This window comes from Pyrus communis, chromosome 2 (assembly GCF_963583255.1).
Source record: "Pyrus communis chromosome 2, drPyrComm1.1, whole genome shotgun sequence".
In the NCBI taxonomy this organism is placed as follows: domain Eukaryota; kingdom Viridiplantae; phylum Streptophyta; class Magnoliopsida; order Rosales; family Rosaceae; genus Pyrus; species Pyrus communis.
Window position 1 is genome coordinate 6,315,051 of NC_084804.1, and position 138,927 is coordinate 6,453,977.

General features: G+C 36.9%; 12 protein-coding genes, 3 long non-coding RNA genes and 1 other non-coding gene across 18 annotated transcripts; 4 read left to right on the forward strand and 12 right to left on the reverse strand.

The window, feature by feature from the left end:
* Positions 1 to 7,673: 7,673 nt before the first annotated feature.
* Positions 7,674 to 12,491, reverse strand: LOC137726541 (uncharacterized). Its single transcript, XM_068465472.1, has 14 exons — positions 12,449 to 12,491; positions 12,123 to 12,356; positions 11,830 to 12,004; positions 11,664 to 11,747; positions 11,213 to 11,454; positions 10,514 to 10,751; positions 9,994 to 10,073; positions 9,845 to 9,929; positions 9,489 to 9,620; positions 9,266 to 9,379; positions 9,108 to 9,155; positions 8,527 to 8,611; positions 8,306 to 8,362; positions 7,674 to 8,210 (listed from the first exon to the last, which is right to left on the reverse strand). The coding sequence occupies exons 2-14, from the start codon at positions 12,326 to 12,328 to the stop codon at positions 8,068 to 8,070; spliced, it is 1,689 nt and encodes a 562-aa protein (XP_068321573.1). The 5' UTR covers positions 12,329 to 12,356; positions 12,449 to 12,491; the 3' UTR covers positions 7,674 to 8,067.
* An 827-nt stretch (positions 12,492 to 13,318) lies between these two features.
* TRNAG-GCC (transfer RNA glycine (anticodon GCC)) lies at positions 13,319 to 13,389 on the reverse strand. Its single transcript has one exon. It is a non-coding gene; the product is annotated as a tRNA-Gly (tRNA).
* Positions 13,390 to 35,373: 21,984 nt separating this feature from the next.
* LOC137726080 (protein G1-like1) lies at positions 35,374 to 36,382 on the reverse strand. The gene has a single exon (XM_068464944.1). It carries the CDS (start codon positions 36,260 to 36,262, stop codon positions 35,567 to 35,569), a length of 696 nt encoding a protein of 231 aa, XP_068321045.1. The 5' UTR covers positions 36,263 to 36,382; the 3' UTR covers positions 35,374 to 35,566.
* Positions 36,383 to 39,600: 3,218 nt separating this feature from the next.
* On the forward strand, positions 39,601 to 40,967 carry LOC137723261 (uncharacterized). Its single transcript, XR_011066884.1, has 3 exons — positions 39,601 to 39,836; positions 39,943 to 40,005; positions 40,770 to 40,967. It is a non-coding gene; the product is annotated as an uncharacterized lncRNA (long non-coding RNA).
* Positions 40,968 to 48,013: 7,046 nt separating this feature from the next.
* On the forward strand, positions 48,014 to 49,995 carry LOC137723720 (uncharacterized). The gene is made up of 3 exons (XR_011066955.1): positions 48,014 to 48,226; positions 48,316 to 48,504; positions 49,688 to 49,995. It is a non-coding gene; the product is annotated as an uncharacterized lncRNA (long non-coding RNA).
* A 9,460-nt stretch (positions 49,996 to 59,455) lies between these two features.
* Positions 59,456 to 67,961, reverse strand: LOC137725657 (G-type lectin S-receptor-like serine/threonine-protein kinase At4g27290). The gene is made up of 9 exons (XM_068464427.1): positions 67,818 to 67,961; positions 67,601 to 67,662; positions 61,747 to 63,854; positions 61,324 to 61,479; positions 61,106 to 61,236; positions 60,758 to 60,968; positions 60,424 to 60,661; positions 60,160 to 60,310; positions 59,456 to 60,070 (listed from the first exon to the last, which is right to left on the reverse strand). The coding sequence occupies exons 3-9, from the start codon at positions 63,068 to 63,070 to the stop codon at positions 59,771 to 59,773; spliced, it is 2,511 nt and encodes an 836-aa protein (XP_068320528.1). The 5' UTR covers positions 63,071 to 63,854; positions 67,601 to 67,662; positions 67,818 to 67,961; the 3' UTR covers positions 59,456 to 59,770.
* Positions 67,962 to 68,702: 741 nt separating this feature from the next.
* Positions 68,703 to 69,927, reverse strand: LOC137721804 (uncharacterized). The gene is made up of 3 exons (XR_011066724.1): positions 69,806 to 69,927; positions 69,280 to 69,347; positions 68,703 to 69,165 (listed from the first exon to the last, which is right to left on the reverse strand). It is a non-coding gene; the product is annotated as an uncharacterized lncRNA (long non-coding RNA).
* A 6,108-nt stretch (positions 69,928 to 76,035) lies between these two features.
* LOC137727005 (protein CHUP1, chloroplastic-like) lies at positions 76,036 to 80,710 on the reverse strand. The gene is made up of 8 exons (XM_068465959.1): positions 80,283 to 80,710; positions 79,017 to 79,475; positions 77,756 to 78,670; positions 77,478 to 77,609; positions 77,140 to 77,321; positions 76,938 to 77,049; positions 76,717 to 76,860; positions 76,036 to 76,624 (listed from the first exon to the last, which is right to left on the reverse strand). The coding sequence occupies exons 1-8, from the start codon at positions 80,595 to 80,597 to the stop codon at positions 76,544 to 76,546; spliced, it is 2,340 nt and encodes a 779-aa protein (XP_068322060.1). The 5' UTR covers positions 80,598 to 80,710; the 3' UTR covers positions 76,036 to 76,543.
* A 328-nt stretch (positions 80,711 to 81,038) lies between these two features.
* Positions 81,039 to 86,252, forward strand: LOC137726145 (pentatricopeptide repeat-containing protein At1g30610, chloroplastic-like). The gene is made up of 9 exons (XM_068465020.1): positions 81,039 to 82,366; positions 83,072 to 83,263; positions 83,725 to 83,806; positions 83,929 to 84,120; positions 84,199 to 84,312; positions 84,752 to 84,842; positions 84,918 to 85,075; positions 85,208 to 85,639; positions 85,758 to 86,252. Exons 1-9 carry the CDS (start codon positions 81,297 to 81,299, stop codon positions 86,175 to 86,177), a joined length of 2,751 nt encoding a protein of 916 aa, XP_068321121.1. The 5' UTR covers positions 81,039 to 81,296; the 3' UTR covers positions 86,178 to 86,252.
* A 466-nt stretch (positions 86,253 to 86,718) lies between these two features.
* LOC137726146 (large ribosomal subunit protein uL2x) lies at positions 86,719 to 88,954 on the reverse strand. Its single transcript, XM_068465021.1, has 2 exons — positions 88,445 to 88,954; positions 86,719 to 87,205 (listed from the first exon to the last, which is right to left on the reverse strand). The coding sequence occupies exons 1-2, from the start codon at positions 88,882 to 88,884 to the stop codon at positions 86,866 to 86,868; spliced, it is 780 nt and encodes a 259-aa protein (XP_068321122.1). The 5' UTR covers positions 88,885 to 88,954; the 3' UTR covers positions 86,719 to 86,865.
* A 2,067-nt stretch (positions 88,955 to 91,021) lies between these two features.
* On the reverse strand, positions 91,022 to 92,827 carry LOC137725532 (large ribosomal subunit protein uL2x). The gene is made up of 2 exons (XM_068464256.1): positions 92,307 to 92,827; positions 91,022 to 91,641 (listed from the first exon to the last, which is right to left on the reverse strand). Exons 1-2 carry the CDS (start codon positions 92,744 to 92,746, stop codon positions 91,302 to 91,304), a joined length of 780 nt encoding a protein of 259 aa, XP_068320357.1. The 5' UTR covers positions 92,747 to 92,827; the 3' UTR covers positions 91,022 to 91,301.
* Positions 92,828 to 115,598: 22,771 nt separating this feature from the next.
* On the forward strand, positions 115,599 to 120,862 carry LOC137725366 (UDP-arabinose 4-epimerase 1-like). 2 transcript variants are annotated; one of them, XM_068464024.1, is made up of 11 exons: positions 115,599 to 115,924; positions 116,507 to 116,660; positions 116,871 to 116,995; positions 117,835 to 117,948; positions 118,037 to 118,144; positions 118,239 to 118,330; positions 118,586 to 118,727; positions 118,817 to 118,911; positions 119,599 to 119,728; positions 120,001 to 120,145; positions 120,259 to 120,862. In XM_068464024.1, exons 2-11 carry the CDS (start codon positions 116,600 to 116,602, stop codon positions 120,501 to 120,503), a joined length of 1,257 nt encoding a protein of 418 aa, XP_068320125.1. In that variant the 5' UTR covers positions 115,599 to 115,924; positions 116,507 to 116,599; the 3' UTR covers positions 120,504 to 120,862. The 2 variants fall into 2 exon arrangements, with proteins under 2 accessions (XP_068320125.1, XP_068320126.1); XM_068464025.1 differs by having other exon boundaries at positions 115,599 to 115,817.
* Positions 120,863 to 123,922: 3,060 nt separating this feature from the next.
* LOC137725157 (coatomer subunit epsilon-1-like) lies at positions 123,923 to 126,434 on the reverse strand. The gene is made up of 6 exons (XM_068463749.1): positions 126,094 to 126,434; positions 125,834 to 125,985; positions 125,155 to 125,290; positions 124,912 to 125,067; positions 124,404 to 124,483; positions 123,923 to 124,239 (listed from the first exon to the last, which is right to left on the reverse strand). Exons 1-6 carry the CDS (start codon positions 126,355 to 126,357, stop codon positions 124,146 to 124,148), a joined length of 882 nt encoding a protein of 293 aa, XP_068319850.1. The 5' UTR covers positions 126,358 to 126,434; the 3' UTR covers positions 123,923 to 124,145.
* Positions 126,435 to 127,333: 899 nt separating this feature from the next.
* On the reverse strand, positions 127,334 to 128,317 carry LOC137722989 (CASP-like protein 1B1). Its single transcript, XM_068462135.1, has 3 exons — positions 128,090 to 128,317; positions 127,873 to 127,996; positions 127,334 to 127,763 (listed from the first exon to the last, which is right to left on the reverse strand). Exons 1-3 carry the CDS (start codon positions 128,308 to 128,310, stop codon positions 127,545 to 127,547), a joined length of 564 nt encoding a protein of 187 aa, XP_068318236.1. The 5' UTR covers positions 128,311 to 128,317; the 3' UTR covers positions 127,334 to 127,544.
* Positions 128,318 to 129,300: 983 nt separating this feature from the next.
* On the reverse strand, positions 129,301 to 134,842 carry LOC137726193 (protein LSD1-like). 2 transcript variants are annotated; one of them, XM_068465077.1, is made up of 8 exons: positions 134,546 to 134,842; positions 134,381 to 134,454; positions 131,465 to 131,578; positions 131,214 to 131,324; positions 130,356 to 130,468; positions 130,025 to 130,105; positions 129,841 to 129,894; positions 129,301 to 129,745 (listed from the first exon to the last, which is right to left on the reverse strand). In XM_068465077.1, the coding sequence occupies exons 3-8, from the start codon at positions 131,574 to 131,576 to the stop codon at positions 129,695 to 129,697; spliced, it is 522 nt and encodes a 173-aa protein (XP_068321178.1). In that variant the 5' UTR covers positions 131,577 to 131,578; positions 134,381 to 134,454; positions 134,546 to 134,842; the 3' UTR covers positions 129,301 to 129,694. The 2 variants fall into 2 exon arrangements, with proteins under 2 accessions (XP_068321178.1, XP_068321177.1); XM_068465076.1 differs by having other exon boundaries at positions 129,841 to 129,912.
* LOC137726192 (protein ROOT PRIMORDIUM DEFECTIVE 1-like) lies at positions 131,588 to 134,373 on the reverse strand. The gene has a single exon (XM_068465075.1). It carries the CDS (start codon positions 134,009 to 134,011, stop codon positions 132,800 to 132,802), a length of 1,212 nt encoding a protein of 403 aa, XP_068321176.1. The 5' UTR covers positions 134,012 to 134,373; the 3' UTR covers positions 131,588 to 132,799.
* Positions 134,843 to 138,927: the final 4,085 nt, after the last annotated feature.

Genomic DNA, 138,927 nt, shown 5'->3' on the forward strand with positions numbered 1-138,927 from the left:
TTTGATATAACATGTCGGAATGATGAAGGGCAAGGATTAGAGTTAGAATCCTAATGAAGTATGTTTTATTACAAGGTTAAATTGATTCTATATTTGTTGTAATAGGTCAGATAAAATGCCTTCTGTTTTGGTCCAAATGTTGGGTTGCTTTTTGGAGTCTTGTACGACCACTTCAAATAACATAATAACATAATACGTGTGATTAACATCATTTGATTAGACATTTTTAGGGTTAAGGACTTCTCACCAAAAGATAAAGGTTTGGGGTTTCCTTAATTTTAAGAAACAAATTCCCAAATGTCTCTCTCTATCCCTTATACTATTAAAACACAAATATTATTAGTGTGTATTGGGATTATATTGTGGGGGAGGGAGGTGGTTCTCGATTAGAATTTGAATGTATAATGGACCAATGATCATATATGTTTGATTAGACATTTTCAGAATCTACCAAAGGTAAAGGTACGTATGATGACAGTATCTCCTCTCTCTCTCTCTCTCTCTCTCTCTCTCTCTCTCTCTCTCTCTCTCTCTCTCTCTCTCTCTCAGGGGAACTTGAAGGTTTTGGCTTACGAATTCTTTAAAAGACCATTGTTGCCATCCGTATTTCTTACTATTTCTTATTACTTTCCCTTCTGTACACTGTATCACTCACTACCATAATAGGTGGAACTGAAAATTTGAATTCCACAAGGACCTAACAAATAGTAAGGGGTTAGTTACCCACATGTTCACAAGATATAATTGATAGTGGTTGATGGATGTGAATCACATGGTAGAGTCTTACACCAATTGATAATCTACAATCCGCACACATAAGTCTTAAACCGACTAATTCAACCATTCAATATCATTGATACATGTTGAATGATGTAAATCTCACGATAAACTACAAATTCACAGTCTGCACACATAAGTTTCAAACTAACTAATTCAGTGATTCAAAATCATTTATACGTACGCATTGAATAACTATTTTGACAAAGTTAATTCTTCCTGACTTAACAAATCACCACATTAAGTGTTACTGGCCTAGCCAATCTGTTGTAATTTTATATCAATAAACACGTAGCTAGCTAAGAACCCAAAATTTACAACCATGATCAAGTTGGTCATGGTATGCTTAAACTTCTTAGAAAAATAAGACCCCAACTGACTTCTACGGACCAGTTCAACAGGGTTTCCTAAAAGCAAAGGGGTCTTAATTAAGATTTAAGTGGTCCAATCTACATAATCCCCATAGTTTTAATTTGCTAATCCATTAATTATTAACTGGTTTTCAGACAAACACTTGCCCCACGTTCTTGCATGACAAGCCCTCCCACTCCCTCACACAAGAGAACAAAATTAAACTGGGATTCTCCATGCAGTTCTCTACAGGGTTTTTGTCTTCCCACAAGAATCCCTAGGCCATGTGAAGCAGGCACATATTTAAATATATATGATTACCCAATAACTACTATTAATTATCATATAATTTAATCAACAAAAGTTTATATATATTTTTAGGTTTAATAACACTACATTATAAGTCACTTATATATATGTGTGTGTGTGTGTGTGTAATTTAAGCATGGGGCCATGACTCATTAGGTTTTTTTTTTTTTTAATTCCAGCCTTCCCAACTCACGAATGTACCTCGAATTAAATAATGCAAAAAATGAGGTGTCCCTTTATAATAATTCCATATATTTCTGTCCTGATTACGATAACGTTTTACTGATTTGCACGCATGACACCGAGACATTTTTTGCTTATGCATTTTCACACCTATCAACGTCACCATTCCAGTCTACCGGCAACCTCACCGGTGTGTGCCTGAACCAACCGCAGAATTCGATAAATATATAATGCCCATCCACTATCCTCTACATGGACGGCTGTGATTTACTTGCCACCAGCTGTCTTTTGTCCCTGCCCTAATAGCCAACCTATCTCATTCTATTATTCTAATGCCCTGGTCCCATGTAGGAAAGGTCAAAGTAGGGGTCCACGTTAAAATAACATAACACAAAGGCCTTTTTAATCTAGGGTTTTGAGGTTGGTGAGTGACTAATTAGGGTTTGATATAAATTATAATCCAGTCTCTCCACGAGAGAAATCCTTTTATAAATATTGGACAAGGATTGTCTGCCCTTCTATATTCGGTGCTTTTTCGTGCCCTCTTGTTTTATGTGGTCACGATTAAGCCACGTCAACATTTTATATTGTTTTTTTTATAGAGATAATAAGATAAAAATGAATAGTAATATAAGATGTTGACGTGACTTAACCGTGACCACACAAACTGGAGGGCACGAGAGGGCACCGGAAGTGGGAGGGTAGATAATCCTTGTCCATAAATATTATGAATGCCGATCCTAGGCAACCAATAAGAGAATGACAAGTAAATTCCCACTTGTAAATTTATAATGTAGCACTTTCTTAGCAATTACAAAAGGTTTTCCAAGAAATTTTTCAAGGACTATCATGAAAGGTGGGGGTTTGGCTCCTCAACACCAACCACAGTGAATGCCTACGGCCTAGGCTTAGCTATTTATCAAAAATAAAATAAATAATTTAACCAATTAAAGAAAAAAATAAAAATGGATATATATATATATATATATATATATATATATATATATATTTTCAAGTGATTATTTTTCTAAACAAGACTAAAAGAAGAGAGTGATTTGAACGCGAATATATAGTAACACTGTTCATTAAGACAATCTACCATTTGTGACAAAGCTGACTTTGAGGGTATGTCAATGGTGCCATTGCACAAGGCCCCCAGTTTGGGAGACTCCACCATTTATGATTTTATTTTACCTGTATATAAAGAATATCTATTCAAAGTGCACCAATTAACCAAATTAAGCTCTTAGCATAGGTGTTCTTGCACTTCTTATTTCTACAGCTCCAACTGGGTTAAATACCTTATGTTTTGTTTTATTGAAAAGCAAGAAGTTTCAAACTCAAAAACATGGATGCAAATAAGTACTTAGCCACCACACCATGCTTCATTTCATTTATTTTCTTTTGCGTTATATTCATTTATAGACAACAAATGTGAAAAAAAATATAGCAACCAAAATTAAGTACTTAGCCACCACACCATGCTTCATTTCATTTATTTTCTTTTACATTATATTAATTTATAGATAATAAATGTGAGAAGAAAAATATAGGAACCAAAATTTTAAATCTTATAAGAGTCTTCGTTTGAGTCTCGTACATGACTCCAAAATTTGATAGTTGGGTCTAGATCTGACTTGTGATCTAGCCTTTTTTTAGACTTTCACTAGTTGGCAAGCTATTTATTTTTTATTTTTTTAGTTTTTATTTTGCTTTAGTAGGGGCTGGTTCGTAACGCGGCATTGCACCTTAATGTATGAAACAAGGGAGCTTCTTCCCCTCTTGGTAATCCAAAACTTCTCTTTTGGGGGAAACCTTTAAAAAATATTGTAATAACATATCCCATACATGGGGAACTGGGCAATTGTCTCTCCTTTTAGTGTTAATAAATTAAAGAGTAAAGATAATTAAGCCCTTAAATCATGTGTCACGTGGCCCTTTTCCCATGTGATTATAATGACTTAACTTTACTTCCAGTGAGAAAGAAGTTAAAAAATAGCTTAATTTCATCTTGAGAAATGCTTAAGAACTCTTTCAAAATTTTTCTATAGATTCTCTCTCACTTCATATTTTAACGTCATTTTTGAGAAAATATTATAAAATATGATGTCAAAAACATAATGTAACAGAAAGTTTATAGAACTTTCCACTTTTAAAAGAGTTTCTTTAACATTTCTCTTAGGTCTTTCACTTTGGGGATCATTTTTGAGATCCTACATATGCCCCTTAAGTGAAGTTTATTGTTTTTTTTGTTTTCGAAAGAGCGCCCTTTAAGTGAAGTTCAGGTTGAGGAAAACCGTTGTCCTTGCCTGGCTACTCGCTTGCATATATATCATATATTTTTTGCACTTTAGATTGTAGTTATCTATCCCTTTGTCATATGGGAAACATAATTCAAGGTTTAGCAAATCATTAACTTGGGCAAATTAAGGAAAGTGGCAGCTTTCGAAAGCTCAGTAGATGTTGGAGTTATAATCTAATGTGTTGATTGATTAAGCAGTCCCACACACTGTAAAATATGAAAGAGTACTGTCATTAGACGAAGTTTGGAACTTGGAAAAGTATGGGGGCTGATCAGAACACTTGGCTCTCTTGCCCATTTACAGAATGCATATTTATGTAAATTCTCTAAGGGTACATGTACATTTTGTAGATCTAGTACATTGTAACCGGTTGTGTATATCTCTCTCTATTATTTATATAAATAAATTATCTGTCACAAAAGAAAATAGGTGTTGTAAAACTATTTATTTGAGAGAGAATATAGACGGTGCGGCTAGAGAAGAGAACAAGAGAGAAAGGTTTTGTGGGATCATGAATTTTCTTGGGATGGAGTAAGGCATATCGAAATACTAATGTCGTAGAAGTTTGGTCATGGACTTAATAGCTTCGAAAACGGACTAAGCCGACTAAACGAACCAACAATGCCCCACACTCAGTTGGACTCCGGACTGGTAGGCTGGCCCACATGTCTTGTTGAGGTCGACCATGCTTGTTTTTTATGACACGGAAACCTGATCCGACTTAGAATTAGATTAGTTTTCTATATTTTTGAAGATTGAAATACTAATGTCTTAGAAGTTTGTTCATGGACTTAATAGCTTCGAAAACGGACTAAGCTGACTAAACGAACCAACAATGCCCCACACTCAGTTGGACTCCAGACTGGTAGGCTGGCCCACATGTCTTGTTGAGGTCGACCATGCTTGTTTTTTATGACACGAAAACCTGATCCGACTTAGAATTAGATTAGTTTTCTATATTTTTGAAGATTCCTACAGTCTCGGGATTGACGTGCGCAGCAAGTAATCACAATTTAAAAGAAAGCAATATATTATGCTAGATATCCTTTAGGTTCTCCCAACTTCATATCGTAAAAAGACTCTCTACTAACTAGTATAATTACATCAATCTAGAGTTCATCTTTGTTTACGCTTTTATAATGCCTACTTTGTTCTCTTACCCACTGCTTGAGTTCTAAAGTTTATACTAACTTGACACTCACAGAGCCTTTGACCGGTACGACACAACTATATTATGTTAATCAAAATTGTTTGTTCTTGTTTGTAGGTGGCCGTTCTCGCACAATTCAACCATACATCGCTGTGGTAGCGGCTTCTTGACGCGACAAGGACTATGATTGACCTCTTAGAATTCCTGAAGCCAAACCATCGTCCGCTGCAGCACCTCCAAGGGTTCAGCCAATTTTCCCTCCCAGACCACCTTATTGCGCTCCATCCAAAGCGCCCAAAGCAGCATTAATACTACATCAAAGTCTAATTTTCAGTGGAAATAAGCAATAAGCAACTTAATTAGCACTAATAATCAAAGTTTAAACAAAATTTGAAACCATCACCAATAAGAAATAAGCAACTTAATTAGCACTAATAATCTAATCATCAACAACCACATCATTTGATTTACAAAATTTAATTTAAAATTTTCGTCTCCCTAGCATTACCTTTTTTTTAATGAGATGCAATTTTTCAAGAAAATGGCTTCGCTCCTCAATTCCCTGCCTGATCAATACAAACTTCATACTTGTGTCAGATGAGGCCAAATCTTTAATACCCAAAATGAGTGTGGCCTCTTTGTTGCTCCAATAAGTGATTGACACGTATTTATTATCTAAATTTTTCTTAATTTTGTTGTCATAAATTTAATATGTATCAAACATTAATAGAGGCCACATCTATTTTTGGTGCAGAAGATTTGATCTCATGTCAGACCGAAATTTGGTTAGGTTACAATCTAAGGGCGCGTTTACTAATCCGTAATCGGATTGAGAATAATTGAATTGAGGAGGAATTGAAATGAGGTGGAATCAGAATCAGATTCCTGTTGAAGTTGTTTACTAAAACTGTTTGGAATCAGAGTAAAAATGTTGTTGAGTCCATATAAGTTGTTTACTGATTCACTTCAATAGGAATTAAAACTAGGTTGATTACTAAATTGCCCTTACATAAATAAATTTTTTTTATGCTAATTAATCAAATTAATTTTCTTAATTAAATTTATATAATAAAATTCATCTATATAAAAATATATAAATAGGTTTTATTTATTTATTAAAAGATAGTTATTTCCATCCATCCCCCACATCTCCATCTTTTCCCCGCCTCCCTTTCATCCTGAAGTTCCAGTTGCACTGCCTTCCACCCACCCCTGCCTTTCCTTGCCCTGTCTCTATCTTCCACCCCCTTATGCCTCCATAGTCACAACCCCATAGCTAGGCCATTCATGGTCCAGGGCAGAGTGGACTAGTTGCCGTCTCAATCTCGGTCCACTACGTTGGTTAAGAGTGCAATGGTCGGATTCAGGTAAGAGTCCAGCGATTCGGTGAAACAAATGGAGATTAGGCAAGATATGTGATGTGGCCCTACGCAGCGAAGGGTGTGGTGTTGACAGAGATGGAGAATAAGCTGCGCTGGATGAGTATCAAATGAAGGGCAATGTTGGGAAAATTAGAAACAAGTGAGGACATAATCGGTAGAAGAAATCCATCCAAATTCCTCAGGTATCCAGGAATTGAAATACCTTCCTCATGTAGGGAGTCCAATTCCACCAAAATAAGGAGTTGGATTCCTTAATGCATGTGGACCTCACATGTATTTTGATTCCCCAAGATTATGTAAACAAAGGTGTATCTCGTAATTGGAATCTAATTCCGCAAATTGATTTTTAACTATGGATATGTAAACATGCCCTAATTACCATCTAGAAAGAAGTGATTCTCTTCTTTCTCTTTCTTGAGGGGTAAAGAGAAATAGGGTCTTATCTTATGGAGGGTGGGGGAAGGATTGGAGAAATTTTTAGTTGTGACGGGAACACGGATGGTACACCACGTGTTTTTATGCAAGTGGTGGAAAATTTTAATTTTTAAGTTATTAACATTTTAACACATATGACCAACCATTTATATTGAGACACGTGGTGTACCACCTCGTGTGACGGTCACACTGAAAAATCTCTCAAAAGATTGGACCTACCTATCCCGATAGAACCTCATGAAGGAACGGGAGCTGTTGGAAGTGTACCCCACATCTGACACATCACAAAATTGTCCGGAATTCTAGACACACAGTTGTTATAATTTTAATATAGTAAAGTTGCTCCAAACCTCATAACTTGAAACTTTGGAGACTTGTTCTATTGTTTTTGAGTGAGGAACTCCAAATCTCAACATGTGTGTACTCACAAAAGTTTTGAAGTCTAATTGGGACTACTTCTGAAAGCGTTAAAAGTGTTTATAACATTGTTAGACAAATAAAAATTAAAAATGGTTATGGATCAAAAAATGCTTTCTAGAGAAGCATTTTCAAGTGCTTTCTAGAAAACACTCGAGGTTTCTAATAAAATGCTATGTCCTTCAAATAAAATCGCTTTTACTGTATATAAACAATCACAAACGGAACCTTAGTTCATTGTAGTTTTGGGCCCATTCTTCTAATCAAAACAAGTATATGGAGGCTGGTACTACCAGGCATTACGGACATTAAAGAAAAGTTGTTCATCTCTGAGTTTCTTTACTATTGATTTCCAAGGGTTAGAAATTAGAAACAAGTCAAAACATGAAAATGTTAATGGATGCACTTGAAGTTTACAACAATAAATGAAAAAATTTACATGTTGTAGGTACGAAAGAATGAGTGTCGCTTAACTCCAACGATATGTTCTGTCACTAAAACTCCATACGAGCACAAAGAGGCTCACTATAACCTTGGTAATAGACAACGATTTTGACATAATTGACTATATAACATGTCAACCTATTCTATAAAGCAACAACATGACCTTGACAAACGACGACTCATAAATCAATCATTAAACGTAGCCTAATTGTCAAGCTCGACCTCCCTTCCTCTTAATCTACATGATTATATGGTGACTGGACACACAAGAAATTATACTTACGAATGCTGGATAATAGCTCGTACACTTTGCTTGTTATCTTCGTGGAGGTTTGTGTTGAGGTAGTGGGGGTCTAGTAGATTGCCGTGAAGGCTGAGAGCCTCCTGCGACACCCAACTGGTTGGGCACATGTAAGGGAGGGGTTCCGTTAATTGGTGAGTCCGGAGGATCAGGTGTGTCTGGAGAAAGCAAACAAGTGGAGGTCTGAGACTGCAAATACAATCTAATACTAAACAGATGATACTGAGGAATTCTGATTGCAACAAACACATACCAAATAATGATTTAACAGATGGTCGTTTTGGCTTGGTATTCTTTTTCTTCAACTCAGCTGCATCAGAGTGAGAGCATTTGATGGTCAGTGAAGCTCTAACATTACACCAACCGAATGCCTCATCCAGTCATCCCCACCCCCATCACAAATAAAAGTTCTACCAATTTCTATATATTACCGATTGACGCCTATTTATACACATTAATTCCTATCAAACTTACCAATGCCAGGCATATGATGCTCATCAACAATTTCAAAATTCTTGTAGGTATAGCCGACGAAATTCGTATCCGTGGAGGAAAGCATCTGGAATGAGTGAAATAAGATTAAACAGTCAACATATATAAATAACAGGAATACAGAAAGACAAACACTAGCACAGAAACAGCAAAGAAAGACCAATCCACGAAGAAACTAATTTATGAGGGGCTGAAAACAAAAGAAACCCGAGACTAATCATAACACTTCCAAAAGAATTAGGTACTTCCCTTTAAAATTACATATGATAAAATTTGATTTTCCATATTTTTGTGATATTCATAATAACTAATATATTTGATAAGATTTTGCGAAACAACTATCACATTAGTGTAAAAGTAATTGATTGATTGAAGATTAGAGGAACGCCTAGTGTAGGAGAACTACTTTCACATTAACTTCCTACACAACCAAACTTAGTGCAAGCTCTATTCTTCCCTTCTAGTTCAAGATGACTATCAAATCCTGTTTTCCAGTACTTCTGCCGAAGCTAATTTGCAGGAACACCATATAGATGCAAACTCAAGTAAACTTTGATACTTGCCTTTCTCCATGGACCAGATTTTGTTGAAGTCTCTACCGGAGCCCCCAACTGCAACCATGAAAACAAAAAGGAATTCAAAATAATGGTAAGCAGATAAGGTCCGTTAGGAAAAGATAGGAAACATCCAACACTTGGATAGGTATCATCATTTTGCTCACCTCATCGAACTTCTCAAAGTTTTGAGTATCTAACTCATTGTTGACCTCTGGTATGAAAGCCGCTTCCATCTGATATAATCTATCCCATTGTAACCCATCAAACCATGGGTGTGCCTAACATAAGGAAACACATTTAAACTCTTTTTTTCTTTAACCAAACAAAAGATCTGTCAGCCATTAATAATAGTGAGAGAGAGAGAGAGAGTCTGTCAAGCATACTAACTTTTATTTCATGAGCTCCTTGCGTCCCAAGCCTCTGCTCAACATTGCAGAGGAGCTTGCAAATGAGATCCTTAGCTTCAGAAGAGAGCTTTGCTTCCCCTGGGAATTTCAGATGAGTTCTCCAGTTAACAATCTGCATGGCATAACTAACCATTGGTTTGATAACATTCATAAGGATATGCAAATAAGATGTCAGCAGGAGATTTCTCGATAATACCGCTTAAAAAATAACCATAGTTCCAGAAAATAAGAATACAGCAGGACTCCGTTTCTCAAATCTGCATTGCTAAACCTATTCAGAAATCTGAATGTTGCATATTACAAAATATTCAAACAAAAAATCAAAATTCAGTTTACCTTTCTGCATGTTGACATTGGTTCATCAGAATAGAAAGGTGGAAATCCTACAAGCATCTCATACATGATTGCACCAAGAGACCACCTGATAGAGAAATTTTGTTACAATATGTCCCATGGTGAAAAATGTGCGAAATCAATGAACTAACCAGTCACATTCCATTCCATATCCTTTCTTCAGCAATACTTCTGGAGCAATGTAATCTGGAGTTCCAACTGTTGAATAAGCCTAGATGGCATATGAAAGGACCATTTTATTTAAATATCTGAAGATTCGTTACAGAACACTTGAAGAGACAAGCGAATCATAATTACTGGACAAACGGAATTAACAAGAAGTTCCTTTCTCAAGTACAAACTGTAAGCAACAAAGCATAGCACCAAAAAATGATACTTTTCCTTAAAGATAGTATTATTGCCGTTGTGCATCCGATTTTATGTAATATCCGTGAGTGTATATGCCAATCGATAACCACAAGGCTGCTGTTTAAATAATTCCTAGATAGTATATCTCTTTTTCCTTGCTTCCTCTTTCAACAAGATTCTGATTGGAAGTATAATCTAGCACAGGAATGTAGAAGTACTCTAACTGGAGGTCCTGTCCCAAACACTAGCAGTAGCAACAATAGTCCAAAAGATGAGTAAACCAAGAAATGAAACAGAACATACCAGCATTCGCCTGTTCTTTTGCCAGTGCAATAACTGTTCCTGTTGGGTCCGTTTTGGTGTTGTGGGAACGTTAGAATGTTTATGACTCGCTGAAGGGGATTTTGAATTCCCTCCAACTGCGTTGCCATTCTCAGTAAGATCTGGAAAGCTATTAGATCCCAAAGGTTTACACAACCCAAAATCTGAAAGCTTCATGTGGCCGTAACGGTCAAGCAGTAAATTATCAGGCTTAATATCCCTACAAAAGATATTTAAATTCAGGCTTACATGATATATGAAGGGAACATCTGAGAAGCAAATAAATAAACATAGTTATGCAACAAATAAAGCTAACGGATAGAAACCTCAAGGATAACTCTGATAAAACATGGAGAAGGTTGCATGGCCAATGGCTTAAGCTTCGGTCAGTTACACAATAATTAAGGTTCTGATAGAATGGTTGTAAGTAAACATTAACATCTACGTTACTGGCAAAACTATATTCAAGCCTATATATTTCTAGTTTCCAAGGCAAACCATTTTGAAAGCAGGATATTATGTTTAGGTATTAGCAAGCTAGTGACTAATGCTACCGTAAACCACCTACAAGATTCTGCCTCTGCCGATAGCATTGTGGGGCTAACATAATTGTATTCCAAGTCTAATCAACAGGCGATCGAAATTCCAACTCAGTAAGTGCACAGATCAATGAATCAATACCTGTGGATGTAGTTGTGCTTGTGAATAGACTCAATGGCAAGGACCGTCTCTCCAACGTAAAACCTGGCTTCATCTTCAGTCAAGATATCTTTGCGCATTAGTAATGTCATCATATCACCCCCGGGAAGATATTCCATTATAAGATACAAAAATTCCTCATCTTGAAAGGAGCAATAGAGCTTAACGATGTAAGCACTATCAACCTCAGCAAGAAGATTTCTTTCAGCTTTAACATGTTCCACCTTCCAAAAATGAAATCAAGCATGAGTGACGACGAACTTATCAATAGTAGAGTAAAGAAAAAGCAAGCACATTTCTTCCAAGTTCCTTTCTTTTCGGGTGGGCAAGTTCTTTCACACAATTCAGTTTAAATTCATAGTTTTTTCAGCAAGATTTAATTCAACTTTATGATAAATACAGTTATGAATCATGATCATTGGTAAAGCGGTACCTGGCCTCTCCGGAGCATCTCCGATTTCTTGAGCTTTTTCATGGCGTAGACCTGACCAGTAGATTTCTCTCTGCAGATTCTGACCTGCATTTTTGCAACATACGATATAAAGCCAATGCAATCGACATAAACAAAAAGCCAATTGACAACAAAGTATATTGATAACCTCTCCGAATGCACCCCTTCCGATGATGGTCAACAGCTGAAAGTCATCAACCCCCATTTTATGCCTCTGAAGATGCATGTACTCCGTCTCCTTCTGCTCCAAATACTTCAACACATTCATCTGATCCTCCTGCGAAACATCCGCGTCGGCGAGCCGCCTTTCGAGCATCCACCGCCTGCAATTCCACACAAAAACACCACATTCAACCCCAAATCCACACAGTCAATCAACCAGCTTCAATTCCAAAAATGCTGCAGAATTTGACCGAGTCAAAGCCAGTCAACTCAACTCACCTCTCCTTCCTTTCCTGCAAGGACTTCATTTGCGCCTTGTAGTGGTTCTCAATGTACTGTTTGGCCGCCTCCACCTTCTGTTTGGTCACGCTCGACGGCGCCTCATCGGAAGCAGAATTCTGCTGCTCAGCCTTCGAACCCTCCGCCGCCGCCTTCTTCTTCGCCCTCGGCTGAAACTTCTGAAGCCAACTCCTCGCAGAATCCATGTCTGAAAATTTACAGTCCTCCTCCTCCCTGTAATCCAATCCAACTCAATTTCCCCCAAAAAAAAAAAAAAAATTTGGAAACGTAATAATTCGTTATTAATGACGAATTAAAATACTAACCGAATGCAGAGAAGATTGCATCGACTTTCTCTTCTGCTTCCTTTTCTTACTTTAAAACTCAGAAGACTCGGGCGGAAAAACAAGATTAAGTCATTAATTTCGTTTTAAATCGAAATTAATTAATTAATTTAAGACAGGATGATCGAAATTACAGAAGAGTCCTTTCGTTGGAACACTAGAGAAAATAATGGATGCGTGAAAAGAAGGGTAATATGGGGAAGTACGAGTTTTGCGATGTTAATTAGGAGTCGTGAAAATCACAACGACGTCGACAGGGGGATTGCCGTCGCGGTAAGGTGGCCCTGGCAGCCGGTAACTGGAGGGGAAAGTGACCGGCAGTTGGTGTTTGGAACCGACACGTGTCGGCGAACGTAATGGCACGAAGGTTATGGGCATAAAGACGCGCGAACTTGTGATTGACGCGTTTTTTGGGGGTCCCAGAACCCGGGTTTATATTGGCGGTTGAAAACGCGTGGGAAATTAAACCCTGGTTAAGATTATTTTCTTTATTACAACTTATTATTACGGTTTAGTGATATTTCTTTTTACAGTAAAAAATTTTATGTTGGATTATCATCAAAGCAGATTTGAACTACATTATCTAGTGATATTTCTCTTTACAGTGAGAAGTCTTAAGTTCAATTATCGTTGAAGCAAATTTGAAGTACATTAATGCTAGTCTATTGTAAAACTAAACTCATCCCTTAATGTAAATAATAAAATTCGTTAAATAAAAATAAAAAATAAAAAAAATCATTTTCTTTCTTTTCAATGAGGTAGGTGAAATCTTGTTGAGTAAAATTACATCGGAATGAAAGTTGTTGAGAAAATGAATGCGCAAATTATAGGACCAATTAGTTAAAAACAGTTTGCATCAGCCGGGAATCGAACCCGGGTCTGTACCGTGGCAGGGTACTATTCTACCACTAGACCACTGATGCATTGTTAAAATGTTCGTCTCTTCAAGTTATATTTATATAGAACTTGGTCTCTCCATGATATATAGCTCGATTGCAGAGGAGTCTGTCCCCTCGGGGGCATCTCCGCCATCCCTTCGTCCAGCCGGGGACATCCCATACCTTTTTTCTAGTCGTTATCTCTTCTGCTCCAAAATATACGGCTTCACATTCTCTAGGGTTTTGTTTTTGTTCTTTCTTCAATAAGTTATTCACTTTAAGCAACCAGGTAACTACTTAATTGGTCCTTAGTAAACAATTATTTTCTGCACAATGCTCCAATACAAGTTGACGACAATCATGCACTACTTGTGTCGGCCTTCTCAAAGGCACTCCATTTTTAAAGGATTTGCGGCATGTCAAGTCCTGATAAGATTCTTTTTTTTTTGCATCAATTTCCAAAATGGTAAGCCTTTAAAATTCACTTCCCTTGTACTATAAACTGCAATTTGCCACAACTACTTAGGTCAGGCAGGAAGGTTAGCTGCATTCTTTTCAATGTTAATTCTTGGATTAGACATTGCAACACAAGCACAATATATACGTCCTGTGGGTCAATAACGTGATTAGTCCTCGAGACCCTATGGCCCTACGGTAATTAGGAACCTAAAGACTTTCTAATTAAACCCACCACCTTTTGTTGCTTAAAGTTGGGACTACATGACCCATATCTCCTTATCTTACCAGAATCATTTGATTAGGTCCTAACCAGAATCATTTGCCTATATTATAATCAACAAAGTACTTCTATGATTGCGTACAAAGAGGGTGCAAGTTTCAGTTGTCACATTGATCCGACGAGCTAAGGAGAACTTACACACCTAATACTGTAAGATTATGCCCGTTGAGATTGCTTCTAGGATGGTTAAAAACACTTTATGACAATGTACACTTTGCACAAAAAGTTAAAGTGCTTATGAAGAAGTACTCGATAGATGTTTCTTTACAAATCTTTTGAATTTTTAATGAAAATTTCTAGGTGTTTTTAGGAAAATCACTTATTGGCTCAAAGTGGAGGGATTTTATTAATGTGATATTAATCACTTGATCACGATCGACAACAATTTATGTTACTTTTTTCCTATGGATTTAAGAAAGATAATTGTTCTTACAAATTATTTTATTTGCATACAGCGAGAGCGATAAACATGACGAGAAAAACTAAAACATGTTCAAGACTTGATCATGTTTGCCAGTCATAAACCTTTTCCCAGAAATTCCCCTTGATGTGGAATAAGGACAGTCCTTGATCTTCCGCTTTCCATATGCAATGAGCCCCCCCACACCTGCCAATAAACTTATCACTCGGAAAGAATACATTGATCTTATGAGCATGGTAATTCGAGTATGAGAAATCGCAATCCCAAATTGACTCGAAGTCGAGGTGAAATTTCCATTCCCACTCCTGGTTGGGTGGAAGATAACGAACACCAAGATCATCGTCTTGTGACCAGCAATGGTATGTGAGTTGTTGGTTGTTGCCAAGATTGTTAACAATACGCACAAAGCGCTTTCGACCAGGCCATAAACCTGCGGTGGCACTCGGGCCAAATGCCAAAGCAACGAAGAGCGATAAATAGAACAACTGCATAACTGTATTTCCCTTCATCTTTCTTTCGACCTGAGTGTGTTATTTGATCCTGTATATGCATTGTAGCCTTCTGCTTTTATAGCAGGAAGAATGCTTCATTTCTTCTTCAAATTATTAATTGTGAGGGATATAAACCATATGATAGGATTAATTAGGGTATAACGTTCGTAATCTTACCTGTTATAATGTCTGCACACATGTAGGGAGATCAAAATACATACAAGGAAAACAATTGTTCTATATACAAGGAAAAAACTGCCGTGTTAATTTGAATCTATCGTCTGAGTCAAAAGGATAGAACATGTTCTTAATTGTAATATGCATATTCATATAGAAGTAGTTACGTGGTATAGATTTATAATCTTCCTTTTTTTTTTTGTTTGGGTTTAACACAACATTCCATAAGGTATTCCAAGGATCAAACCATTATCTTTTTATATTTCCTCAAATATTCTCATTAAGGTTGTAATATGCATGAATGTTCATATAGAAGTAGATACGTAGTATAGATTTATAATCTTCCTTTTTATGTTTTGACACAACATTTCATAATTAATGTATTCCAACAATCAAACCGCTTATCTTTTTTATATTTCCTCAAATATTCTCATTAAGGCTAATATTTTGTAATGTTCTAGTATAGATTTATAATCTTCCTTTTTTGTTTTGACACAACATTTCATAATGTATTCCAACAATCAAACCGTTTATCTTTTTTATATTTCCTCAAATATTCTCATTAAGGCTAATATTTTGTAATGTTCTAGTATAGATTTATAATTCTCCTTTTTTGTTTTCACACAACATTTCATAATGTATTCCAACGATCAAACCCTTTATCTTTTTTATATTTTCTCAAATATTTTGTACCAAAATTCACTCAAATTTGAAACCATCCTTAAATTAAATTGTAGTAATTTAGAACATCATTCAGATATTATCCACACAAAATTTAGACAAATCCAAAATCATTAAGACATTTATTTGTAGTAAAAAATAGACGAGTACAATCTAGTGGTATTCTTTTTCATAAGTGAGAGGTTTTAGGTTTAATTATCGCCAAAGGTGAATTTGAACCACATTATTGCTAACCCATTTTGAGGCATGCCCCACTCCCCCATCCCTTATATATAATATCGTTTGTTCAAAAAAAAAAAAAAAAAACAAATACGATTCTACAAAGAAATCCTAAATCCTAATCCAACTGTTATATAGTTTCAGATTTGGATAATTTTTTGTAAATACGATCATTGAAAGGGAAACCTAAAAAATAGAATGTTCCGGGTGTTGAAATACATAAAAACTTTTTAGTTCGCTGATATAGCATGAGTAAGGTTTACAATGGGTTTGTCATAATAATGTAGTTCAACTTCGCATTTGGTGAGAATCGAACCTAAGACCTCTCACTTCTAAACAAAGAAGAATACTATTAGACTATAGTATTAAGTAACTATTTGATGACATATTTGTTGCATGATTAAAATAGAATACCCGCCTGCGACCTCATCTCCCTCCTCCAAAAGAATCCAGCGTCTCCACTTATTTCTCCCAAAAATATTATTCTTGTCACACTTTTCATACTATATTTGTATTATCGTTCAAATAGAGATATGACCAACATATGTTGACTATCTCTACATATGATACAAATGTAGTATGAAAATGTGGTAAGTGTAGCATTATTCTTTAATTTCCGTGCCGGTCATCTCTTTCTCTCTTTGCATCGGAAAGTTATTGGGTCATGAACAAGGCAAAGAAAAGTTGTTTATGCCAAGAGTAATAGTAGAGAGACTATATTTGTAGACAAACTTTGTAAACTAAATGACATAGAAGTTAATATTTGAATTATTACTTAGGCGTTGATAAACGTACTCATTTTCTAATGATGACACATCATTGAATTTACAATTTTGTCTCCAAATTTAATTTCTATAGCATTACATGGATGCTCATCTCCCCCACCCCAATCTCCATCCTTCACTTTGACTTCTTGTTTCCATGGCAGTCATGGCTGTCATCGACCAACAATTCAATAGCTTTGTCAAAACACAAAAATGAAAAATCCCAACTCCAATCCAAAAGAAAAATCTGGAACTTGGGGCTGTTCTGCGACTGATGAGTCTGCAGGGTGAATTCCCAGGTTCAAATTCGACTGATCTGGGCTCCAATTTGCAGGTTCTTTTGAGGAGGAGAAGGCTAAATGATTTGACAAAATTACCTTGTTCCTTTTTTAAGAAATTTTACAGAATCACGGCAAACCGAAGCAAAAAAATGAATTTCTACGTGCAAATACTTTGCTCACCACCCTAAACTAGAGTGTATGGTAATCATTTGTAATGTCACATTTCACTTAACTTTGGTTAATTTTTTTTCAAAATTGAAAAAGTAACATCTAATGTGAAAATTAACTAGAACTGGTAAAGAACATGACAAATGATAAAGTATATGGTGTATACACCATAGTTTGGTGGTGAGTAAAAATGCTGAGATTAAGTTCAAATTTCAAGATGTATAGCAAAAAATACGACACTCATCAACGAAATGAAACTAACACAAGATAAAAATGAAACTTATTATTGGTATTATTGATCACTGCGAAAACAGAAATATATAATGGCCATTCCTAATGACCTCGTTTTATATATGAAATCACGCAGCAAGATCTTTGTTCCATGGACGACACCGGCCCCGGGAGCCATACAAACAAGGGCCATCTTGACGTACTTCCCAAAAGCAATTTCGACAAGTATCCCTGTCTTGCCTGTATATATCAAACCACCTAAATTGATTCGACCATGTGAAGCCGCAAAAGAATAGTGTTTTCATCCAAATAGTCTTTACTCCGAACTCAAAATCGTAGATTTCGTTCGGACGAATCACATGCTCACCGAGATCATCGTTACCGGATTTACAATGAACCTTCAAGTCCACGGCTGACTCCAGGGTGTTCTTGATAGTAACCTTTATGTGCCTGGTGCCAAAGATGTTATCAACGCTGTATGCAGCACTGGTGGTTTTTAAAGTAATAACTAGCACCAACACAAAGAGAATCACATTTCTTGGGAAGGGACTCATTTTTTTCTTTTGTTCTTGAAGCAGTAGAGCAAAGTTTAGGTCGTGGAGGGAGAACGTCTCTCTATCTCTCGAATTTATAGTGCTTGTCCAAAGTCTCTCCTAGCAATTGAAGCCAAATGCCGGTTTCATTCATGCATGTTAATTTTCTTGGCAATGAAAACCAGATAACTTTTCCAGCATATAACATTAAACGATTATACCATTTTCGTATGGATGCTGATGTGTATGAAATTGTTAATCTTGCAAGGAAATATTGATGCAAATTTTAATCTATATATAAATTGTTAATCTTTCAAGGAAATATTGATGCAAATTTTAATTTATATCTATATATATATTGATTTATTCATAATTCCAAAAATGTTTAATTTATATATAAAATCAAATGATACAGCATCATCTTCTTAATTGTCACATGCATGTATGCGCATAAATACGTTATAAAGTCAAATCTATAATCATAAATACTCAATTTTTTTAGAAAATTTTCATTATGATCGGAATATGAATGGTAGGTACACCACGTATTTTTATGTAAGTGGTGAAAATAATTTTTTTTTTTTTTATGTTATTAACTTTTTAGCACACATATCCCACTATTTGTATAGTGACACGTAGTGTATCACCCCTTGTCCCAGTCACACTGAATAATCTCTCAAGAACATGACGTTCTATCCTTTTGGATGAAATTATGGAATCGGATTTATACGGCAATTTTTCCTTGTATGTATAACGCTCGTTATCCTTAATTTGGCTCACCCTGTATGTATATATGCACTATGCAGACAAAGGTAAGATAAGGAATGTTATATATGGATAGATTACATTTGTATCAAAATTTCCTTGAAAGATTAACAATTCCATCCACATTTGCATCCCTACGAAAATGGTAACATCGTTTAATGAATTTGGATGAGCACTAAATTCGAGAGATAGAGACGTTCTCCCTCCACGACCTAAATTTTGCTCTACTGCTTCAAGAACAAAAGAACAAAATGAGTCCTTTCCCAAGAAATGTGATTCTCCTTGTGTTGGTGCTACTTATCACTTCAAAAACCACCAATGCTTGGAGAAATTTTTAGTTGTGACGGGAACATAGATGGTACACCATGTGTTTTTATGTAAGTGGTGGAAAATTTTAATTTTTAAGTTATTAATCTTTTAACACACATAACCAATCATTTCTATAGGAACACGTGATGTACCACCTCGTGTGACGATCACACTAAAAAATCTCTCCAATGCTAGGACCATCCTTCGCAGGCACATAACCGTTACTATCAAGAACAACCTAGAGACAAAGGTGGATTTGAAGGTTCACTGTAAATCCGCTGATGATGATCTCGGCGAGCACATTATTCGTCCGAGCGAAAACTATGAGTTTAAGTTTCAACAACATATTTTTATCGTGAAACATTTTTTTTTTTGCGGCTTCACATTTTCGAATCAATTTCATTGATTTTATATATACAAGCAAAACAGAGATGAGTGTCGGCATTGCTATTGGTATGTAGGTGAGGATGGCCCTTGTTTGGATGGCACGGCTTGTTCTCCGTGGAACCCAAAACTTGGTGCATAAGGAATATAAAAAGAGGTCTATAAGGAATGACCATTATGTATTTCCATTTCCACATTGAATAATATGAAGATTATATTTCATTGAATTCCTTTGCCTTGACATAGTGTAACAGTGTTTGAATCACGCACAATACTTTTCGAAATTCGAATTTAATCTCTCTCTCCTTCTGAAACAAAAATATAACCTTTACACCTTGAAACTCAATTTTTACTCCATTTTATCGCTATTTTGTTAATTTCATAAAATAAATAAATAAAAACACGAAATGTGGTGTCATAGCAGAAATATTGATTATGCAGCGAAGAAAAATGAGAAGGGTAATTTTGTCAAATTATTTATCCTTCTTCCTCCTCAAAAGAACCCGCAAATTGAAGCCCCAAATCCTTCGAATTTGAACCTGGGAATTCACCCTGCAGACTCATCAGTAGCAGAAAAGTCCCAAGTTCCAGATTTTTCTTTTGGATTGGAGCCGGGATTTTTCATTTTTGTGTCTTGGCAAAGCTATGGAATTGGTAGTCGATGAAAGCCATCACTGCCATCGAAATAAGTAGTCAATGCCATCACTACCAAGTTTTTAATAGACCAATGGTGTACTTTTTTTGGATAAACAGTATTTAAATTAAGCGATAGAGAGTGGGTTAAGCCTTACACTGAATTAATCATAATAATGTGATTCAAATTAGTCTTTTGGCGATAATCGAATCTAATGTTAGAATATGATTATAATAACATGATTTTCACAATATGTGTAATCATGAGTGAAGGTACACTATAACATTAGTGTACCAATATACATATGATTGTAGTGAAATAAGTTAATTAATGAATAAAGAAGGGGAATTTTAACGAAAAATTCATGGTACTGTTCACTTTAACGAAAAACCATATTTTTACACTAAAAAATCAATCATGGTACTATTCACTTTCATTAGTTTTCTTATAAAGAAAATAATATTCACCTTCATTACTATTCACTTTCACTGAAAAAATCAATCATCGTTAAAACTCAAAATTTACAAGCTATTTTCATTAGTTTTCTTATAAAGACAATAATATAATATAATTAATTCTAAAGGATGTGAATATTTGTATTCAACGAGAAAAGTTGTAGCTTCCTCTGAAGAATACAACTCCTCTTGAAAGAGTATTCCATCTCTATATATTCACCAAATTCCTTTATGTCAGTACAATTCAATTCCATCCACCATGTTTGATCCATATCATTCACACCATATTGTGATCAATAGTCTAAGCAACATTGATCATCGGTCCTGTGAACTACCCAATTTCTATTATCTAAGATCTCTCAATTACAAGTAAAAAAGAATAACTAGCACCACGTGTTTTTATAAAATGAAATTTTTTTTAGAAAATTTTCATTGTGACCGGAATACGAATGGTACACCACGTATTTTTATGTAAGTAGTGAAAATAAATTTTTTTTGTGTTATTAACTTTTTAGCACACATATCCCACTATTTGTATAATGACACGTGATGTACTGTCACATCCCGGCCCGGGACGGATCACTTCCCGGGCTCGCTCCACCACCGTAGCACGATATTGTCCGCTTTGGGCTTACCATTCCCTCACGGTTTTGTTTTTGGGAGCTCATGAGCAACTTCCCAGTGGGTCACCCATCATGGAATTGCTCTAGCCCCCTTCTCGCTTAACTTCGGAGTTCCTACGGAATCCGTAGCCAGTGAGCTCCCAAAAGGCCTCGTGCTAGGTAGGGATGAGAATATACATTTAAGGATCACCCCCTGGGCGATGTGGGATGTCACATGTACCACCTCTTTATCCCAGCCGGTCACACTGAATAATCTCTTAAGAACATGACGTTCTATCCTTTTGGGTGGAATTATGGAAACGGATTTATACGGCAATTTTTCCTTGTATGTATAACGCTCGTTATCCTTATTTTGGCTCACCCTATATGTATGTATGCACTATGCAGACATAGGTAAGATAAGGAATGTTATATATGGATATATTACATTTGTATCAAAATTTCCTTGAAAGATTAACAATTTCATCCACATTTGCATCCATACGAAAATGGTAACATCGTTTAATGAATTTGGATGAGCACTATAAATTCGAGAGATAGAGAGACGTTCTCCCTCCACGACCTAAATTTTGCTCTACTGCTTCAAGAACAAAAGAACAAAATGAGTCCCTTCCCAAGAAATGTGATTCTCCTTGTGTTGGTGCTGCTTATCACTTCAAAAACCACCAATGCTTGGACCCTCCTTCGCAGGCACGTAACCGTTACTATCAAGAACAACCTAGAGACAAAGGTGGACTTGAAGGTTCACTGTAAATCTGCTGATGATGATCTCGGCGAACACATTATTCATCCGAACGAAAACTATGAGTTTAAGTTCACAACAACGTATTTTTATCGTGAAACACTATTTTTTTGCGGCTTCACATTTTCGAATCAATTTCATTGGTTTGATATATACAAGCAAAACAGAGATGACTGTCGGCATTGCTATTGGTATGTAGGTGAGGATGGCCCTTGTTTGGATGGCACGGCTTGTTCTCCGTGGAACCCAAAACTTGGTGCATAAGGAATATAAAAAGAGGTCTATAAGGAATGACCATTATGTATTTCCATTTTCACATTGAATAATATGAAGATTATATTTCATTGAATTCCTTTGCCTTGACATAGTGTAACAATGTTTGAATCACGCACAATACTTTTTGGAATTTGAATTTAATCTCTCTCCCTCTGAAACAAAAATATAACTTTACACCTTGAAACTCAATTTTTACTCCATTTCACCGCTATTCTGTTAATTTCGTTTAAAAAAAAATAGAAAAGAAATGTGTTGTCATAGCAGAAATATTGATTATGCAGCGAAGAAAAATGAGAAGGGTAATTTTGTCAAATTATTTATCCTTCTTCCTCCTCAAAAGAACCCGCAAATTGAAGCCCCAAATCCTTCGAATTTGAACCTGGGAATTCATCCTGCAGACTCATCAGTCGCAGAAAAGTCCCAAGTTCCAGATTTTTCTTTTGGATTGGAGCTGGGATTTTTCATTTTTGTGTCTTGGCAAAGCTATTGAATTGGTGGTCGATGAAAGCCATCACTGCCATCGAAATAAGTAGTCAAGGCCATCACTACCAAGTTTTTAATAGACCATTAGTGTACTTTTTTTGGACAAACAATATTTACACTAAGGGATAGAGAGTGAGTTAAGCCTTACACTGGACTAATTATAATAATGTGATTTAAATTCGTCTTTTGGCAATAATCGAATCTAATGTTAGAATATGATTATGATAACATGGTTTTCACAATATGTGTAATCATGTGTGAAGGTACACTATAACATTTGTGTACCAATATACATATGATTGTAGTGAAATAAGTTAATTAATGAATAAAGAAGGGGAATTTTAACGAAAAACTCCTGGTATTGTTCACTTTAACGAAAAACCACATTTTTACACTAAAAAGTCAATCATTGTACTATTCACTTTATCCTTTATTTTATCCTTATTGTTAAAACTCAAAATTTTCAAATCATTTTCATTAGTTTTCTTATAAAGACAATAATATAATATAGTTAATTCTAAAGGATGTGAATAGTTGTATTCAACGAGAAAAGTTGTAGCTTCCTCTGAAAAATACAACTCCTCTTGAAAGAGTATTCCATCTCTATATATTCACCAAATTCCTTTATGTCAGTACAATTCAATTCCATTCATCATCTCTGATTCATATCCTTCACACCATATTATGATCAACAGTCTAAGCGACATCGATCTTCGGTCCTGTGAACTACCCAATTTCTATCATCTAAGATCTCTCACTTACAAGTAAAGAGGAATACCACTAGACCGTAGTACTAAGTGACGGTAAATATATATTTGACGAGTAAATAGGGTTGTATGTAGATAAGACAAAATTCTTTTCTATTTTGTTCCTTATTATAAAGTGGGTTGTAAGTAAATTTTCATATGTATGTAAATAATATGGAAAATTTTATTTGAATCCATTTAACCTCTCTCTACAACCAACTTAAACTTCAAATATGAAAAGTCTTTATTATCGTATTGCATAATTACCATCAAGTACAAGATGATTTTTTTTTTTTTGAACAAACAATATTATCTACACTAAGGGGAGGGGTGACTTAGCCTCATAATGGGTTAGCAATAATGTGGTTCAAATTCGTCCTTGGAGAGAATATAACCTAAGACCTCTCACTTACAAGTGAAGATGAATACTGTTAGACTGTAGTACTAAAATGAAATTAATAGTAAAATAAAAATTACCAATAAACCTACACTCAATAATTAAACACTAACCATCACATAATCTTTCTTCGACATTCTATCGTGGTAAAAATCCTAAGACACATTCATAGAAAAAAAAAATAAAAAGAAAAGACTTTTTTTTTAATGGATGAATAGTGATTTTGAAGTTTTGGATCATCCAACTTTTATTATCGTCATCATGACTATTACCACCACCCTCCATCAACCCCATCACCACCTGTTGACCCTAAAAACTACCAAGCTTACGTGGCGCTCAGACCAAGTAATTAATAAGCTAACTATATCATTCGGTTGTGAACTACATGCAACAGCTTCAAATGATGGAGGTTGGCTAAGGTAGAGCAGGGAAATAGCTCGGCAAAAGTTGCTTTGAGTTTGTCTTCTTTGCTTACTTGCTCGTCTTCCTCCATGATGACAAAGTCGACTTGCGTTGCTTCTTTGGCAACCATGTCACCATCCAAGAAATTTTGTTGGGACATGGTTGGCTGAAATTCAGTCGGTAGAACGTGGACCATGCTAATTTCTATGTTGTCGAGAACCGAAGGGCCTATTGGGTCATGGTTGTCTTCTTCCAAACTAGCGAGCAAAGTATCATGTTTTTGTGTGTCCTCGATCTGATCGATTTTCTTTTCAAGTAATTGTTCCTGTGGCGCATCCACCGGACCTGTTTCATTCTGATTGTTATTCATGAGCTCGCCTGACGTTGGAGACCGGTCTTGTCCTTGTGACGCCGTACGGACACACTCCTGATAGGCAATTCGGGCATCCCTCGTGTTTAGGTAAGCATCTAGACGTGCCATGCATTCTTTCTCATCAGCTATTAGACCGAAAATGGACGCGACTGAGAAGACTCTAAAATGGTATCGTAAATATTGGAGGTCCTCAAGGGAGAAAGAAAGCTCGGTGGTATCTATATCAGTATATGGATCGACCTCGAAGCCGAGAACTCGGGCTTCATGTATATGCTGGAACATGGCCTTCATCCATGGATCAATGGTTTTTTTAATAATCTGCTTGGCATCAGGGCAAGTTAATGCCAGGTTAAAAACCTCTTGACACGCTTTTGGTACTCCGTGCAGGTCATTAACGAAATATTTCGTGTGAACTCCCGTATGTACTTCAAGACTTCGCCAAGAAATTGGGGGTGTAGATTTCATCGGACTTTTATTAATGGATCTTGTGAAGGCAACGGAGGAAGTTTGCATTCTGCTTCCTTCCTGATGTGTTCGAAACGAGGCTTCATCTTCCTAGGCCAAAGAAGAAGTTCGATGCGTTTCTCAGATTTTTCTATTGTGGTCTCAAAATCGTGATTAATCGTCTTCTTTCCCTGAAGTAATTCAGCCATGATTGCCGAGGGTTGTCGATCATCTTCGTTACCTATTATTTCTTTCGGCTGTCATTTGGTAGTTGAAGTAACTCGAGCCGCTTGTCGACGGGGCCATGCAGTCTATTTTCTGGCGTCTGCGTTTCTGTGATTTAGAGAATGCAGTAACATGCAGGTAAGAGAATTATAACTATACCACCGTTGGTCGCATGACTCAGATGGTTTGAAGGTTTTCTGGCTCACGGAAGAACTCAAACTACTAGAGTTGTGCGCGTAATAGTCCTCGTTATAAAATGGTGTGTCGAAATTGAGGAGCCGTCTGGCCGAAGGTGGCCCGTTGATTTGTGTTTGAGGGCAGATCCTATCGAAAACTCCCTAGCGTTGGCCTGCACTGAGCACCTTTTAGGGTGTCATTGCAGTCGTAGGAGGTGGTCGTTATATTATATCCTGAAGTGGTTTCTCCTTTGGCTCAGTGAAGATGACGTTTGTCTTACACCGACTACCTAAAACCACTGGCCTATCCGCTTTCTCTGTGTTGGAGTATGACATGGGCTCGATGATAGCTAGTCCCGTAAAATCTTTATGTGGCTCATTTGAAAATAATCAATCTTGAGCCGTGGTCGAGAATTCAGCTTTGGGATGTGTTGTATTAGAAGGAACTCGACCTTTCCTTTTCTTTTATCCCCTGGCAAACGAGCATCTACCATGTTTATTATCGCTGTAGGAAATGTGTCGGTGTCGATGCCCATTTTCTTTTTTGGAAACTTGAGTTTACCATTGTCAATCCCGCTTTGGATGACATCTCAAAACACGACGCAGTTGTTTGTCGTGTGCTTGTTCAAGTTATGGTACTTGCAATATGTTTTTCCTTTCAATTCTTCAACCTTAGGGATATTATGCCCAAGCCGAAGTTTAATAATTTTGGCAAGTAGCAGTTGATCGAAGATGGTGTTGACCTTAGTAATATCGAAAGTATAAACTTTTATTGTTTTGACGGTAGATTCTTCAGGAGCTGAGCGAGTTTTGGCATATTTGGGATTGGCATAAGCCAACGCCTTGCATATATATGGTTTGTCGATTACTATCTTGAACACGTCTATACTATCATATTCTCCAGCTTCGGCCAACGCATAACTGACTGTGGGGTTTTTTGTAAATTGTTCCTCGGGATGAGGACTTTGAGGTCGTTTCTTCTCGAAGCAGATAATCATATTATTTGACGTGTTGAGCCAACTCATACATATCTCGAAAGTTTGCCCTTATGAATTTCCTTTTGTATTCCATGTCTAGCCCATTCAAGGTGAGCCTGACAAATTCGACTTCAGGGAAAGGTACTCGGCACTAGTTCTTGGCCGATTTAAACCTTGTAAGATAATCCATTGGTGACTCGTCAAATGCTTGAGCCATCTTGGCTAATAAAGAAACTGACATTTCTATTCTCGGCCGATAGAATTGCTCATGGAATTTTTCGACTAGTTCCTCCTAACTTTGGATGGAATTAGGTGGGAGGTTGATGTACCACGCGAATGCCAAGCCCATCAACAAGAAGTTGAATAATCACAGTTTATAGAAGTCATTGTTAGCATCTCTGCATTGTGCAGTGAACCGAGCTACATGTTCTAATGAGAACAGGGACGATTCTCCAGCAAAAAGGCTGAAATCTGGGATCTTAAAGCCTTTAGAATATTCAAACTTTTTAACCTAAACTGGGTATGGATGGATGAATTTTGGGAACTTCTGCCTTTTTTTAAAGGCCGAATCGATCATTCTTTGGACCTCAACCATATCGACGGATGCCATCTCGGCTCCTCGGTCAAATTCGTCTACTTTGCTGCTTAATCCACCCATTTTCTCCAGATCAATCATTTTTAGCCGAGCAGATCCTGTCTCGCCCGATAATGCTGGTATTATATATATTTTTTTTGGAATAGGCTGTCTGGATCGATCGGCGTGCCCAATATTCTGGGTATTGCTAACCAATACCTCAAGCAATCTAGTATGCACGGCTATATAACCACGTACTTCTTCAAGTATCTCTTTTATTTCTCGGCTAAACGTTTGCTCAAACTAACAAGATTGCTCATCAAGTCGTCTTTGGAAAAATGACCTGGTTGGTGGATCAGATGCTTCACCGCCGTGCTCATCACAATCTTTTACTATTCTTTTGACAAAAATTCCTTTTGTCGCTTTGGTGGTGATCTCCGCATCACGAGCCTGTCTGTCGTGACTGACTTCCTTTTCTCGGCGTGTAGCACTTGTGGCTTCGGGTGTGACGGTAGCATGATGATTCTGTGACAAGCCATCATGATCTGGGTTTTAGACCATAGGTGGAAGGTTAGTCGCTGATTTACCCATCCCTGTTTTCTTTTTTACTGACCGTGTCTCAGTGGTCATGAACTTCGTAGCTTCTAGCATTGTGTCCCACTGGTTGTGCCAAAATGTTGACCCTAAAAACTACTAAGCCTACATGGCGCGCAAGCGTAGTAATTAATAAGCTAACTACGTCATTCGGTTGTGTGCAGGGCGTGCCAACTCGTCGGTCGAGCTCGGTCGGGGAGTAAAATATGTTGATGTGGCGTTGGGCGTGCTGCTGATTTCTTGATCTTGCGACTACGCCCGAGGAAGGAACACGTCTCGGCCTTCGGGTTCTAGAGCTTAAAGACAAGGTTGCTGAGAAGTTCAAATATCAAATTCAGCTTTCAATGTGCCGAATATAGTAATCTGGTAACACTTCACTTCACCGAGAAGGCTGATGAGATAACATCTACCAACAAAGACTCGAAAATCCTTGTTGACCGAAACTTGGATAAGTAACCAGTCGGCCTCAAAGTAGTGTTATTTATTCAAAATGAAGGTGCTCTTTGGTGCGCTGATTCTACGGCTCCATTGCTGTTTATCCAAACTAAAGATGTCCCCGGTTGCCTTCACAGTGTTGTTTATCCAAACTAAAGATGTGTCGACGGGAAAAAGAAATTAAAAACCTCAAGGTTGTCGAGAGTTTTCACGTAGAGCAAGACTTTGCGTAGGGCAGTTTGTATGTTAAATTGGAGAGGGCTTAATGTTGCACAATCTTATGTATTTATAGCATTATTTGCTTGTGTTTCTCGTGGAACATTCGTAGCTGGCCGCAACTTGAATCTCCTGAAGATAAGCAGTTAATACAAATAAAACTCTTGATAGCTATCTCTTTCGTTAATTGACCGCTTGACAATGACCCATCCTCATTGGCCGTTGGCTGTTGAATTTGATGGAATCAGACCAATTTTCATGCACATGAAACTCTTTTTATAGGATCTTGAGGAACCATGCAATGTTAGTGCCCATATTTGCGTCCAAGCGCATGCATCGCCAAAGTTTAAACACTTTAGCCCATGCCGTGCTCATCCCTGAAGAATATGCTAATTATTAGCATATATTTCTGTGCTAATAATTATCCCAATCTAGGATGTGCCACTCTATTATTTTTGGTGATCATCAGATACCGCTATTATCCAAAATGACTTATATGCATGGTTGACCGACTCTAAACACACGTGTGCGACATTCCCTGTTGATTCCATCTTGGCATCCCACACATACACGAAGACCATGCATCTTGACAATTCTAATCAAACCCATTATGCTGCTCCAATGTGATAACAAGAATCTCAAGTTCATTTAAACTGGACTGCTTGCTTGGAGATATAATTTGCATATTATCCCGTATAAGAGAATATCAAGATAATTTGTTATTAAAAGATCATAAAATATCCTTTAATAATAACAAAATTATCTTCACTCTTTCATCCAATGCTGTGAAGTTATGCTCACTCAACGACCTTGATTGCACAGGTTGATGGTGTAAATTTGGGTCCAAATACCACCATATCTCCAACATTACTCATCACCTGCAGGAAACCTACTTCTACATCTGCTACTATTGCTGCCAAAACAATAAGCAACATATCAAGATCAACGGCAAGAAAAGGTGTTGGAGTAGGAGAGAGAGCTCGGATATGCTTTCATTAGTACTGCTAACTCTTATTTATGAGATCAAAACCCTACTTATTGTAAGCGTAGGGTTTCTCTGACAAAAGGGTTATCCAACTCTATGGCTCAAGGGGAATCAAGCGTCTAGGATAATTCGCTACATCAACCCTAGTTAATCCACACATACTTTGCTTGTTCTGAATTTTTCTGAATCAAATGTGTTTTTCTTCACTTTTATTATCCCTTTTAATTAAGGAACTAAAGTTCTTTTCTTTAATTAACATGTTCAGTATCTAATTAGTAGTCTTATTGTGTAGATGCACTGCAAACAAGTGAGAGCATGATAATTATTCGTTTCATTTTTTTGTAAGATTTTGTTTGGATACTGTTGAGTGTTTATAATTGATGATGTAATCTTATTATTAGTATATTTTTTATATTCTGAAAGAGTTTCCATTTTTTAGTTTCTAGCTCACTGCATGCCTTGGTAGCTATTATTCCCAGTACTACAAGCCGACCTGCAAAATATGCGTGCATTTATTAAACTAGCTAGGCTTTAGTTAATTTAGTTTGACTCTCATAGAATCATGGCACTGTGTTTAATTAGATTAATAGATTTAATTAACATGGATCTTGAGATTGATCCAGATAACTTCTAATGTGAAAAAACAATGGGCGTAAAGATAAATTTGCATATTGAATTAGGTTTGCGAGAGTAGTTTAGATAGTAAATTTGGGTTTAAAGAGATATTGATAGTTTAATTAAAAATGATATGGATGTAGATAGTAAGCTAGGTGTGGAAATAAGTTAAATGAGTTCAAATAAAATTTCCCTAAGAATGTTGCCTATCATATATATATTTTTATATGCCTTAAATAGTTCTAAAACTTGCAAACTTGCGCGGGACACTTTCGCTAATTTATACTAAATATCTACATTTGTGTGAATATTCATGCATATGACAATTGAATTGAGAACATGATCTTCTATCCCTTTGACTCGGATGATAGATTCAAAGAATACAACAATTATTTCCTTATATATATGACAATTGTTATCCTTATATATTTTGCTCACCCTATCTGTATGCACACATTATAACAGGTAATATTACGAATGTTAAACCCTTTTTATTTTATTTTTATGAAATGGGGTGATAGTGTTCACCAATTATCCACATAATCTTATTAAGAAAAAAAAAAGACAAATGAAGGGGACATAAATCCAAACCTTGTTGATGGAAAAACATGGCTATTAATATGGTAGGGGAATATTTTTAGTTTTTATGTTATTAACTTTTTAGCATGTATATCTCACCATTTGTATAATGACACATGGTGTACCACCTCGTGTTCCGGTCACACTAAAAAATCTCTCCATGTTCTCAATCGTTGTATGCATGTATGCTCATAAATATGCACATATATAGTATAATTTAAGGAGTTGTTATTAACACTCATAAATCTCATTATACAATTCTCACAAGTGCATTTTTCTCTGCACCACATGTGTTTACTGTTAGAACACCAAAATATCTCGAAGGTCAACCAAACATACAATAGGTGCGACGTCTTTGTACTCTTCGCCACACCCGATGCCACACGGGTGCATGGGAGCATATTCAAAGCACCTTTAGTTTTTCTCATCCATTGTTGAGTCACAACTATAATCTATGAAAACAATGTTGTATGTATTGATCTGATCAAGCAAGCATATATCAGCTGTAACACCCCAAAAATTTTGAAGCTAAACACAGTAGTAGGCCAAAACAAAACCATGATTAATCTTACTGTATTAACAACAATGAATTTCCTTATTTAACACTTACTTAAAAAAAATTATTTCGGCTGGATCTAACTTCAGAATTAAATTACCTATATACCCTGTGAAAGGATCAAACCAATCGTAGTTCACCACCTTCTTTAAACAGCGTAACACTACACAAGAAACAATTTGATCTCAAAAGAATTGATCGAAATTCTTTGATCTAATCAGACAATAATATATATACCTTCTTGACTAGAAATTTCAACAATTACATGAAAATAGGACTTACCTCAAAGGATTTCAATTGCATCTTTAGTCACCAGTTTAGTCAGTAATCCCTTCAATTCACTCAACCAACACACACACACACACACACACACACACACACCCACACCCACACCCACATATATACATACACATAGAAAGGAAAAGTTCTTTTTCCCTTGAAGGTCTCGTCCTCCCAGGTAACTCAATGGAACAAATGTATGTTAGGTGGCCGATCAGCTGGAACTTGGGAATCTGATGACAAATATACTTTTTTTTTTCTTTCCAACGAGTTCACCCAAAGGAAAATGATAGGTGATATAAGCTCAAACTTTAGGGAATAAAGTCAATCTCAACTTCTATGTTATTTCCCTTTATTGGATTTCATAACCATCTATTAATTTGTCTTTCCAATTCTTCCATTTAATCATAAAAATTTGAATAACTAAATCATACATCTAAAAATTCAGGGATATTACATTCGACCCCCTTAAAATAAATCTTGTCCTCGAGATTTTCGACCACTAAATAATGAAAGGGATGTAGACATCGAAATTTCAGTAAAACAAATGTTCACCAATGCATTAAAGTTTTGACGTGTCAAGGCATACATGGCATACGCCACGTGTTGTACAAATTGTACACATGGCGTGTGACTCAACAAAATAGGAAGAAATACCCTTGAAGGATTAAACAAGTTTTTCTTCTCATTTTGGGCAATGACAAGGCAAGTACATTTCAATCCATTGAGGATCAAAACAAGTTTTTCTTCTCATGTTGGGTAATGACAAGGCAAGCACACTTCAATCCATTACGGATCAAAGCAAGTTTTTCTCATGTTGGGCAATGACAAAGCATACACATTTCAAGTTTAAAATGGTGTTAAGTGGGAAATTAGGCCATAAGTTAGACCACTTCAAGTTTAAAATGGTATTAAGTGGGAAATTAGGCCATAAGTTAGACCACTTCAAGTTTAAAATGATATTAAGTGGGAAATTAGGCCATAAGTTACACCACTTCAATTTCAATATTGCATTAAGTGGGAAAATTAGGCAATGGTGCTTGGAAAGGAAAAAATATTTTGTGGTGGTGATTCATTCTCAAAGCCTATAAATAGGCTTCTCCATCAAGGTATCAAGCATCAACCAATTCACAAATACATTTCTCTACTCCCAAATTGGAAGAGAACTCCCCAAATCCTTGAAGCTTTGAAACTCTAAAGCTTTCAAGCAAATTCCGAAGGATCAAGAAAGCTCTCTTCGTTCTTCGATAAATCCTCTTTCAAGATCAAGCCCCGACGACCCTTGAAGAAAGTGTTCATCCGTTCATCCTAAGCATAAGCCCCCAACGGCCCTTTGGATCAACAACCTCAACCAATCCACACATCCAATCGTTCTTCAAGATTAAGCCCAAAAGCCCTTGAAGATCCGCTCATCCATCAACCATTATTCAAGATCAAGCCCAAAAGCCCTTGAAGAAATCCACACAACCATTATTCAAGATCAAGCCCCGACGGCCCTTGAAGAAAGTGTTCATCCGTTCATCAACTGTTCATCTTTAGATCAAGCCCCGACGGCCCTTTGGATCAACAACTCATCCACAAACCTACACCCTACAAAGATAGAATCAGAGGACCAAATTTGAGAGAGATCGTAACCCCAAAATCATAAACACAAAAATATTATTTTGTACACGTTATTCTGGTTTCTTGTTTCAAGGAATCTTTCGTGTTCACAAGGGATTTAGGCCAATCCCACAATTCTGTTTATATGGAACAAATCAAAACCTCAATCTACGAGTTCATTTCTTGTTCAAAATAAATAAATAAATAAAAATAACGTTGGTCTTCGTAGATATTAGAATTTCCAGCCACAATCAATGGCAATACCAATAATCAGAATCTCTAACCATAATCAATGGCAATACCAATAATCAAAATTTCTAGCCATAATCATCATTGGCTAAACAAGACGTTACCACAATTCTTTTTCAAAATCCGAGTACAAAATAATCCAACTTGATGACCGGTCCTGCGGCCGAGTACCCTTACTTCAATCGAAATAGTGGATTGAGGAATAAAAGCTCAAAGACAAAGAGAATCAGCCTTTTCCAAAGAATTACAGCAGCTTTCCCACTCTCACAACAACTCGAAGTAGGGTAACGAGAGTGTCCATTTGCTTCCTACACCACACAGATCACAAGTACCTTCCTTATGGAATATGGGTACAAGTTCGTCAGTATAGGCCCCAAAGGTTTAGTGGATCAAAACCTAAAGCAACACACGGTGCCCCTCACACCTAGTTCCTCTCAATCTAGGAGTGTCCATTTTCTCCAGTTATGCCACATAGATTATCCTACAGGATTAGCCTATCCGCACAACACCCTCTGAAGGTTTAGGGGATCAAAACCAGGGAAACCACACAGTCCCTTTCACTCTCAAGTCATCAAAATCATCCATGAAAATTGCATTCACTCCCCGAGAACGAGTGATTCACAATACACATATATATTTCACATGAAGGCACCATTATTCATAATTCCTATGAAATAATGCAATATCAACAAAGAGCTCAAGACTACCATTACTATAATATTATTGCTGTTCAGAAATGTAACCACAATCCATTACCATTTCAGTTAATTAATGAAAAAATAAAAGAAAATCAATGAATTGATGCAGTTCTAGTATCTTTTAATTCTCTCAGTTTGCTATGTTTATGGCTTATTCATTAGAACATGGGTATCATTCGAAGACAGAATTGATTTTCTTTGATATCTAACATAATGCATAAAATGATCGTTGAAGAACCATAAGATGGTCACCATAAAATTATTAACGAAGACTTCTTCTACAAGATGAACATGCTCAATTTCATTTGATTGAATAGTTGATTCAGCTCCTCGTTGTTTGAAGAAACCCTCCGCTTCAATTGGAAAATTTTCACGAAAAGCAAACATGAGATAACAAATCTAGTCTTTCACTAAGATTTCGAATAGCAGCTGTCCCTAATTCAAGTTGATTATGTTTCGCCTCTTCCTTGACGAAGGACGATCAAACCATTCCCAATCACAGTCCTTGTAGATCGGATCATCCATATAATATGCAAAAAGAAACTCCAGATATTTGATATCTTTCTCTTTGAATGAGATCTCAATTCCAACGAAGGTTTCATTAGATATCTTACAACTAGAAGCTCTCTTTTTCCTGATGCAGTTCCTCCATCACTGCAAACCCCAGTTAGATTCGGGCATGATACACTTTTTAGTTATTGGGAGAACCTAAGTACTCTCTTTTGGATCCAGGAAACAGCTCTCAGAGATCTTTTTTTCTTTTTGGAAGATACAGGAGTGAAACAATCAACCTATTGATATTGGAAGACCCAAAAGATTCTTCCAATGTATCATTTATGGATCCAATGAAATTCATAGGTATAGGAAGAAGCCCTGTCAAATACAGATTTTTTCTTTTGACCTTCTTTCGATTGTTAATACGATATATAAGGACCGCTGCTACAAATAGTACTACACCCTTGATCGTGAAATATCGGTTGCTTGTTGAACCTTGTAAATATGAATTGTGTGAAAGTAGGATACTCCAAATTCAGGAGTCCAAGAGTTTATAAAGCATTCTTGATAGAAAAAAATGTGAATAAAAAATCTCACTAAATTGAATTTGGTCCATGAATCTAAGAAATAGTGAGAATCCTGGATCTCTCTCAATATCTCTTTTTTTTTTCTTTTTTCTTTTTTTTTCTACTCCATCTTCAAAACAAAAGAAAACACGAAGCCAAAGATAATTGGTGGTACAGAAAACGAAAGATAGTGTTAACTATACAAAGCCTCAAACTATAATTACAATTGTGAAATAATGTATCAAAAGCAACGTAAGAAGGCTTTTCAAACCAAAAATTATTTTGTTGCTACGAACATGGGTAAAATCATTTCCAGTGATCCAAAGTAGCTCTGCCTTCTGCCTTCTGCCTTCGTATTTTCAGCAGTATATCATAATCTCTTAGGGCAAACGTAATATGATTATTAATTTCTTTTCAGGTCACCATGCATCTTGTTTTCTAGTGTTCTTCAATTGCCATAAACAGATTAATTTGTTTCTAGTAATTTTGCTCATATAATACCAAATTATGAATTAAGGAGAAAAGAAAACTGCAGTCTACAATTTGAAGAACTGATATCAAGAAAGGAAAGGTTAATAACTAATTAGTAACACAACCCCACATCAAAAGCCCTTACATATTCATTACATAAATATACTCATTACTTAATTAATTTAAACTTAATCAGATTAGCACAGATAAGGGCATCATGGAGTCCCTGGCAGTAGCAGATGAAGCCCCAGCAGCACTATACCCATAATCTGAACCAAAATTACCATGTTGCCCATGCCTCTCCTCCTCATCATGTTGTTGATCATTCCCCTGCAGCTGTTGTGACGGCCCTACTTTCTTTCTCTTCTTCTTCTCATAAGCAATCCCCCTTGCCCTGGCCTGGCTGTCCCTCACCTCCCTCAGGTACAGCCTCACTGCCCGTGCCCCAAACGGGTTAGTCTCGGGGTGCCCGCCGTTCTCCTCAAAAGCTGCCCGAAGCCGCCCAATGAGCGCGTCCAGGCTGCCCCAAGCCTGCCGCAGCGGGCATGGGCAGGGCGCAGGAGGGTTAGGGTGCCCGTAGAAAGGGCAAGCGTCCGCGTGGACCTTGGTCTTCCCGAATTGATCCAAATACCTAAGGAACTCCAGCACGTGTGCCCCACTGCAGCGGGACAGGTTAAGCGGCGGGCGGTGGTTCTTGAGGTACTGCCCGAACGTGATCCAGTCCCGCCGCTTCTGGGACTCGTATCTGCTCAGCACTGGCGTCACGGCCGCTAGCGGGGACGGTGTGAATAACGGTTGGTGGTGGTAGTTGTCGGTGATGGAGTTGCTGTTAGTGGAGCTCGAATTACTCAGTGCCGCCGCCGCCGCCGCTGCGGCTGCTGCTGACATGGTACACAAAGTTTGATAGCTTTCAAAAGGATTAAATTGGTATGATGATATGAGGACAAAGTGCTATGTGTGAAATGTATGAGAGACGGTAGAAAGACGTGTAGGAATATATAAACGGTGGGTAGGGGGCCGGGGATGGAAAGAAGGAGAGGAGAGGAAGTGGGGGACATAATTTCAATGAGAAGAAGAGAGAAGATGGGGGAAGGAAACAAAAGGAGGGTCCCATTCAAAAGACAAAACCACGTCGCGCAAGCAAGCGACGACAGTTTGGATGTCACTTCATAAACGTCATGTCTCATGATATCTATATACGAAACCTCACCTTTATTTACGCGTCTCTCTCTCTCATGTTTGAAACAGTGAAAATTTGATTACGAAGAAGATAATTATGTGATTTGATTAGGCAGTGGATGTGACTGGTGTGTAACCTTTGTAACCTAATTCTGGCGCGGCAACTGACTGCCCCCTCTCCACCTCAAACTGGATCAACTCACATGCTTATCAGTTTTAAATATTAAACTGCCTATGTTTGCTCGTAGTGCACATTTATTTTCCAGAAGAGAGTAACAGTGCTTACTGTTCTGGGCTGCTAGGGCTAGCTAAGGACAGAACGTACTCTCACTGTGCAGTTCTGATCCTCCAAATTAGGGCATCTTGAACGTAACTTTATATACATATCTCTCCTTATACAACAATTTACAAGTGTTACGGTTTGAATACATGTTCACGACATGTAACATGCATGCAAGATTATTTTTCTTTGCAAATTTTAAGATGAGGCTTACATCCTAAGAGTTTATATTGCCAAACAAAAATTCTGCTAGGTTTCCTGCCTCTCGATCTTTGATATATACATTGTGGCTTTATATATGGACTCACAAAGTTAATTAAGAATAAACTAATGTAGCATAATGTAAAAAAATAAATAATGGAAAAAATTTGTAAATGTCATCTCATTTATTGAGTTGTAAAAGTTACTACGCATACTACATAATCCGTCAGTCACTTATAGAAGTTACTACCTTCCTTTTGTAACTAATTGCATGACATACATGTGTTGCAGATTATATGTATGCCATGAATTAGATAGACAAACTCTAACTCATGTATTTCTTTTGTTCAATTGCAAAGAAAGAGATCAAGCAATAAAATTTAAAACTTGTCCCAATCCATCGTCTCTTTACAAATAGAGGAGTCCGGCTTTAATAATACGTATCATTTAATGGATCAATTTTATGTAATATTTAGCCATTGAAATAATTCATTAAATATCTATATGCAAAATTTAACAGTTAATTTTTTGAACCATTCAATAATTTATACGAAAAATAAAAAATTGGAAATAAAGTGACATAAAAATGGGTAAGGAACAAAAAAAAAGTCAATAGAAAAGGTAAAAGAAAAGGAAGAGAATCCTCAAAAGAAGCATATTAATGGAGGGTAAATAGTAATCCAACATGATTATGTTTAGGGTAACACTGACTGTGCAACCAAAGACTTTTTGTGATGCTTGTTTGAATCTTATTTATTGTATCGCAGTATCGCACTGAGTTGGGTAAGAGGTGGGGGCAAAATAGTGTTACATCTTGTCAAACATGTCAAATCCGATCGATGAGACTATTCTCTCTCTCTCTCTCTCCTTTCTTTTCTGTCCACTTCTTCTGGCTGCGATTGAATCAATCAAGCACATACACAAAGTCCTCTTTTTACAATTTTGCCAGATCTGGAGCTGGATTTGTGTACGTGGGTCACCAACACCCCAGCTGCAAATCCCTTATTCTAGTTGTGTTGTTCCCCTTTGAAATGCTCAAACATGCCATAGTAGTATCATAAGGCCTCCCATGCTTTTCGATCCAAACCTGTAACAAACGTATCTGGTTGAAGCAAATTACCTGCATGGGTAATTCCACACGTGTTTTTGCACAAACTATGGTGTCAACTTTTAAAATGAACAAAAAAAAAAAAAAAAAAAAACAAAAAAACAAAACTTATTGGCATGACCAAACATTTATATAAAATTCTACCTTAAGCACATGTAATACAACCGTAGATTGTCAGAAAGCCAATCTACGAAATAACTTAATTCATGGACAATGTCGTTGTGGTAAATATTGTAATGCCAAAAGAATCCTTACCGTATGATGTAAAGGGAAAGATCATAAGTGTCTATACCATAAAATTGAAAATTCATTTTTGCTTATTACTTTTGTTAATTAAAATTGTGAATTCGTTGTTACAAAGTTCAGTGTCTAATTCAACATCCCTTATGCCGACACACTTCTCATGCTAACAATTATGCAGGTGATTAGAAAAATGCAATTAGGCTTCGCATATTATTATAAAATTGTGATTATTATATTATAAAATTTGTTGAGAACGAACGTGATCATAAAAGTTGGGACAATATTATTTAATTAAACTGGTTAAATATTACATTTCCCTCTTACATTTCTACGAAATACTGAATTCCAAACGTAATGCTGTTTGAATAAAGGTGCTGATATTATTTCATGGAGGCGACAAAAATGAGGAGAAAAATGCCGCTCGTGAATGTGTTCGTTTCAGAATAGTATGTTTTGTTTGTTGTGTATGTTGATTTTATTGTCATTTAATGTGATATGACATATAGTTTCACCAATTATTGGAGATTCATGGGACACCAATCAAACAGGAATGCTTATTTGCAGCGCGCCATTTTGTTACCTTATATCAAGAGTAATGCTACAAAAATTAAATTTATAAACTAAATGTGAAACCTTGTCTCAAAATATGTACATTTTTTATATTAGCGGAATTACGAAAGTACTTTTACGTATTTTTTTCGTTTTAACGGAGTTTGAAATGACCATTTTTATCCCTTATCATTTACCCAATCCGGATCCCATTTTTAGATTTTCTCTAATTTCTCATCCTCTCTCTACCTGCCACGTGGCAACTTCCTATCTCCCTTTCTCTTCTTCTCTCTTCTTCCCCCACCCCGAGACACTCTCTCACTCTCAGCTCACTCTTTCTCTCTCTTGGATCCCTCTTCTCTTCCCGACGACACACACTCACCCACACCCAAACCGAGACAAACGACAGCACCACCCACCATGTTGGACCTTCCCCTTTCTCTCTCCATTGCCTCTGTGAAGCACAAACAACCCGAGAACCCAGGTCCGGCAAGCCCGTGGCTTTCGAGGTGAAATCCGACCGACTTCGGCCACCTCACGGCATGAGATAGGTATGAAACCCTCCTTCTCATCTTGCACTTCAATTTGGTACTTAGATTGTACCTTAGGGTTAGAATTTGGCGTCGATCGGAGCTATGGAAGCTCCGGTCTCTTTCTCGTCGAAAACCTACCTGAAAACAGGTCACATCCGATCCAGGTGGATCCTAGGAACCCAGGCCACGCGTAGGCCGTGCATGAGCCTGCGCGTGGGCCCGCGTGAAGAGCTGCCGGTGCCAGTGCTTAAAGCACACGGACCACCATCCACGGCAGCGCCGACTACTTTTCTTGGCTCGTGGCCTCTGAATCCGCCACCTTACGGTGGCGTATGAGAGCACGTGAGGCGGCGTGTGAGGGTACCCAAGGTCCCCCCTTATGTTTTTTGATGTCTTAAATTTGTTTATGATGTTCGTTTTTCAAAATTCAATTGTTATGATAGAGTTTTATTAAATAGACCCTTTATGTGCCTAGGCGCAATTATTAGCGACGATTTTTCCCTCCTATTTCTCACGGCTCTTCAACGACGGAGTATCTGTGAGTGGACTCATTCTAAAATGCATGTTTTAATAGTAGAAACGCATACACGAAAAACATGATTTAATGGTTACATTTTACGAAACGTTTTATGAGTAAATTAGTTTTACACTTTATGATTATCATGCTTTATTAAGAATATTTTAGAATACCATTCTTTATTGAATTTATGTTCTTTGTAGTATATATGATGGATGACTATATACTATTATGAACATGTTTTTACACTCTTTGTAGTATATATGATGGATGACTATGTACTATGAAGATGTTTGAGATATATGTACTTATGTTGGAAAGATTATATTCAATGTTTTTGTACTTATCTAGTGGTCACTGTTCTGCCTACGGGCGATGATACTTATATTGGCTTCGGCCGGGCATTGGTAGATGGCTACGGTCGGGAGATACTTATATTGGCTTCAACCGGGTGTTGGTAGATGGCTACAACCAGGAGATACTTATATTGGCTTCAGCTAGGCGTTGGTAGATGGTTATGGTCGAAAGATATTTATATTAGCTTCGGCCGAGCATTGGTAGATTGCTTTGGCCGGAAGATATTTATATATGACACCACTATTTAGCACACTATTTGATATATGTTTATTGAAAAGTTTTATGGCATGCTAGGGTTTTCGGAAACCTATTACATATTATGCTATTAGTTTCCATAAACTTTAGGGGTTAGTACGTTATTGAATAATTATATTTGTACTACTTATATATCAACTTGGTTCACTCATGTTTGTTTTGCGCCCTCTCAGGTCATAGGAATGAGGCTTATGATCCGAGCTATGAGGCATTCCCCTTCCAGTGACAGCATGCCATCCATTCTTCTTTGACATCATTGTAATAGCACATTCCGATTGTATTCTGAATTAGATGTATGCTTTGAACATGTCATGCATCATCACTATCATTATCATTGTTGACAGTTGAATATTATTATATTACATTGTGTAGTTCGCGCAAAATTTACATGCATGTTTCCCATGTTCTCAGCATATGCATTCATTAAATGGTTTGCGTCACCCTCGGGTGTCGGCTAGCACGTGACCATCCTGATGTCCCCCAGATATCGAGACCGGGGCGTCTCACTAAACGACGTGAAAGTTGGAATTGGATTATTACTTAATCGTTGATAAACATGTTTTTTTTATTAGTGACACATCATTTGATTCGCTAATTTAAATAGAAATTTAGTCTCCCTAACATTACTCTTATATCAATGATCTATAGCAACCCTTTGCCACTGGTTAATTAAAAGGAAAGGTTATCATTATAAAAAAATAAAAAAAATAAAAAATAAAAAATAAAAAATAAAAAAAAAAACTTATTTCACCAATAACAGGTATTCACGCATCTCATACTCTCAACATCTGACGCTCACAATACAACTATGAGATTATCAATAAGACTCCATTGTAACCTAACCATAGACGGTAAAAAGAGAAAAAAAAAAAAAAAAAAAAAAACTATATACGGTATGAAATTATTATTCACACGTAAAAAAGCTAGTGGTAAGTTTTGTCTCTACCCAACTCTCTGCCTTCTTCGTAAAAAAACCTATATCTAAGAATTTCACAGTCGTCGGCCCCTTGCTTCGGCTTAGGGCTGATGGCAGCCCTTCTCGTAGCCCTCCATCCTCGCGCCTCGTCTTCCCTCCCTTTTTCCTCTTGTTCTGCAGTTTATGATGTCTAATCTCCTCTTTAGTTTGGTTGAGTCTGGCCATTTTTGTTGCTTCTAAACTATGAATGGGGTTGGACATTAGGCGTTTCCGATGGCAGCTTTTCCAGGTGCTGCCAGTAATTAGTGTGTAGATCTTCTGTCGTAGTTTTCTCCCGTTGGGTTGGGCTTTACGGGGGTTTTGTGTTAGGAACAAGAACAAATATACAAAGAGTAATACTGCAAATAACTCAAAGTAATACTGCAAATAACTCAAACAATCTGGAGGAATGCCTTATTTATTGAAAGGAAAGTTTGGCTATTATATAGCTTTACAGAAGTAATGAAACCCTAAAACAGCCCACGATCCACACTACTCGGAAAGTGGTAACGTGCATGAGGAAAAAGTCTACGTAGAACAAGTCTTCCTAGATAATAGGAATTTATTCAAAAACAAAACAAACTAAGTGGTTGAGTCCTATAACAAAGAGAACAACCAGACTTATCAATCCCTCCCTTAAACTTACTGTTATCAAACAGTTAGTTTATACCAACAATTTCACAAACTCCCATCATGCTTCGAAGTCTCTGGAAAACATCCACTTTCAATGGCTTGGTCATTATGTCTGCCACCTGATCTTTGCTCCCACAATGAATCAAAGCAATCGAACCCTCTCTTGTGAGATTCCTTAAGAAATGATACCTTACATCAATATGCTTACTGCGACCATGCATCATAGGATTCTTGGACAGCTTAATGGTTGAACTGTTATCACATCTAATTAAAGTACACATGTCATTACTGTACTCAAGTTCCTTCCGCATTCTCTTCATCCATATTGCTTGACACGCACACACTGCAGCTGCTACAAATTCAGCTTCTGTAGTAGACAGTGTAACAATAGGTTGTTTTTTTTAACTCCATGTCACAGCACCCAAGCTCAGTAAGAACACATAACCACTTGTGCTCTTCCTATCCTCCACAGCTCCTGCATAGTCACTATCTGTGAAAGCAAACAGTCCACTATTTCCACCTTTCTTATAATGAATACCATAATTCATCGTCCCTTTTAAGTATCGAAACGCTCTCTTTGCAGCTTGCAGGTGAAGCTCGGTTGGTTTTGCCATAAATCTGCTTAAGAGATTGGTGACAAACATCATGTCTGGTCTTGTGGCAGTGAGATACATCAAGCTTCCCACCACTTGCTTGAAGTATGTCTCATCCACAGTAATCCCATTTTCATCCTTACCGATCTTAACACCTGGGACAATCGGACTGCTCACTTCATTACTTTCCAACATTCTAAATCTCTTTAGAACCTCCAGGGCATATTTTTTTTTATGTATGAAAATACCATCAGTTCTTTGAAGTACTTCAATGCCGAGAAAAAACCTCATGCTTCCCATATCAGTCATATCAAATTCTCTCATCATGGACTCCTTGAACTCCCACATCATATCTTTATCATTACCAGTAAAAATTAAATCATCAACGTAAATACTTACAATGATGATCTTTCCTGCTCCATTCTTCTTTGTGAACAAGGTTTGCTCACTATCACACCTCTGAAAACCCTCCTCAATAAAATGCGCCTCGATCCGACTGAACCAAGCTCGTGGAGCCTGTTTCAAACCATACAAAGCTTTGTGCAGTTTGTAGACCAAGTGCTCACTTCCTTCCTTCTCGTAACCCTTTGGTTGCTCAACGTAAACCTCTTCACTCAGCTCTCCATGAAGAAACCCTGACTTGACATCTAACTGGAAAATCCTCCAACCCTTTTGTGCTGTCAATGCAATGATCATCCTCACTGTGTCCATCCTTGCCACTGGTGCAAAGACCTCTGTGTAGTCTATGTCGTGCTTCTGGGAGTAGCCTTTGGCTACTAGACGTGCTTTGTACTTGTCAATCTCTCCATGTTCGTTGTACTTGGTCTTATAGACCCACTTGACCCCAATCCTTTTAGCTCCAGTAGGCAACTCACGTAAAGACCATGTTTTGTTCTTCTCAATTGAGCTGATCTCACTATCCATAGCTCGCCTTCATTTCTCTTCTTTCACTGCTTCTTCAAAATGGATAGGATCTTCGATTGGCACGACTTGAACCATGTGTGCCTCATCCTCACTTAGCCCTTCTCCAGTGACATAGTCACTTAAGTAAGAAGGAGGGCGTCTTATTCTTCCTTCATAAACCCTCCCTTCATCCTCACCAAGTTCATTAGGATTACAACCCTGTGTTTTTTCACTGCTCTCACTCACACTGCTTTCTTCTCTAGCCTCACTGACATTCTCATTTTCTCTCACCTTTTCTTCTCCCTCACCATTTTCTTCATTTTCTCCCCATTCCAAATCTAACATGATCTGTCCCTCATAACTCACACCCCAATCCCACTGTTTTTCTTCCTAAAAAATAGCATCCCTGCTTACAATAATTTTCTTAGCTATAGGATCAAACAATCTATATCCCTTGGACTCCTCACTAACTCCCAATAAAACGCAAGGAAAGCTTTTGTCATCTAGTTTACCTCGCTTGACATTTGGAACATGGACATGTGCTAAGCTTCCAAAGACACGGAAATGCTCAACTGAGGGTTTTACGCTGCTCCACGCCTCTCGTGGAGTAATATCTTTCACTGCCAATGTGGGACATCTATTCAGGACATAGATAGCCCAGTTCACCGCCTCTGGCCAGAATGTTTTTGGAAGCTTATTCTCAGACAGCATAGAACGAACCATATTCATGACAGTTTGGTTTTTCCTTTCAACCACTCCGTTTTGTTGCGGCGTGTAGGCAGTGGTTAACTGCCTCTTAATTCCATTTTCTTTGCAGAAGTTAGCGAATTCAGTTGAGGTGAATTCGCCCCCTCTATCTGTCCGTAGGCACTTGATACTCAGCCATTTCTCCTTTTCCACCATTTTTTTAAAAAACTGGAAGCAATGCAGTGCCTCACTCTTTGCTATCAACAAGTATACCCATGATTTACGACTAAAATCATCAATAAAGCATAAAGTATACCTTTTCCCACTATTTGATGTAGGAGAAATGGGCCCACAGATGTCTGCATGAATAAGCTTCAAGGGTTGACTTGCTCTCCACGTACCTTTTGTTGGCATGTCATTACGATGTTGTTTTCCTTGAATGCAGTCTGTGCATGTAGTATTTGAGGTTTGGAGTTGAGGGAGTCCACGAACCATCTTCTTATGTTGTAAAATTCTCAATCCTTTGTGGCTTAGGTGACCGTATCTTCGATGCCAAAGATAAGGGAGATTCTGTGAGCTTGTGTGAAGACACATTGTCGGTTGAACATCTGTAGAGACTAGCGTCTGAGCTCACAGTATAAACATCATGTTCTTACTCATCTCAGTCTGAATAATCAGACCCTTAGTCGGATGATATATTTTGCAAACTCCCTCTCGAATCAATATAGCCAACCCCCTTTCTTGAAGTTGTCCTATGCTCAAGAGATTGTTTTTAAGCTCTGGAACATAGTACACTTCATGGACAACATATGTAACTCCATTTAAAAACAGCTTGACACTCCCTTTGCCAACCACATTCAACCTACTGTTGTTTCCCAATTTGACTGAATGAACAAAACTTTCATCTAGATTTGTGAACATACCTTGACTGCCACACATATGGTTGGAACATCCTGAGTCAAGAAACCACGCATCAGTCTGTTCAGGTAACTCAACATAAGACATCAACAACATATCATCTTATTCAGTTACTTCTGCATAATTAGTCTCCCTTTCCCACTTTGGACATTCATACTGGTAGTGTCCAAGATTGTGACACTTGTAGCATTCCACAGTATCCTTGTTGAACGCTTGGCCTCCCCTTCCACGTCCTCGTCCTCTATAATTGCTTCTTCCACGCCCTCGTCCTCGATAACTGCTGATACCCTCCTCAGTTTTGGCATCAGTGGTTACCTTCAGAGCTTGCTCCACACCGCTGCTTCTGTGAAACTTCTGTTCATGTACAGTGAGCGAGCTTTGAAGTTCATCAATGGTAATTGCATCCAAGTCCCTAGATTCCTCAATCGAACAAACTATATAATTAAATTTGTCCGTGAGAGATCGCAGGATTTTTTCACAGATCGTGACATCAGTCATGGTCTCCCCATAGATTCTCATTTTGTTTGCTACGGTCATTACTCTAGCAAAGTAATTAGTGATTGTTTCACCAACCTTCATCTCAAGAGTCTCAAAGTCTCTTCGTAGGGCTTGAAGAGTTGTGTGTTTCACTCGTGCATTCCCTTCATATTTCGTCTTCATGGAATCCCAAATCTTCTTGGAGGTGTCCTTTTCCAACATTGTCTCTAGGATACTCCTATCAATTGCTTGGAAAAGATAGTTTTTGGCTTTGAGATCCTTGAGTTTCACTGCATCAAGCTCTTTCTGTCGTGCTTCTGATAGGGGTTGTGTCCCCTTTACTGGTTCTTCATAACCAGTTTCAATCAAACTCCAATACTCCTTGCTTCGAAGGAAATTTTCCATGAGCATGCTCCAATGATCATAATGACCATCGAAACGTGGAATGGACGCCTGCACATAGTTTCCTTCAAAACTCATTTTCCTCTCTTGTGTTTGGAAGTCACTCAAAAGCTGCTACTTTTCAGTTCTCAGGCCCCAGTGAGGGGCTCTGATACCAGTTTGTTAGGAACAAGAACAAATATACAACGAGTAATACTGCAAATAACTCAAAGTAATACTGCAAATAACTCAAACAATCTGGAGGAATGACTTATTTATTGAAAGGAAAGTTTGGCTATTATATAGCTTTACAGAAGTAATGAAACCTTAAAACAGCCCACGATCCACACTACTCGGAAAGTGGTAACGTGCATGAGGAAAAAGTCTACGTAGAAAAAGTCTTCCTAGATAATAGGAATTTATTCAAAAACAAAACAAACTAAGTGGTTGAGTCCTATAACAAAGAGAACAACCAGACTTATCACTTTGCCCTTGAAAACTATCATTCAACCTTTTTGGGTTCGTGGTGGAGGTAGGCTACAGCAATGCAGCGACGTGGGTGGCTTCGGCCTGGAGTCTACTAATTATGGGACCCATTTAATTTATACGTACGTTATTCTCTTTGGAGGCAGATTCTTTGCCCTCCCACTTTTCATGCCCTTCCGTGTCCTCTTATTTTATATGATCATGGTTAAGTCACGTCAACATTTTATATTATTTTTTTATAGAGATAATAAGACAAAAAGGTATTACGTGACCACACACAAAAGAGGGCATTGAAAGGCACGGGAAGTGAGGGGGAGAGAATATGCCTCCATTCTCTTTTGTCTCACTAAAAAAATTGATTATTTATTGTACATGGATTAAGCTCAATGAGTTTAGTATATTAAACTCAAAATTGGAATCACACCCATAGAACTTGAATTTTTCTGCTTAGTATATAATTTTGGTTCCTATAGAATTAGAATCAAACTCAATTTTCTACCCTAATTTGGTACTGAGGTGATTTTGAAAAAAGTGGCTATAAAAAAAAGCTAAGAGCTTTTTTATATTTGGTAAACATTCAGCTTCAGCTTTTTTTCACAGTTTTTTGTGAAAAAAAAGCCAAAAACACAAAGCTGCAAAACCCAGCTTTTTTCACATTTGTTTTACATAAAAGTTTATGAAACACTATAATACTACTTCTTTTTTATTATTCAAAAGCACTTTTACAAAAAAGTTTATCAAACATTCTGCTGCTTTATTTCACAGCTGCTTATTCTCACAATACAATAAAAATAGTTTTTTTTCAAAGCACAACAATATCAAACTAGCCCTAAGTACATGAAAATGGATTTGGATCCCATTCGGATTCAAATTGTGGGAATCCTACGGATCCTCATGTCTTAGTCATTCATCGTGTATCGTGCGGTCAGAAATCATTTCACTTTTTTTTATTTAAAATTAAACACAAATAGTACCTTATGAAAATTAACCACACAATGTATAAGGAACGACTAAGATGTGGAGATCCTTAAAACCTCTACAAAATAAATCCAGAAAGGATCCTCTTCCCAAGAAAATAGCCAAATGAAAATAAAATAATAAATTTGAAAAAATAAAAAAAACCTAAATTAAAGTTGGACCAATATTAAAAAATGCAGGGTTTCAAAACAAGTCTCCAAGTATATGGACTCACAGTTGAGAGCCACGTTTTTAACATTGCTAAATCTCGCAATTAGTACTATTTCTTTTTATTAGTAAGTGTACGGTATTATTTGATTCTCGTTGAAGGTAAATTTAAAATATACTATTATTAGCTCATTGTGAAGATTAGCTAAGCCTATGGTATCGTTTATTAAAAAAAAATAATAATAATATTGCAGAATCTCAGAGGCTCCGAATCCAAAGCCCGCTGTTTTCTCAACCATATTGCCCTTCACAATTGCCACTAACAAAAACCCTTGAAACCTCTCTCAGTCTCTCCAGTACCAACTCTAACGATCCCCTTATCTGTTGATTCTTCAACGATTCCTATTTTTCTCGGTACAAGCATCCCATACAATCCCAACAAGAAGCGCCAATCGATTATACGCAATTTGATGTATGAATTTATCCGCCTCTGATTTCGTTAAAGTTTTGTTTTTTGATGTATTATTTGTGTTAACTTTATTTGATTTTTTATGTTTTTAGGTGCCATTGGTGATTTTTATGGCCTATTCCGATGTCCTGAAATTGTTGGTGGCGGCAGGAATTTGGTGTGCTGCGTACATGGCGGTAGCAGTTCTTGCCTTTTGTCAAATCTTTTGCTACGTCTGCGGCTGCTCAGTTTGAGAATTTAGCGGCGGAACTGAGATTTCTGGCCCAGGAGCCACTGCAATGGTGATTCTCAATTCACTGCTTGTTTCTACAGTGCAGTATTTTTTGTTTTCTATATCAAATAGTTAATATTTGCCCAAAATCTGGTTTTTCAGTCTGGTAATTGTTGCCGGAGAGCCCTTAAGCTGCTAAGAATCTCATGTCCGTATTCTTTTCGATCTAATTCGATAGGTTTTCCATGCCACGGGATTCTCTGTGTTAGTTTAGTCGGATAAGTGTTTTGACCTTTCATTATGATTTGGTTGACGATAGTGTGATTTCAGTTTCAGGTTGTTAGATGAATGTGTGTAGGAGATTCTGGGGTCAGATGTGAGGTGTGGGAGTTGGAAAGCAGGGGACTTTTAGTCGTGACTGACTGACGGAAACAAGAGGATGTGGGGAGCTTTATTTGAACTACATTATGCTGTCGTTGTGTCTTGCTGAAGGCTTATCAGTTTGCAATCCCTATGATTTGTATCAGTGAAGGACTGAGTGAGTGAACTGTCAAGGTCGGGATAATTTTGTTTCGATATCAGGCAGTCCTTTGAGGCATTAGACTTCTAAGCCTAATGCGTGTGTCTAGTATGATGCGACTGCATTAACCTTGATACTAGGCCGTCTATGAGTTCATATAGCCCCCATCCGTAGTGCTTTAACATTCATGTCAGGATAATTTTGTATTGATACCAGGCAGTCCTGTGAGGCATTAGACTTATATGAAGCCAGAAATTTTAAGTTTTCTTCGTTTCGGGCCTTTGACAGTAGATGATGGATAAGTACTGCAGAAAATGAACAAGCGGTATAGGAGTTAAATAGGTCGAACGGTTAGTAAGCAACAAAAGATGTACCTCAACCATTTTGTATTTGTCATCCAGCCACCTTTAGTTATTGCTTTTATTTTTCAAAACAGAGAAAATACTGTGCAGGTTCAGGGGAAAGCTGTATACTTGTATTCATTCTTATATACGGTGATAGATGTCTGCTCTCCGGAGTTTCTAGAAATCTTTGAAGAATCATTGATTGTTCTATTTCTTAATGTTAGCAATGTATACTGGTCAAACAGTGATTCTTTTGTTGCCGAAAGAGTCTGATTAGGAAAGTTGATTTTTCTTGTTTTGCTTTTGAAGTCATTTTGTGCTGTGAGAAAATAGTATGGATTTGGAGGTGTTATCACAGATGATTAACTTTGACGTGTTCACTTCTGCAGTGTACAGTTCGTTTTTGGTTCAAATTTGATAACTACCTACAATGTGGAGAATGTCAGACATGACAGTTAGGGACTTGGATCCATAGGATGGCGGCTAGGCCTTCAAATGTTGATTTACTTGAGACGTTACAGCTGCAGGAACTGTGTTTGTGTGAGAATGTACAAATTTGTCACAATATACTGCAAAACCAATTGTGAATAACGAGAGTTATAATGAAAATGAGCTCCGAGTATTGGTGAAGCAAGTTAGTTTACTTTTTACTGGATTCGTAATGGTTTTGTTGTCATTGATGAAATGTTTGCGCGATTTGAAGGGTGCAATGGCAATTGATTTCATCTATTTTTATTGTCTTTCATTCCAATGGATATGAGACCTTGTGCTTCTCCCTTGTTTGTCATCCCTATTTCTACTGCTTGGGTTCACCGATGATCTCAGCTCATTGTCACTGTCACCACACCGATGATATCCAGCGGATTCCATATCTCTCTATCACCGGAGGCCGCTGCAATACAACCACTATTTAGCCGTTTGTCACATCCACTGCTATCATACTTGAGCCAACTTACCCACAATCTCGATATAACAGTAAGGATTCCCAGCACATGAGGAAGATAAGTACTTAGAAAAGTAAGTGTTTGTTGAGAGATGAGTATGAAACTCTGAAGAATTTGTATAATTCTTGTCGTACAACTTACAAGAACATGATGTATACGTTTGTTTGTCACACGAACTACAGCCGAACTATGCTTCGGCTTAGGGCTGATGGCAGCCCTTCTCCCTCCCTCCTAGCCTACCCTCTTTCTCCCTTATGTTCTCCTCCTACCCCTTTATCCCCTCTGTTTCTGCACTCCTTTCTCACATTTCCGGTAGCCCTCCATCCTCACACGTCTCTTCCCTCCCCCTCTCCTCTTTTTCTGCAGTTTATGATGTCTAATCTCCTCTTTAGTTTGGTTGAGTCTGGCCATTTTTGTTCGTAACGAAAATGGACGAATTTTGTTGCTTCTAAACTATGAAGGGAGTTGGACATGAGGCGTTTCCAACAGCGGCTTTCCTGGGTGCTCGCAGTAGTTAGTGTGTAGATCTTCTGTCGTAGTTTTCTCCCGTTGGGTTGGGCTTTACGGGGGCTTTGCCCTTGAAAACTATCTTTCAACCTTTTTGGGCTCGTGGTGGAGGAGAGATTTTTTAGTACAATCAGCACATAAGGTAGTATACCACGTGTCACTATATAAATAGTGTGATATGTTTGTTAAAAAGTTAATAACTAAAAAGTAAAATCTCTCACCACTTACATAAAAACACGTTGTATACCACCAGTATTCCCGTCACAATAAAAAATTTCTCATGGTGGGGCAAGCTACAACAATGTAGCGACGTGGGTGGCTTTGGCATGGAATCTAATAATTATGGGACCCATTTAATTTATACTCTACTATAGGTTATTCTCTTTTGTCTCACTACAAAAATTGATTACCTGGCATGTTTACCAAAGGGGAATGAAATGATAGGAACAGAATTGCACACATCCCCATTCATTCAAGTGTTTACCAAAACTTCAGGAATCAAAAAACTAGTGGGACTCGCGTAAAATTAAGAATTCAATTCCTGAAAAGGCTGGAGTGGGATTCTTGGGTGAGAGGAGGGATTTGGATTTTTGGAAATTATGTTAATCAGGAATCCAAGTTTTGTACCGGTAATACCCTCAAGCTTCAAAGTGATATTGGGATGGGGGGAGGGGGAGAACGTACCAGGGGATATTGTTTGCAGCCCTTGCAGGTTGTACTGATCTACTTCGCATAGTAAGAGGAGCAGAACGTGGTTGGCGATGAGGAGAGTCTTGTGGGTGAGGGGGGTGAGTTGAGGCGGTGGAAGGTGAGAGAGAAGAGGATGGGGGAGGAGAGACGGTGGTAGTGGTGGGTATCCTGCAGCTGTTGATAAAGACTTGGGAGAGGGGAAGAGAGAGAAGAGGATACAAATTAGGGTGATTAAGAATCTTCTCAAATATGTGGAAGCAAATAAAAAAAATTATTTCATATTAAATTTGTGCTGAAAAAAAAATCTCTCTAAAAAATAAAAAAAATGAAAGAGTAAAAGTTTTACTAAAAATAATTAGAAAATAAAATAGATTAGTTAAGCAAGGGTACTTTAGTAATTATATTAGATTTTATTCCGATTCATATGAATTAGTAAACAGTTTATATAGATCAATGTCATTTCTACTCCGATTCCAGACTTTTGGTAAACAACTTCAACAGGAATCTAATTCTGATTCCAGCTCATTCCAATTCCCTCTCAATTCAATTCCTCCTAAATTCAATTCCCCTCAATCTGATTACGGATTAGTAAACGCACCCTTATTGTACATGGATTAAGCTCAACGAGTTTAATATATTAAATTAAAAAATTAGAAGGCTTTTTATATTAGCATCCCACAAAATGTTGAATGCACCCCACATTAAAATTTAATATTAAATGACTTATTTACCCTACTATGTAATGGCAATTTTTAACACACCCCAAACCTCCTAAGGACCTCACCAAGCTTCCTACAAGCTTGAAATTCCCAAAAACATAAGAATTTACATGTACATGAACAGTGACAAAAATCAGGTATCCCGAGTTCGACGTGAAAACGAAGGTATCCTTACCTGAAATGGGTATGGTTGAACTTCTACGGACCTCACGAGCATGGATATGTACTTTGTTCCTTCGATCTGTGAAGATTTCAAGGGTTTTGGAGTATGTCCGTACAAATGGAAGTGAAATGGGTAAGGGAAAGGGCACGGGACAGGTGCAGGAACATGGAAAGGGTGAAGGAAATGTGTGGGGGAAAGTGTGGTGCAAAACCAGCCACACCAAGCTCAAAAACAAACAACACAACGAAAATTCACACTAGGGGCAAAATTATCTTTTCACGCGTACGTTTTAAAATTTTCGGAACTGGCTGTCACAATTTTGACCTTATTAGGTTAAAAAAAACAAAAAACTATGTACACCCCAAATCACTTTTAATGTATTATTTATTTTCTTCAACTATCAAAACCCCTCCGACCCTCCTTTGTTGAACAAAACCCTAACCAATGAAACTACAAACATGTTGATTGAGAAAAATTATTTTTGACGAATGACACACGAAATCGATGTTTCGGAAGCTTCACATGAGGTAAGACTTCATATTTTTTATTGTTTTAGTGATTTTGACGACATCGATAATTATTTAATCTTGCCTTTGATGCGTTTTTCAAAAGTTTATATATTCGTATTCATCTTTTAGGGATCATAGAGATTACATGAAGAATTAAACACTAAAATTACCACCAAATATTAAAACCAGACAACATGGGTTTTAAAGGTGGAATTGAAAACAACTCACATATGCTTTAAATCCCAAGCGACATATTTTGTCAAAATTCCAATCGGCATTTTTTGTCCAAATTAAAAGCTTTATAAGATTTGAGAAATGTAACGACCTGTCCCCAAAAATTATGATTTTTATAATTTTTAAATGTAAATTTACAAAAATGCCCTTCGAGGCAAAGTGTTGACTCTTATTGACTGTCGTGTCGTGTCATGTAAGACTTGTTTTCTTGGTGTATTCTCGTAGTACTCATCGCTATGAACGCGTGGATGCAAACAAAATGTAATTTGGAGTGATAATGAAAATTCTACGAACCTTTAAACGTCAAGGATATTTTGGTAAATTGATAATTAATAGAACATGTGGTATTTTGTCGGACCGTTGGATGAGTGCCACGTGGGGCCACCCCCACTTTTCTGGAACACTCACTTTCTTTTTCTTCTTTCTTCCGTAGCTGTTCTCTCAACTCTCTTAACTCTCTCTCTCTGGGGTCTTCCTTTCTCCCGTGAAACAAACCATCATCATCACCAAATCTTTCGGCTTGTTGAACATCAAAACCACCATTATCTGCATGTCTTCACCACCATAAACCCAGTTTTGAGTTTTGTTTCATTGAAATTGAACCCGAAACACGAGTTCGAAGAACAAAGTTTTGGGCCATTACTTCTAGGCATGATTCAGATAATTTCCAGCCATATTTTGAACTCTAAACAGGTATAAATCGATTCCTCTCATTGATTAGATAAATTTTCATGTTTGGATCGTTTAATTTGGTGAAGAAATGAGAAAGTTATAACGATTTAAAGTTTGCCCAGTTTCCAGCGACCTCCGCCAATTTCGAGTCATTTTCCGGTCAAATCACGGTGAGATATCCATTTTACAAGATATCAATCTCTTCTTCTCGAGAACTATGATTTTCGTTTTTGAATCACTTGATTTCGTTGAGCATTGACAAAGTTATGGACGTTGAAAGGTTGCCCAGAAATTTTGACGAATTTCCCTGTTTTCCCGCGGACAGCCGTATTTCAGGCCATTTTCTGGCCATCTCCGGCGACCATTTGGACTCCAAGCAGGCAAAAAAAATTTCTATACTTCTCTAGCTTCAATTTGGTATATTGTGATCGAATTTGGTTGAGAAACAAGTGAGATATGGAGTTCTAAAGATTGCCCAGGATAGCTGCAAAATTTGTAGAATCCGGTGAAGTTCCATTAAGGTCCGCCACTTGATTAGAATAGTAATCGAGTATCCGACCATTGGATCATCACCAAACTTTAATATGTTATAATACATAATATTTGAGTACCATAGGAACTTACGGATCGCGAATCCGACGTATGGATCTTTCCGAATTAGACTTGTAAATTCATAAAATAAAACGTTGACCGCCACTTGAATTTGCAATTGGCGGAGATCCAACCGTTGGATCGTAATGAAATTTTAGTATGTTATTCTAGAAGCATAATGTGGATATTTAGATGTTATGGATCATAAATCTGAGGAGCGGATCTTCCGGATTGAGTTACGTAGGGTTGTGGACCCTACCGTCGACCATTGACCGACGGTTGACTTTTGGTCAATGGGTCTCAAATCATTCTAGAACGTCCTTGGGGATTTGTTTTATGTAAGTTACGTGTTCTATTGATGAGGATTCTGAGATGTGGTTTAATAATTGTTCTAGGCGCCGATTGTTCATGACGTCTTGATGTTTGTGCTAGGGAGTTGTAGCGCGGACTCCAGGTGAGTGGGCATTTGGTTTTCTATATATACGTATATATGTTTTACATTTTCCCAGAAACTATTTTAAATAAGCGTATATTTTTAAATGCCATGTCATGCTTGCATTTCATTTTATTATATGCACTGGTATGTATATGCATACTATTGTATGACGCTGCGGAGGCCAGGTAAGTTTCAGGTGAGTATTGTATGATGTTGGTGGTTGCATTGGTTATGGTTATACATAGAGACATGTATAGCTCATTATCCTGCACCCCAGTGTTAGTGCTCTCACCCGTGGCCAGGGTACAGTCATTCAAGTGTTGTTCACCTCTCGCACCGCACACTCACATTGGATCCAAGTTTGGTGCACAACCCTGTCGTACAGACCACATTAGGTGGTTCCAACTCGTAGGTGACTCGCGATTATTCGCACAGCCTTCACGTGATCGTAGCACTTGACCGTACTTGTTTACACCCAGCCCTGTCTTACAGACCATAATAGGTGGTTCCAACTCGTGTGCAGGCATATTTGATGAGCTATAGGTTTAGCCGTATAGGTCACGTTAGGTGACTCTGGCTGACATATCATTTTATATTGATTCACAGCACCTTGCTTACATATTTTTTATTGAGATACTTGACATGGCACATACTTTGGTTTTCATTGCTCTCAAGCTTGATTTCTTTATACGTATGTATTATTATTTTCTTGTAAATTATACGGGTTTTACGATGAGGGGTTATTATTTTTGGAAAGAGAAATGGTTTCAAAAAGTTTTGTTTTTACCCACTCACGTTTTCTGTTTTTCGCCCCTCCAGGTTTTAGCTGCTGAAAATTCATTTCGACGATGATTCTTGGCAAATCTCAGTATAGGTGGCTACCTCTGAGGGTATGATCCTTACCCACACTACTGTACTTTACTTATGCTCTGATGTCGTGTGTGAAATGGGTTCATTCCCGCTCACAGCGCACTCTTGTCTTTGGGCACTTTTAGGTTTAAATTTATTCCATTTTCCACATCACTATACTTTATGGCTTCGTCACCTTCCAGGTGTCGGCCAGCACAGCTCGATTAGGAGTCTTAGTGGATATTACGGGTCAGGGTATGTTAAGAAATGTGAGGTGTATAGAAAATATGAGGTGCATGTAGAAAATGTAAGGTGTATATTAAGAATGTGGGGTGTGAGGGTATTATGTGGAAGTATGTGGGGGTATATTAAGATAATTTTTAATTGAAAAAGTAAATTTGAGATGTATTAAATATGTAGGGTTTATTTAACAATTTGTAGGATGTTAAAGCCAAATTAGAATCATACTAATAGAACTTAAATTTTTTTGCCCATTGTATAATTTTGGTTCCTATAGAATTAGAATCAAACTCAATTTTTCGTGGAATGTCTAAGTACATGAACATAGCCTAGGGAATATAAAATAATAAATTTGAAAAAAATAAATAAATAAAAGTTGGACCAATATTAAAAAATGCAGGGTTTCAAAACTAGGCTCCAAGTATATGGGCCTACAGTTGAAAGCCACATTTTTAACATTGTGGAATCTTATAATCTAATACTACGGTTTAGTGGTATTTCTCTTCATTTGTAAGCGTCAGATCTTATTTAATTTTCGCCAAAGATAAATTTAAACTATATTATTGTTGAGGCATTGTGAGGCTTAACTCAACCCCACCGTATCATTTGTTAAAAAAAAAATAATAATAAAAATTAAAAACATTTCGTAATCTGGGAGGCTCCGAATCCAAAGCCCGCTCTTTTCTCAACCATATTACCCGATTTCAAAATTGCCACTAGTAAAACCCTTGAAACCTCTCTCAGTCTCTCAATTACCAACTCTATTGATACCTTTTTTGTTGATTCTTCAACGATTCCGATTTTTCTCGGTACAAGCATCCCATAAAATCCTAACAAGAAGCGCCAATCGATTCTACGCAGTTTGATGTATGAATTTATGATATCCGCCTCTGATTTCGTTAAAGTTTTGTTTTTTGATGTATTATTTGTGTCATTTTTATGGTTTTAGGTGCCATTGATGATTTTTATGGCCTACTCCGATGTCCCGAAATTGTTGGTGGCGGCGGGAATTTGGTGTGCTGCGTACATGGCGGTAGCAGTTCTTGCCTTTTGTCAAATATTTTGCTACGCATGCGGCTGCTCCTGCTCCCATTGAGAATTTGGCGGTGGAGCCGACAGTTCTGGCCCAGGAGCCACTGCAATGGTGATTCTCAATTCACTGCTTGTTTCTGCAATGCAGTAACTTTTTTTTCTATATCAAATAGTTAATACTAGAGTGACTGTCATATACCTGATTATTATTCATTGGAACAAGGTGCTGGTATATCTCTTCGTTAAAAAATAAATCGCCCTTGCAGATTTTGCACAAAATGTACACCCCTTACTATTTTGCTAGCAAATTCCTCCATAAAACTTTGATTGAGGCACTGTCTTTTCTGTTGGAAAGTGTACTCAAAGACCTTTCCAATGAAATATGTAACCTTTTAGGTGACTCGGACAGAGAGAACTGAAATGTGAAGAAGTGTAGAAGCAACAAGACGAATTTACTTTTTTTCCTTTAAACCCGCGGCGGAAAACCTGCTCTAATTTCACTTGACGTAGAAAAGATCAAGGGTCTTGAAGAGACAGGGGTAGTAACTTGAGAATCACTCAACCAGAGCAACGGATTCGCTCGACGTTGTTAATCGTGGATTCCTCAACACAACCAAACCAAATGCTTGTTTAGGAAGGAGAAATCACTTTCTTCTTAGAATAACTTTTAATTCACTTCTTAATCTTACACATGGAACCCTTTAAATAGGAGGCCACCTTACCTTCATAGGATAAATAACTTAACACCCCATATCTATTCGACATATTTGTGATCCACTATTTGGAATCTTTTCAGCAGAACAAGAAGATTAGAGTCCGAGTGCACAGAATTTTGATTGAAGCTCTTTGTTTGGATGCAGCAATCCAATTACAACCAAATCAGGTATCTTTAATCCAATTTTACTTCTTCTATGGAAACAATTGTTAAGTTGAATGTGGTGGTTGATTTAAAGGAAATTTTTTTCTTAATTGCTTGCAGTGGTGTTAGGGATTTGCTGCATATTTGTGTATTTCAATGTATTTGTTATGGTTATGGTTCCTCTATGTTTCGTAATGGGCCTTGGCATTAAGTTTTGAGATTTTACCTTTGGGAATTTTTCAGGTTCTAATGGGCACGGCTGCCCCTAACAATGCTCTGACGATTTTAGACACGGAACAGCTTGATTAATCCTCAGTTCAAAACGTTAGGAATAGAAGCAGAGGTTAAACTTAAACAGCTTTGTTAGGTAGTCAATGTAGCCTAATATTTGCACTCTTCTTCACTTAATTATATTGTGAATACAGCTTTGTAATTACACGTAAATCCTGTTTTGGTCCATAAGTAAAGGTCCCAACTTGGCTGTTTCTTATTTTCTTTTAAAGTTGATTTTATTTTATTTGCCGTTAATTATCTTCCTCTATGTTTGTTTCTATTGAGTTATTTACCAAAATTCTTTGTTAATATGATGTGCTCTGCCAGTTTATCAATTTGATAATATTCCATGGGAACTTTAACGAAAAGATCCATGTATTGTTTACTTTAACGAAAAACCACATTTTTACACTAAAAAATCAATCCTGGTATTATTCACTTTACCCTTTATTTTGTCCTTATTGTTAAAACTCAGAGTTTTCAAACCATTTTCATTAGTTTTTCTATATTTCATTACCTAATGTAGTACTCCCGAACTCTGTTCAGGTTCCTTTTTAGGTTTCCTTTTGAGGTGCTCTGTTCAGGTTCCTTATTTTGTGTATGCTCGTACCTGACATTTGTAAGCTTTTGATTAGTGATGAGAGTTGACATATTTTCTGCGTGTTTATAAACTTATGACATACAATCAGTTTGTTTTGAGTTGGGTTGAAATGATACTGATGGAGCTGTTATGAAGCTCATTTGTTTATAGTTAGGTTGAAAATCACGTTATAGATTCTTTTATTTTGTTGATTCGATTTGTAACAGAGGACCCAAAGAGAAAAAGGAATGAATCTCAAGAGTGGAATAGCAGTGAAGATTGGGAGTACGTTTGTGAAATAGGAGCAGTTATATGCCATTGTGTCTACCGTTCCCTGCTGAATTTCTTTGTCCAATTTTTTCTCTCTTAGAGTCTCTCTGTTTCCTGTTTGTTTTTTGTTCTGCTTTGGGTTGTTCTTGGCTGCTGATTGTGGTGGTTTTTTTTGCAACCTTGTTTCCTTTGCTGTCAATTGCCTCAGTTGCTTTCATGTTGTTGGTACAACGATAACCATTTAATCTCTCTAATTCATACTTCAAACTCGAGTACTGTAAAAGTGACTTCATTAGCTGAAAATGCCCTAGCCTCGTTTGCACAAGGATCAACTTTGAGGTCCTCTAGATCCCTTTCACTATAAAAACCAGGTTTTTGACGTTGAGGCAATGCACTTTTACCACTCAACATCAGGTAATGAAATATTATCAAATTGACAATATTTCGCTGCACACATAAAAGAGACATGGATCGACCGCAAAACAGCATGTGGATTACTGAAGTCTCCTATTGATGTATCGAGCAGTTCAATGGAGTTGCCTTCCATGTGTAAACTTCATGTCTAAAAGATCACAACCACCAATCGTACTGAATAAATAGAAGTACAAAAAATCGAGTAAATATAAATAACAATGCTACACGAACCACATGTTAGATTTTTATGTGGAATCGGATCCATTTTTTACATGAATTATATAAAGTTACGAACTACACCTCAAATCCAAAGAAAACATAAATAAGAGGCTTGGAATCTCTCATATTTGTGTTCAATTCTAAGAATATATATGCACCAACATGAAATATAAGTTACGCCACATAATTTATTTCTTGCCTTGAAGAAGTTGTAGGAAAATCAAAAGATACAATAATGAGAGATAGGTGTGCGGAAATCATTTCCAATATTTTATCTAGCCTCAAGTATTGAAGTAGTGACTTCATTAGCTGAGAATGCTTTAGAAGAACGACCAGCTTCAAGGTCAGTCAAATCCCTTTCATTGTAAAAACCAGGTTTTAGAGGTTGAGCCAATGCACCTTCACCACTCAACATTAGAACTGCAGCTGACATACTCGGCCTGTCTTCTGGATTTTGTTGCACGCACAAAAGACCCATATGAATTGTTCTTACAACTTCAAGCAGAGCGGAGTCCTTTACCGATGTATCAAGTAGTTCGAGAGGCCTGCCTTCTATGTGTAGCATCCATGCCTAAAACACGAAAACTAGTCTACTTAGTAGAAGTAGTGGAATCGAGCGATAAGAAATTTTAACTTGATATTTGATGTTGTCACACTCACATGTCCAAGAAGGTTGAGTTTGTGGTCTGGATGAGAGAATTCTCTATTTCTGCTCCCACTCACTATCTCTAATACCAGAACACCAAAGCTGTAGATGTCGGACTTTATTGAGAAGAAACCATCAATTGCATATTCTGGGGACATGTAACCGCTGCAAACTAATGTGTCAAAAAACGTTTTTATACGCAAAGAATCTAGACTTTCTATTAGTGTTTTCGAAAATTCTTAAAAAGCAATCATACAATTGTGTTTTAGGATACTTACTATGTTCCAACCACTTTCTTCGTTTCTGCTTTCGTTTCATTTCCTCCAAAGCTTCTAGCCAGGCCGAAGTCTGAGATTTTCGGGTTAAATTCACTGCCTAATAAAATGTTACTTGCTTTGAGATCTCTATGAATAACTCTCAATCTAGAATCTTGATGAAGATAGAGGAGCCCTCGAGCTATCCCATTAATAATTTCAAAGCGCTTCGGCCAGTCTAACAACATCCTTTTTCTTTGATCTGCAAAATATCGTAGTTCATAATTGTCAAAAAATACATCATGCCAGCATAAGCGAATTGATGGAACCAAAGTTTAAGGTTTTTGAGCGGTCAAACCAAAAATAAAGAAGTCTAAGCTCTTGTTAGGCATGAACTCATAGATCAGTATCATCTCGTCTTCTTGAATGCAACATCCAAGAAGCTTCACTAGATTCCTATGCTGAAGTTTGGCAATAAGTTTAACTTCATTCTTGAACTCGTTAAGTCCTTGTCTAGAACTTTTTGAAAACCTTTTCATTGCTATTTCTTGTCCGTCTTTCATCGTACCCTAAAATCCATCAGCTTATGTTATGGCCAAGATTCATATTCTGTAGTTTGCACACTACTTATATCCATCATTCCATATTATGACCAGAACTACATATCTATGCAACATGGAAACAGTTAAGGACTACCTGGTTTTACCTTAAATACAGATCTGAAACCGCCTTCACCAAGTTTGTTTTCAATTGAAAAGTTACTGGTTGCAGAAACTACAGTCATCAAGTCAAATAACGGTAATTCCATATCCTCCTTTTGGCTACGTCCCAATTTTCCTGCAAGGACGCAGTAACAAGGGGTGAAAAAAAAAAATTCCCTATACAACTGAACTGTAGAGGGGCAGAATAGTACAGCCAACTTACCACCTTTTTGGTGCTGCTTCTTCCAAACATAAAATAGCAGGGCAAGGCCTAAAATCAGCAGTCCGGTAGACAATACAGTAGTGCTTATTATGATTCTCATTTTCTTTGCATTGGATTCAAAGTATTTAGCATTGATCTTTGTATCGTCTTCATGATCTATGAATGACATTTTTGAAAACAGAAAATCTATGAGTCGGAGAGTAATAAATAAATAAATAAAAACTGTATAATGCCTATCATCCAACTAATACTTGCTAGTTTGTGAGACAATTCTAAAAGAAGATATTGCTAATTGTGTCAAAATTCAAGGTTTAAACTGTTGGAAACAATACAACGTTTCACTTCATTATGTCTTGACTTTGTTTCAAGCATTTGGTCATGAATAAATAAATGCATATTCACCAACAGGTGTTTTTTGCATACCTAGTTCCGATGCAGCCATTCTTATATAAATATCTTGCCCGTTCTCAGCAAAGTATCTTATATCAATTAGATCGCCGTACCACAGCAAGCACCCGCTTCCTCCATTCCGAACATCTAAATTTGTATAAGCCGTGCAGGAGCAGGTCTTCATGCACACCATCTCACATTCCTTGAGGTTCATACTTCTGCTAAGCCAGGATTGTTCTGTGCTAGGCAACTTCACCCCCGAGTACTTTTGGAACACATCTCCGGTGCAATTTAGAGGAGTCTTTCTCACACAGCCATTATACCAATCTAACATATCCCATTCTTTCGGAAACTTTGGTGTAAATCCTTTTAAACAGCTGCAAACCGGGGACTTTTCCATGTTACATGCACCATGTACACCACATACTGCATAGTTGTCACAGTAATCAGTTTGGGCTGCTAGGGAAGGAGCCCAACCTTTGGTTCTATCAATCCATGTGTAGCTGTGCACTCCATCTGAGGTTATAACCACCCTCGTAAGGATTGAGTTGTTGTGAAGCTTGTAACTGAAGTACATTTCATCATGTTCAGAAACAAGATCGTATGTGTATATAGCGTTTGGATTTAACTGAGGCGCTCCACTCAACCGGAGTCCATTCCATGGTCCATACCGAAATTTAATGACCGAACCTTCCCTCCCAAATATTTCAGCATATCCTTTGGGACCAAGTTGAATTGTACAATTGCCTTGAGAAGGATCCTGAGGACTTTTCCACGATCTAAGATGCCAATTGAAGCCTGTAACTGTGTTCCTACCAATCTTCGAACCTGGTAAGAATGTATTGCCAGGGTAATCAAAACTTTGCCACAGAAAGTTCCCAGGGTCATCATCACTTCTATCTGCCACGACAAGATTACCCGAATCCAAAAGACGTGCCACTGGATTCTGTGCGGTTCTTGATGTATTGGAGGACCAAACTGTGCTCATGTTGTGGCTGAGGACAAGAATTCCGGGGTTAGTGACCTTCAGAATGCCGGACTTATCAGTGAGGGGTGTGTCTCTGTTGGCAACCCATACTATGGTTGTCACAGATATCTTGTACCATATCCCCACGTACCGTCTATTAGAAGCATCAAGACTGAAAAATCCTAACTCAAACGTACCGCCAGTTGAAACTACAGTCTCACCTTCTCTAATGGACTGAAATGTACTCACGGCGTCATCAGCTGTGGAGAATACTGCTGCGACGATGAGCAGCAAAGAAGAGTAGAAAAGAAGCAAGCATATCTTAGTTGAAACTTTTGACGGATTTTTCATGAACTTCATGGGAAAGCACAGAATATTGAAGGTTTCCATTGTCCGTCTATATACTTTCTACACGGTGATTTAAATGTTTGTCTGTCATTTGAACACCTTACTGAAATAAACATTGGTACCTTTTCCTGCAAGTAACCAATCATTTTCGAGTTCCTTCAATATTGTTGAATAGTCGGGTGCGTGGGAAGACAAATTGTTCTCCTAAGTGTGAGACTAAGAAAGTCGTGTTTCCACAAAAACAAACAAAAAAAAGAAAAAGAAAGCCGTGTTTCCACAAAAAAAAACAAAAAAAAGAAAAAGAAAGTAGCAGCCGGATACTTCACTCTAGTAGAAAATATCCGAATTAATATGTGGTCATCCAGTTCCCTCAGCTCAAAGGAAACTTAAACGTTTGATTGCTGCACTCTTTCGCATTTGACTTTAATATACAAATGCTAGAAAGTATCAATGAGAGTCTTTGGCAGGAGATAATATTCTCTGTAACTGGTTGTATATCTCGTTGTGTCCATCTTTCTAATCACGTTAATTTTTTCATTTCTAAGTCAATATGCTACACATGTAATGGAATAATTTGGTGCTCTTGTCATTTTCTTTAGTTTATACTAGCAAGCGTGCCCGCACAATGGTGCAGGTTTTGAAACTATATAAAATGTTTTAAATATATATATGATAAGTCTTACTACTTGTTTACATGTGGAAATCTATATACAACCCTATCTACAATAAGAAACAATGAGTAGTATTGAATTTCCTGAATCTAATGGGTTTGTTCCTTCACTTTGTTCCTCCTCCTTTCTTATGATATGTAGCTGTTTTCGTTTATCTATTAGAAATTGGAAAAATAGAAGTTAATGTGAACAAATGACAATTGGATTTGTTATAGGATGCTCTTGCTAAGATCAGAACAATAAAAGGAATAACATAAAGTTGGAAAACAAATGCATAAATAGACAGATAGTGTTCTAGAGAAAGGTCTCTATCTTGATATTCAACACAAAATTTCAAATCCAAAGTATTTAGCATCTTTCAACATGAAAGAGCGCTAATTGCATTAACTAATTAAGCTTAGAAATGGATTCAAGTAGATAGCCGATTAAAATTGAGAACGAAATTCATCAACAAAGTTGGAGCCGGTCTTTGGAAAATTGATTCCATTGTTCCATTGTGTTCACTCCAAACACTGCAATGCTTGAGTTTTTTCCCTATACATTCTAATTGTGACAACCCGTTCTAAATTTTACGTTTTTATTTTATTTTAAAAGCGTGAATTTACGAAATTGCCCTAGAGGCAAGGACTTTGACTTCTGTTGACCATCGACTTGAGAGATGTGGGACTTATTCTTTTAGCATATCCTCGTAGTACTCGTTGGTACGAACATATAGGCGAAAGTCGTTTGCGAGTTCGGATTATACGGTATAGTTACGGACGTTCGAAATTGGTTATTCAAGGTTTAGTGTTAATTAAATTAAATCCCCACTTTGTGGAGTGAAGCCAAAAAATCAGAAATGCAAAAAAAAAAAAAAAAAAAAAAAAAAAAAGAGAAAGAAAGAAAGAAAAAAAAGGGGGGAAAAGCTCCCGTGGGTTCCGTCCGTACACCTCTCCGACTACCCATCTTTCAAGGCCGATTCCGGCCAACTCCGGTGGAGTTTTTCGATGCCACCACAACCATCTTGAAGCTCTCATTCCCCTCTACAAAACCCACCCAAGAACCACCTTGATTAACCATGGATGTGGCGGTTTAAGGCCACGAAAGTTGACGAAAATCAATAGTGCTCCGGCCACCCTTTTCGATTTTCCGGCAAATCGGCAAAGCGATGGCCGATGCCACCACTTGGGCTTTGTAGCCTATCACCCCAGGAGCAAAACCCAACCAACCTTGACCCCGTTGTACCACCGTAGACGACGAATCGACGTCGGGAAATTTTAGGCACCCGCCGGCTTTGTGGGCAAAATTGATCATCTTCCGTCCACTTTTGGACTTCGTGGAAGGTATGAAAGTTGCTCCACTCACTGAGATATTCATTTCTGTGAAGTTTGAGAATTTTTGGAAATAGTTGGATTTTCCGGCGAGTCGGGGCGGCCGACCACCACCTGCGGCGGTGAGTGCGGCGGCGCGTGGCCAGTGGGCCGCCTATGCTATTTTTAGGCTATGTCGAATGTCTTGAATTCAGTTTTGTTATTTGAATGACATAGGTTGATCGTTGGAACCTAAATTCGTTACGATACGTTGCTTGATGAAAATGTGAATCGACGATCCGACCGTTGGATCGTTACCAAACTTGGATACATTATAATATGTAGTATTTAAAGATCATAGGAATTTATGGATCGGGAATCCGATGTACGGATCTTCCCAAATTGAATTTGTAAGTTAGTAAAATAAATGTTCACATCCACTTGGTTTTGGGTAAATGGCGGAGATCCAACCGTTGGATCGTAATGAAATTTTAATATGTTATTCTAGAAACATATTGTGGATCGTTGGGAGTTGTAGATTGGAAATCTGATATGCGGATCTTCCAAATCGAGCTATACAGGGTTGTAGACCCTACCGTCGATCTTTGATCGACGGTTGATTTTTGGTCAATGGGTCTCAAATTATTCTTGAAGGTCCTTGAGGATATGTTTTATGTAAATTATGTATTCTATTGGTAAAAACTTTGAGACGTGATTTGATAATTGGTCACAGGCGACGATAGATCGTGATGTCTCGATGTGCGTGCAAGATAATCATAGCGTGGACTCCAGGTGAGTGGGCCTTTTTCTTTCATAGGCATATAATTGATAGTTCCACAAGCACTTCTATAGTGATCTATGCTTGTTACCTACAATTAATCATTTCGAACTACGAATGGCTTGATCCCTGTTTAGGGTACGTAGGCAGTCTAACAAGACGTTAGATGCAGCCATATAATAAATGAGATTAAATAATTGAGACAATAGCCTTGTTTAGTGAATTGAGCAATGTGAGGGACATTGGTGGGAATTGTGAGATTTAGCTTTATGATTTGGTGATTAAATGTTGATCATAAATCAATGCGTGAAGAATCAAGAAATTAAAGTAAGGAAAGGTAAGTATGATAATTAATGTAACTAGGGTCTAATTGGGCTTATCACTAATGATTACTCTCAAAAGTAAATAGTTTGGGAGTAGGGTGTTATTGATTGTACATGTTACGCCGTATTATATATATCTTGGGAATATCATGAAATGTTTGGGTTTAGATTGCATCATGGCATATTCATATGGATATTACCTGGACCTGACTATTGTGAATGCTTTGAAGTGCTATATGACGCCGCGGACGCCCAGGTAAGCCTCAGGTGAGTACATGTTGATGTTAGTGATGTTAGTGAGTATGATTGTGTTGAGATATAATATAGCTCATAAAACTGCATCCCGGTGTTAGTGCTCCCGCCCGTGGCCAGGGCACAGTCCTTCACGTGATGTTCACCTCCCGCACCTTACGCTCACCTTGGATCCAAGGTAGGTGCACAGTCCTGTCGTACAGACCACTTTAGGTGGTTCCGACTCGTAGGTGACCCGCGATTATTCGCACAGCCTTCACGTGATCGTAGCACTTGAGCGTATTTATTTACACCCAGTCTTGTCATACATACCACTTTAGGTGGTTCCGACTCGTGTGCAGGTATACTTATTGAGGTATTGGCTAACCATGATTGATGAGATATGAATAAGTCGTACATGTCACTATAGGTAACTCCGACTTATATGCTAGCCATGATTGATGAGATATGGATAAGTCGTACAGGTCACTATAGGTGACTCCGACTTATATGCTAGCCATGATTGATGAGATATGGATAAGTTGTACATGTCATATTAGATGACTCCGACTGATATATCATTTTGTATTGATTAAGTTCATTTGGCCTACTTATTATTGCATGGTGGAGTTGATGGCAAACTGTGGTTCTAGCCATTTCTGAGTATGGTTTGGATTATGTATATATGTTGTATTGTCTTATGGAAAACGATACGGGTTTTACATTTAGGGGCATTACTGTTAGAGAGGTAATAACTTTAGGAAGCTTGGTTTTATTGCTTACTCACACTCTCTGTTTGGTGCCCTCCAGGTTTTAGCTGCTGTGTTTGTATCGACAAGAATCTGTGGCGAATCTTAGTATTGATGGATATTTCTGAGGGTATGATTCTTACCCACACTCCCGTACCTTACTTATGCTCTGACATCGTGCGTAAAATGGGTTCGCTCCCGCTCGCAACGCACTCTGGTATTAATAATTTTTAGGTTCAAATTATTCACATTTTTCTACACTCTATCACATTTTATGGCTTCATCACCTTCCAGGTGTCGGCCAACACAGCTCGATTCGGACTTTCTGGGTCGGGTGTGTCACTAATTAATCACTATTTAACCGAAAAATACAATTCATAGAATAATAATTACATAAAACAGAAGAAGAAATATTAAAATCATGGGGTTACCTGAATTCTGGGGTCCAAGGGTGATAGCTTAATGGCACCAAATTGAAATCATAAATCCAAAACCCAATCAAATGATAAGGAAAAGAAATAAAAATGTTACCTTCCTGAGAATAAGGCCCAGAAGCTGCCCCAGATTTTGAGTCGCATAACTGAGGTTGATTACTGCTAAATGCAAAGAAGAGAAAATACATGTTATTACCTATTAAAAAAAAAAAAAAAAAAGAAGCAGAATAACCAATAGGGTTTCGCTCTAATATGTTATTAACTAATTTACACAAAATTAATTGAAGCAAACAAAATCTGAAAACAGGGCTAACTATCGAATTGTCGGGGTTTGAGCTTTTTGGTTTCAGGTTTGCATGTTGATCTGCTTACTTTGTCACATTCAACTCTCGAGCTTTTCAAACGCATAAATTACCTTAACTACCACAACAATATATATACACACACACAGATTGCTTAAGGGGAGGGATCCCCATTTTTCTAAAAAAATGGGGACATGCTCCCCACCGTTGGATTTAACTGTAATGAAATTGTGTGGTTGAGATTGAGTGACCTATGTTTTAATTTCAACCACACTATTTCATTAAAACCAATCTAACGGTGGGGAGCGTGTCCCCATTTTTTTTGAAAAAATGGGGATCCCTGCCCTTACGCAATCTATATGTGTGTGTGTGTGTGTGTGTGTGTGTGTGTGTAATTTCACAAATAAGTATCTAATTTCACAAAATATATGAAACCTAGATCAAATTTTTTGATAAAAACTAAGAATAACTCCACAAATTACTAAATTGTAAAAAAAATTCAGAATCCAGATTAAATTTCAACTTTAAAAACCCCAATTCGGACAATATACCCACAATACCTCCAAAGACGCTCACCTTCACAGTATGCAGACGGGACGGGACAGAACGGAATGGGACGGGACGGGACGGGACGGGACAGGACGGAATGGAACGGAGCGGGAGCAAAGATACCCTCGGATGGAAACAAGGAGGAAGAAGAAGGAGACGGAGAGGTTATAATTTTGTGTTCCACGGATGTGGAACGAGTCGTTCCAGGGGGTGAGGTGGAATGAAAATTCACCCAAAACTCGTCCCGTGGAACAGCTCGTTCCACCCGTTTTAGGTGCACCAAACGTGGAATGAAACGTCTTGTCCCATTCTGTTCCGTCCCGTCCCACGTACCAAACGGTACCTTAAACCACTCCAACATAAACAATCATGCTTTTAGCACAACACAAACAGTACATGACCCTAAAATATGGGGATAAAAATTGAAATTTGAAGCAGACCCAGAACCCTAAATGTCAACCTCAACGATTCAGACTCACTAAATTCTAGTGTTTCTTCAGCTTTTCTAATAATGTGGTAGTTTCTGTGTGAGTGTGTGCGCTGAGAGAGAGAGAGAGAGAGAGAGAGAGATGTGAGCTGCAAAAAAACCTTATTATTTATATCAAAGGGCATGTAAGAAAACATGCATTAGGAAGCAAAGTGATAAATCTGTCTCTCATATACACATCCTTATTATGCTATTGAATTACCCAGCTACTACTCATCATCCAAGTTTCAACTCAAACTCTGCTGAATCATATATGCCTTCACGCTGCAGCCACACGAACTGCGGTCTCCTTAACTTCTTCAGCCTTTCCCAGCAAAATCACAACTATGAGACAGAAATAGGGGCAACTTTAGGATTAGGAACACATAATTATTACAAAAGTCCAGCAGTGAATAACATAACAACTTTGATCAGTAAAATCAAAAGGAAATAATGAACCTGAGCCTTGAACACAATCCGTCCATCTTCGCCATCCAGCTTCGAGACAACAGTAGAGGTGCTTATGCCTGTTTCAGTAATATCGACTTACTATTTTCAACAACAACTTCATTGCTCTTCAGACTCTTAGCATTTGTGTTCAGAATATGAATAGTTGTACCAAATAACTTGCAAAAATTAGAACAAAATGCTGAAACTTGATGCAAATTAAAACCATGGCTGTGTTAGTGACGGAAAAAAAATACTAAAAAAACAATGTCAATCACAAATATATGAAACCTAGATCAAATTTCTTGATAAAACCTAAGAATAACTCCACAAATTACTGAGTTGTAAAAAAAATTCAGAATCCCAGATCAAATTTCTTGATAAACTTTAAAAACCCCAATTCGGAAAATATACCCATAATACCTCCAAAGACACTTAATTTGCATTATTCACAACAAAAAAAGAGTATACATACATCAAGTTTCGCTCTTAAATTCGAAGGAGGACAAAATTAGGATTAGAGTTTTACGATTCTAACCCAAATTTGGCCAAATTCAAGCCTACCATCAGCAATTCCAGTTCGTACACCGTCAAACCACCATCACCCAGATGAATGTTAAACATGCAACACGAAAACGAATCAATTCCCTAAAATTTCGACTAAAACCTAGAATAACTTACCTTGAGTAGAGAGGGTTTTAGAAAACGATGCCGTTGGAGGTCCAAAATTTGACGCTGCAGCGGCGTGGCGATGGTTCCGCTGCGAGTAACAGTAGCCCCTTTTCTCTTTCTGTATATACTAGAACACATTAGCCGCGCGTTACTGCGAGTTTTAAAATTGTGTCAAATGTTTTGTTCAAACAACGTAAAAATGATTTGAGAGAAAACTAATACTGTTTAAACTAGAAATGTTTGAAAAATTGTTCAACGCATAAAATGCGTAAAGAAAAAAAACTTTTAAAATTCATTGTCATCTATTTAGAAAAGAGGACTGCAACATAGGACATGGATTCTGGGTTAATAGCTGCTGGTATCCTACTATTTAGATGCAAAAAATATTGCAGGTAGACATTTCAATTCAGTGGTTTCTAGCTTTGCACTGCCTGCAACAGTTGCACATAAAATATTACAGGGTTGTGTGCTATTTACATTCAAAATATATTGGCAACATTGTGCTATTTACATGCCAAAAACATTATTAACATTGTGCTATTTACATGCAAAAAATATTAAGGCATTTAGACCATGTTGTACTGTTCAGTTGGCAAAAAAATATAAAGAAACATTGTCTGTGGATTTATTAAAATCCATAATAACTGTCTTGTTTCTCTTCAGCAAAACATGAAGCATTTGCATCAACCTTCTTGACTGTTGAGAAAGCAATCCAGGGAAAGAGAAAAAAAAGTAAAACATAAAAACGAATGATAGAATGATGCAAGAATAAAATTATAATCTGGAAAATATAATATAAGACGGATGGTCACCCAATATTTTTTTGGTGGAGAGGTGTCTTTTCCTTAACCAGTTGGAGAAGATCTTTTCAATAACTTGATAGGAATTTCATCAAAATCTTGGCCACTGGCTTCCGAAATTTCTTCCATATCACTGTTTTAAAAACAGAGCAAACGTTGAAAAATAGGGATGCCTAATAAAAAATAAAAAATTAATTTAAACACGGCAAAGATAGTTGTTCACTAATGTATTACCTTTTTTGGCATCGAAAAAAAGCGGTCTACTGACTGATTCCCTCTTTCTTTTATATGATTGGGCACTTGTATCTGGGGTAGAGGTAGATGATGATAATGTAGTGGAAGGCATTGATACTTGTTTGAAAAGAGTCTGCGGAGCTGCTGGTTGCATGGACACATCTTTAGAGACATTGTGGATGAGAAGATCATTGAAGTTCATGTAATTTTTTAGGCTGCTGAATCGGAGGTGAAAATTTTTTTTCTGCCCTATCAGTCTTAAAAATTCATTTGACAATTGCTGTTGATCCGCTAATCTCTGATTGAAGACCAAATTTTTGCAGCTTGCACTAAATAATGTTTCCCCGCATTTACCAATTATTAAAGCACCGGTTTCATCAGTTTCATCCTGAAGAACCAAGTTTACCTTGTACCTATGTATATAAATGAAAGTTAGTTGCTGTAATTCAATTTATAACAGCAAGAAAAATTGATAATGCAGTTGATGAACATAAACATTATTCATAGTTGATTTATTTAATCAGACAGATATCATTGATTGAGCTAAATGGAAATATATGTTTTGTACATAGTAAGTGAAATGGTAAATTTGCTATATATATATATATATATTTCACAGGTGAGGGATTAGTTATTAAAGCACTGATTTCATTAGTTTCATCCTGAAGAACCAAGGGTACCTTGTACATATGTTTAAAAATGAAAGTTAGATGTTGTAATTCAGTTTACAACGGCAAGAAAAATTGATAATGCAGTTGATGAACAAAAACAGTTATTCATAATAGATTTATTTAATCAAAAAGATATTACAAATAGAGCTAAATGGAAATATATGTTTTCTACATAGTAAGTGAAGTGCTAAATTTGCTATACATATAGTTCAGAGGTGAGGGATTAGCAAAACTATTAATAACCAAATAATTATTTTAAGACAAAAAGGAAAATACCAAGGAGTTGGAATTTGATTTGGGTGTTTGTGACAAGTTCTGTCCAGTTGGATCCTTATGCATTTGCTTGACACAGGTTGGGCAAGCACTGTACCACCAGTCGTGCCTTGTGTCAAAACGTTTCACAGATGCTTCACACAAAAATGTATCATCCTAGAAAATATTTTAACCAAGATTTGCATCAGCGATGTTCATGATACATATGTTTTGTTAAAAATGCGAGAATCCAATGACAAAATTTTAGCCAAAGAAAATAACATGTGATTAGTTTGTATACCCTGTGTAAATCTGGATCCAAAAAAGCCAACTGATCAATTGTCATTTTTTTCGCAGTCTGCAAGATTTCGGCTTCATTTGCTTGGTTCGAAGATGAGGGCAATATTCTGAGAGAATATACCGAACTGGAAAACCTGCAACATTTAATATGCAATTTTATCTCGATGATATTGCAGAAACAAAAATTTTTGCATTCCAAAAATATTAAACATAGATTCAATTTGTTTTAACATTATTAAATATGCTCACATTGATTTGTATGAGTTTATTTCTGGAATGTCTGGGTCAATGAAGAAATTTGAGAAACCAGTGTTGTTTAGGATAACATTGTCTACCTATGAAGAAAACAATGAACAAAGTGAAAACCAACAATTAACAAAAATAAAAATTTATCAATACAATTTAAGTACCTCAATGTATTTCAAATTGAGTTAGTTTTTACAAATTTTTAAAAAGTAGCACAAAAAGAGAATGATAATTTATTAGTTCATATGATAACAGATGAATGTGTAAGCAAATGTTGTAATTAACAATGCATGTGTATCTATGTAATGAAAGTGTGCGGGCAAAGATTTCTCTAGAGCAGGTGTATGGACCTTAGCATAACTTCCCAAGGGATTGGCACTTTTGATGTATATGTTCAGTAGTTGGGCTCTTGCTTGTCTTGTGTGCTACAATAAGAGCTTGAAGTTAGTTCTAAAAGATGCCTTTGTGGGGCCTTAGGTGTAGGCCTTGAGGCTCGCAATCAAAACTAACTAAATGCTTAGGCGTGCTACTGCTATCTCAGTATAGCAGATGTATAACAAGTGTGTTTCAAGTTGATTACTTGTGCTCCAAGTTACTCAAACTTCTTGTTATCAAAGGATTGTCACGGATGAGTTAAGTCTGTATTAAGTTCTTTTTCTTGCCTTGTAAACAAGGACTTTTAGTTCATAATCTTGTATGTTCGAATGGAGGAGTCCAGAGCCTTTTAAGTCATTTGTTTGGTTCCAAGTTGCTCTTAGTGAAAATATATCCATTAAGTTAACCAGATCCAGATGCAAATGGGACTCTTAAAATAGAAAACAGGTGGAAATGACTTGAATATATATTGAAAAATGCATTAAGCAATAGATCTACTAATTTAGATGACAAACTAAGAGCCTCAAGGCCAGATTTCACCTTGTCTGGCAAGGTTGAACTTCTTGCAGCCACTTTTCTTTGATTTTACAGAGGTTGTAGACTAAAAAGGATGGATGGTAAACAGGTTTACACAAGAGGATCGATACTACAACATTGGGAATGTAGTAGAGTTTTTATACTAGACAAAAGATAGCTTTTCTAAGGGAACTATTGCTAAAAGGACTGAATCTTGGTTGATTTTAGCTTGAAGGGTACGAACTGGCTTGAGAGCAAAGTTTGTATGTTTGTTTGTTTGATTGGTTTAGTGTCTTTGTCTCTGGGGCCTATCTTCCCTTTTATAGGCAATTTGGCCTGATTGCTGTAGCTTTTGCTCTTACCCGAAAGCACTGGAATGATAGTGAGTCATCAGTTTTTTACTTGTAATGCCACTAGAAAGTCCCTTTTGGCTGATAGTAGGTTGGTCTCCATCACTTGTCACTTCCGTTATGGACACATGGCTTTTGTCTTGGCTGAGAAGTCTTCAGCTTGTTTCTGGTCTCGACGCTGAGCTTCGGGCAAATCTTTATTTATTCTGGCATCTTTGGGCTCCTCCTCATTCATGCCCACTATTCAAATACGAACCCAAATAGAAAGAATAACAATATTCAAATTAAATTAAATGGCAACATTTAAGACAAACTGTATAATAAATTTATTAGAGAATGATGTAAAACTGATTATTATTTTTTGATATTAAATACCCCGGTACAACTTCACTTCCAAACTTGTAAAAACAGCAATAACCCGCAGCAACAAAGCTTCGACAGAGAAGAAAAGTTCTTTGCAACATTTCCCCAAAGTGTAAGTTTTGCCTCTTCTAACTGCAATTCGAAAAAGAATTTTAGCACTCAATTTAAAGATTTTTTTTTTTAAATTTGGCTAACAAAAAATGGAGTCATTGTTAAAACGATTATCTAATTATCAAACGACATACAATTATTAGATGGTATTTTAATTTTTTATGCAGTGGGTAGAATGAAAAGTAAATGAAAAGTAAATGAAAAAAATTACCTCAGATTTTCAACAACGATGTCACATTTGTGCACAACTTTTTCATTGACCTGTTTTGGTTCTAAGCGTTGCATTCCCTTCACATGACCCACCACATCTTGTAATTTAACAAACAAATGTGATAAGATGATTAGAAATTGTTGAATGACACAAACACTAATGTTTTTACAATTATATATATATAGCATTACTTGCCAGTATATCAACACGATTCAACCAATGATAAAGCATATTGTAGTCTTCTAACAAAAATCTGTGGCGAATAATGGTTGGAAACTCATTTGTAATTTTCTTGAAAACTGTTTTCACCGTGAACACAATTTGGCTATCATTTGGCACCACTCTGTATTCGGCCTTCCTTCTATTGATGCGAAAATGTGTGTAGGAGCTTCTGGGGTCAGATGTGAGGTGTGGGAGTTGGGACGCAGGGGAATTTTAGTCGTGACTGACGGAAACTAGAGGATGTGGGCAGCTTTTTGAGCTGCATTGCTGTTGTTGTGTCTTGACTGAAGGCTTATCAGTTTGCAATCCCTACGATTTGTATCAGTGAAGGACTGAGTGAGCAAAGGCGTTAGACTTCTCTGCCTTATGCGTGTTTCTAGTTTGATGTGATCGCATTTACCCTGATACTAGAGCGTCTATGAGTTCGTAAGCGTGCCTAGTGCTCCAATAGTCAAGGTCGGGATAATTTTGTTCTGATACCAGGCAGTCCTTCGAGGCATTAGATTTCTATGCCTAATGCGTGTGTCTAGTGTGATGCGATTTGCACTAACCTTGATACTAGGCCGTCTATGAGTTCATATAGCCCCCATCCCTAGTGCTTTAACTGTCTTTTGTATCGATACCAGGCAATCCTGTGAGGCATTAGACTTATATGAAGCCAGAAATTTTGGGCTTGTTTTGTTTCGGCTTTGACAATAGATGATGCATAAGTAGCACAGAAAATGAACAAGGGGGACAAAAGTTAAATAGTTCAAACGGTTAGTAAGTAACGAAAGATGTAACTCAACCAATTTGCCTGTATCATCCAGCGAACCTTTAGGCATTGCTTTTATTTGTCAAAACAGATAAAATAGTGTGCAGTGATTGTTCTATTTCCTAATGTTAGCAATGTATACTGGTCAAACAGTGATTCTTTTGTTGCCGATAAACTCTGATTAGGAAAGTTGATTTTTCTTGTTTTGCTTTTGAAGTCATTTTGTGCTCTGAGAAAACAGTACGGATTTGGAGTGGCATCACAGATGATTAACTTTCACTTGTTCGCTTCTGCAGTGTACACTTCGTTTTTGGTTCAATTTGACAACTAACTACAATGTGGAGAATGTCAGACGTGACGATTAGGGACTTGGATCCCATAGGATGACGGCTAGGCCTTCAAATGTTGATTTACTTGAGACTTTACAGTTGCAGGAACTGTTTTTGTGTGAGAATCTACAAATTTGTCACAATATACTGCAAAACCGATTGTGAACTACAAGAATTATAATGAAAATGAGCTCCGAGTATTGGCGAAGAAATTAGTTTACTTTTTACTCGATTCATAAAGGTTTTGTTGTCCTTGATTAAATGTTTGCGCGATTTGAAGGGTGCAATTGCAATTGGTTTCATCTGTTTTTATTGTCTTTCATTCCAATGGATATGAGACCTTGTGCTTTTTCCTTCTTTGTCATCCCTGTTTCTACTGCTCTGCTCGGGTTCATCGATGACCTCAGCTCATTGCTACTGCTACTACTCAAATGTCTTAGTTGCTACCTACACCTTCACCCTGTCACTGTCACCACACCGATGATATCCAGCAGATTGCACATCTCTCTATCACCGGAGGCTGCTGCAATACAACCGCTATGTAGCCGTTTTGTCACATCCACCGCCATCACACTTGAGCCAACTTCCCCACAATCTCGATATAACAGTAAGGACTCCCAGCACATGAGGAAGATTTTGTTCAGAGATGAGTATGAAACTCTGAAGAAGTTGTATAATTCTTATCGTACAACTTGCAAGAAGTCGTTGCAGAAGAACCTAATGTATACATTTTTTTTTTTCACATAAACTACAGCCAAATTGTGCTGTTTTGCCCGAAATGCTTACTACAGAACGTATACATTTTCCCGTATGAAGCTTACTGAGATGGTAAGCCAAAAATGTTCCATATAGCCTTCCACCTTTACCTCGTTACTTTTTGTTGAGAAGATGAGCAAGGCAGCGAAGTTCCTCGAACGCGTGCATTGTGTCTGCATCGAATCCCCCTGCAAACTGCATATCAAGCAAGAAATATATCTCAATCTTCTGCATTTTGAATGGACAAAAAAGCACAAATAATTTCGCATCTTTTTTGTTCTACTAACCTGATGAACTCTGAAAGCAAATCTCACTCCCTGAAGCAGCATGTAATCCATTGCAGGATCTTTCTCCGCTGCTGCCTTCGACTGAAGTTCCATAGCCACCCTCATCATGTACATCTTTGCCAACTTGACTGAGCCAAACTTTATCTGCAAGATCGGCATCAAATTAGATATGCGATACACAAGCTGACCACTATTCGTTCATAAAGAATATCAAAGTCTACCTTGCTTAAAATTCCATTGTCAAGCATCCAGTCTGTGGGGATTTTGAAGTCCCTGCAATTACGCATCAATGACTCCCTTGTCCGGAAAAGGTTATAAACTGTACGCTCCATCCTGTGAGAGGTAAGGAAACCCTTGGTAAGTAAGTTTAACTAGTAGGAAAAGGATTGAACATTCTAAGAAATTAGCCACGAAATTTCTTACTTCTCAGACAAGGAAACCATTTTCTTTAGTGCAATGTCACAAGCCAGTCTGTTATCATCCTTGTAAGAAGACACTTCAAACTCCAGTTTCTTGAGATCTCTGTAGCTGAATGCTGCTTCTCGCAGTGTGTCGGCTTTCTTTTCTGGCCAATCAAAGTTCTTTAGTACTGCCCTCTCATCCACCTTTCAACAGAAAGTAAGCTTAACAGTAAGAAATCGGCATGGCTTCCCAGTTCCATTTGAAACAAATCAACCATTACATCACTGTAGGTGAAGACTGAAATATTGCACACAAAATTATAAACTGGTTTTTCTGGTCGTTAGAAAGATCAAACTTACAAGAAAGGAAAGTTCGTCATCGAGCCACTTCACAAATGCCACAACATCTTCAATGTTTTGATAAACTGCATTGTTCACCTCTCTTATCAACGAATTCACGAATTCTCCTTGAGTCTCCACATCTGCCTTTATCTGCAAAGCAAATGGCGGTTTCATTCAATAAGAATTTGCAGTAGTCTAGTCTGCTAGAAAGCCTATGACTTCAAAAGAAACTATAACTTAGAAGAAATGAACTTCAAGCAGCCAAATTATAAATAACGGGGCAAGTGATCACTTACAGCAAGCAAATGTGATGATCGGTTCTCAATTTCTCCGATCATGCTACTACGAACATTTGCAACATCTGGGCCATCAGGAGCTCCTCCATTTGAAGATTCTTTCCTAGACTCTCTCTTCATCAGTGAATGATAAAACTCAACTACTTGTGGGGCTCTTTGTACCACTCCTGTGGGACTAGTCTTCGCTGCAAACTTAGGAGGAGGCGGTGGGGGAAGTGGAGGCGGTGGTGGAACTTGTGCTGAACGATCCACTTTGGTTGCACTAGAAATGGAACATGAAGGCCTTGGAGGGGGGTTCGGAATTCTCAAGGCCCTTTTCTCAACATCTAAGCAAGATGGAAGTTTATTAATTTCGTGACAATTTCCGAAGAACTGTGATCCGTGAAGGATTCCCAAATCATATTCTTGAGAGGTTACAGTCTCTGTATCCTTCTCCATTTCTTGGACACACATAAAACCATCAGACTGCCTTCTCTTATTCGTCTGCACCAAGTCTTCTGCAAAGAATCTTGATCCGCTTATTGAGTGTCTTCTTTTCGGACTTCCTGCTTCCTCGTCTGAGCTTTCTAAGTTAGGCAAATCCTCATCAGCAATTGGACAGTTCTTTAGTTTCTTCATAAGGTTCAATCGCTTTCCACCACTGTATTCTAAGTACTTGCTGCTTCTAAATGAAAGTGCTCCATCAGATTTTCTACTCCTCTCAATCGAAGTGGGACTTAATGTGTTATCAGAATTTGTGGTGGAGGATGAGTGCTGCAACTCGTTTCGTAAACATGAATTCACCCACCTCAAGTATGCTAGCTCCTCAACCTCATTCAACCTACTCATTTGTAAACCTTCAACTTGTTTGCACAATTCTTCGTTTGTATGCCTTAGCACAGACGCCTCGGCTTTAATCTTCTCAACAATGTCACTCTGATGATAACCAATATAACAAGTTTCAGTAAGTAAACAAAGCTAAACCAGGACAACCAAGTCACATAAACCAGTAATTCTAATGAAAACAAAGTAATTAATGTGTTTGGAATTCTTCTGTTGGAAGCTTTTCTGCTCATAAGCGTGTCTTCTAGAAATGCTTTCATTAGAAATACATTGAAGTTTTTATTAAAGAAGCATTTCGCAGGTGATTCTCCAAAAAGCGCTTTGGGTTGTCATGGTGCTTTTAGTCATTCCAGAAGCATTCTCAAACATAGAAGACAAATTTAAGGTCAGCTTTGAGCTTCCGATGCCAAATTTAAGTAACCAAGGAAGTTGATTGTACCTCAGAAGCCTTTGCCAGAGAAGCCAACTGGGATGTTGCAGAAGAAAATTTGCTAGCAAGATTTCTCTTCTGAAGCTGCAACTCCTTGTTCAGGCGCCTCAACTCTAAAACCTCCATTTCCGCACTCCCCGATGCTGATGCCACTGAGGTTTCATGATCTTCTCTTTTCAAAATCACTTCACTCCTCTCCAAAATTGATGTCAACTGATCGGAGAGACTAGTTTTCTCTTCTTCCAGCAGCTCAGCTTTCCGAGCCAGATCATCAAGCTCCCGCCTTTTCACCTCAAGTTCCCTCTCAAGCTCCAAGACAATCGGGTTTCGCTTACACTCCGACAACTCAGCTTGCAACTGAAACTCCCTTTCCTTAGACTCCCGAAGCAAGTTCCTCAAGTGATCAAGCTCAATAAACAAATCTCGTGATGACTGCCTCCGGTGGGTCGGATGCATCTGAGGATGAACCTGATTGGAAAATTTTGAAAAATAGACAATTTTAGAGGCATGAATTGAATTTTAACCACACTTACTAATTTCTTATAATTTTAACCAAAAAATTCAAGCAAAAGGTCTTAGTTACCCGTAATAATAGAAATTCCCCAAATTTAGAGAAAACCTTGTTCTATCACTTCACATTACACAACCCAACACAAAACCCATAAAAGGAAACCTTGTATCCAAACAACAAGTCAAGCAAACACAAAACCCAGAAAAGGAAAACCTTGTATCCAAACAAGAAGTCACAGGAACACACTAAACGAGGCACTCTTCCCTGTCACTTCACAATGCAGAACCCATCACAAAACCCCAAAAAAGAAAACCCTGAATCCAAACTGCAAGTAACTCACTCACACATATACAGACATGATCATATAGAATTCCAAATAAAGGAGGCTTATGAAATCTCCTTCAAAATTTCTTAATTTTCTTGCAAACCAAACACGAAAGGTAGTGCTGGGTACCATTCATTCATGTTCTTTCTATTCAATGGCATACATGTGCCTGCTTAGTTAAGTAGTCTCCAATTATCAACTTAGAAGATGATAAAGTGCTAAGAGGCCAAAGTCGGAGCCAAGACTGTTTTCCGGGTGGCCTACACAGAAATCAGGCTAAATAATACTGTCGCCTAACTCCGAACGGAAAGGATATGGTTTGCTAAGGGTAATTAAGACTTTCTATCTGGGATTTTGGTTAGAATCATAAGACGTTAGAAACTTTGGCTAAAATTCAGTTCATGACTCTAAAATTAGCTACTTTCCAAAATTTCCCAACCTGATTAGCATTCACAGAGCACGCCAAATCGCCAATCAGCGAGCGCTTGACGCGCGGCTGAGCCGGCGCAAAAGGGATCTTCTGGTTTGCTAAATCGTACCCCGTTAGCGGTGGTTTCTTGCTGGTGACTGTGGGCTGCGCCTTGGCCTTCTTGTCCCCTGCCAGCCCTTTCACAATGTGAGAACCCCATGAGGAAGCAGACCTCAATCTCGAAGAATTGCTGCTGCCCTTCACATTCGAACATTTCGGAATCTGGTTTTGGTCGGAAAATTTGATCGATCTTGCTCTGGTTTCTGATGGGTTTTCTTCTCTCATCGTGAAATACCACAATTTTTAAAGAAAACGTCTAACAATTGGCACTCAATTGAAACATGGGATGCTCCAAAAAAAAAAACCTAAATCTAGTTGAAGCGATGAAATGGGGTGATGATTACATTCAAATCTTTGGGACCAAAAGGAAGATATAAAAGCTTGAACAGTTGAAAGCTCCTATTCCAAGACCAGCTGAGAGCTATGCGAGAGAGAAAAGTGGCAGCTTTCTTTCTCTATTTGTCCCAACTTTTGAATTTTTGAAATTTGAATGCTCTCTCCGGGTTCAAGAGCTACGTGGCCAACGGTCGTATTCTGTGCCGGGAGACCCCACTTCTAGGGGGTGATTCACTTTCTGCAAATACAAATTCGGGCCTGTATAACTTTTTGGGCCAATACCCGGCCCAATATTCTTCTTTTTCTTCCAATATTCGTTGATATTCCCGGGTTTTCAAGGGATATATCTCGAACAACAATTCAAGAGCTTCTTCCCCAAAAACTTGGACTGCTTTCATGGTAGCCATTTCTGCTTCGAGCTCTTCTGCTTCTTGAATTTTAAGTTCGTAGTTCATCGTCTCTGTAATTTAATTCCTCTCTCTCTCTCTCTGTATTTTCTATATTGTTTCACTCAGTAGCTCAGCACGTGAGAAGGAAAGTCTCAAACTTTAAACGATGCTATGTGAAATTTTTTGGATGAATTGAGAAATGGAGGTGATGATTATGGCCAACGCTCAACCGGGTGTCTCCAATTTTCAGAGGAATGGGGTTTTTGCTACGAATTGTTGCTCAAAGTCGCGTCCTTTATCTGGGTTTTCGATTTTCCGGAGACCAATTTTCGGTATTGGATTAAATGAGAAGAATGTGAAGAGGAATCGGGTTTTCGGTATTAAGTTCGTGAATTCCAGAACTGTTATTAGTGCTGTGTCGAAGGAAGGGTCTGAAATTTTAGAGAAGGAATTCGAATTTAAGCCGTCATTTGATCAGTACTTGAAGGTTATGGGGACTGTTAGGCTTAGAAGTGATAGAGATAAGCAGCAGAGATCCAAAGAAGAGAATCCGAAGCATAGTGTGCGGAGTAGAGGTGTTTCCAGGAGACTGTTGTCTGAGGGTAGTGAAGAGGATGCAAAACTCGGGGAGCCTGAAGGGAATTTGAATCGAGAGAAGGCGTCAAAAGTTGAGAATCGGTATGAGTTGCTTGGAAATAGAAATGGAAGCACGCATGAACGTCAACGAGTTAAGGGATTTAAGGATGAATACGATAGCAGACAGAACAACAAGGATGAAAAGGATAAGAAGATGATAAGGGGAGAGACAAGAGATGGAAGATGGTCAAAATATACTGGTAGGGTAGAACCAGGATTGGACTTCAAAGGTAAAAGTACAACAGTACGAAATGCAAAAGATGGCCCGGGAGTTACTGGTCGGCTAGAAGAGGAAGTAGACTTCAAAGGTAAAAGTACAATGGCACGAAATGCAAGAGATGGCCCGAGAGTTTACAAGTCAAGGGATAAAGCCGTTGAAAGAGGGAAGTTTGGTGTTAGAAATGAAGATGGAGTTGAAAGCAACCACAGCAATGCTGATAAAGCCACTGATAGAGGTTTTGTTCCAAGAAGTGTAACTAAGAGTGGTAGGGATTTCCCTAAAAGATTTAATGAAAAAAACTTGGAGGTGGAAAGAGCAGCATTTCGGAATTTTGATGAATTCGGTGATATTATGGACAAGCCACGAGTTTCACAAATGGAAATGGAGCAGAGAATCCAGAAGCTAGCAAAGTGGTATGCGCTCTGTGCCTTTTTCCTCTTCTTATATTGGAAGAATTACCTTTTAGATTGATGAAATTGACTTCACAATTGTTGACAAATTAGTGTTACTCTTTTATTTTTAGAAGAAAAAAAAAGACTGACATTATTGATTTTCAGCGTTTACTATTTCTCGTACTTCAGCGGACGAAATGGTTTAAATGTATGGGGGCCTATTAGTGAGTTGTTCAGTATGTATGCTGGCTATATTATCATGTGTTTTATAGAGCATCATGCAAGCCAAGCTAAGTTTGGCCTTTTACAGCAATTGTATTATGTTTTCCGCAAAGTTTCTGTAGTTTGTTAGTTCATCAATCCTCTCGGTAAAACTAATTAATAAGGCTGTTTCCAAGCAGGAGTTTATGCAACATGGTAGTTGTGTAGTTATAGTCTAGGGGTGACTATACTTAATTCCGCCTGTAAACTGGGTTGCAGAACTATCATGTGAGTTTATACAGTGTTTCTTTCCCGTTAGAACTACTTGGGGTTGGGAAGGGGACAGTCATGTCCTAAAAAAAAAAGATCGTCGTTGACAGTTTGATAGGTTTTGCTTGTCATTTCCTGTATTTTTCTCTATTTCCCTTTTTTGATTTGCCAAATTAAATATCTCATATCAAGTGTTAATATATTGTAGTTATGGATTCTCATGATCTCATTAATTTTAAGTAATTATTTTAACAGGCTGAATGGTGCAGACATTGACATGCCTGAGTGGATGTTTTCAAAGATGATGCGAAGTGCACAAATCAGATTCACAGATCATTCAATATTGAGAGTTATCCAGCTATTGGGAAAACTAGGAAACTGGAGACGGGTGCTACAAGTCATTGAGTGGCTTCAAATGCGTGAACGTTTCAAATCCCACAAGCTCAGGTATTTTTCCCTAAGAAAATATTAGAGCATTAAGTATGAAGCTTGGCATACACTCCTGCTTAGGAAAGTATGGCAAATCTCATGGGGCTTTAGACTCCCTTTCAGCATTTCGATGGGCTTGAATCCGTAGTGCTGCAACAGTTTCTTTTAAGAAATTGTCACGATTAGTGGATGGAACTTGAAGGAGTGTAGATATTACCAAAACTATTTCTAATATGTGGTGCAAATCATCTATCATCCATAGTGACTAATTTTCACGTGTTGCAATGTCTGGGTACCAAAGAATAGTTTTTGAAGAAAGTAGAAATCAAATGGTTCTTGTTAGTTGTTACTGCTTTCTTTGTTACTATCTTGGCCTTCACATGACTATTAAATAACTTGTTGAACAACTATGTAAGATTGTTGTCACTAATCATTGTATCTGAGAACAATATGAAGCATTTCCCCTTTTTGAAATTCAGATACATATACACAACTGCACTTGATGTACTTGGAAAGGCAAGGAGGCCTGTGGAAGCACTTAATGTATTTCATGCAATGCTGGTAAGTCGTGCAAATTGTTATTTTCTGCAGTATGCTTTGTGCTCATAAAACACGATTGTAGTTAAAGGAAGAAGAATACTTTGACCAACCAATGTTATCTTTTCTTTTTGTTTTCTGTCCAGGAACAAATGTCCTCATATCCCGACTTGGTAGCTTATCATTCTATTGCTGTAACTCTTGGACAAGCAGGACATATGAGGGAACTTTTTGATGTGATTGATACTATGCGATCTCCTCCTAAGAAGAAGTTCAAAACCGGGGCACTTGGGAAGTGGGATCCTCGACTGGAACCAGATGTTGTTGTCTTTCATGCGGTAAGTAGTAGTTGGTGATAATTGATGCAAACATGAGTGCAGTTCTATATATATGGGTGTAATGAATTGTATGTGCAGGTATTAAATGCCTGTGTTCAGCGCAAACAATGGGAAGGAGCATTTTGGGTTTTGCAGCAGTTGAAGCAACAAGGCCTACAGCCTGCCACAACAACATATGGACTTGTTATGGAGGTATAAGTCACCCTGGTTTCTTTCTTCCGGTCCATTGACTATCTCCCTAACCTCTACTAGTTGTTCCCAAGTATTTTCTTTTGTCATGAAGTCGGTGTTAATGAATTTAGTTTTTCATGTGTGTGCTAGTTGGATTACGTACTTATGTAGATATTCTGTTTGATTGTCAGCTTTCAATGAAACAGGGTATAACCTTGTTGAATTAAGTAAATTTAAGTATAGCCCCTCACTCCTTTTTATATAGTTTTCTGCCTGTCCTCGCTCTGGAGCTCCTTACGTGCAACTTTTTGGGCCAATCTAGGCTTATTCATGAATCATGTAACATTTGGGGCCAATCTGTTTGATTTTATAGGATTTACGAGCCTGGTACTAGGATGCTAAATTACCCTGAATATCTCTTTCAAATTATGCAAACCTGAATCCGTTTTCACTGAATCAGGTGATGCTAGCATGTGGCAAGTACAACTTGGTTCATGAGTTTTTCAAGAAAGTGCAGAAATCTTCTATACCAAATGCTTTAACTTACCGAGGTATTTTACTGGACTATTGTCTCACCTCGTGTTTTGTTGTAGATGGGTAATATTGATGGTTCCTTATGAATGCAGTTATTGTGAACACTCTTTGGAGAGAAGGTAAAATAGATGAGGCTGTATCGGTTGTTCACAACATGGAAAGACGAGGAATAGTAGGTTATGCGGCTCTCTATTATGACTTTGCTCGATGTCTTTGTAGTGCTGGAAGGTGCCAGGAAGCACTAATGCAGGTAATTTAGCTGTCTATTTCATTACAACAGCAAAAATTCATTCCCGTTTTGCATTTTTGTATTATTTGGCTTGGCACTTTAGCATGCATTATACAGTTGGGTCACTTATTCCATTATTCCTTCTCTTCACAGATTGAGAAGATATGTAAGGTTGCAAGTAAGCCTCTAGTAGTGACTTACACTGGTCTAATTCAAGCTTGTTTGGATGCCGGAAGCGTTGAAAATGCGGCCTATGTTTTCAAACAAATGGAGAACATTTGCTCCCCGAATCTTGTTACATGCAACATAATGCTGAAAGCTTACTTGGACCACGGAATGTTTGAAAAAGCGATAGATCTGTTCCTGAGGATGTTAGATGATGGGAATAATATCACGAGCAGATCCGATTATAAGGTTCGGATAATACCAGATAGCTACACTTTCAACACCTTGTTAGACGCCTGCGTTGCAGAAAAGAGGTGGGATGATTTCGAGTATGTATACAAAAGGATGTTACACCATGGGTTTCACTTCAATGCTAAACGCCATCTTCGGATGATATTGGACGCTTGCAAAGCTGGAAAGGTATCATTTCGTTCTTGTATACTTATGTTCCACCTCTCGGAATATAGTCGTCACCTGTCTGGAAATGTCCAATGTTTACGAACTGAAGTTGAATGTTTTCTGCATTCATGATTTTCAGGCGGAGCTGCTGGACATAACCTGGATGCACTTGACTGAGGCAGACCGGATCCCACCTCCTCCCCTCGTGAAGGAACGGTTCTGCACAAAGCTAGAGAAAGATGACTATGCTGCTGCTCTCTCCTGTATTACCGATCAAAATCTCGGTGAGCCACAGGCATTCTCAAAGGCAGCGTGGTTGAAATTGTTCGAGGAAAACGCAGAAAGGTTTCAGAAAGACACTTTTGTACGGTTGGTTGACGAGGGTAGCATTCTTGTAAACAGAAGTGATAGGTCGAACCCTGTATATCAAAACCTTATGGCAGCTAGCGGAGAAGTTGATAGAATCCGTTTAACGGGAGCTGCAGTTTCTACACGTGAAACTGTATCTACAACTCAAACGGAACCAGCTATCAATTCAAAGATGTATTTTCCGGCCTAAGAAAAATAAAACAGAAAACAGAATGTTCATTGAATTTCTGACCATTGATGATATGGAAACTACCCGAACCGAAAACAATCGGGCATTTTGTTGGGTTAAACGGGAAACTGAATGACATAAGGGTCTCTGCGACAGAGAGAAAACTTGGTACAAATTCGCTTTGACAAGAATTAAATCTCAAATCTCTCACAGGAAAATTTTAAGATCCAACATCGGAACCACGTGTCTATGCGGACTCCAAACATAAAATTCAGAAACTCCCGGATCTCAAGACCCGGGAGTTTGAGCCCTTCGTTTTTGTAAAAAAGAGATCGAAGATCTTAGTTTGTGAAAAAGGATCAGCTGAATAAGTTGATGAAGACCGTCGGATTCAATTTGAGTGGTCAAGATTATCTAATCTTTAAGCTCAAGATAATGAGGCCCGATGTAATGACCCCATCACCTCCGGCACCCACACTGTAATTTCTCCTCTCACATACACGTACAACTGAAAGAAGAATTAACAAGCACAAAACAAGAGCCAGATGACAACTAGTAAAACTTTACTGTTAATATCATGATATTGATCAAAGCATGAAAGGTTCAAACCGCACAAAAATGCACCAATCTAGTACTGCGATATAAATTAAAACGGTCCCAAAACAGCAAACTTAGGTAACAACGAAAACGTAATCCCTCATAAGCCTCTTCACTTGTCTGCCTTAGATATGTTCGCAGCAGCTTGTCCTCTGAGACGACCAGTCCTCCTAGCAGCAATGAGACCAACCTTCTGCCCAGGAGGAGCATCACGCCTGACTGTGCTAGCATGTCCAATATGCTGGTGATTACCTCCTCCGTGAGGATGCTCAACTGGGTTCATAGCCACACCACGAACCTTGGGCCAGCAGTTCCTCTTCACTCTGAACTTGTGGTAAGCATTACCAGCCTTGAGCATTGGCTTTTCTGTTCTTCCTCCACCTGCAACTTGCCCAATCATAGCACGGCATCCGCTGGGAACAATCTTCTTGGCTCCAGACGGAAGCTTGATCCTGTTAGAACCAGTGGAAACAGAAAATTGTTTATACGTGTCTCCCATACAATAAACAGTATGTCAAGACATAGCTAGTGTTATGAACAGAAATCATGATATCAGACAATTTGTGGTTGATTCACACTCTTCTAAACGATGCAACCAAGTACGGACTCCAAAAAATTACCAATTCCCAACTGGTTCTGAATGAAAGCAAAATACAGAATAAGGATGTCAAATCGATAACTTAATAATGTGAACAGCAATCTAATCTTAAAACGCGATTTGTTTTTGCGTAAAATGACAATCATATAAATAATTCAACCAAATAATGGCCTTTTATCAGAAAATTAGTAATTTCTATATAGTACTAACTGAAAAACATGTTCAAAGGATGACCCGAAAACCCATCACAAAATAACAGCTTAAATGCAAGGGTTCCGCGGATAAACAATCTCAAAAATACCATATGCTCTGCATATAAAGATACTCAGCATCTAAGATTTTATAATAAAAAAGGGTCAATATTCCGAAGAAAAAAAAATTGATGACAAGCAGTAAATGAAGCAACAAAATGGGCAGTCCGAAATCATCAGTCTTCTTAACAATACAACCAAATAGGAAAAATCTTGTTAAAAACCAATTTCTCTATTGTCCTAAATGAAAGCAAAAAGTAAAATGAGGTAATGAAATTCGATTAATTAGTACTTTAAACAACAATTTTAAAACCCGAGAATTTGCTTTTTAAGTTTCACAATCATAACATCAATCCAACCAAAAATAAATTCATTTTCATTCAGAAGAATCATTAGTTTCTCTCGCTCCAAATTGAGAAAATGTTCGAGAACTGACCCAACTGCATACCGCATAATACAACCCAAAACTAAAGCCAACCCAGTTCAGCAAATGAACAAACTACTCGCTAAAGGGATACAATTTTTGCGATTCATCTCTATCGTTCTACATTGAAAAAGTGTTGGAAAACTGACCCAACCGCATACGCATAATAAAACCTAAAACTAAAGCCAACCCAGTTCAGCAAACGAACATACTATTAGCTAAAGGGATACAATTTTTTGTGATTGAATCAGACATCACATATCTACATGCAAATTGCAATCATATGAGAAATTGGTAACCCAATAACAATGTAATATTTGAACTCCAATTATCGAAATCCAATTAACAAATATAATAACCCAATAATTTAGCAAGAATGAAAAGGAAATAATATGAACAGAGAGAGATGTATATAGACCTGGAGGTATCGTTGTCAGGGTTGTGGCTGATAACAACAGCGTAATCACCAGACGCCCTAGCGAGGGTTCCGCGGTCCCCAACATGGTGCTCGACGTTACAGACGACGGCTCCCTCCGGGATCGATCTGAGAGGCAACACATTTCCGACCACCAAATTGGCCTTCTTCCCGCAGTAGATGAACTGACCGGTGTAGATTCCCTCGGCGGCGACGAAGAGCTCGTTCTGCTTCTTGTACCTAAACGGATGGCGGAAGCTGACGCGGGCCAACGGGGCACCGCGACCAGGATCGTGGATGATCTCGGTGACGACACCCTTGAGGTAGCCGTTGCGCTCGCCGAAGTCGAGGCTCCGGAAGCGGGCAGGACCCTTGCGGTGGTGGGTGTGCGACTTGAAAACGGAACCCGCACCCTTACGCTGAGCTCTGATAACCCTCCCCATGGCTCCGGCGAGTGATTTTCTGCTACTAGCGGCCGCGCGAAATGGTGTTCCAAAAACCCTAGGATTTGTGTTTGCTTTTATAGGTCTTGGGAGAGGTATGGCAGTGAGTGAACAGCCTGCAAGCTCCCTAAAACCCTAACGTGAAATAATATGACATTGGCCCAAAATGTGGAAATTGGAAAAAGCCCAAAGTCAAGAGGTTGGTATAACGAGCAAAGGTTTGGAACCTTCAATTAGCGTATCGTCTGATATGAGAGTTAAAAGTGCGATGTTGTCTTATGTGGTACGAGAATTGCATAAGAGAAGATCAGCCTAATTAAGATGTGGTGATATCCCTCCTAATTATAGCACTACATTCGTTTTTGTTACAAAGATTGAGCACAAACGTTGGTGGCAACCCTTAAGTCTCTATAGTGACAAAAGCAAGCCTTATGGCATTGGTGTGTATATAAATAGTAACAACTTTTCTATATTTTATTCTTATTTCTCAAATTTAAAACTCTCACATTATCCCTCTTAGTTGTGCCCACATTTCTCACTAACGTCGTTGCCTGTCATACTCATATGGACACCAATTTTAGTATAAAATTCTCTTTCGGAGAATGATAATTAAATGTTTTATGATCATTTAATCATTACATCATCAATTTCATCATTCATCTCAATCGTCGTCATCTTCGGCCATGCAACCACTGACTTTGCCTGCTCTTTCCTCAGCTGTGTTAGATCTGTTGACCCAATCCTTTGCCTTTCGGAGGCTCCATCATGGCTCAAAATTTCAATAACTACTACTCTTTGGTTCTTGAATGTTCTTCCCTGAGAACATAAGACAAATGTGTTAAACGAACCGTGTCATCAATTAGGGATAAAATTGGGGCCAATAAAATTTTGGGGATTAGGGTTGGGTGCTGGTTGACTTGGGAAGAGAGAAGGGAGGGGAGGTGAAGAGAGTGTAGGAGAGGGAGAAGGTATTAAATTGAAATAAAATGATAAGTAAATGTATGAAAGTGAAATGTTTAAAAGATGTTGTATGAGGTTGCAATCAATCTCAAACCTGAAGAGGTAAAATGTAATTTATCCTTCTTTTAAAATTAGTTGTTCATGTCCATGCATTAAATTGTATACTTAATTATTGCACGATTATTTCTTTTCTTTTTTTTATTTATTAAATATAGCAATTAGACTTTTTTTCAACAATTGCATGATTTATTTCAAGATTTTTTACCTGATTTTATAGAATTTAACGTCCTAATTTTTCACGATGCCATAGGTATGGCATGCAAGATTCTGCAATGAAATTAACACGATATATGGTTTCATTGGTTGATTGTGATAGTTATATATATAAGTAACCATATGCGCCATCAATCTTAAAAGATGATACTCATAATACGCATAAATAGGTGAGATACTTGAAGCAATTAAACATATAAAAGATCGACATGTCCAAGAACTTTATTATTTATGAAGAAAAAACAACATAAGTAAAAGACATATATGTACATTGTCCATAACCACCCTCCAAACCCATTAAGAAGGTTGAACCTTTACGGTAGTGAGTGTGGGACTTGAAGACGAGCCAGCACCCTTATGATGAGCCCTGGTGACTCTTCCCATGGCTCTGCTGGGTGATGTCCGTTATTAGCGACCGGCGGAAAAACAATGTCATTTGACCATCACAAAAATAACTGTAATTTATTTTTGTAACTCGTTGAAAGGCTATTTACTTTCATTAGGTCTCGAACTAGGTCAAAATCATTATCAACGAGTTCGTAAGATGCAACTCCTTTTTCATCGAGCTGAGAAGACACTCGAAAGATAAAGAACTATTTTTAATTTCTTAATCCAATGCTCAAAAGACATTAGAGGGTCTAGAAATGCCAAAAAGATATATAGGCTTGTGAAAGGTAAAAAAAAAAAATGCGTGAACAACACTATCCTCCAATCGACAAGATACAATTGGAGTTTATATCGAGCTTGGATCATATTTGACTTGTTTACCCTATATTTCTTGAAGATAATTGTTATTAGTACTTCAAAATTCTCATTTTTCACTCCAAACTTCCTATATTTCACATATAAAAATACACTTATAAGGAATGCAAAATAAGATTTTTGAAATACCAATAACCGTTCCTTTCTTGAATAAAATGACTAATTGAATAAATAGGGGTTTTAGCTTCAATAGACACAAAAACCAAAACATCCCAAAATGCACCAAACGCTTGTTCAACCGACAATATATTCAGCAACAAACTTTGGTATCGAGCTTGGATCATAATTAACTCATTTACCCAACATTTTGAACTCATAATATGTTAAGCAACAAACATTAAATGATCCAACCAAACAAAACTTCCTCCACAAAATGCACCAAACTAGTCTTGGATAAAATAAAACAACAAAATGTAATCTCATCACTTGTCTGCCTTAGATATGTTGGCAGCAGCTTGTCCTCTGAGACGACCAGTCCTCCTAGCGGCAATGAGACCAACCTTCTGCCCAGGAGGAGCGTCACGCCTGACTGTGCTAGCATGTCCAATATGCTGGTGATTACCTCCTCCGTGAGGATGCTCGACCGGGTTCATAGCCACACCACGAACCTTGGGCCAGCAGTTCCTCTTCACTCTGAACTTGTGGTAAGCATTGCCAGCCTTGAGCATTGGCTTTTCTGTTCTTCCTCCACCTGCTACCTGCCCAATCATCGCACGGCATCCGCTGGGAACAATCTTCTTGGCACCAGATGGCAATTTGATCCTGTTAGAACCAGTGGAAACACAATTGTTAACACACCTCAAAAATACCATAAACTAGCAGATAAACGTAATCATTACTCAGCGTATGAGATTTCACAATCACAAAGGGTCAATCATTCAAAAAAATTTATGACAAGCAGTAGATAAAGAAACAATTTCACACTACTCTTTCTTAATTTCACATTCTTCACAACAATACAACCAAATAAGCATATCTTGTTAAAAAGCAAATTCTCTATTGTTCACAATGAAAGCAAAAAGTCGAATGTGGTAATCACATTCGATTAATTAGTACTGTACACAACAATCATAAAACCCGAGATTCGTTTCATAAGTTCCAGAATCATAAGATCAATGCAACCAATTTCTTCCAAAAGAATCATTCATCTCTCGAATACTGACCCAACAGCATACCGCGTGATAAACCCTACAACTAAACCCAACCCAGTTCAGCAAATGAACGAAACTATTGGCTAAAGGGATACAATTTTTGTGCTTGAATCAGAAATCACATATCTACATGCAAATTGCAATCATACGAGAAATTGGTATCTCAATAACAATGTACATTTGAACTGCAATTATTGAAATCCAATTAACAAATATAATAGTAATTTAGCATGAATCTAAAGGAAATAACATGAACAGAGAGAGATGCATATAGACCTGGAAGTATCGTTGTCAGGATTGTGGCTGATAACAACGGCGTAATCACCAGACGCCCTAGCGAGGGTTCCGCGGTCCCCAACATGGTGCTCGACGTTACAGACGACGGCTCCCTCCGGGATCGATCTGAGAGGCAACACATTTCCGACCACCAAATTGGCCTTCTTCCCACAGTAGATGAACTGACCGGTGTAGATTCCCTCGGCGGCGACGAAGAGCTCGTTCTGCTTCTTGTACCTGAACGGATGGCGGAAGCTGACGCGGGCCAACGGGGCACCGCGACCCGGATCGTGGATGATCTCGGTGACTACACCCTTGAGGTAGCCGTTGCGCTCGCCGAAGTCGAGGCTACGGAAGCGCGCCGGACCCTTTCGGTGGTGGGTGTGAGACTTGAACACGGAACCCGCACCCTTACGCTGAGCTCGGATGACCCTCCCCATGGCGGCGGTGAGTGATTTTTCTGCTACTAGCGGCGGCGCGAAATGGTGTTCCCAAAAACCCTAGAATTTGTGTTTGCTTTTATAAGGCTCAGGATAGACGTGTATTGCAGTCGAAGTGAACAGCCTCCAAAGTTCCAAACTCTCTAAGGGTATGTTTGTTTGCCTTCACTAGCATTCATTGGACTAGACTAAACTAAATGATAGTCTAGTCTGGTGTTTGTTATTTATACGGATAAAAGTTAATGAGACTAAAGGGGACTCGCTCCGACTGAACGCCTCGCTAGCCGTTCTTAGCGAGAGCCATCGATTTCGAGCAGACTCCTAGTCCCGTCCTCTATCGCAGCTGATCCATCCATCTTTTTCTCCTTCGCACATTCGCCATCTCCCATCTCCTTCATGACTTCACCGTCTCGTCTAAGTTCGAGCAAGACAAGGAAGTTCTCAGCGACAACAAAGAGGCATTCCCTGACCACAAACTCTTCGTGGGTAACCTTCCCTTCAACGTCGATAGCGCTCAACTCGCTAGTATCTTCGAGAACGCCGGAAATGTCCGGTTGGTCAAGGTAATTCCTTGTTTTCACTTAAAATTTTGTAAATTTTACTTGAAATTTGGGTGAAAAGTGAAATCGTTTGTTGGTGGTTTAGTGCTTTGTGGGTTAAATTTGGAGGGTTTTTAATAGGTGATATATGATAAGATGATCGAAATAAGCAGAGGATTTGGGTTTGTGACTATGTCAAGTGTTCAAGAAGCTGAATATGCTGCTCGCCAGCTAAACGACTATGTAAGTCTTCATATTTAAGTCTAACCATTTGTTCATATTTTCTTACATATGTGAAAGTTTGTGATTTGCGAATTGGTACTTTATTTGTAATCGTATTTATTAACATTCATTTGTTGAAACTTGCTTTAGATTTGTCTTACTAAAGAAATGTTTGATGGAGCTTAGTCTCTGGCCTTTGTAGTGTGTATTTTTTTTATGGTTGCGATTACTTATTATCGTGTTGATTGTTTCGAGTTGAAGTCATTGGTTACAGGTCAAGTTGAGAAACCCTGTTTGTTGTATATAACTATGTTAGCAAGAGTTTCATGGCATTATCGTGAAAACAATTTTATTGATTGACGTTTGAAACTTGGTCGATGTTTATTTCATTATGAAAAGGTTGTTTTGTTTTGTAGCTTTGTGTTGCATTTCTTGATGTTGGTTTTTTAGTGTAGTGATTGGTTAAGTTCCGTATTTATTTTGCCGAGTCTTGTCGTCATTTGGTTGTATTGCATTCATGAGAACCTTGTATATCGTATCTAAGAAAGGCTTATATCGTATATAAGAAAGACTTCATTGCATTTGGTAGGAACTTGATGGCAGGGCATTGAGGGTAAACTATAGACCTCCTCCTCCTCAGACTGAGGATTCCTCTTTCTCTGGTTTTTCATATTTGGTTGTGTTCATGCATTGCTTGATTCCATTTATTTGAACGTGCTGAGTTTTCAGGTTTTCGCATATAATCATGTTCTAGATACTATGGTACAGAAACATTATTGAGATTAATGTGCATCTATATCAATTTGTTATGGATATAAAAGTTTCACTTGATTTCTAAGAGCACCGTATTTGAGATGTTGCCAAATTTGTTCTCTGATTAATATACTTAGCTATGGTGTGTGAAACATATCCACCAACTACAGTCTGCAGCAATGTTGAGACTTTAAGGTTGAGGTAGTTGCGGATTATTTGCATTTTATCCATTTTTAACCAATTTATGTTCTATTTACTACATGATGCTTACAACATACAGTCCTTTGATCTGAGTATCTGACATCATGGTTAATCTTTCTCAACCTGAGCTTCCACCTGGGGTGGAGTCTGCTCTACTACAACAAGTTTTGAGCCTTACATCGGAAAAACTGAGTTCATTGTCTCCGGAACAGCAACAAGAAGTAATAAAGCTCCAACAGTTGCTTCAGTGAGATTAGATTCAGCCATCGTAACAGAGTCATAAATGGCAGTTTTGATGCAGCAAGTTGTTACATGTGCAGGCACCAACTTGCTTGCTAGAGCAACAAAAGGCGTGGTATTGATTCAATCGATTTTGATTGTTTGTAACAGTATGTTCATGTAAGGAGTCAATTCAGAGGATCAGCAGTGCAAGAGAACTATCGTATTCATGTAGCCTACACAAGCTTGTGTTTTAGTCTAGTCAATAAATTAGTTAGAATAGCAAAATTTTGTCTGTATCACAACATTTAAATTTACGTTCCCTCAGCTAAAACTTGTTGCTTCACTTTTGACAATCTTTTGCTCCAAACGTTGTGTACTTTGCTTGAGGTATATTCATGATCTCTTCCTTTTGCATATTGTTATTGGTTTTCTTCAAACTAGTTGGAGCAAGCAATTTACGTGCTTGAATCCAAATGTAGCAATGATCAAGGCTCGGCTATCCATTTGCCAATGCGCGCTCAAGCATCATTGTGGTCTTAGGATTGAATGCAATCAAACCAAAGGTGAATAATTAAGAAAAGCATTCTAAACCCCATCAATTGTTAGGAAAACACCTTTGTTATATTGATGTTTGGAGCAATACTACTCTTGAATCATGTATGTTTCTTTCGTTGGCAAGAAATTTGGTTTTTGTATTTTTTATTGAGTCATACTCTCATTTAATATTATTAATTTTGATAATATCTTTAAATAAAAAGAAATTAAATTAGAATAATAATTTAGTCTCAGTTCGAGCAAACACCAAACTAATGATAGTATTATTTTCACTATCCTGCTTCTTAGTTCGACATTGCACCAAACGCTTTATTAAGTTAGTCCAGCTTAGTCTAGTTAATTCGGTGCAACAAACGCATCATAAAACCCCTAATGTGAAATATATGACGTTGGGCCCAAAATGTGGAAATTGGAAAAAGCCCAAAGTGTGTAAGCGGATTTGAGATCACAACGGCCTCCAACTTCAAGGCCCAAACCATATAGATGGTCATGAGAAACTCCATAATCCATGCCAAACTAGTGCCTAGCTGCTAGGTTCTAGCCGGCCGCCTCACTAATGTCTAGCGTCTCTTAGATTTTTGAATTTATATGTAGTGAGAAAGTTCTTAATTAATTAATTTATAGCACTAAATATTGTAATAACAAGCATTTCACCGAAAAGAAAATAGACATATCCAGCATACCGTTCATCTATATCATATAATGTGAAATATAACTCCATCAATTTGATCACACTAAAAATTTATACTTAATTTATTAAGTATTGGCAAACGTTCGTGTTTTCACATGATTTAGCAAATTTTATCCCACATTTATAGTAAAATAAAATAAAATAAAATAAAATTCATGTCCTTTGTTTAGAATAATTTGTTTCAAGAATAATTAGTGTGCAAGGGTGTGACTCTAAAGACCGTTGTTCATTCCAAGATGCAACTCACGTGGGGCGGCAAGACAGAATCTATCAAGAATATGAGGGGCTTGATGAAACTAGAGATTATTGTGGGATCATCCGTAAATCTAAAACGAACATGTATTGTTGAATTTAATAACGATAATGGGTTGTTAAAAAAAAAAAAAAAATTAACAATAATGGGTAAATCGTTTAAAATTTAAGAATATAGTACAATGATTCGCCAGTCACCTCTATATAAGCATACAATTTCTTTGAAGAGAATGAGATTATGAGAGATTGATGATAATAATTTAGGCCATCTCCAACCGAAGGGTCCAGAGAGCGAGAGGGCCGAAAATAACCTTAAAACTGTCTCCAACCGAAAGCTAGGCCAGAGGGCTCGTGGGCCCCACAAAATCTGAAAGGGTCAAAGGGCTGGCCAGAAAATCAAAGCAATCATGTCGGATATAACCGACAAGAATGCTTAAACAAAAATTTGAATCCAATGGCTAGCTGACTAGCCGTTGTATTCTTTTCTTTTTTTTTTTAATTCTTAAAAATTCTAATTTTTTTTCCCTATAAATACCTAAACCATTATTAAATTTAAGTTCTAATTTTTTTCGTTTTTGGGCCAGTTACCGTTGTAGTTTTTAAATTTAAGTTGTTGTTGGATTTGAATTTAAGTTGTTGTAGTTTTTAAATTTAAATAATAAATTATGTTTGGCCCTCGGTTGGAGACAATTTTTTGTGACAGGGCTAAAACAAGCCCTGTATCCTGGAAATGATTTGCCAAGAACCCTTCAGCAAACTCATTCGAGTGGGAACAAATAACACTTTAAGGAAACAATTCAAGTCGTACCTCAAAGTCATCATTTGGATTATTCTCTAAATTTCTACATTTACTCTAACACTGGTGTCGCCCAGCACAACTCGATACAGAGTCCAGGTGGACGTTCCGAGTTGGGTTGTGTCACCCAAAACATTGTTAAAATTGGGTTCCACCCTCAAGAATATCAATGGAATGTCTAACCTTAATTTTCAAAACTCCATGACAAGGCGAAGGTGAAAATGACTAGATTAGATGATGATTTATGTACGAATTTGCAAAATAGACTAAAAACGTGAGTGTGACCCCACATTTTCTGTCAAAAATTTAAATTTTTTATTTTCGCGAAACATTTTCCATGAGCATAATGGAAAACGTTGTAAGGCATGTGGAAGTGGATTTACGATGTATTCAGCAACAAATGTATATCTAGTAGAATATTTAAGTTGAAAACTAAAAAAATAAGTGAAAAATATAGTTGTGAGACCCAAAAATAGGGTTCTACCCTCAAGAATTTTAACGGAAAGTCTTACCTTAATTTTCAAAACTTCATGGTGAGGCAAAGGTGAAAATAAATAGATTGAACGATGATTTAAATACGACTAGGCGATGATCTGTAGCGTGGTACCGATCTTTCCCAATTCCATTTTTTTAATTTATTTTCTGCTTTTTTGTTTATTCCTTTGAGTTTTTTCTTCATACATTACTTTATCTGAGTAACCATTATTAAATTCAAAAATTTAGGTTTTAAATCATTGATTACAAGCGTTTAAATATGTACGATAATAGAGTTTGCATGAAAAAATATATTTTGAAGAATATGAGTTTGATAGTTTGTTGTTATGGTAAAAGAACTAAAACAAACATAAGCAAAAAACAAAAACTAAAAAACTAAAAAAGAAAAAATTGAAAATAGGGGTTTGGTATGAAGCTAGCGATTCGTTGGTGGAACCGTTGCTAATACGCTAGCGACAGTTTTTGTGGAAAATCGGTATCAAAGTACTGATCGTATCATTTTTTATTTTATTTATTTATTTGGAAGCAAGTTTACAATTTATTGAGCAACAAATGTATATTTAGTAGACTATTTAAGTTGAAAACTAAAAAAATAAGTGAAAATATAGTAGGGAGGCCCAAAACATTGTTAAAATGGCGTTCCACCCTTAAGAATATAACAAAAAGTATTACTATAATCTTCAAATTTCATGGTGAGGCGAAAGTGAAAAATTAACAACGATTGTGAAAAATTAACAACGATTTATGTACGAATTTGTAGAAATTGACAACATTTTTATTTTTACAAAATATTTTCAATGATCATTAAGGAAAACTTTATAAGGCATTTGGAAGTGGATTTACGATTTATTGAGCAACAAATGTATATTTAGTAGAGTATTTATGTCGAAAACTAAAAAAATAAGTGAAAATTATAGTAGTGAGGCCGAAAACATTGTTAAAATACGGTTCCACCCTCAAGAATATTAACGGAAAGTATTAATTTAAATTTTAAATTTCACGGTGAGGTGAAGGTGAAAATAAATAGTTCGAACGGCAATTTATATACGAATTTGTAAAAAACGACTAAAAATTGTCAACACCCACGTTTTTTGTCAAAAATGCAAATTTTTTTTATTTTTGCGAAATATTTTCTGCGAGCATTAAGAAAAATTTATAAGGCATTTGGAAGCGGATTTACGATTTATTGAGCAACAAATGTATATTTAGTAGACTATTTAAATCGAAAACAAAAAAAATAAAGGAAAAATATAGTAGTGAGGCCCAAAACATTGTTAAAATTGCATTCCACCCACAAGAATATAACGTAAAGTATTACTATAATTTTCAAACTTCACGGTGCGGTGAAGGTAAAAATAAATAGTATGTACGACGATTTATGTACAAATTTGTAAAAACTAACTAAAACCAATCAGTACTTACCCACGTTTTTTGTTAAAAATGCAAATTTTTATTTTCGCTAAATATTTTCTCTGAGCATTAAGGAAAATGTTATAAGGCATTTGGAAGTGGATTTACGATTTATTGAGCAATAAATGTATATTTAGTCGAGTATTTAAGTCAAAAACTTAAAAAATAAGTGAAAAATATAGTTGTGAGGCCCAAAACGTTGTTAAAATAAGGATCCACCCTCAAGAATGTTAACATAAAGTATTACTTTAATTTTCAAACTTAACGGTGAGGCGAAGGTGAAAATAAATAGTTTGAACAATGATTTATGTACAAATTTGTAAAAAATGACAAAAAACCGTGAGTGTAACACCCATGTTTTTTGTCAAAAAGGCAAATTTTTTATTTTAGCGAAACATTTTCCATGAGCATTAAGGAAAATTTATAAGGCATTTGGAAGTGGATTTACAATTTATTGAGCAAAAAATGTATATTTAGTAAATTATTTGTGTCAAAAACTAAAAAAATAAGTGAAAAATATAGTTGTGAGGCCCACAACATTATTAAAATTGGGTTCCACCCTCAAGAATACAACAAAAAGAATTACTATAATTTTTAAACATCACGGTGAGGTGAATATAAAAATAAATAGTTTGAATGACGATTTATGTACGAATTTGTAAAAACTGACCAAAAACAATGAATGTTAACACACGTTTTTTTTGTCAAAAAAGCAAATTTTTTATCTTCTCAAAAATTTTCCAAGAGCATTAAGGAAAAATTTACAAGGCATTTGAAAGTGTATTTACAATTTATTGAGCAACAAATGGATATTTAGTAGACTATTTAAATCGAAAACTAAAAAAATAAGTGAAAAATATAGTAGTGAGTCCTAAAACATTGTTAAAATGGGGTTCCACCCTCAAGAATATAACAAGAAGTACTACTATAATTTTCAAACTTCAAGAGTAGGCGAAGGTGAAAATAAATAGTTTGAACGACGATTTATGTACAAATTTGTAAAAATCAACTAAAAACTGTGAGTGTTAACCCACGTTTTTTTGTAAAAAAATGCAAATATTTTATTTTTGTGAAATATTTTCCATGAGCATTAAGGAAAATTTTATAAGTTAGTTGGCAGCGGATGCACGGATTATTGATCAACAAATGGATATTTAGTAGACTATTTAAGGCGAAAACTAAAAAAATAAGTGAAAAATATAGTAGTGAGGCCTAAACCATTGTTAAAATTGGGTTCCACCCTCAAGTATATCAATGGAATGTCTAACCTTGATTTTCAAAACTTCACGATGAGGCAAAGGTGAAAATGAATAGATTAGACGACGATTTATGTACGAATTTGGAAAACGGACTAAAAATGTGAGTGTGAACCCACATTTTTTGTCAAAAATATAAATTTTTTATTTTCATGAAACATTTTCCATGAGCATAATGGAAAACTTTGTAAGGCATGTGGAAGTGGATTTACGATGTATTCAGCAACAAATGTATATCTAGTAGAATATTTAAGCTGAAAGCTAAAAAAATAAGTGAAAAATATAGTAGTGAGACCCAAAAATAGGGTTCTACCCTCAAGAATTTTAACAGAAAGTCTTACCTTAATTTTCAAAACTCACGATGAGGCAAAGGTGAAAATAAATAGATTGAACGGAAAGTCTTACCTTTATTTATTTTCTGCTTTTTTGTTTATCCCTTTGAGTTTTTTCTTCGTACATTATTTTATCTGAGTAACCACTATTAAATTCAAATATCTTTAAATTTAAGTTTTAAATCGTTGATTGCAACTGTTTAAATATATACGATAATAGATTTTACATGAAAAAAAAAAATATTTTGAAGAATATGAGTTTAATAGTTTGTTGTTATGGTAAGAGAACTAAAACGAACAAAAGCAAAAAACAAAAACTAAAAAGAAAAAATTGAAAAGAGGGGTTCGGTATGAAGCTAGCGATTCATTTTGGGAATTGTTGCTAACATTGTAGCGACAGTTCTTGCATACAATCGGTAGCAAAGTACTGATCGTATCCTTTTCTATTTCATTTATTTATGGGAATTGTTATTGGCACTCCAAATTTATCATTCTACACTCCAAACTTTCTATATTTAAAAAGAAAAATACACTTGTGAGGAGTGTAGAATGAAAATTTTGGATTGCCATAACACTTCCCTTATTTATTTGGAAGCAAGTTTACGATTTATTGAGCAACAAATATATATTTAGTAGACTATTTAAGTCGAAAACTAAAAAAATAAGTGAAAAATATAGTAGGGAGACCCAAAACATTGTTAAAATGGCATTCCACCCTCAAGAATATAACAAAAAGTATTACTATAATCTTCAAACTTCATGGTGAGGCGAAGGTGAAAAATTAATAACGATTTATGTACGAAGTTGTAGAAACTAACTAAAACCCGTTTTTTGTCAAAATTGCAATATTTTTATTTTCGCAAAATATTTTCAATGACCATTAAGAAAAATTTTATAAGGCATTTGGAAGCAGATTTACGATTTATTGAGCAACAAATGTATATTTAGTAGAGTATTTATATCGAAAATTAAAAAAATAAGTGAAAATTATAGTAGTGAGGCCGAAAACATTGTTAAAATACGGTTCCACCCTCAAGAATATTAATGGAAAGTATTAATTTAATTTTCAAATTTCACGGTGAGGTGAAGATGAAAATAAATAGTTCGAACGACGATTTATATACAAATTTGTAAAAACCAACTAAAAATCGTCAGTGTGTGACCCACTTTTTTGTCAAAAATGCAAATTTTTTATTTTTGCGAAATATTTTCTACGAGCATTAAGAAAACTTTATAAGGCATTTGGAAGCGGATTTACGATTTATTGAGCAACAAATGTATATTTAGTAGACTATTTAAATTCGAAAACAAAAAAATAAAGGGAAAATATAGTAGTGAGGCCCAAAACATTGTTAAAATTGCGTTCCACCCACAAGAATATAACGTAAAGTATTACTAATTTTCAAACTTCATGGTGAGGTGAAGGTGAAAATAAATAGATTGACCGGTGATTTATGTGCAAATTTGCAAAACCAACTAAAAGCAGTGAGTGTTAATCCATGTTTTTTTTTGTCAAAAATGAAATTTTTTATTTTTACGAAATATTTTCCGCGAGCATTAAGGAAAACTTTATAAGGTGTTTGGAAGTGGTTTTATGATTTATTGACCAACAAATGTATACTTAGTAGAATAGTTAAGCCAAAAACTGCAAAAGTAAGTGAAAAATACAATAGTGAGGACCAAAACATTGTTAAATGAGGTTCTACCCTCGAGAATCAAAATGAAAAGTCTTACCTTAATTTTCACAATTTCACGATGAGGCGAAGGTGAGAACAAATAATATGAACGATGATTTATGTACGAATTTGTAAAACCGACTAGAAATCGTGAGACCCACGTTTTTTTGGTCAAATTGCAAATTTTTATTTTTGCAAAATATTTTCTGCGAGCATTAAGGAAAACTTTATAAGGAGTTTGGAAGCAGTTTTATGATTTATTGAGCAACAAATGTATAATTAGTAGAATATTTAAGCCGGAAACTGAAAAAATAAGTGAAAAATACAATAGGAGGACCAACACATTGTCAAATGGGGTTCCACCCTCAAGAATTTCAACTGAAAGTCTGACCTTAATTTTCAAAATTTCATTATGAGGTGAAGGTGAAAACAAATAGATTGAATGATGATTTATGCAGGAATTTGTAAAACTGACTAAAAATCATAAGTGTTAACACCCACATTCTTTTGGTCAAAAATGCAAATTTTTATTTTTACGAAATATTTTTTGCGAGCATTAAGGAAAACTTTATAAGGTGTTTGGGAGTGGTTTTAAGATTTATTGAGTAACAAATATATACTTAATAGAATATTTAAGCCCATAACTAAAAAAATAAGTGAAAAATACAATAGTGAGGACCAAAACATTGTCAAATGGGGTACCACCCTCAAGAATCTCAACGGTTACCTTAATTTTCAAAATTTCACGATGACGTGAAGGTGAAAACAAATAGTTTGAACGATGATTTGTGTACGAATTTGAAAAACCGACTAAAAATCGTGAGTGTTAACCCAAGTTTTTTTGGTCAAAAATGAAATTTTTTATTTTTGCGAAATATATTCCACGAGCATTAATGAAAACTTTATAAGGTGTTTGGAAGCGGTTTTATGATTTATTGAGCAACAAATGTATACTTATAGAATATTTAAGCTGAAAACTTAAAAAATATGTGAAAAATAGTGAGGACCAAAACATTGTCAAATGGGGTTCCACCCTCAAGAATCTCAATGGAAAGTCTCACCTTAATTTTCAAAACTTCACATTGAGGCGAAGGTGAAAATAAATAAATTGAACGGTGATTTATGTACGAATTTGCAAAACCGACTAAAAGCTGTGAGTGTTAACACCCACGTTTTTTTGTCATAAATGAAATTTTTTATTTTTGCGAAATATTTTCCACGAGATTTAAGCAAAACTTTATAAGGTGTTTGGGAGCAGTTTTATGATTTATTGAGCAACAAATGTATACTTTGTAGAATATTTAAGCAGAAAACTTAAAAAATAAGTGAAAAATACAATGGTGAGGTCCAAAAAGTTGTCAAATGGGGTTCCCCCCTCAAGAATCTCAATGGAAAATCTTACCTTAATTTTCAAAATTTCACAATGAGGCGAATGTGAGAACAAATAGTTTGAACGATGATCTATGTAGGAATTTATAAACCGACTAAATGAACGTTCACCCACGTTTTTTTGGTAAAAAATGCAAATCTTTATTTTTGCAAAATATTTTCTGTGAGCATTAAGGTAAACTTTATAAAGTGTTTGCAAATCATTATGATTTAATGAGCAACAAATTTATAGTTAGTGGAATATTTAAGCCAAAAACTGAAGAAAACAATGAGTGAAAAATACAATAGCGAGGATGAAAACATTGTCAAATGGGGTTCCACCCTCAAGAATCTCAATGGAAAGTCTCACCTTAATTTTCAAAACTTCACATTGAGGCGAAGGTGAAAATAAATAGATTGACTGATGATTTATATACGAATTTGCAAAACCGACTAAAAGTCGTGAGTAGGGCTTGATCGGTGTGGGATCCCGTCCTGAAAATGGGATCCCAAAACCCAAACCGATCATTTTTGGGATGAAAATCCAAATCCTAATCCTAAACCAAAATTTCGGTATTCTTGAAATATTTTTGAGATTTCAGTATGGTTTAGGTTTTCAATTCAATAAAAATTTGGCTTCTTGTTAATGGAAGAAGCTGATAAATTCAATTTAAACCTGCAGATCGAGCATGCAAAGCAGAAAAGAAATCGAACATGCAAAGCAGAAATCGACCATGGAAATCCATAAATCTAAATCAACCAAATCCACATAAAATTAATCAAGAAATCCAAATCCAAACAATCAAAAGCTCTAAATCGTAAATCCCTAATTTATAAATCCTCATTCAAACCCTAATTCAAAGAAAGCTTCAGAAAGGATAGAGAAAGAGATGGGTCGAGCTTCGAAGATTTGAGAGAGCTTTCGACAGTAGCTCCTTCTTCTCTCTTCGTCTCCCTGCTTCTCAACACGAAGAGTGTTGTTCTCTGCCCCAAGAATGCTGCTCTCTGTGCCTTCTGTTAGTGGGAGCCAAAAGGCTCCTGCTTTTGTGTTGGAGAGTGGGAACCGAAAACGAAAGCTAAAGAAACAAAACATGGATTTTGGGAATACCAAACAAATGGGATTTGGAAACCAACCCTATACCGATTACTTCGGTATTTTTCGGGGCGGGATTACCACTAGTAGAAAAACATGTTTGCGCGACAGCAACTTGCGCGACGGAACAAATTTCGTTGCGCAAAGTATGTTTGCGCGACGCAAAACACAAAACGTCGCGCAAACTACCTTTGCGCAACGGCACTTTGCGCGACGAAGACCCGCGTCGCGCAAAACATCTTTGCGCGACGTATGTGCAACTGCGTCGCGCAAAGTTGTTTTGCGCGACACAACACCTACGTCGTGCGAAGTTTTTTTTTTTTTTTTTTCTTTTTTTTTGTCCTTTTCCTTTTCTTTTGGGGTTCTTGCATTGCCTTTTTATTTTGTGGTATCCACTTGTGTAAATATTTTAAATTGACGATCAAATTAGTTCATTGTATTCATATAAGGTTAAATTTTTGTTTTGCGATTTTTGGCGTACGGGATTTCAAAATATATACAAACAAGTTTGACGGTTGGATCATTGAAACTAATTTCGTATAATATGTTTCCCATCAAGTTCGTGGTATATGTATTTACTTAGTAGATTTTAATATATTTATTTTGTACAAATAAACAAAAGGACAAAAAAAAAAAAAAAAGGCCTTTGCGCGACGTAGGTACAACTGCGTCGTGCAAAGCTGGTTTGCGCGACGCAGTTGTACCTACGTCGCGCAAAGGCCTTTTTTTTCTTTTTTTTTTTTTGGTTGCCCTTTTCCTTTTCTTTTGGGGTTCTTGCATTGCATTTTTCTTTTGTGGTATCCACTTGTGCAAATGTTTTAAATTGACGATCGAATTAGTTCATTGTATTCATATAGGGTCAAAGAGTGTAGCTGTAAAAAAATATCAAAATCAGAGTTAAAATAACCGTTAAATCGTGATTTTTCGTTTATAGCTGTCGAAAAGGTTTGTCCCGTAACTTGATATTTGAATGTTTGTTTTTTGCGATTTTTGGCGTATGCGATCTTGAAGCATATACAAACAGGTTTGACGGTTGGATCATTGAAACTAGTTTTGTACAATGCATATCCCATCAAAACAATGGATTCACTAACACTTGGAGTTTATTTATACTTTCATTAAGTATAACATAAGATTTTGTGGTATCCACTTGTATAAATGTTTTAAATTGACGATCGAATTAGTTCATTGTATTCATATAAGGTTAAAGAGTATAGCTGTAAAAAATCATCAAAATCAGAGTTAAAATAACCGTTAAATCGTGATTTTTCGTTTATAGCCATCGAAAATGTTTGTCCCGTTACATAATCTTTGAATGTTTGTTTTTTACGATTTTTGGTGTATGCGATCTCAAAGCCTATACAAACAAGTTTGACGGTTGGATCGTTCAAACTAGTTTCATACAATGCGTTTCCCATCAAAACGAAAAATTCACTAACACTTAGAATTTATTAATACTTTCATCAAGTATAACATACGATTTTATGGTATCCACTTGTGTAAATATTTTAAATTGACAATCGAATCAGTTCGTTGTATTCATATAAGGTTAAAGAGTGTATCTGTAAAAAATCATCAAAATCGGAGTTAAAACTACCGTTAAATCGTGATGTTTCGTTTATAACCGTCAAAAAGTTTTATCCCGTTACTTGATCTCTGAATGTTTGTTTTTTACGATTTTTTGCGTATGCAATTTCAAAGTATATTGAAATAAGTTTGACGGTTGGATCATTGAAATTAGTTTCATACAATGCGTATCCCATCAAAACGATAGATTCCCTAACACTTAGAGTTTATTTATACTTTCATCAAGTATAACATAAGATTTTATGGTATCCACTTGTGTAAATATTTTCAATTGACGATCGAATCAGTTCATTGTATTCATATAGGGTCAATGAGTGTAGCTGTAAAAAAATCATCAAAATCGAAGTTAAAATAACCGTTAAATCGTGATTTTTTGTTTATAACCGTCAAAAATTTTTGTCCCGTTACTTGATCTCTGAATGTTTGTTTTTTGCAATTTTTGGTGTATGCGATCTTGAAATATATACAAACAAGTTTGACCGTTTGATCGTTGAAACTAATTTCGTACAATGCGTTTCCCATCAAGTTCAATGGTATATATATTTATTAAGTAGATTTAAATTTATTTATTTTGTATGTATAACACTTAAGAAATTGAATGGTATGTATATTTACTAAGTAGCTTTAAATTTAATTATTATGTATTTCGGATCGGGTTATTGTTCAAAAAATATATTATTGTGGGTTTTATGTTCAAAAAAATTGAATTTGAAGAGAGTAAAGTCACATTTTCAATAAATTTTGTAATATTTAAAAAAAAAAAAAACATTTTGCGCAACGCACAATATGATGGTTGCGCAAAAACACTTTGCGCGACGTCGAGATGTATACCTGCGTCGCGCCAATGATAATTCTGGCGGTGCAAATGTAAAAATTAAGCGCTTTTTTTTTAAATTTTCCCGGACAAATATTTTCGAGACCCGAACTGTCTCTCGCTCATCTCGCCCTCTCTCTCACTCGGTCTCTCTCTTCCCGTAGCCTTCCTCCTCATCTTCTTTCCATCCTCATCCTCTCTCTCTTCCCAACCCAAACCCTAATCCCACTCCACTCCAACCGACTTTCCTCCTCAGCTCAGCTCGCACAAGATTGATGGTAATTGCTGATTAGATTTTTTTGTTTCTGGATATGGTTGCTGTCTTTTTGATTTGATATCAGTCGTTTCGTGATGGTTTCACTGTTATGGTTATGAAATTAAGGTTTTTTGGGACTCGGATTGATGTGGGTTGTATGAGATAATTACCATTAGATTTGATTTTTTCATGTGGGTCAGTTTTGTTTTGTTTTTTGATAGCTCAATCTGTGAGTTTCTTACCTATGGGTTTTGGTAGCGTGTTACCCTTTAATTATAATCATTGTTCTTACAAAATCAAAACCTAAATCACACATATTCGCCATCTCTTTCGCGGATCTGCAACTCTCTTTCGCCATCTCTCTGGCTGATGTGTAGAAACCCTTCGCTACTCTCCCAACTTCGACTTCATCTCACGGTACTCTCTCTCTCTTTCTCTGTCTTACACACACAGGGCACAGAAATATGAAATTTCTTTCAATTGTGCAAGTTTGAAAAGATGAAAGATTTAAGGTAATAGCAGATGTGATTGTTCAATGAATCTTTAGTTTGCGTTGATCAATTTAATTCATATGCATCACTTGAAATCTCAAAGAGAGGGAATTATCGATGGCTTGATCAATGAATCTTTGGATGGATTGGTATCCAAGTTATGCCGAGTGAGGTGTTGCTTGTGGTTGTCTCTATTCACAGGTTATATTTTCTCTAGCTAATGGATTTTATTTGGGACAACTCGATATTGTATCGGTTTGGGAATCTTTGGTCTAAGCACTTTAAGGATGTCCCCTTAGTGTGCCTTCGTCTTAACTGGCTGGATTTTTGTATAGAGTGGTGCTGGAGTTCTACTTTTAATTTCTCCCCTAAGTGAGCTTCATCTCTTACAAACAAAAAGAAAGACTGCAGTTCTGTGAACAAATCCTTGGTGTTCTAGAAGAGGATTATATCATTAAGTGCATGCATTAGCTGGATAAGTTTCCAAAAAAATCAAGATGCTCCGATCCTAAACTGTGCACCTTATTCCAGGTTGCGGATGGAACATTCTTGGAAGAACCTGGTTCTAGTGCTGTACCAACTATTGAGAACAAAAAGGTTTATGTTGGGACTTTGGAATGGGTTCAAAGGTAATTACAGGGTATAATGGAATATAATAGTTTGTATCATTGCATATTTGAATGTGAATTTGCTTCTTGTAAAGGTGTAATGCTGATAGGCATTGGCCCTGGACCATTGTTAAGAGAATTTAGAATCCTATTATTGAAAATTTAGATTCATATAGGACAACATAGAGTGCTGTCTACGGTATTATTTTTGGAAACCAAACTATAGAGGATTACATGTTGTTGTAGCAAAATTTTCTTTTAGACGTTTACCATCCGCAACTATGAATGAATAATTGAAGAGTGCAGCAGAATTCTTTTCACCATCTATAAAAGATTATTTGAAAAATTTGCATAATGTTGATTGGTGGAGCATTGATGGAAAAAGTAGTTATCTTTCTTTTCATATAATAAGCATTGTTGTGTAGGATATTTGATCTTCACAATTTCTTGCAGTTACTTGATGCCTTGGAGCTGAGCAGGCTAACTATGAAGCAAAATCTCGATGTCCAGTCTTCAAATCCCGATGCCATCACTTGAGCTTGCTCCATCTTTGACCTCCTAGCCACTTTTTGCCCAGCCGATACCCAGTAGCTTGATGTATCAAACCTAGAAGATAGTTATTGTAGTTTTTTCTATTTTTGTTCGGACATCTTGTATGTACATTTTCATATATTTTATAATTAAATAATTTTTCTTGGTTTATTAATTATTGTTTAGAATTTAATTACAATATTTATTAAAAAGTAAATAAAAAATATTTTTGCCAAAAAAAAAAAAAGGTTTGCGCGACGAAGAAGTAAGCTACGTCGCGCAAAGTGGCTTTGCGCGACGCATGTCCCTACGTCTCGCAAAGCGGCGCACGCACGTCGCGCAAAGAGGCTTTGCACGACGTAGGACGCGCGTCGCGCAAAGTAGCTTTGCACGACGTAGGACGCGCGTCGCGCAAAGTAGCTTTGCACGACGTAGAACGCACGTCGCGCAAAGTGGTTTTGCACGACGTAGGCCGTGAGTCGCGCAAAGCCTCTTTGCGCGACGCATGTTATTTCTTCGTCGCGCAAACCCTACCGTCACTGCCTTGGCGCAACGGTTGGCGCGCGACGAAGGTTGCGTCGCGCAAACTCTTAGGCAACGATTTTTGACTTTGCACGACGAATGTACGTACGTCGCGCAAAGTGTTTTTTTTACTAGTGCACCGAACTTCGGGATAGTTTTAGTTTGGGATTTTTTTGGTTTGGGCTCAGGATTTTTTCGGTTTGGTTTGGGATTTTTTTCCAGCCCTAGTCGTGAGTGTTAACCCATATTTTTTGGTCAAAAATGGAAATTTTTATTTTTATGAAATATTTTCTGCGGGCATTAAGGAAAACTTTATAAGGTGTTTGGAACGATTTTATGATTTATTGAGCAACAAATGCATACTTAGTAGAATATTTAAACCGAAAACTGAAAAAATAAGTGAAAAATACAATAGTGAGGACCAAACCATTGTCAAATAAGGTTCCACCCTCAAGAACCTCAACGAAAAGTCTTACCTTAATTTTCAAAATTTCACGATGAGGCGAAGGTGAGTACAAATAGTTTGAACGATGATTTATGTACGAATTTGTAAAACCGACTAAAAATTGTGAGTGTCAACCCACGTTTTTTGGTTCAAAAATAAATTTTTTTATTTTTGTAAATATTTTCCGCGAGCATTAAGGAAAACTTTTTAAGGTGTTTAGAAGTGGTTTTATGATTTATTGAGTAACAAATGTATTCTTAGTAGAATATTTAAGCCAAAAACTGAAAAAATAAGTGAAATTATTATTTATTTGTCAATGAATATTTATATCCTACTTCTAAATTTTTTTTATTTATACGTATTATGAAGTCACAAGTACTATCTTGAATTAAGGATACTCATACTCATCACTATACCGATCATTATACCATTAAGCTAGCCCCAGTAAATTTCAAAACAAATAAACAGAATAACGTGTATAAACAGAAGTTATGCCACACTCGAAGTCAAATTTGGAGCTGACATTGCCAGCTATTTATTGACTTTCTAATTCATTTATTTTTTTCAACGTTAGAAAAAAAATCTCAAATTCTTTCTACTTGTCGATAAAACGATATAAAGTGAAAACAAAAAAACACTAATTAAAGAACGTGACCATAAATTAAATCATCAACTCACACTCTCACACATGCATATGATCATAAAGATAATCTATTTGATGTTGTTCAAGTTTCCAAATTTATAAATGGCAAATCCCCAAATTTGTAATTAAATTAAAGTGAACGTGCCAATAAATATGGCATTACATTACTTTGCGTTGTGTTCTTGCTGTTTACAGAGGGTTTATAATTTAAAAGCAAACAGAAAAGAACTGGACACATGCAATTGTGCGTGTCATCACGTACATCCAATTATTTACATGCATGGATTACTTTACATAAAGTAATCGCAAATTGTGATTAATAAAGGATTAGTAATCGTGAAGCAACATTTCTGTAAAGAGTGGTGCTATCCACACAATTATTTTTATTTTTTACTTATCTTTTATTAATTTTTGTCCTTTAATCGTTTTCAATTCATTCGATTCGATGGTCAAAAATTAAAGAATTTATGTCAAAAGCCAAATATGTGTGTGAATAGTATCACCCTTTCTGTAACAACATCCGGAAAACTATAGCCTTATCTTGAATATATACTTAAAATATGTTTAATGTTAATAAAGATTGACAAGTATACAGACCAGAAGTAAACATCAAATTTGGTTAATTAACTACAACTTAAGCATTAAAAAATAGGACACCTAGCCAATCACATATTATTATATTCCACTCCACGCACCTGATTCTCTTGAAACTAGGGTGATTAAGACAACTGACCTTAATTATAGTATGGTACTAGAAATAAATTAATGTTCGTGGACTTGGAAGAATTAGAAGAGAAATTTTTATAGGTATCAAAAACAAAAGCCGCAATGGGCGTTATTCCTAATTTTATAATATGGGTAGTTAATGAAGCTGATATATCATAACTTTAAATATGTTATCTAAAATAAAATTACAAATATTATAATTTAAGTAAGATAATAACGTCAAAAGATCGTATTTTTTATATACCAAAAAATGCACGAATTAGAGGAAATTATCCATGATATATAATGTCGGCAAGTGCGAGATTCTCCTCCCACTGCATGCAAACATAGAAGGGCTAAAATTTGTGTTCGGTGTGTTTGAAATTTGAAGTGGCACTTCGATCACCGTTCATGCATGGGGATGGGGGGGTGCCGCATACAATTATGTATCGACCCGACTCGTGAGAAAATGGGCCACCGCTAATGTCAGAGATCGGTAGGAAGGTTTGGTATACCGAAATAAAAAGTGTCAATACTTGGTGAGTGTTTGGAAATGAAAGGGCATTGGAAAGTTGACTTTACAGTGAGTTTAACGGTAACGTCGATAGTAGTCTAATTCTTTATAAGAATATGTAATATTTTTTAATTAATTTTTTGAAATGAGATAAATATGCTTAACATTTCCAGAGTCATTTAACTAAAATGGGTGCTTTAAAAATAAATAAAAATAATCTTAAAAAATGTATTAAGAAAACTAACGAGGCAAAGTTGAAACAACAAGTGTCCCAAGTATATATGTCAGACATGTTTGCAGTGCCTTGTAAACCTGCACATGCTCGCATGTGAGTGTGACTTAAAAACTCAACATCCTTACACTTTGACAAAACACAAGTAATATTTCCCCATAGGTAATCGAGAAACAACTTTCGCTGTGAATGCATTGGCCAAGCCTGTTTCTTGGTCATGAGAGGAAGAAGTCGTTACGACTTGTAGTCGGCTCGGCCACCGTTGATATTTTACTTTAAAGAAGTGAGAGATTTTCTACTTTGTACGGTGAGGTATTGTGCTAGACCACGTAATATATCAATGGATACAGAGTTATTAGTGTGCGTCAACCAGACCAAACGCCTCTTTGACCTCTTGACTGTAACCAATAACGAGGTGTATTATGAATTCAACGCAAATATATATAACACGATTTTTGTTATCCATATAAATCGACTTGAGATTTTTTATTTGCAAGTAATTTTAAATAAGGGAGTTTTAATGAAAAGTTCACGGTACTGTTCACTTTAATGAAAAACCACATTTTTACACTAAAAGTCAATCATAGTACTATTCACTTTACCCTTTATTTTGTCATTATTATTAAAACTCAAAGTTTTCAAGCATTTTTCATTAGTTTTACTTTTTAAAATATCATTAAAACATAGTTCTAATTAGTTGCACAACATTCAATTTGACGAAGATTTTTCAATATGTCTAGAGTACGGTACAATATGTCATATGTTAATATATAAGGAAAGGTAATTTTTATTTCAAGTGTCATTCTACTTATATAATAACATATGATATATGTGTACGTAATCCAGCCACACTAAAAAATCTCTTCATTGAAGACTATAATTTGACTACACGCGTCCAAAAAGGATAAAGGGGACCATTTGCATTGAATTTTCAAGTATGGTCCAAAAGTGCAAAACCCCAGTCATTTTCTCACTCCAAACTAATAAATAAATAAATTATATTTGATAAAATCATTTAGTAAACCTTTGGTAATTTAACAAAGAAAATTCTCCATAAAGATACAAAATTTAGCAACAAATTTTTCAACATGTCCAATTTCTTTTCTTGAGTTCGAATTTCCACGAACCCAATAATTATAATTTGACAAAGAAATAATAGGAACTTAATAATTGTGGGCACATCATATCTCAATCTCACTAATTTTATTGTTTTTCCTTCTATATTTTTGGTAGCATATTTGACTAATTTTGATATGGTAGTCAGAATAATATGTTGCTTATCAAAAATAAAAGTTAAAAAAAAAAAAATATATATATATATATATATATATATATATATCCTGAAAAAAGAAAAGAAAAGGTTAAAATTCCGTCTCAAGACATGGGTCCCACACAGTGGTGGGTCCCACAAAATTAGCGAAAAAGAAGGAGAAAGGGTGGTTCGGTGGAGGCCTGTAATTGGCCTAGGTGTACAGAACTCGAGCCGTATTCAACGCTGAAAAGACAGCTCTTGGTAGAAAGCAGATGATTGGGGATACAAAGAGAAGATTCTGAACAAAATTTCTGTGAAGTGTTTTTTTTTTTTTTTTAAAGTTTGATTTTTAATATTTTTTTTTTCAGTTTGGTTAATTGAAAAGACTCTAAAATTTTGAAGTTACAAGTTTAGTCAAGTTAATAATAGCAATGTGCTCCACTTTGCACTTAAATTTGAAACCGTTTTAAGCATGATTAATTAGTCATCCACCTTTTAGTAAAAATACAAGACAGGCGGTTCCCACACAGACCCACAAACTGGGTAGAAATTGAAGGACAAGGACAGAATCCCAAACGGCAAAATAAAGAAACACTATGAAGTTTTGGCCTGCCAATTGCAAATTTAAGAACCTAGAAACAACTTTTATCATTTCCTAGAAAAACTCCCAAACCCTAGTTTTACAGCTAACTTCACAAACAAACACAGCTTCGCTAAGAAAAACTTCCAAAAACAAAGATCAGGATTTCTTCAATCAATATAGGGACTGAAGATTTGAAAGCAAGAGAGAATTTGAGAAACACACAGAGCGAAAGGAAGATGGCAAAAACAGAGGTGAAGCAAAAGTAAAGCAGAAAAGAAGAAACAAACGAAATACAGAGACCAGAGATGAAAGATGCGTGACCAAAAAGGGCAAAATATTTTTTTTTACTGGATAAAAATTGAATGTGACATCCCACATCACCCAGGGGAGTGATCCTTATATGTATTCCCATCCCTACTTAGCACGAGGCCTTTTGGGAGCTCATTGGCTTTGGGTTCCGTATGAACTCCGAAGTTAAGCGAGAAGGGGGCTAGAGCAATCTCATGATGGGTGACCCATTGGGAAGTTGCTTGTGAGTTCCCAAAAATAAAACCGTGAGGGAATGGTAAGTCCAAAGCGGACAATATCGTGCTACGGTGGTGGAGCGGGCCCGGGAAGTAGTCCGCCCCGGGCCGGGATGTGACACTGAAGAACACTCTCAGCACATGAAAAACCGAGGCAAAACCGTCCAAACACTGGTGATGAACAGTTTTGGGGAAACTGAGTTTTAATATATATGATATATTGTCTTTAAAAAAAATATGAGTTTTAATTTTAACAAAACTCACAAAAAAAAAAAAAAAAAAACTATGTAACAATTATTATTTTTTATTATTATTATTATTTTTTTTTGTGTTTTTAGAAATTTTGAAGTGTAGGAATTTCTTTGGAATAATATTTCGCTATTCAACAGAGGAGTAAGAATTCTTGCTCGAAAGTATTCATTGCCAATTTACAATTTATGTTTATGATCATAACTCTTTATATTACAAATCACTATATAACAATCACATCTGCAAAAAATCACTTAAAATTAAAGTCGTTTTGTCATCGAATAGATGAATTGAATTGGTAAAAGAGTAAATTGTAGCAATGGTCTCTCAACTAAAAATTCATTATCATTGGCCCTTAACTCATTAAATAGTGCAACTATGGTCATTTTCGTCAACTTTGTTAGAACTTATCGTCAAAATGAGTCATGTGCCATGCATGTGAGGCTAAATCAAGGAGCAAATATGAAAAATCAAATAAGAAAAATTGTATCAATGGTTCCTCAAATTTAATTCAACTGAAAAAATGGTTCCTCAACTTTAACCCAATTGGAGTAATGGTCTCTCAACTTTAACTCAATTGCAGCAGTAGTCATTCCAATATAATTCATTTTGACAAAATTTTGACAAAGTTGATGAAAATGATCATATCTACACGTTTTGATGATTTGAGGGACCCATGGTAATGAATTTTTAGTTGATGAACCATTGCTCAAATTTAATTAAAGTTGAAGGATCATTGCTACAATTTGTATTTACCACAACAAATTAACTAAACGACTTTAGTTTTAATTATATATTGTAAAGATAATATTTACAAAATAACTTATAATATAAACGATTTTGATAATAAACATAAAACTCTATAATTCATGAATTTTTTTAGTAGAAGCCAATCATTGTTCATTTATTTGTGCCCCTCTTTTTCTATTACTGTGCACAAAAACAACTCCTCAAGCATGTACACGCTGAGAAATATCGGGCTATTATAAGCCCTTGCCTCTTCTCTCTCTCTCTCTTTATTTTCAAACCCCAAAAGCCAAAAGCCACCCCCAACGTTCAACACCAACACCTCATTTTGCCCTGTTTTGAGTTGTGACTCTCTGTCCCTTCCCCTTTCCTCCTCCCATTTATACGTTTCTCTCTCCTTTCTCTCTCTTTCGTACCTTTTTTTTTCAATTTCTTCTGGTTTTCTTACAGTTGCGATCAATTCTCTACTTTTTTCGTTTGGATTCACGCACCTGTGCTTTTAAATTTGTAAGCTTTTCGTGCTCATTGGCATGTTTTTGCATCCGAGTCCTTGCACTTCTGTATTTTCTGTGTGTTAGTGCTTTTGGTTGTCGTTTTGCTTCGTCAGCTTTCAGGTACTAATGTCTGCAATAATAAATATCTCTGATCATCATACAAAAATCCCAGTTTCTTAATTGATTTTATTTGAATTTTTACCCAAAATTTGAAGTGGGTTTTGCCGGTGGATATGAAGTTTCGAGCTTTCATGGGTTTTGGGTTTGTTTTCCCCTCAAATATTTCAGATTTCTGACAATGGCTCCCCTCTGCACAATGGTCCTTCAAAGTTCGTCGTTTTCTTTTGCAGACATGCTATGACAGCCATCTGCTTCCCTTATGTTATGGAATGTTACTATTGGGATTGTTTTTTTTTTTTTTTGAATTTTTTTTTTTTTCAAAACTTATGTGGGTTTGTTTTTCTGGGAGTTTTTGGATCTTGTGATTCTAAATCTAACCCTTCTTCTGTTTTGGAATTTGATGGTGGCTGGTTAAATTTCCAGGGTTTCTAAAAATTTCCCCCCTTTGGGATTTTAACTTTTTCAATTTGATTCCTGTTTTGTTATAGGGCCCCAGTTATACCCACCGGTTTTGAATCTCAGTAATTTTTGGATGTGATTTTTTTGAATTATCTGGCTGATTGTGTTTGGCTTTTACTGCAGTGCATTACACCAAAAGCATATTCAGGGATAGGTTATACTTGATTGAGGCATATCATTTGGTTCCTATTTATAAGCATTGAAGACATTCTCCCAATGCTTAATTTTGGCAGGACCAGAAGTCAGTCAAGGACCAACAGATCCATGTCTTTAGGAGGTGAGTTTTCGATTGCGCTCGATTATGTTTTTTCTTTTTTTTTTTTTTCTTTCTGTGAAATTTATTATGTTCATCCGGCGTTATGAGAATCGATGAAGGAGGTGGAGGTGAAATTAGAGTCTGCTCAATATGTTGGATTGTTTCAATTCGGATATTTTGTGCTTATGTGGAAGTTTTGAGCTTATATCTTGGACCCTGTTGTGCTTGTAGGCATGGAGTACCCAGATCCCAAGAGGAAGAACAACTTTGTAGGAAAAATTCTTTTGGCTGCTACCCTTACAGCATTATGTATTATTATGCTGAAACAATCCCCATCTTTCAATACCACAAGCTCGGTAATCCCTTCATCCTGCGTATTTTCTTTGGTTGAAGGTATACTTCAGTATGCGATTATTGTATTCGAATGGCTTTCTGAATAATGATCATTTGCTTCATGCAATATGATCCCTTTCTGATTAGATAATTATCAGTAGCTCATTTTTCCTCTCTTGCCATTTGATCATTATCCGACAATAATTATTTTAGTAATGAGGTTTGACATATTTGAGAATATCTTAGTTGTATATGCTGTTTCCCTTGGATGCATGATTAACTGACCACTGACCACTGCTGAGCCTCCATGGGTGCCTCAAAAATAGGCATACACCTTTGTTCTGAGGGAGGGAGGACAAGGTGAGGGAATGCCGGATACCAGGGAGAAGAGGAGGCTAAGGGGTCCTAATAACCTTACCGTAGGAAATCATAACGGGGATCACAGTTTGATGTTGATTTGGTCCTTTTCATTGGAGAAAATCATTATGTGATCATATCATCTTGCATCTGGTTGGGGTTATCAACTCTGGTCCAGTGCATTTTCTTGTTGTATATTGTCGATACTTGCTTGGATCAATAATTGCCTTCTTCAATCTCCTTACTGCTTGACAGAGTTATAGACTTTTCTTTTGGTCAACTATTCTCAGCATTTTGATTGTTGTTGATACTTAAGATATGAAAACTTGGATACAAGGTTTTTTCACCGTTGCACTGTAACATTTTGCTAGTTCTATTTTCTTTTTTGTTTGGTGGAAGTAAAATGTTCTATTTTGTTTTAATGTCTTCAATACAATATCAGAAGTTCTATAAAATGTAAAAAATTGGGACCTTTTCTTACCATGTACAATTTATATTGGTCCAGTTCTCCATTCATGAAGCAGGGGTAACTCATGTCCTAGTAACTGGAGGTGCTGGATTTATTGGTTCACATGCTGCATTACGACTCCTAAGGGATCAATATCGTGTAACTATTGTGGTAGGTATCTTTTGGATGAAGATGGCGTCTTCTTTTATACTTAACTTGGTAATTACTCTAGACGATTAAAAATTTCTTCCTTTGACAGGATAACCTCTCACGGGGGAACATAGGTGCCATCAAGGTTCTCCAAGAGTTATTTCCTGAACCTGGGAGGCTTCAGTTTATTTATGCTGACTTGGGAGATCCAAAATCTGTATCCTTGTGATGTTCTTTATGAGTGTTGTTCAAAATATTTTGTGCAAATTAAAAGTGCTAATCGTCAATGTAGCCTTAACTAAATATTCCAGGTCAACAAAATATTTTCGGAGAATGCATTTGATGCTGTGATGCATTTTGCAGCTGTTGCATATGTTGGGGAAAGCACACTTGATCCACTTAAGTAAGTACTATCCATGAGCTAGATCCGGACCATTTACTATTACTGAAATATGCTCGTCTTGCTTATGTGCTTTTATTTTTACCAGAACTTTCTTTGTTTAAGAATTTTCCCTTAATGATGCGATGTGGATATTCATGAATTTCAGCTTAGTATTAGGAACTTAGGGCTGATGTTGGATGTTGACAAGGCCTGAGAAGACTTTGATATAACATGTACGTATAATCTTACTAATGAAAATTTTGAACTTTTGCACAGGTATTACCACAACATTACATCAAATACCTTAGGGGTATTGGAGGCAATGGCTTCACATGGTGTGAAGACTTTGATATATTCTAGTACATGTGCAACATACGGAGAACCTGAGAAGATGCCTATTACTGAAGAAACTCTGCAGGTGGGTTGTCCTATACTTGTGTTTTTGTTTTACTTCCAATAAATAAACTCGTTTAGTTGCTGACTTTGATGTTCTGGCAACACTTTCAGCTCCCAATTAATCCATATGGAAAAGCAAAGAAGATGGCAGAAGATATCATCTTGGATTTTCATAAGAATTCAGACATGGCAGTCATGATCCTGAGGTTCGTGTCCCATTAAATTTTTTAAACCCTTTGTTGTTTTTTGAAATGTTCTTGACATAAACCATGAGTAACCTTGCTTCGTAACTACTTTTTCACTAATGTGTTTAAGTTATGTTAATTTGCAAGTGAAACATGAATCATTTGGCAATATTGTTGTGTCACCTTCAACTCTTCATAGCTTAAGTTCTGCTTTTCTACTAAACTATGTGGTGTTTGGACTTGGAACCTTAGCTCACCATGTGGGCTTTGGCTTAGTGGCAATGGATGTTGGGGTTTGGATGGAGATTTTCTAAAAATTTAAAACCTTTGTTCCATTTTCCAAGTTGGCTCTCTGCGCAAAGCTTTTTTCTTGCCTTTTTCACTAATAAGCCGGTATCTATATTAGTAATGGGTTCATCATCTCATTTCTATTTAAAAATTAATGAGCACAAGAAAACCACAAGGCCACGTGATATTTTCTGTAAGGTCATTTGTTGTCCAACTGAATATTAGTACTATCATCTTTTGTGACCTGCATATGGTCCGTGTTATAACTTATGTCTACACTTGTATTATGCTGTGAGTCATTGGCCACAAAAGATGTCAACGAAATAAGGCATCACCGAACAATTTACTTTTAACAAATTTGATGAATGAATAAATTGTCCTGTTGTCTCAAAACTTGTTTTATTTTTGGAAACCTTCCAGATACTTCAATGTGATTGGGTCGGACCCAGAGGGCAGATTAGGTGAAGCTCCCAGACCTGAACTTCGTGAACATGGACGAATATCAGGTGCTTGTTTTGATGCAGCTCGTGGTATCACTCCTGGGCTAAAGGTAAGTCGTTGCATAATTAACTGATATGTCTGTGGTAAAGATCAAGGTATAGGTTTGACTATTGGAGTTATGATTATTCTTGTGTATTTATGAATCAATTGAAAATTTTCATAACAATTCTCACCTGCCATAAAGAGATAAGGAAACAGATGTTTGGGGTTTTAAAGTACATATATCTGTATATTTTGACGATTTCAGTTAGCCTCCTTGTTTCAGCTTTTTCCACTGTTCTTTTGAGTGGTTGGAATTTTAGTAACGAAAGTGCTTTGCAGGTTCGAGGTACCGATTACAAAACATCTGATGGCACTTGCATAAGAGATTATATAGATGTCACTGATCTGGTTGATGCCCACGTTAAAGCTCTTGAGCATGCACAGCCCCGTAAAGTGGGAATCTACAATGTTGGAACTGGAAAAGGTAAAATAAACGAAACCAATACAACTAATTGCATTTCTTTTTGTGCTAAAATTTGTTGTAGTGGATAGCGCAGAACTGTATCTTAAGCTTTGTGTGTGGCTGTCGATTACCAGGTAGTTCGGTAAAGGAGTTCGTGGAGGCATGTAAGAAGGCAACTGGTGTGGACATTAAGGTTGATTTCCTTCCCCGCCGGCCTGGTGACTATGCTGAAGTCTTCAGTGACCCATCTAAGATCCTCCGTGAACTGAACTGGAGCGCTCAACACACCAACCTTCAAGAGAGTTTGCATGTTGCGTGGAGATGGCAAAAAGCGCATCGCGATGGGTACGGAACCACCCCGTTGGTGTTGTCTTCTTGAACCAAAATCCTTTGGCGACGTCTTCTTGAAATGGTCACGGCATTGCATAGCATGAAGATCGACAGTGTATCCATTGCAGTGCCGAATCAAGCCACGCTTCTTTAGCTCAGTTAGATGGGGGACTTCAGAATCCCCATTAACCAAGAAGGATAAAAAAGAGAGTCGAGATGTTTGGGAACCAATATTATTTTTTTTTTTTGGCATATTTTATGTATTATTATGGTATAATTCTTTAGTAGTAGCAGGCCATCCTCCGGTGGCCGGAAAAAGGAGCAGCAGCTATGTGTTACAGTCGATGTATTCGGATGATGATATAGTTCAATAATGATGCTCAGCAGCAGTATAGCCTTTTATCATCATATCTTCGTGCCTTTCTTTCGCCCTTTGTCCAATACTAGTGCTAATCTGGAAGAGTTGAACCTTTGACCTATCTTAATCTGTTGCTAGCCATATAAACAACAGCATGAAGTGATCGATAATTAGTATATTCCGTCTACTTCAACAGATGTAACACCAACCTCCTCCGCTAATCCTTTCCTCCTCCGATCGAGTCCCCAAAGTATCTTAATATATAGGGACTTGCTAGATATTTCAAAGGAATCTTTAAATATGAGGACTGGATATAGGGACTCAAAAAGTGGCCCCACTGTTGATTTTGAATGGGAAACAAATCCCATCCACGTGTGAATGCTGCACAACAGCTTCTCTTTTTTGTTTTTTTTTCTTGTTTTTTAAACTCACCCACGTGAATGCTAGAAGCCGTTCCTGTAACTTCCCTTTTTTCCCAACGGTAGAGGTAACTTTTTGGTGGATATCAACGCTCACAATACTCCAATAGAACAATAATTTTTTAATATTTTAGTCCCTACATTTAGGATTATACTATAAATAGTTCCCATTGCAAACAATATTTCTTTGCGGACCTGAATATTTCCTTAAAGTCCCTAAACGAGTCTTCAAAGTTGGTGATAGGAGTCCCTATTTAGGGACTCCCATTGAAAATGCTCTTCAGCCCCTATAGTAGTTACATTCTAATTTTAAAATTTAGAAGTGCATAAGATGTTTAGTTTAATATCCCTCATCCTAATTGGATTTCCAAACATTCCCAAGCAACACTAATATATTTTCTTCTAGCTTTCCTATTTTTGCTAAGGACGTCTCGGATACTATTTAAACCTGGCTTTGTACTAGTTTTCGGTCGATCTTCCTCTCTTTGAGCCGGAAAACCTTGTGAGTGCTTTCCGATCTGTGTCTTATGATGCTTTTATGTAGCAAAGATATTCTGGATATCAGACCAAAAATATAAATAAAATATTATTGGATATCCAACTTCATATGTGTAATTTTTTTTTTTGAACAAACGATATTATATATATTAAGGATGAGGTTGACTTAGCCTCATAATGGGAGGAATATTGTGTTTCAAATTCCTTTTTGACGAGAATCGAACATAACCACTAAATCATAGTCCTAAGTGGTTAACTTCACATAGTTTTACTTATAGGTTTTTTATTTTTGAAACTTCAACACCCGTTTCAGTTCTTACCTTATAAGAGATATTATACTTTAAAGTCGAGAATATATCTCCATATAAGTGTCTCATGACACAAAAGATTTCACCCAAAGCATGTACCATAGCAAAACACGGTAAATTATAGGTCATGTTCCACCTTTTTTGAATTTTCAATTTGTGTCAATGTCCGGCTCATGAATATTTTTGACCTTTTTGTCAAGTCTGTGAATTTGGTGAAGTGCTAATATGACACGAGTCCAATGTCACAGTGATGTTCTTTGCCAGTGAAATAATAATTAACATGAGTATATTTTTATTCACATGTTCTTATTTCATTGAAGCAGTCACCAGATGCCATGTAAATTGTTCTCTTAAATTTGATACAAAAGATTGCTATTTTTTTTATTTAAAATTTATCAGAACAGTAGTTAACTATATTTGTAGCAAGTTTTATTACAATAAATGATGTAAGAGCGTCTAATTTCCCTTTTTAGTCTTCCTTGCTCTCAAAGAAACATCCCTACTACTTTCTTTTCCTAATTTTTCAGCGACTTAAGGGTGAGTATTTAAGCCTGTCTTTGTAATATACAGTTCATGGTCGTCGTATTCTTTTTGAGCCGGAAAACCTTGTGAGAGCATCAGTAGACGGCTTTCACCTCCCGTCTCAGAAGAATATCGGAGTTGCTGCAACCGTTGGCGTTCGTTTTTGCTGCATAATGTTGAACCCGATAGCGTTAATCATCGGAACAGTGTTGAAAACTGCGTTTCACGTGATCAGGTTTGTGCTCTACAATGCTACGCTTTTAGGGCTGGATTTTATGGGGTGGTTCATTGGTTGGATGGTGAGGAATGTGCCTGCGTTCTGGATTATCGTGGCCCTCCTGCTCTTGGTCGTAGTTGGGAGGATATTGCGAAGATGGGGTTTCCGCTCTTTCTAAAAACTAGTTAAAAGGTTTTAGAACCGAAGGAATATTAGTTATGGTTTTGAGCACCGCAACAGACATGAGTTAAGCCACTTGGTCCAAATAACAAGACTGTTTAACAATGCTCCAATTCAAAATTTCCTTTCTATAAATTAGTAGAGTAATTTAGAATATTGTACGTAAAAAAAGAAACGATTGAATAGAGAAGATTATGTGCTTCATGTTTGTTTTTCCAATATGTGATATCAAGCGATTAACCAAAAGTTTAATTTGGATTTGATGTTTTTATTTATTTTTCTCCGTAATTGTACTTCCACACCCGTTCCCTTTGTTTTTTGATTCTCTTGGTTTACTACCCCCGTTCCCTCCGTTTTTTGGATCTCTTGGTTTATTTTCTCGGATTTTATAGCCAAAGTATGTGTGTGAAGATGAGAAAAAACCTACGACCACATCATTCATAGGCACCTTACACAAAAGGATGAGACGCTATGTAGTTTGGTCCCAACCCGCCGTAATAGTTTCTCTAATTAAGTAGCTCTACAAAACCTAAATACGGATGTCATCATTCATAGAACATCTTTCACAGAAAGATGACACTTTGTATTTTGGTCTCACTCAATATGACAGTTGTCCTAATCAAACATGATCGTAATTTCTCATGAAAATATAACATTTGTATTTTAAAACTATTCTTTTACATAGTTTATATGTGTAGCACCTTGTTTCTACCATGAAAAACATAATTGAAATTGTTAATACTTAATAGTTAAACAATAATCAAGTCGCTAATGAAAGGCTTGGCGCAAAACCTAACGCATTGACGTTCTAGAATTCATATAACCGAACCCACTTAATGGGATAAGACTTGGTGGTTGTTGTTTAACAATAATCAACTCATAAATGTGGATTTTATGGCAAGATTACTGTTTTATCTTTTGAATGCTAACCAAAAGGTTACTGTAATGTACAAAATCACTCTTGGGAAAAAAAGCAGAAAGCAAGTGCAATTAATCACAAACTTGGACTCCATATCGTTGAAATATCAAGCAACCAAACCCAAAGATTTGACCTGTGTCTATTAAATACATCTTTTCAGTTGAATTCATATCTTCTCAGTTTACAAATCAAAAGATGAGCCGTCGCGAAAGATGTAAGGAGCATATAATAGCACTAATCGGCTCTTGTGTACAAACCACTTCTGAGGTTTCAACCAACTGCTTGAAGAGCTTGGTTAATGTTCTGTTCTGCCTCCGCGGCCCTTTTGACAAGCAAGTGATTTGGGTGCCCAATTTTCAACTGGCTGAAAAACAGTAAAACATTCAATCACTGACCATTATATTCTACAGTTGCACACGATATGGGGCAAATATAAATAATTCCAGTGTTATGAAATAACACAATTTATGGATGACGTAAAAAGACATTGTGTCACAACGGCAGTATGAAGTAGCCTTTGAGATTTACCTAAGGAAACGAGAAGATGGTTTTCCTAGGTGAAGACAGCATACAACAAGGTTGGCTAGAGTTTCTGGATCCTTTGCATCCTGTGGCAGAACAAAATTGCACTTTTATTACTCTAAAAATGTCTTAAAAGAAATATGCGTAATCCTATGCCGCTCCCATATGGTTGGCAATATGAGAATGCTCATGTGTATTAATAGACCATTACAACAATACAAGATTTCCGAGTAAACGGGAAAGTAGATGAACATGGAGAGATAAATATAGGGAAACAAGAAAAGCAGAAAAATGCAACAAATAACGTACAAGTATACAACTCATTGTTTATTAATTCCAGCAAAAATAGTCATTTTGATTTAGTCAGATTTGAGTTGAGCATGCATAATGATGTAATCATGTAATTTTTTTTAGTAAGCCTTCGACTTTGTGAAGTTTTTCTAATTGACGGGATACAAACTGTAGACACCTTAAAAGCTCTAGAAAAGCCACCAATATATTACTTGGTACTTGCCTTTTGCAGTGCTTCAAGAAGTAGTGTTTCAGCTTCATCAAAGTTTCCCATATGCATACAGCAAACAGCCTTTCCATTGAGGATCAAACTCGTAGCCTGAGACTTCTCAGAGAAATCTTGGAAGATGAGATATGCCTCCTGTATCTTGGAACCACCCTGATTTTGAAGAATGTGAAATTACATACATGAACTATGATATCTAGTATTTAAGGGCAACTGAAAGGAAGACAAATATTTAATTACCACTGCCAGATTTAACCATGCCATTGCAAGTTGAGTTAGCGTGTGGTCCTCGTCAACCTGTTGCATGAGCCGCAGCTGTCTCTCCGCGTAATCTGACCTATGCATTTTAAGGAATATCTGGATATTCAATGCATTCCTGCAAAAGCATAAGCAGCATGTATCAGGCTTAAGAAAATAACACATCATCAGGTTCAGCTTTCTGCTTCACACTTAAATATCATTAGCCTCGGTATAAATTACATCAAAGATTAAATTTGACATCAATAAAGACACTACCCAACAGAAGGCTCGCATAAGCCATCTAGAATTTACAAGCATGCAAGGGCAATTGGTTTCTATACTTCACATATTAGCGACCCTAGAGTTTGTTTCAATTTATAAATTTATTTTCTTAACATTTTAATGGGTTTTCCATTACTTAATAGATCCCTCTAATTAACTTCTTTGCTCAATCCAATGAACATCGATATAATCACTAATCAAGCTAAAGACACTAAAATCTGAAGCATTTCGGGTGTGTCCCGTTCGAAAGATAACAACAATGCAGAGCCTCAGAGAAAATCTAACTAACAGTAAAGTTACCAAGTTTGATCATAGCGTTTAATCAGAACATGATCTTAAGTAAAATCAGAATACGAAAATGCCCAAGTGATCAGGTAAAGTGAAAAGATTGACGTACAGTTCCATAGTGCCTCCGGAATTGGTGTATTTGAGAGCTTCATTGTAGTCCTGCTCATGCATGAAAACCGTCCCAGCAATCAGCCTCAGAGTAGGGTTGTTTCCGACGGCCGGATCCGCCAACAACTCCTTCAAATTCGAGATCGCCGATTCCTGCACAATTCCAAGCCTTCCAATTCATCACACATCCAATCCAATTCAATCCGATTCGATTCAACAGTATGTGATATCGGGATCGAAATTCAAAATTGAAGACGGTACCTTGAAATCGGGGCCGGATAGGTAGAGGGCGAGGAGCTTGACGGCCTGAAGAGGCGTGGCGGCGGATGCGTCGATCTCATTGATGACGAGCTGGTAGCTGCCGAGGGCGATGTAAGAGCGGAAGACGAGGCAGTCGCGCTCGACGGCGTCGTCAGGGGAGAGGTTGGGGAGGTCGCTGTTGTTAATGGCGGCCTGGTAGGCGCCCAAGTAGAAGTTGTTGCGGAGGTTGAAGAGGTGGTCCGGTCCTGCTGCCACTGCTGCCATTGTTGAGAGATTTCGATTTGGTTTTTTGCAGTTGCAGATCCGAGAGAGAAGCGTGGAGGACGAAGGGTATAGAGGGCCGATTATTATAACGTTTTATGTATTTTCAATGATGGATTTAATTCCTATCTTGGGCCAACCCAAAACTCTCTTTCGCTCTTGTTGTTCCCGAGGGCATTTTCAATGCGTGAAACACGGTTTGATATACAAGTGTTATAATTAAGGGAAAATGATCATCGTCGGATTCTTTTTCTAGAAATTTTAGGGATTCTGTGATTTTACTCGTTCATCGTATATCGTGCTGTCAGAAATTATTTTAAAATTTAAAATTAAATATAAATAGTACTTAACGAAAACTTATCGCACGATATACGATGAACGGGTGAGATCACGATATCCCTAGGAAAAGGATCCGGAGAGGATCCTTTTCCATAATTAAGGAGTTAGAAATTTCTTTTTTTAAAGTATTCAAGCATTTGTATAGCACATTGTATACCGAGTCGTGTTCCTCGCACATCGAAAATTTTCTCGTTGTCCAAGTACTGAGAACACAAGCTCTTTTATCATGTGTCATGATATTAGTGGAGATTTTAAGTGTCCCTTTATTTGTATTATGACATGTACTGATATTTTGGATATAGTGCAAAATCTCTTCAACCGACATCCCCAATTTATGAATCAATTATAATTAAATATCAAACTCATTATTTACGAGAGTTCAACGTGAGACGTTGTAGTAGCAAATTTTCTTTTTATTTATGGGTACTTCCTATACATTATATTTTCTCTTTCAAATTCAAAGCATCAATCATGATTTCTTTAACTCAGCAAGTTGTAGTACCCCTTCTATGAAAATTTTAGTAAGATTACCAATTACGATTCACCTTTAAATTTCGCCACTTATTCCGTCATCAACGTACACAATCTTAAAGTAAATTTGGGATGATTGCATTGATTTGTCAATGAATTGGGTAAGTACTAAAATGCTTTTGTGACTGTGTGACAGTCGCACACAAAAGTTTCTCACTTCAGTATACATAAAGGTTAGGTTGTTTGGAGTTTACAATACACGAATCACTTATTAAGTTGATGCAGAAGAATCATTCAAATTCAAATACATGATGATTTCACGGCACACACAAAGCAATACATTTTGACACAGTAAAAGGGACTATATTATCAATGCAGTTCTAATTTCTTTTGAGTAGTTTGATGATGGACAGCACTGTTATAACCAGCAAAAAGAGGAGTCCGATGTAGGAAGAGATGATGGCACCGCCGCCACGGTCGCAGTACTTCTCGAACTTGTCACAGATTTTGTTCCACCTTGCGTGCGAGTTTCCCTTCTTCCCTAGCTCTGCCATGAAGGTTGCTGCACCATCGCCCGAAGATACTAGGGCCACAATCATCTGCATTCCACAACCAAAAATATACAGTTTAGTTGACATAGTTACCCTGCGTTCGATTCTTCCCAACCTCGAATATCGCTTGTATTAAAAGAAATAATCGTTTGCTTACCATGTCTAAAACGGCTACCATCACAAGTTGAAGGCCCTTGTCCTTGAACTTGTCTCCGAAAAAGTGCACAACTATCATGAACACGTTATGAAGGCTTGCAATTCCATTAGCTATCACAAAGTACCTGCATCATCATCAATCGCGAAAACTGTCGCTCGGGTCCTCTAATTTCTGTTTGTATGGGAGGTAGAAAGAAAAAGAGAGTACCGAGGCTTACACATTTGCAGGATTGTGCTGAAACTTGGCTGTGAGAGTGACGCTTATTGGTGGGGCAACCACCAAGGACTTGGTTTCTTTGTTGCTTGCCATTACAACGGTTGCAGTCACCGTGGCAAAAAACGCAACCACCCTCAGTACGACAATAGTCCAGTCCGTCGGCTTCGTCACCGCCGCTAACTCCGCCTTATCCTCGGGTTTCTGTCCATTTTCTAGAGCCATGGTTGAATTAGAGAGAGAGAGAGAGTGATATACAAAAGTGAGTGCTTTGTTGCTTCTTATAGCGGCAGAACCAGTTGCTGAGTAAGTGAAGCATGTAATTAGTTTTCTTTGATTAGACTAACAATCCAATAACTTCAGGGTTTGTTGGGTTTAGGTAGTTTGGATAAACTTTTTAACCCCACACGCATCGTTTAATCTGCCCCTGCTTATGTCACCCAGAATTTCTAGACACATTGGCTCAACAAACGTAGAGCTACCTTGCTTTAATCTTTTTCTTTCTTCGTTGCACAACCGCATCAGCAATTTTGACAATCTTCTCTCTCAATTCTTCTCTGCATCGTTAGCTTTTATTATTATCAAAAGAAAGAAGACGTGGGGCTCTAACAGTACAAATCCATACTTCTTCGAATACTGGTTTCCCCTCTTCCAACTACGTAAACAGATCGTACGCACTCACATCTAATCAAAAGACGCGCATATTTGGAATCAGGAAAAGCCTGATGCTTTTAGGTAGGCCTGACAAACGAGTCGTATTTGTCGTGTCAAATCCATTATCTGAATGAGTTCTTAACAAGTGACCCCCAACAATGATCTAATTCGTTAACAAGTCGTATCATTTCGTGTCGGGTTAACGAGTCATGTAAGAAGTAGTCATACCTGATGTCTAGATATGGCAAACGGTATCTCATTGGGTTTTTAACGTGTGACCCGATAACAAACCGACTCGTTAACAAACTGATCCAAAACCTATTATGTTCGTATAATTTCATATCAAGTTAACGAGCCGTGAAAAATATTGACAAACCAACTTTCAGGTTTTTGAGGGGTTTGGTGGGTTTGTCGTGTGTATCAGATTATCCGGATGCTGAGAACGAGGAATCGCCGGCTACGAAAATATGAGGCAAAAATCTGCCAACCTTGAACAGAAAGGCTAATGCCAAGCACTTGGGAATAATACTTCTACCGACGATCAACCGACTACGTTCAGAATTGCACAGAAGCAGGCCATCATCATCAAACGAAAAAACATAGATTGTTTACATACATTACAAATTTGTGATAACTGGATTTGTAGTTCAAAAACGTACACACTCTATGCGCAGTGACTCGACTAAACTTGGGACACACGGCACGGGTGAGATAGCAATCACAAGAACGACAGCAATACCCTCGCTCGCCGCGTCAAGTCTATTTGGTAGATAATTTGGTAGATAATACATTTATCCGACGCCTCACATTTGAAATGTTTCTCGCACACATGTTTATGAACAACTCACAATAAAAATATACAACCAATGTCGATCGTGTCTATCTTCCAAGTAATCTGTAATAAGGATTTGATTTGTTCCCTGCGAAGTAAAACTAGCTGCAATAGATTTCAGAATCACGTTGTGCTAGTTTTTCCCCGTGTGACACCAACGACGACATTGCTCACCTGTGAGATTAAGAGTGTTATCATCAGTAGGTCTTTGATTGCTCAAAATATGGAAAACAATGGCAATGAACGGATGCATTATTTAACAAGCTTACCAATTTGCCACTTTCATCAACAGACATAGGGTTCTCAACGACAACGGTCTGGCTCTGAGAATGAGGCATTGCCTGGAGAAAATACAAGAGAAATAAATTCAACAGATTCACTACGCATAATACATTACTACCACAAGGGCAGTCTCATCCGGGACATATAAATAGCATGCTTCTCAGAACTTACCGCTGAAGTAGAGGGCACCATTCCTGAATTGGCCGTCCCATTAGGTCTGTGCGCTGGAATTGGAACCCTCATATTGGCCATCTGTATAATGTTCAAACCAACACTCAATTAGTGAGTTCATTTGCAAAGAGGATGGTTTTCAACATGAAAGAACAATTTATATCCAACCACTCGGTCATTAAGAAGATTCTTAACATTTAGCGAGTCTATAGCACCAAAAGTAAAGCATGATTTAGAACATTTAATGCACCCAGAATTCATAAGCTATAATAACATAGAATATTGAGTGACAATGACATGCCAAAGGTTCAAAAATTTCATCCATACTTACCCCAGCATTAGTAACAAAGTGACAGACTGCACATTTGACCGAAGGAGCTCCAAATGGATACATAAGCGTTGTCCGGCAGTTTCCACAGTTGATGTGGGCGACCTGACTGGATCCTTTTTTTCACAAAAAATAAGACCCAAAAGAGAGGAGAAGTCAATAAGAAGCTGAGGAAGTGAAATAGTTATCAAACATAGAATAAGCTGTACATATGCAATTACAATATAAGCTGGTTCTGTCAAATTTTTAAGATATTTCCGAATAGGACACACATTTCGGTAAGTAATTTCCAAAAGAATAGAAATATCAAACTCTGATATTTATTGGAAATATTCCTGCCATGTGTACTATTAAAAGGAACAAAAATTAACAGCAATACTATGTACAGGGAAGAATTCCTTATGGTCTTTCAATTAATACAAAAACATGTTAATGAAACCAATGAAGTTTCGAAATCTCTACTTTTAATATCCTCATAAAGTAGGTGAAACCTACTTCCTTCAAAATTACAATCTTAAGAGTTTTTCTTTATCCATTACGTAAGACTGTAAGAGTGAAGTCCTTTTAAGTTAGTAAACCAAAAATACTCTAGAACCTTCCAAAAAGAAGCATATGAAAAAGATGAGTTTTTTGGGAGTTGCCTATACGTTGCAGAACAGATCCACACATGCATGGGACACAGGTGATAAACTGAAAAACCTCTGCAGTATCATGGGATTACCGACCATACCCTAAGATTGTTTACCTTGAGAAACATTAGGATGCATATCACCTTCCACTATGTGGTAGATTACAAGAGCGAAGATTACATGCCTAAACAAATAAAACTTCATTTTTTATTCAAGTAAGCTTATATAGTACCTGGAGCAAGATTTACTGTGTGACAACAGGAGCACCTCACACTTGTTGCCCCACGTGTATGCATTAGCAACGTCCTACAACCCCCACAAATAAGTTGAGCCATTTCCGTCCCTGCAAGGTCATTGCACAAACGTTTTGTAACCTAACCTTATGACTCTACAATGAAATGCTTATTAGGTTAGACAAGTCTATCAGTCTCTGGTCCTATAATGATAACCATTAAGAAAAAGTATAAGGTAAAGAGACATTACCAGGAGCAGGGACTGGGGTGATTGTATTGCATAATGCACAGCATACATTTGTAGCTCCTCTAGGATATAGAAGAATGCTCCTACACCCACTACACACAAGCTGGCTCTGCATAGCTGCAATTTTTAGAAACATACAAACACAATGAGGCTTTACCAACAGAATCAAGTATGACCAGAGCAGACAATATCACTGCACAACTTGAATCTTTTACCATATGGCCAATACGCTACACAGTGTTGTACGCCATAACAAATTGTAAATAAACTTTTGAAACATGAAACTGTAAACTTGAATATATCTATTACCGTTTTATCAACGATGGGTAAAGAGGTAAGAGAGATCATGAAGACAAATCCTAAAGCGTACCCAAAGTAAGTTTTTCTTCACTTTCAAAACCAGATAATACATTTTAGAAGAACACATCATGGCAACAAGACTGAACTAACTTTCTTTGTGAAATCTAGCTCCTTCTGGTCTTCCCAACATCCAACCAATCTTGACAACATCAGTTCTTCAAAGACAGAAATTGCCAATCCTAACACTCAAAAACATGCCAACACTTCTACTTGTAGAAAGGATAGAAACCCCTATATACAGAATAAGGTCCCCATACTTGATGCAGGACAATTACCTAAAGAAGTCGGGCCTAGGCAATGAAGTAAGCAATTGCATCATTCATGGACACAAGACATGGCATAAAGACAAAAATTATTGAGGCAAACAATCATACCCACTGGTGTGGATATCTATCAAGGAGAAACTACTTTGTGTTTCATGACTCCAATATCCCAGCATTATTGTACATGCGAAAATTAATGTGTTAAAGGCAGTTTATTTCCTGGTTGGTAATTTTTGAATAAATCTTAAGAGATTGCTACCTTGTTTGTTACATTGCTTCCACCATTTCCTAACCTATAATGCAAGATAAATTTCTTAAAGCAAGTTATCTATTGTGATTGATTAGGAAACTAAAAGGACAAATGCATACAACTAGTTAACTGCATTAACACTACAAAGGGAACATCAATAGGTTCAGAAGATTTCAGAATAACCAGCAACTCTTCCTCCTACTTTATAGATATATAGGCTAACTGCCTAAGTAAGTCATAGTTTTTTGTTTCCTATGTTTTTTGTCGGTTAAGTTAAATTGAACTCAAGGTTAAAATGAGTAAACACAGACAAGAAACACCATAAATCAAATCTATAAAAAAGCTCAGCCAAATGAAACGAATCATCAACTTTCGTGGTCACGATATAAGATCAAAATTGAATAAGTTTCTGACCACTCAAGTCTCAAACTTATCAGGTTCACAGGAAGGGAAAAACTGGATTAACTAATCAGAGCTACAGGTTTCTTCATTGTGCTGTTCCAGCAACTCAGCCTCCTTGCTACTGGCATGGTTCCTTGGCTTAGAGTCATCATTAAACAGGCCATGACGCCCCAAAATGACAAGATCCAGAAGCTTTCTCCTTGCATTATAAACCGGATTTGGGTGAATCAAACAACCCCTCTCATAAGCTTCTCTTAGGAAAACAGTGTGTCTCTTTCCCTTGGTTGACAAATAAAACATCCCGGGGTGATCCAAGAATAAATCTCTGATATTCAAATCAAAGCCAAAACATTTCCTAAAATGGCTGATTTTCTCCACTTCAACCATCTTCTCAACTGTCAAATTCAAGAATTCATGAACAATTGAAACTGCCCGTTTCTCCACAGCCATCATTCCGGCCTTAGACGACCTCTTCTTCTCTGCCATCTCATCATATGGCCCCACATATGGCAACCTCTGCCACTCCTTAACCTTGGCTCTAAAATTCTTTCTTAACTTCATCCCAGGAGGATATCCGTGTTTAAAACTAAACTGAATTTCAGCCCTATCAACACTGCTACCCTCCTTGCAGTATTCCTCTACCCTCCAATTTTCAACTGCTGCAGTGAACTTGTCAGAAGTTACATTAACCAGTTTCAGGTTATGAGTATTGGGTTCATGAGCATCACAAAGTTGGAAAAGATGGGGGTTTTTATCTATTACCGAGTTCTCAAAATCATCGGGAAGCCCAAGTTCCCTCCCAACTTTAAAAATGGCACGGAGTGGCAACATCTTGGAAGTAGACATTGATAGAAGCCGAACCAATTGATCAACAACAAGTGGCAAAGAGGCGTTGATAGCCTCTGCTTCGTCTTTAGAAATTTGAGCAGCTCTGTCAGTTAATCTGCAGAAGGTCTGGGACTTCATGGGAACATGGTAAATGTGGAAAATGTGAGGGTATTTGCGGAGGAAGGCGACTGCACCACGGTTGAGATGGAGCTTTTGGGAGAGCTTGGAGAGGAAATCAAGGGACACTGCAGGGTCGTGGGGGTTTGCAAGGATGAGATCTTGGACAGCAATGACTTTGAGAAGGTTCTTGTACTTGTCCATTAGTTTCTCAAACGTGGCATCTCTGGCTCTTGATGCTACATACTCAGATGAGGTTGTTTTATACCGGACAGCCAAAAAATGTTGGCGGGGCTGTTTCATCATCCATCTGGTAAATTGGGTTCCCATCTGAACTCAAAGAGATATTCCTATATGTCTCAGGCACAATCCGCCTCCTACAATCTACGCGTAAACTGAAGGCAGAAGCATATCAAGTCTTCAGCCAAATAAACACAAACATTGACGAACAAGCGGGTTCTATATAACAAGATCAAAACCTGAATAAGTTCTGGCACGTAAAATCCCAAACCTAATGCCGAGACCCAATACGAAACACAGATGAACTAAACCATAACAAATACATTGAAAAACGAAAATAAGCAGCAAATCCCTAACACCCTTGCAAGCAATTGAGGAAAAAACAGCCTCTTAAACCAACCACCAAATTCAAATTAACATTTATTTCCATAAAAGAAGTAAAATTGGATCAAAAGATACCTGATTGCGTTAACAAAGTTCAAATTCCACGACCCCTCGAGCAATTGGAGCTGTAATTCGACGTAATCGGATTGCTGAATCCAAACAAAGATATTCAATCAATCCAAGTCAACGAAATAATTTATTCAAAAAACAAAACAAAAAAAACCCAAATAAAATGAATACCGGGGGTCGAGGAAAGGTAAAATCTGAGACCAAAAAAATGAAACTTTTGGGGTTTTTGTTTGGAATGAGATGCAAAACGCGGAATCGGGTCGAAAGAAAGACGCGGGCTTTGTGGATTGGGAATTTGGGAGGATGTGAAAAGGAAATGTGGAAGAGGTTTGGTTCGATGTTGAAATTCTTTGCGTTTGTGATATCGCTGATTGACGATGTGGAAATAATGGGTTGGAATTTTGGATATATGGGATTCCTGAGAGATAATTTTCAACGGACAACCTTATTTTTTTTTTTTTGTTCTGTTGTAACATCGACAGCTCGGTTCTAATCGCCCAATGTCCCGCTTCCCTCTAGGAGTGAGAAAATAGGGTCCAAGACTCCAATGGGTCGAAATTATGGTTTACGGGTCGGGTTTGTGTCATGAATATTAAACGACCAATGTTAAATGAACAGAGCATAATATTAGAAAATTTTGAAAAGTGAGATTATATTCACACATATCAAATTACTTTTCTCACATTTTTTTAATTTTTTTAATATTTTCTACACACCACTAACACTTGATAGAAAAATATTAAACAATTAAAAAAGTGTGGGATAAGTAATTTTGGGTGTGTGAATATAATCTCCCTTTTGAAAATTGGTTCAAGGAAAATGTTCAACATTGCGTTTCTAAGACAATTTTACGCCCCATTATAGTGATCTTGGTTATCAACGTTTACCTCTTAGGATGCAACGACCACATTCTTGTAATAGTCACCCCAAATCACAAGACTCCAATGAACCACAATTGTGTCGAACACTTTCTCATATTGACCCAGTGAGACATTCTAATATAATTTTGTCCACTATATCATGGGTATAGTGAATATCATAAAACGAGGAATGACTACAAAGGGACTGATTGGCTATTAATAAAAGTTAAGATGCATATTTTAAAAACATGTGATTATTCGTGAAAAGTTAAAAATTTCAACCATTCATTTGAGCTTCAATTTTAGTCATAACACATGTAAAGAATAAAGTGGAAGAGGTGAAGTGAGATTTTGTGTAAAGTACAGAGAACTATGCTATAAATACCTCTATGATCGATGAGAGCAAATGGTGTTTTGCCCTACGAATAAGTAAGAGTGCAAACATGCCGGATACAAATTCATTTTTATGAATAATGTTATAGAGACCACATTTTTGTACCATATTAGTATATCACATGATGTAAAAAAAAATGATGTATATGACCAAGAAAATATTAGGAAGATCATATGTTTGTACCATATTGGTTTACGATCTGATGTTTCAAGTGATGTGTACATATCGTGTTAATTAATAAGTTTATTTTGTTGGATATTGATTATATGAGTCATTTGCCACGTATAGAAATGGTGGCTTTTAGGAATGGAAAACCTTCTCCTAGTAGAGTAGCTTCAATCTTGGATAATGAGTACTTTCAAGCTAACAATGAAAATAAGTTTGGCTAGTAATAAGAAGCGGAAAATTAGGTGGGGACCCCACGACGAGGGCAGCTAAAGATCAATTTTGATGAGAGAAGATCTCCTGAAGATCCTCTAATCATATTCGTTCATTGTATATTGTGCGGTCAGTTTTCATCAGGTACTGTTTATATTCAATTTTAAAGAAAAAAATTTACAATAATTTTTTACCACACGATATACAATGAATAGATGTGATTGGATCTCCAGGATCCTCACAAAAGAATCCGACAAGGATATTCTCTCAATTTTGATGGAGGGGTCATTAATTCCAAGGCAACAGCTGGCTTTGTAATCAGAGATGAGGATGGCTTGCCAATTTTGTTGGAGCTCGGAGCCTTGGAGAGAACAACATCTCCATTGCGAAAGTCTTGGCCTTGAGGAATACCCTTTAGTTGGCCAAAGGAAGAAGGTAAGAAAGTTTATGTGGATAGTGATTCAAAACCCGTGATTGATGCAATCAAAGGGTTTTGCGCGAATCCTTATCGATTGACAAACATCATTGAAGACATCAAATGGTTGTCATCTGTTTTCGATACTATTGTTTGAAGTCATGTCTACAGGGAAATGAACTTCTTGGCAGTTGCAATCACTAATACAGAATTTAATTTTAACAATTTTCATGTTTGAGATAGATCTCTGTTGTCTGTGGCTAGAAACGCCTTTCACATTGACTGTGTTGGAACTGGTTGTGACTGTGGTCACTTTCTATTAATTTTCTTATAAAAAATAATTAAATAATTGTATTGCGAAGATGTGACACTCCATCAATTAATTATTAAGATGTTCCTCTATTTGTACCCTCATAGAAGAAAAAAAAGGACACGATGTTCTCTTTCTCAAAATCTTTTGTTCTTTCTGAAGTGCGATTTATGTGTGGCAAGATAGGGGCTTGTTGAAACTTGCGGTCAATGTGGTATCTAGTTAAATTAATCATAAATATTTGCACATCTTTTAAAAGAGATCTAGATCGGTTGGAGACCACACTGATTTCAAGTCCTAAAAACCTACATGCATATACAAAGTGTCCTAAACTCATGACCCCTTCATTTCATGCTCTGGTTTCGTTATGAAAAAATAAGCTTGGCAATCCTCCATTTTCTTTGTTTCGTAAACCCTAAGTCTTGGTGCCAATTTTTTATTTTTTATTTTTCTATTTTTTTGTGCGACCACTCCTCGATGACAAGTTCATCAAAGATTTGTTTTAAAGATTGCATATGGGACTGGAGAGACAGTTAACTTGTATAACAAACACAAACAAGTCCATTTTGTTGTTAGTGGTTAGAAATATTTGAGGTTAGGTGGAGAAAATGGGATTGTTTGGGGTTGTCTGGGAGTCTTTGATTGGGTTTAAGAAAGATTTCCGTGTAGATTGAATAAAGCCTATAGTTATGTCAATTTTCGTTGATTTGCATAGGCCGGAATTGGTTTGGATATATGGTGCCTAGACGTGGTTTGGATAATTTGGATAGCTAAAGATCAAACCATGGCTAATTTTGGTAAATAAGAAAACTCTTTGATGATGTTGAGAAGTGAAAGCTTTAAATCGATCATTCCTCCAATATGTTTAATTGCTACCAATATCTCATGTATTTAAGTGTATTTGTGAGTTGAGTATGATCATTAAAGATTGTTGTTGAAAGAATTGGTGGGCACATGTTACTATCACAACCAATCAATGAAATCATATATCATGTTATTTTTTATTTATTTATTTATTTATTTTGTGGCAACACTCTGCATGCCACACACATTGCATGTTGAAAAATTAGGTCTAATTGTTACAAAATCTCATAGAAAATTTATGAAATCAAATATGCAATTAAGTAGACAGTTAGTTGCATAGTCACAATCAAATACAATCTTAATGCACACAAACATGAGCTAGAAAACTTTAAAAATTAAGTGAAGGTAAGCGTTCGACACTCTGACTCCACACATCTTGCATGTTGAAAAATTAGGTCTAATTGTTACAAAATCTCATAGAAAATTTATGAAATCAATTATGCAATTAAGTAGACAGTTAGTTGCATAGTCACAATCAAATACAATGTTAATGCACACAAACATGAGCTAGAAAACTTTAAAAATTAAGTTAAGGTAAGCGTTCGACGCTCTGACTCCACACATATTGCATGTTGAAAAATTAGGTCTAATTGTTACAAAATCTCATAGAAAATTTATGAAATCAAATATGCAATTAAGTAGACAGTTAGTTGCATAGTCACAATCAAATACAATGTTAATGCACACAAACATGAGCTAGAAAACTTTAAAAATTAAGTTAAGGTAAGCGTTCGACGCTCTGACTCCACACATATTGCATGTTGAAAAATTAGGTCTAATTGTTACAAAATCTCATAGAAAATTTATGAAATCAATTATGCAATTAAGTAGACAGTTAGTTGCATAGTCACAATCAAATACAATGTTAATGCACACAAACATGAGCTAGAAAACTTTAAAAATTAAGTTAAGGTAAGCGTTCGATGCTCTGACTCAAGACTCGCTCTTTGAAAAAAAAAAATCCTACAATTCAAAGGGCTCTTTTTAAATGAATTATGTAAGAACCCTCTTAGACCATTGAGTATTCTAAAACTCAAACTTGTTGGAACTTATTTGGATTTGACTAATTATAATTAAGGTTAATTATTCATATCAGACACTAGAGTTCAGTTAGGAGTTAATGACATGATTGAATCTCCTATAATGTAGGACCAGAAGGATTACGTGATGAAGTAGAGAAACACCCCATGATCGAAAGACAAGCGTAATACTTGCAGTTATCAAACTGCCATCCTTAATGGGAGGAGCAATTATGATGAGATGTCTGTAGATGTCTATATATACTTGGTCCCTGCTCAAGGAAAGTTGGTTCCATTTTCTGAGCTAAAATCT

Coding starts and splice junctions, on each gene's coding strand:
- LOC137726541 (XM_068465472.1), bottom strand. CDS start 12,328: ATGGATTCTGCGAGGAGTTGGCTTCAGAAGTTTCAGCCGAGGGCGAAG. Junction 9,930..9,993: donor TATGGAATGGAATGTGACTG/GTTAGTTCATTG, acceptor TTTCTCTATCAG/GTGGTCTCTTGGTGCAATCA. Junction 8,612..9,107: donor AATCTGGTCCATGGAGAAAG/GCAAGTATCAAA, acceptor CACTCATTCCAG/ATGCTTTCCTCCACGGATAC.
- LOC137726080 (XM_068464944.1), bottom strand. CDS start 36,262: ATGTCAGCAGCAGCCGCAGCGGCGGCGGCGGCGGCACTGAGTAATTCG.
- LOC137725657 (XM_068464427.1), bottom strand. CDS start 63,070: ATGGAAACCTTCAATATTCTGTGCTTTCCCATGAAGTTCATGAAAAAT. Junction 60,969..61,105: donor GTTTCAGATCTGTATTTAAG/GTAAAACCAGGT, acceptor GATGGATTTTAG/GGTACGATGAAAGACGGACA. Junction 60,662..60,757: donor CTTAGACTTCTTTATTTTTG/GTTTGACCGCTC, acceptor GATATTTTGCAG/ATCAAAGAAAAAGGATGTTG.
- LOC137727005 (XM_068465959.1), bottom strand. CDS start 80,597: ATGAGAGAAGAAAACCCATCAGAAACCAGAGCAAGATCGATCAAATTT. Junction 77,050..77,139: donor ATGGTTTCCTTGTCTGAGAA/GTAAGAAATTTC, acceptor TACCTCTCACAG/GATGGAGCGTACAGTTTATA. Junction 76,625..76,716: donor TTGCTTTCAGAGTTCATCAG/GTTAGTAGAACA, acceptor CTTGATATGCAG/TTTGCAGGGGGATTCGATGC.
- LOC137726145 (XM_068465020.1), top strand. CDS start 81,297: ATGGAGGTGATGATTATGGCCAACGCTCAACCGGGTGTCTCCAATTTT. Junction 83,807..83,928: donor ATGTATTTCATGCAATGCTG/GTAAGTCGTGCA, acceptor TTTTCTGTCCAG/GAACAAATGTCCTCATATCC. Junction 85,076..85,207: donor GCCAGGAAGCACTAATGCAG/GTAATTTAGCTG, acceptor TTCTCTTCACAG/ATTGAGAAGATATGTAAGGT.
- LOC137726146 (XM_068465021.1), bottom strand. CDS start 88,884: ATGGGGAGGGTTATCAGAGCTCAGCGTAAGGGTGCGGGTTCCGTTTTC. Junction 87,206..88,444: donor CCTGACAACGATACCTCCAG/GTCTATATACAT, acceptor TGGTTCTAACAG/GATCAAGCTTCCGTCTGGAG.
- LOC137725532 (XM_068464256.1), bottom strand. CDS start 92,746: ATGGGGAGGGTCATCCGAGCTCAGCGTAAGGGTGCGGGTTCCGTGTTC. Junction 91,642..92,306: donor CCTGACAACGATACTTCCAG/GTCTATATGCAT, acceptor TGGTTCTAACAG/GATCAAATTGCCATCTGGTG.
- LOC137725366 (XM_068464024.1), top strand. CDS start 116,600: ATGCTTAATTTTGGCAGGACCAGAAGTCAGTCAAGGACCAACAGATCC. Junction 118,728..118,816: donor TTACTGAAGAAACTCTGCAG/GTGGGTTGTCCT, acceptor CAACACTTTCAG/CTCCCAATTAATCCATATGG. Junction 120,146..120,258: donor CAATGTTGGAACTGGAAAAG/GTAAAATAAACG, acceptor GTCGATTACCAG/GTAGTTCGGTAAAGGAGTTC.
- LOC137725157 (XM_068463749.1), bottom strand. CDS start 126,357: ATGGCAGCAGTGGCAGCAGGACCGGACCACCTCTTCAACCTCCGCAAC. Junction 125,986..126,093: donor TATCCGGCCCCGATTTCAAG/GTACCGTCTTCA, acceptor GGAATTGTGCAG/GAATCGGCGATCTCGAATTT. Junction 124,484..124,911: donor TTCTTGAAGCACTGCAAAAG/GCAAGTACCAAG, acceptor GTTCTGCCACAG/GATGCAAAGGATCCAGAAAC.
- LOC137722989 (XM_068462135.1), bottom strand. CDS start 128,310: ATGGCTCTAGAAAATGGACAGAAACCCGAGGATAAGGCGGAGTTAGCG. Junction 127,997..128,089: donor CAGCACAATCCTGCAAATGT/GTAAGCCTCGGT, acceptor ATGATGATGCAG/GTACTTTGTGATAGCTAATG. Junction 127,764..127,872: donor TGGTAGCCGTTTTAGACATG/GTAAGCAAACGA, acceptor TGTGGAATGCAG/ATGATTGTGGCCCTAGTATC.
- LOC137726193 (XM_068465076.1), bottom strand. CDS start 131,576: ATGCAGAGCCAGCTTGTGTGTAGTGGGTGTAGGAGCATTCTTCTATAT. Junction 131,325..131,464: donor CACCCCAGTCCCTGCTCCTG/GTAATGTCTCTT, acceptor ATGACCTTGCAG/GGACGGAAATGGCTCAACTT. Junction 129,913..130,024: donor TGGTGCCCTCTACTTCAGCG/GTAAGTTCTGAG, acceptor TATTTTCTCCAG/GCAATGCCTCATTCTCAGAG.
- LOC137726192 (XM_068465075.1), bottom strand. CDS start 134,011: ATGGGAACCCAATTTACCAGATGGATGATGAAACAGCCCCGCCAACAT.